This window comes from Pteropus medius, unplaced genomic scaffold, assembly GCF_902729225.1.
Source record: "Pteropus medius unplaced genomic scaffold, Ma_sr-lr_union100, whole genome shotgun sequence".
NCBI classification, from domain to species: domain Eukaryota; kingdom Metazoa; phylum Chordata; class Mammalia; order Chiroptera; family Pteropodidae; genus Pteropus; species Pteropus medius.
In genome coordinates, this window is record NW_024349800.1 from 49,265,335 (window position 1) to 49,408,231 (window position 142,897).

At 40.1% G+C, this 142,897-nt stretch overlaps 8 protein-coding genes, 1 non-coding gene and 1 pseudogene across 19 annotated transcripts in view; 4 read left to right on the plus strand and 6 right to left on the minus strand.

Moving 5' to 3' along the window:
* Positions 1 to 19,453: 19,453 nt before the first annotated feature.
* Positions 19,454 to 39,234, minus strand: SLC4A1AP (solute carrier family 4 member 1 adaptor protein). 2 transcript variants are annotated; one of them, XM_039887526.1, is made up of 14 exons: positions 38,401 to 39,231; positions 38,001 to 38,196; positions 36,470 to 36,592; positions 35,565 to 35,625; positions 35,079 to 35,218; positions 30,606 to 30,766; positions 29,791 to 29,860; positions 29,231 to 29,417; positions 25,523 to 25,634; positions 24,766 to 25,006; positions 23,032 to 23,118; positions 22,245 to 22,312; positions 20,816 to 20,885; positions 19,454 to 19,785 (listed from the first exon to the last, which is right to left on the minus strand). In XM_039887526.1, exons 1-14 carry the CDS (start codon positions 39,058 to 39,060, stop codon positions 19,736 to 19,738), a joined length of 2,226 nt encoding a protein of 741 aa, XP_039743460.1. In that variant the 5' UTR covers positions 39,061 to 39,231; the 3' UTR covers positions 19,454 to 19,735. The 2 variants fall into 2 exon arrangements, with proteins under 2 accessions (XP_039743460.1, XP_039743461.1); XM_039887527.1 differs by lacking the exon at positions 23,032 to 23,118 and having other exon boundaries at positions 38,401 to 39,234.
* Positions 39,235 to 39,364: 130 nt separating this feature from the next.
* Positions 39,365 to 47,955, plus strand: SUPT7L (SPT7 like, STAGA complex subunit gamma). 2 transcript variants are annotated; one of them, XM_039887532.1, is made up of 5 exons: positions 39,365 to 39,635; positions 41,052 to 41,665; positions 44,605 to 44,929; positions 45,880 to 46,117; positions 47,275 to 47,955. In XM_039887532.1, the coding sequence occupies exons 2-5, from the start codon at positions 41,253 to 41,255 to the stop codon at positions 47,535 to 47,537; spliced, it is 1,239 nt and encodes a 412-aa protein (XP_039743466.1). In that variant the 5' UTR covers positions 39,365 to 39,635; positions 41,052 to 41,252; the 3' UTR covers positions 47,538 to 47,955. The 2 variants fall into 2 exon arrangements, with proteins under 2 accessions (XP_039743466.1, XP_039743468.1); XM_039887534.1 differs by having other exon boundaries at positions 39,365 to 39,610.
* Positions 47,956 to 48,689: 734 nt separating this feature from the next.
* GPN1 (GPN-loop GTPase 1) lies at positions 48,690 to 66,043 on the minus strand. Of its 3 annotated transcripts, none has more exons than XM_039887535.1 (14): positions 64,810 to 64,965; positions 63,671 to 63,764; positions 62,929 to 62,968; positions 62,113 to 62,179; positions 61,340 to 61,377; positions 59,572 to 59,650; positions 59,298 to 59,392; positions 58,087 to 58,132; positions 57,270 to 57,416; positions 56,483 to 56,565; positions 55,178 to 55,217; positions 54,439 to 54,529; positions 51,300 to 51,407; positions 48,690 to 50,519 (listed from the first exon to the last, which is right to left on the minus strand). In XM_039887535.1, exons 1-14 carry the CDS (start codon positions 64,918 to 64,920, stop codon positions 50,434 to 50,436), a joined length of 1,125 nt encoding a protein of 374 aa, XP_039743469.1. In that variant the 5' UTR covers positions 64,921 to 64,965; the 3' UTR covers positions 48,690 to 50,433. The 3 variants fall into 3 exon arrangements, with proteins under 3 accessions (XP_039743469.1, XP_039743471.1, XP_039743470.1); XM_039887537.1 differs by lacking the exon at positions 64,810 to 64,965 and adding an exon at positions 65,940 to 66,043 and having other exon boundaries at positions 50,347 to 50,519; XM_039887536.1 differs by having other exon boundaries at positions 50,347 to 50,519; positions 64,864 to 64,996.
* On the minus strand, positions 58,467 to 58,582 carry LOC120622406 (uncharacterized; annotated as a pseudogene).
* CCDC121 (coiled-coil domain containing 121) lies at positions 64,978 to 70,506 on the plus strand. Its single transcript, XM_039887531.1, has 2 exons — positions 64,978 to 65,509; positions 65,951 to 70,506. Exons 1-2 carry the CDS (start codon positions 65,082 to 65,084, stop codon positions 66,900 to 66,902), a joined length of 1,380 nt encoding a protein of 459 aa, XP_039743465.1. The 5' UTR covers positions 64,978 to 65,081; the 3' UTR covers positions 66,903 to 70,506.
* A 337-nt stretch (positions 70,507 to 70,843) lies between these two features.
* On the minus strand, positions 70,844 to 95,828 carry ZNF512 (zinc finger protein 512). 4 transcript variants are annotated; one of them, XM_039887529.1, is made up of 14 exons: positions 95,662 to 95,828; positions 95,099 to 95,157; positions 86,413 to 86,597; positions 85,642 to 85,737; positions 85,272 to 85,355; positions 84,490 to 84,614; positions 83,851 to 83,937; positions 83,333 to 83,431; positions 82,569 to 82,736; positions 79,972 to 80,166; positions 77,688 to 77,789; positions 76,748 to 76,810; positions 75,506 to 75,604; positions 70,844 to 72,834 (listed from the first exon to the last, which is right to left on the minus strand). In XM_039887529.1, exons 1-14 carry the CDS (start codon positions 95,689 to 95,691, stop codon positions 72,526 to 72,528), a joined length of 1,701 nt encoding a protein of 566 aa, XP_039743463.1. In that variant the 5' UTR covers positions 95,692 to 95,828; the 3' UTR covers positions 70,844 to 72,525. The 4 variants fall into 4 exon arrangements, 3 of the variants coding, with proteins under 3 accessions (XP_039743463.1, XP_039743462.1, XP_039743464.1); XM_039887528.1 differs by having other exon boundaries at positions 86,413 to 86,600; positions 95,662 to 95,827; XR_005658310.1 differs by lacking the exon at positions 70,844 to 72,834 and adding an exon at positions 76,040 to 76,261 and having other exon boundaries at positions 75,515 to 75,604; positions 86,413 to 86,600; positions 95,662 to 95,827.
* Positions 95,829 to 96,265: 437 nt separating this feature from the next.
* SPATA31H1 (SPATA31 subfamily H member 1) lies at positions 96,266 to 103,268 on the minus strand. The gene is given in 3 exon segments (XM_039886944.1): positions 96,266 to 96,835; positions 96,837 to 101,803; positions 103,148 to 103,268. Coding segments are annotated over 3 exon segments (5,658 nt in total).
* Positions 103,269 to 118,206: 14,938 nt separating this feature from the next.
* LOC120622181 (U6 spliceosomal RNA) lies at positions 118,207 to 118,313 on the minus strand. Its single transcript, XR_005658439.1, has one exon. It is a non-coding gene; the product is annotated as a U6 spliceosomal RNA (small nuclear RNA).
* Positions 118,314 to 135,579: 17,266 nt separating this feature from the next.
* FNDC4 (fibronectin type III domain containing 4) lies at positions 135,580 to 138,773 on the plus strand. 3 transcript variants are annotated; one of them, XM_039887538.1, is made up of 8 exons: positions 135,588 to 135,730; positions 135,875 to 135,991; positions 136,177 to 136,321; positions 136,408 to 136,523; positions 136,791 to 136,995; positions 137,461 to 137,550; positions 137,881 to 138,005; positions 138,160 to 138,773. In XM_039887538.1, exons 3-8 carry the CDS (start codon positions 136,201 to 136,203, stop codon positions 138,193 to 138,195), a joined length of 693 nt encoding a protein of 230 aa, XP_039743472.1. In that variant the 5' UTR covers positions 135,588 to 135,730; positions 135,875 to 135,991; positions 136,177 to 136,200; the 3' UTR covers positions 138,196 to 138,773. The 3 variants fall into 3 exon arrangements, with proteins under 3 accessions (XP_039743474.1, XP_039743473.1, XP_039743472.1); XM_039887540.1 differs by having other exon boundaries at positions 135,580 to 135,991; XM_039887539.1 differs by having other exon boundaries at positions 135,580 to 135,991; positions 136,438 to 136,523.
* Positions 138,774 to 140,580: 1,807 nt separating this feature from the next.
* The window catches only part of IFT172 (intraflagellar transport 172), a 32,459-nt gene continuing 30,142 nt past the window's right edge, over positions 140,581 to 142,897 (plus strand). For both annotated transcript variants that reach the window (XM_039887542.1, XM_039887541.1), the window contains exon 1: positions 140,581 to 140,779. In XM_039887542.1, the coding sequence (XP_039743476.1) occupies positions 140,741 to 140,779 (39 nt within the window). In that variant the 5' untranslated portion in view covers positions 140,581 to 140,740. The remainder of the gene's footprint in view (positions 140,780 to 142,897) is intronic.

The following is a 142,897-nucleotide window of genomic DNA, read 5'->3' on the forward strand; positions in this document are numbered from 1 at the left end:
CCTCAGGTCATTTCACTCTGGGCCTCCATGAGACAAGAGTAACCTGTCTCCTTCAAGGGCCTTGTCCATATCAGTGGAGATCAACAGTGGGCAGGGGCTTTAATGTTATGACATGCCCTCCTCCTGTGAGGGTACTGTCACAGGGGCCACACTTGCCTTTACTTGGCTCTTAAATATTGGGGTCCCTAGTGTCCCTCTCTTTTTTCTGAGCCATCTCAACCACTGCCTGGCTCATCGCCACCTAAAGGGAGCTCCCATCCCCTTTACAGTGGAATAAACACACAATTCACTCAAGGACGACACATCCCAGGAGCTGCTGCACACAGGTGGACCATCCGCTCTCACCTAGACTGCGGAGACAGCCTTCTGGCTTACCCTGCTCCCGTTCCCTGCCAAACACACCCAGGCCCCTGCTTAAAACCCCTCAGTGGCTTCCCATTGACTTTAGGTAACATCAAACACCCTGTCTGTCTTCTGCCCCCATACAGCCACATTTATTGTCATGTCACAAGCCAGCCAGCACCTTCCCTCTTCTCCAGCCCACTGTTCAGCCAGTGCCTTGCAGTTGCCCTGACAGCTCTGCCCTTCCCCAGCCAGCCACGGTCCACTCCAGTCCTCAATGCCCTTCATTAATCTGTTTACTAGTTCTTTCACTTTCGCTGTCTTTGTCCTTCCCTGTACAATGGTGATTTGCCAGGCTTCCCAAAGTCTCAGAGAAAATCAAACAAGAAAAAGGGATGTAAAATTATTTTGTAAGCTGGAAAGTTTTGTGAGAAGCGAGGAACAGAATGACAGGCAATCCAGGATAGCTCTATAAGCCTCCTTATTAGCTGACCTCAAAAATGCCCACAAGAAGCACAGGGGACAACCAAGTGAAGGAACCAAGGAAACTATGGCTGTTTGAGCAGAGAGGTTCGGTTAATGGGTAGCGCCTGGGTGGGGGCCTTTAGTGGAGCAGCCATAACCTACGCAAGAAGTCTGAGACTTCATGGGAACCCCTGGGGAGGCAGGGATGGTGATGGGGGCTAGAGTATCAGACAGCTTTGGCCTCTTCCTTCCAGCTCAGCAGGGTGAGTCATCCAGAGGTACTGTCCCAAATCTCTCCCTCCTCCACTTGAGGCTGAGCTGAAATGGTCCAGAGGATGCGCCCAGAGCATAGAAATGGCAATACAGAGTGAGTCATGGAGCTGAGTCAGAGCCCACTCAGCCCTTTCAGGGCTCTGACGAAAGCTGTGCCAAGTGAGTGGCATTCTTCCAGCCTTGCCCCTTCCTAACACACACACACACACACACACACACACACACACACACACACACACTTCTCCAGATCGGTGAATCACAACATGCTTCCCCTGACTGCTAGCCTCACTTATTTCACAGGTTCGGTGAAACCCTACTGGGTTTCCCATGTAATGGGCTTTCTTCTCTCACTCACCCACTGACTCGCTCGCTCGCTCGCTCATTCACTCACTCACTCATTCATTCATTGTTCAGGTACCAGGGATAAAAACCCAGTCCTTGTCTTCAAGAAGCTCACCACTCAACAGAGGAAACACAGTTCCCATCCAGGCCCTGCACTCCAGAGGAGTGGGCCAGTACGAACATTGGAGAGCTACACGCACCCTTGGCACCGGGGCTCATAGGAGGAGAAATGAGGTATCCAGTCCAGGACACAGCCCCTCCATGTTGGGAAGTCATTGCTCAAACAACCAGTGCCAAAACTCCCAAGTCTGGGCTCACTACTTCCCAGTGGGAAAACTGAGCCTACAGGTGCATCTATGCAGATCTGAACATTCCATTTTCTTCCTCTTCAAATCAACACAGAGCTTAGACACATGTAAGTACAGTCTAAGCTAATGGTCACTAAACAGGCACTGGTCTGACCTGTCCATTTTCAGCATGAAGACTGAACTTTGGCTTTGAATCTGTAACAGAAGGGCCGCCTGTTTGTATCAGAGAATATACAGTATCAGAACTGGGAATGACTTAGAAGTCGTCTACATCTAGTCTAACTGCTTCAATTATAGAGGTAAAAACTCAAATGCAGAGAGATAAAAGGAAACACAGTCCTTTGATAATTTCAATCTATTTTACAGTCTTTGAACAAATATAACTTTTACTGAAAAAAAACTACATACACATTACAGAAAGATGAAAAAGAAAAACATCATTCCCAATACCCTATTGATATAATTTTGCTATTTTAGTTTCTTTTTATGTAATTGTAATTATACATTCATATAGTTTTGTGTATTACTTTTTTCATTTAATTTTACGTTCTAATCATTTCCACCATGTTACTAGAGTCTTCATAACCATCGTTTTTAATGACAATATAGTATTCCAGCATGGAGATGGTCATAATTTTTTCATGACTTATTTAATCATTCTTTTATTGAAGGATATTTCAGTTATGCCCAGATTTTGCCTATCATAATGCGAAATATTACTTTTTCATTTAGTTATTTCCTTGGGTTAGATCAACTCCCGTTAAGTGGAATGGCTCCAAGGAAAAAAGTGTGAACATTTTTAAGTCTCTTGCTATCTGTTAACAAATTGCTTTCTTTAAGATTGTACTAATTAAATTGTTGCCAGCAATACAAGGGCCTATTTCGATTGCATTCTGACCTTTTGTTGTATGCCATGACTTAAAATAATAACTTGTCCATTTCAACAAGTGACCAAAATATAAATGTTTATACCTTCTGACCCACCAATCCTGCCACGAGAATTATGGAAATAATCATCGAGTGTGTAGTGACACATGCAGAGATGTTCCCCAAGAATATGATAATGTGCTACCAGGTACCTTAAAATGCAGACATGCATTAAAGTCATGGAGAGGGTCATTATGAGGAAGGACTTCGTTACTTTATACACATCTGTGTTGTTTTAATTCTTCATGATGAGCATGTATTACCTTTATAATTAGCAAAGTGACAAAAATATTTCCATATTGGAGAAAAGAACTTGCAAAAACCAGCACCCCCTTTACATTTGCAGACAGAGTGCCGGTTCAGTGCATCAGAACTCCAGCCATAAGCCTCACGTGACCTCGAGTTTTCTGTCAAATGGTGATGATACTATTAATGTCAGAGGGTTATTGTGTCACTTATGAGATAATTCCTGTAAAACGTTTAGTACAAAGTCTTGCAATTAGTGTTTAAAAATGTTAACTATGTTATTATTTCGTTCTGACATTTCTTTTAGACCCCTACTCACAAACTCAGCCACTATTTACTACTCATTCTAATAACTCCCGGCCCCTAGGGAGCAAAGCCTGGATGAAGCCACATTAGCTACATACCTTTCCTGTGAATTCTATTTGGCAAATCATAAGCCATTAACCCCAGAGTGAAACAAAGGCGTGATGCTGGAGGAAAATGGACGCACACATGAGTGAGTGTGTGTGTGTGTGTGTGTGTGTGCATGCATGTGCAGTGTATTTGAGCATGCATGAATGCCCATTCCATTCCAGATGGTGATGAGGACGCGCAGTATGAAAAGTGGCAGAAAATGAAAACGCTTGTTTTCAGTACAGCAACAGCTGGGGGAAAGAACACCCAGAGAAGAAAAGCAAGAATATCTGATTTTTAAAAGAACTCTTATCTCCAAGCACCCATAAAGCTTAGAACCTCAAATATCTTATGCTTATTTTCAGAAAAAAAAAAAATAACAAAACAAAAATCACTGAGTAGGAGGGCACTAAGCCGAGAGGCAATGGTATATGAAATTCAGCAGGAGTAAGGCCCTGCAGGCAGACCACCGGGCCCCAAATCCTGGCTCTTCCACCTGACTAGCTCTGTGAACATGGCCAAGTTAATTCGTCTTTTTGTGTGTTTTGTCATCTGTAAGATGGGGATAATGCTTGGGAGGTTATTGTGAGGACTGAGTTAATATGCACATATGAATGCTCTGTAAGCTCTGGCTGGTCCTATTTTTGTAGATGGCTCTTTGCTCTTAGCCAGCTTATGTAGCACTGGGCGCCTTGCTGGGCAACCCTCACAGCCAGGCAGGGACCTTTCTGAGGGTACTCTCTGTGGACATGGCCATGCAAGGTGGGCCAGCCCAGGTCTGCAGGCAGAGCTTTTGCTTCCTCTCAATCCCTGGGAGGCAGGGGCCCAGGTAAAGGAGTCCCTGCCCTGCTGGCCTTCCCTCGGGCACCAGGTCTGGCAGTCTCACAGAGGTGGGGTTGGTGTTGGGGGTCAGGGGTGGTAGAGGGGTTACCACAGACAGGCAGTGGGAGACTGACCTGAGAGTTGCTGCTCCTAGAATGGCCTTGGATTGGATTACCCAGGAAGGTACCAAGGGCCTCCAGACAACTTCCCATTTGGAGGCCAAGGTGCTTGCAACGGGATGCTTAGATCGGAGGGGGGCAGGGGGATGGGAAGGGTCAAAAAATCGAGGGGCTGATGTGGGAGAAAACAGAGGGGACTTAGAGGGAGAAAAGAAGGAAGGTTATAAGGAAGGTAGCAGGCAAGAGGGTGAGACCCAGAAACTGCAGAGGAGATGAACAAATGTGGGGAGGGAGAAGGATGTTTGGGAAGGGAGGAGACACTGGGAGGGGAGAAGAGAGGAGTGGGAGGTGAGAGTAAGGCAAGGGAGACCAGCTGGGCCCCTGGCCAGAAAGGGCAGCCCCTCCTTCCCCTCAGAGTATGACTGTTTACTGAGCATCCCTCCTTCCCCAGAAGAAATGCAGCCTTGGCCTTTTTGGTTCTTTCTGGCCGGCTACATACACGCAGGCAGATACACACACACACACACACACACACACACACTCCCTTCTCTCTCTCACACACACACACACACACACATTACTTCACAGAGGCGCTTGTCAGGCAGACACACACACACACACACACACACACACACTCTCTCTCTCTCTCACACACACACACACACACACACACACATGCCTCAGAGGCGCTTGTCAGTGATACACACACACACACATACACACACACACTCTTTCTCTCTCTCTCTCTCTCTTCACACACACACACACACACACACACACACACACACACACACACATGCCTCAGAGGCGCTTGTCAGGCAGCCGCTGGGGAGGACTCGGCAGGAGCCTCAAATGCCACCTACTCCCAGGCCTCTCTCCCAGTTGATGCTTCTATTTTAGGCACATTATTTCCTGCTGTGATTTTTTTTCAGCCTTCTAATTCTGGCTCTGAGGTAAGCTGTGACATCCGCTCCGCCTCCCCCTCCCACCCTCTCGAAGCAGCAACTCGACCCTTCTCTGGGGTAGCAGGTACCCCTGAGGCCCAGTGCTGCTCTCTGGGGACTTCAGGGACTCACTCGGCCACAATGGCCCAAAAAAGAGGCTTTTAGGAGGAGGTGTTTTGTCCCCTGTGCAGGGTGAAAGAGTCTAGCTAGAATATGTTTCTCGGCAAGGATTTAGAAAAAATGACAGGGACTGGGTATAAATTATACCATTGTGTCCCAGATCCACCAAGGGGGCTGTAGATGCTTCCATACCAGTGGTTTTCAACTGTTTTTTGGACAAAGGCTTCTTTGAGAATCTGATGAAAGATCTGCACCCTCTCTCCAGAAAGTATCCATATGCAAACCCCCCCCGCCTCCACACACATGACCAGACACTGCAATTCTGCTTACAATGTCCGGGTTGTGCGTGGCACCCTAGGGGGTTCAAAAACCCCATGATAAAAGCCCCAGCTCAAAGCCCCTGAGTATCTCATAGATCCGTCTCCTCTGGCCAGTTTCTTCCTAACCAGACTCACTACTCCCTTTTCTCCCCTGCCCTGTGATCAGCCTCATTATATTTAATCAATGTGTCTTTCTATGTGAAAGGATTTCACCCCCAAATGGACAAACAGAAATTAGTTTGTAAAATGCTAATTTGGGGTAGTAGGCATGTCCCTGGTTCTCCAGTCTAGTTTATTACTTGAGTCCTACCTGACTCTGGTGGTGGAAAGGACACGCACTTGGATTCGGGGAGACTTGGGTTCAAATTCAACACTTGGTATCTTTGGTACCTTGACCTCCCTGAGCCTCCGGTTCACTTACACAATGGAACTCTTGAATATAAAGCTGATGATAAAGCTTCCTTCCCCGGACTAAATGAGGCGATGCAGTCGGAGGCGCCTTTCACAGGTACTTCTGTGTCAAAGGAAGGAGCCAGTTTACTTCTGAATCACTCCGATCTCGTCTGTTGCCCTTCAGAGTGGGCAGCACCCAATACGGTTTTTGTTTATTTTTTTTTTAAATTCAGAAAGGTAAAATAGAGAATAGACCAAAATAAGGAAATAATGTAAGATATCTCCAGAATGATGAGTAAGAAGTCAAGAGCCCACCCCCAGAAAGATACACAGCAGATAACACAGACATCAGCCTTTGAAACCTGGTTGATCTTGATTCAGGATCTCCCCTTTTCCCACAGGTGTTAAAAGGGGACGCTCCATCTTTTCCTCTGGGTTGACCCCTTTCCTATCACCTACAGACACACCTCCCTCCCATTTCCCATGTTCTTTAGGGGCCCCTCTGCTTTACTGTCTTAGTTCTTTCCCTGTGAGATGTCTCTAGAGTGCCTCAATATGCATTCACAGTGTGTTGCCTTCCTAACTGTCCAGTTCAGGGCCCTTTCCCAGTCCCCGCTCTCGTGAGTTCTGGGACACACTTTCTGACACCGTAGAGGGCTCCTCATCTCAAGCTCTCTTCTCCGGAGCTCCTGCGGTGATATCTAACTTGATTCACTTCCTCTCTGATTGCTCCTTCCCTATTGTTGGCTCCTCCTCCTCTGTGCTATTACCCACGGTTCATCACACTGCCCTCAGTTCCTGTCCTCTGCCTTTTGGGAGAGGGATTTCACTTACTCTGGTGGTTTCGGCTATCTCCTCTGGGCTACGAGCTCTGACCTGTGAGTTTCAGTCCCAATTTCAACTGCCCACAGGACAACTGTAAGCTCTGTTGTCATCTCAAATTCAACATATATAGAATCAAATTCTTGCCCCAAACCAGCTTTCCCTCCTGACTTCCCTTTTCTATTTGAGGCATGACCCAGCACAAAGTCTCCATCAAGTTCGACTCTTCTTTTCCTCTCCTCCCATCTCCATGCAGACACCAAATCCTGTCCATCCTCGCTCTGGGATCGCTCTCTGGCATCCATCTCTTCCTTTCTTTTCCCACTTCCATCCACCTAATGCTAGCTCTCAGCTTGGATGGCTGCAGTAGCTTCCTGGCTGGTTTTTCTGCCCATGGCCTCTGTATCCTTTAAAATAGGTTAACTTCTAAGCCAAGACCCATCTCCATTCTAAGTTTCTCGACCACCTGAATTGTTTAGCACATCTCACCTGTTCCATTCACTTTGCCAGTACGTCTTATCTTGCCAAGTAATAACTCTACTATTGTTACTTAGCTTTTTACATTTTTCACCTAAATGGGAAGTTCCTAGAGCTCTTTCACAGCCCTTGATCTGAGCTTGCCCAGGGCCAGCCAAGATTCCTGGTGCTGCACCCTGGCATTTAACATGAATGCTTCTGATTCCTCATTGTCTCCCCTCCTTTTCAATCTAGCTTACTTAAGCACTTTATTAATCAAGGTGCACCCTTCACCAGAAAGCAGAGAGCCCCAGTTCCAATGCCTAGAGGGTCCAACATGTCAGGAAATGGGTGATGAGGGACAGATGTACAATGACGGGGAGTGGTGGGACATGGCGTCTAGATTCCATGTCCCCAGTCTGCAACCCAGCCCTCCTTCATTGTCATTGGGCCTAGTGTGGCCACATTATCCAGTTTTTCAAAAGAAACACCTAATTTGTATTTTTGCAGGAAATTTCCCAATTTTTTAAAACACTGAGCAGGCCAAACAAAACATAGCTGCAGGTTAAATTCAGCCTGCAGGTAACCTGGGATATAAAGGTTTCTTGCTTTGTAATTATTCTTTTTTTAATTTTTATATTTTTAATTTTTCGATGCTAGTTGACATACAATATAATATTGATTTACATTATGTAATTATTCTTGATGTGGCAAAAAGCGCTGTAGACTGGGAGTTTCTAGTTACAGTTATGTCAGTCAGGAGCTGTGTAACCTTGAGTAAGTTACATCTCCTCTCTGGGCCTCACTTTCCTCATCCATGCAATAAATGATCCTATTAAATGATTCCCAAAACCTTTTCAACTTGATAATTTTATGGTTCTATGGCTTATCCTAAGTGGTGTGGGAAATCCTGTTTAATTGAATCATCTGATTGAGAGTTACCATAAATATGCACTAAACATAGATTGCCACATTTCAAAGAACTAAACTATAATACAGCATTGGTTAAATGAAATTCTCTAGGGTTAACTGGAAAATCCCGTTTTAATCAAGCTTATTGTTGAAAGACTTTCTAAAACGCCAGAGGTCGGTTTCCTGCCTTTCTAAGCACAAGAGATGCAGCAATGCTGGGCTAAGGGAACTGATGAGTCAATGTCTGGGGATGGCTCTGCCACCTGGGCTGGAGGGGTAGCAGCAGGGGGGGCCAGGAGGTCCTCAGGCCACTCCCAGCCAAGGGGCTGCTGCAGTCAAGGACCCTCTTCTTCACTCCCCCATCCCAAGTCAGAAGAAAACTAAGGTGGGCCCCAGGGCTTTATACCCACTTTGAGAGAATACCTCACTCATAAACTGGGAATTAGCTGAAAACCGGCACTGTCTGGCATAGTGTTGAGGCTGAACGTCACGACACAGCCCAGGGCTCCTTCCTACTGAAAAGAGCAAGAGCTTTGGAGGCCGGAGGCGGATCTTAGTTGGAATGCATACTCTTCTGCTTCCTCGCTGTATGACTTTAAGCAAAGGCCTTCACCTTGATGAGTTGGTTTCCTCATATATAAATTAAAGATAACAATACTCTCTCACAGAGTTGTTATGAGGACTAAATGGAACCATGTCTGCTAAATGGCTCATGCAGTGTTTGGGATTAAAAAGTGCTAGATAAGTGAGAATTGTTATCCCATTAGGAAGTAACCATTTTTTATCAAAGGATCCAGTCTGATTCTTTGGTGGTTTTCTTTGTGAGGTTTGAAAGTCAATACCAGTCACTCTCTATCTTCCAGGATAGACATTTGAGAAACCAACTGTTTCCAGAATTAGATGTCTCTTGCTCTCTCTTCTCTTACATCCTATCCTATCATCCTGAAATAGAGACACCAGCCTTAAAATCAGAACCATGGTCTCAATTTTGCAACCGTCATACTAATAATTGATTCAGTTAAAAATCATCACTGAATGGAAAAGTTTGATGAGGACAGGATATTCATAGCTTAAAGTATCTCTCCCTGAATTACTTATTAATTACAAAGAGAATAACAGTAACTTTACAGTGGAAAAATGTGGCAGGCACCTCCTTAACCAAGTGATCAAAGTTAACGTCACCAATACTGGGACAACACAGACATCATGTGGCTCCCGAAAGAATGCACTAAGAAGAACACAGCATCACTTTTGTGCTATTTCTGCCAATAAATGCCTAACCCGAATCTAATCATGAGCAAAATCAGACTAACCCAAGCTGAGGGACCTTCTACAAAATAAGTGGCCTATACTCTTGAAAAATTTCAGTGTCATGAAAAAGAAAGGCTGAGTAACTGTTCTAAATTAAAAACTGACAAGATATGACAATTCAATGGAATATGTTACCCTGAATTGGATCCTAGACTAAAAAAAAAAAAATGTCATTATAAATAACATTATTGGAACAATTGGATAAAATTTAATTTGGATTGTACATTAAATAATAGCATTATATCAATGTAAAGTCCTTGGTTTTGATTTTATGTAAAAGAATGTACTTGCTCTTAAGAAATTCACACTGAAGTATTTAAGGGTAAAGAGGTATAACATCTGTAATTTACTCTAAAATAGTTCAAAAAAGGAAAAGTAGAAACATGTAAAAACACACTCAAGGATATTAAACGAGGCAAAATATTAACAACTGGTGAACATGAGTGAAGAGTACACAGGAGTCCTTCATACTATTCTTGCCGCATTGTGGTAAGTTGAAATTATTTCAAAATAAAAAGTACAAAAGAAAAAAGTCAAAGCCAGGAATTGGAGCCAGGCATAGCCTCATGTCATTTGTCTCCGCAGTGTGGTGAAGGAGAAAGAGGCCCAATTTGGAAATAGAGTTCAAACTGCAAGATACTTAACATCCCTGACTTCTGCCTCTTCCCTCTGAAATGTCGATAATAACAATAATGCCTCTCTCAGGGTCGTCAAGAGGGCTAAATGAGGTAGTCTATGCAAAAATTCTAGCACATGCCAAAATATTACTCACATATTCTACAAGGATATGCTGCTACGGGTCCAGAAGTGGTAAATACAAGCAAAATTCTTGCCTTCATGTAGCTTATACTCTAGTCAAAAAGATGGAAAATAAATGCCTAAGTGAACAGGCATTATATAACTATAAACAGCCATAAATTCTATGAGGATAAAGGAGTGTGGTGGAGAGATGGTGAGCCCCACCACATGTAGGGTGGTCATGGAAAGACTTACTGAGGAAATAACACTTAAGCTGAGACTGAAGAGCAGAGTGGGGGTGGCGGGGACAGCGAAGCAAAGGCACTGAGGAGGGCAAGAACTTGGTGCACACGAGGAACTGCTCCATTCCCTCCTGTGCTAGGGCCTATGTATGCTCCTTGACGGAAGGGGCAGCACAGTGCCCAGCATGGACTGGACACTCAGTGTCCGATGAGTGAATGAGCAACTGGTGTCCTTTGGTTTCAGTATTTGCCAGGAGTTTTCCCCTTGCCCAGCCCTTAGCCACACTATGTAGTAGAAAGGAAAGAGGCTTTTTCTGAACTGCCAACTCTGGAATTTTCCCCTCTATGGACAACTTGTTTAGATCATAGAGCTGGAAGGAACCCCAAATTCCCAAGCTCTCACCTCTCAAGTTCAAAGGAAGAAAGAGAGGCCCAGGCTCAGGACAGACTGGCCGGAACCCATGGATCTGGTTGGGGGCCCATGCCCGGTACGTTCTCCAGCCCCGCCGCCTGCCTTGTTTATTTGTTCAAAATGTTTGTTTCAGCCATGGCACAGCCTGTTCTGACTCTGGAACATTTCAGAGATGAGCCAAAAAATCACAGAAAAATGGTTTGTTCTTGGAGCTAAGGGGTGGGGCAGCCAAGGAGGGAGACAGGTTTCAGGCCAGCAGAGTTTTGGCTTGTCCTTTGCTGTCTTGTGTCTTTCTGCTCTTGGGAACCAATGGGACTCCAAAGGGATTTCCTGCCTTGGTTTCTCCAGGACTGTGATGTGGAAAGACTAGAACATTCAACTATAACTGGTTCTCTCCATCCTCATTAGCTCCCTTCCAAACCCCAGCTTCCACTCACTGAGTTCAAGCCACAACCCGGCCCACTTAATCAGCCTAGGAATGGAGGCATTGGCTTCAGCACCTGTCCTTCTGTCCCCTCGGCCTGCAGCAACCTCCTTCTCCCTGCTTGTGAACTTCTGCTTACCCTTCAAAACCCAGCTGTTATATCACTACCTCTAAAACCTTGAACTGACTCCCCGGGTAGTCCGCCAGCTACTTTTAAAAAAGCCCAAGCAGGATAAACAAGATAGCTAAAATGCTGAATTTCTTTGCTTTTGTCTGACTGGATACTAACTCAGTGCAGTAATGCTAATTATTATCTTGTGTTGATAAGAACTTATTTGCAGTTATATAAATATTTCATTACGAAAACACTTAGAAATGAATAATTAATACATGCAGGGGTTTTTTTTGGCTGACAAAATAATTTATTTAAATCTTAAGTCTAGGGTGGTAGAGGGGAGAAAGAAAGGATGACAAAAGGAATCCTGGTGATAAAAAGGTGAATCTAAGGTCCTATAGCCTTTTGATACACATGGCTGTCTCATTTCCCCAAAAGGCCTGGTACATGCTGCGAGCTTGGAAAGAATTCATTGAATACCATGCGTGTGTGAGGAAGCAGGAGCATGTGAAGATGATGACACTCCCTGGCCCCTGGGGTCATTGAAGCCTCTGTTAACCCTAGTTGGCAGTCCCATGGAGACCAGGCTAAGAACCAAGTCAGGAGCTGTCCTAGCCTCAGGCTCCTTTTTCCTAACTGGGTGACATGCCAATCCTTAGCACTCATCCAAGTAGCACTAAGATTGGTGAGAACCCGGGGACAGGGCCATGTATTCTGGAGCCTCTCCAAGGAGCAGAGGCAATAGCCTGCATTCCGATGCCCATTTCAGCCCCCTCTGCCCACTTTGCTTCAGGCAGCTCCCCAAGCAGAGTCTAGCCAGCTGTGGGAGGTACCGTTCTCCTGCCCTTCCAAGATTAGCTCAGACCTTAAAAAATCACAGCCTGGCGCCTGCTCTTCTTATGCCAAAGAAAACAGTAATGTCAGAAGCCTCCTTAGGTATCTGGAAGAGAACAGCTCCTTCTGCTCCCTCCCTTCCTTGTATGAGGTCATTAAATCAGGATGACAAAGCAAACAGTAACATGTGTTGGGACTTGTTCCCATAGATTCCAGGCTTTCTCCAACCGCCCCCCCTCTCCCGCCCCCTGCATCATCAGAATGGCAGACCCAGGTGTGGACAACAAACTGAACTGGACTCAGTCCTTGGGATCCAGGAAAATGGATGCTAGTTGGGAGACATCCTCTGTGGCGGTTAAGAGGAAGTCCTGGGCAGACCTTGGTAAAAGAAGGAATCAGGATATTAGCACCACCAGGCATTTGCGCAGAGGTTTCCCAGGCTTCAGCATGCTTTCATTTATTCTTATTTGAGTTAAGGAGGGTGAGAATCTTTTTCCAACTTCACAGATGAGAAAACTGAGGCTTAAAGTCAGCAACTTAATTGAAGTACATGGCTTAAGGGTCACAGAGCCAGATTTAAATTATCTCCTTGGTTCTAGTTACAACATCTTCCCACCTCAGCACAGTTCCCGGAACCTCAGTCACTGGTACACCTTCTTCATACTCCGTGCCTTGCTGCAGACCACACTACTATTACTTCCTCAATGGTTTTTCTTTAAATAAACTCACTTTAAAAATTGACCTAACTCTAAGCAATAATACATATGTGTGCATATGTGCATAAATATTAATGTATGTATTTATATGTCATTGCTAAAATTGAACACTTTCATCCTCTTCTTCTGAAGTCAACTGTCAAAACACCAGGGATACCAGTGTACACTCTGAGAAACTGTCCAAATGTCCAGTACCTGCCCTGCATTGCTAAGGATGGATCTTCACAGGCTGGCAGCCACTCAGCATCTGCCCTTGCTGAAATGCTCAGCCAGTAGGATCACTTGGGACCACCACCTTTGTTGTTAGGGCTGCGCCTCAAAATCGCGGAATTACTGAATCATGTAGGATAAGAGAGAAATCGTGGAATCGAACTCCTAAGAGGCAGGGCCTTATGCAACATGCCCAGTCATCGTCCTAAAGATTAAGGGGGCACCATTCAAAGATATAAAGATCTATCAGATGTAGTCCTTGTTCATAAAAACTCACAAAGCTTACAAACATAAAAACTGAAAACTAGAGAAATAGGCAAAGGATCTAGGGTCAAAGAAACTCTAGACTTGATCCCACCACAAAGTCGAGAGCCTTTGAGGAAGTCACTTCATGTTTCTGAGCCCCAATTTCCTTAAACAGAGATGATAATAGTGTCTTCTTTTTTCCTTTTAAGACTGATGGGAGATTCAGATTTTTTAAATAGGTGTGACATATCAAAACATGAAGTTTTGCACCTTAATTATGTATAATTTTTGTCAATTATACCTCAATAAAGATTGGGGGAAATGGGTGTGAAAATAGTCTGTAAAAAATTATAAGGCTGTAATATTGTGTATAAGTACTAAATAGGCACTACCCAAACTCCTCCACAGAATATCTGAATTATGACTGGAAAATGACTTTCTCGATGTGAAACTGAGTACCAGAAACAACAGGTCGGGAAGAGATTTGGGGAGCACCATTAGGGCCTGACCTGTGTCCCTGACTAACTTGCAGCTTCCAGGTCTTGGGCCAGAGAAGATGCTGGTGAGCTGAACCAGCTTGCTGCCCTTAACTCCTTCAGAATCCTGCTTTCCTTCTCTGATTCTCACTCTCCTTTCCATTTGAAACAGCTGTCTTCTAGCTTTCTACCCCATGGCCAAGTTGCTGCATAGTAACGGGTCTTTACTGCCCTCTTGTGGTCACTTCCCTGCAATAGCTGCACTGCCTTTTTAAGAAGTGTGCGTGACAGCCGGAGAAAACCAGAGCCAACCCTCAAGATCAAGATTTTCCAGGGCCAGTAGGACTTAAAGCTCAATTAAAGCCAGCTGCTGGAATCCAGAGCTCCTTGACGGGAAGGGGCAGTTCTGCCTGGTTTTGCCCCAAGTAGGACAGGAATCCAGGCTTCTGTCTGCATTAACCCTGCTAAAACGTTAAGTTCCTAGACTGTCCAGCTTGTCTGGGAAGGAAGACAGCTCTGAGGTATCCGTTCTCTGCCTGGAAAACCCAAGGGTAGCAAGGGCCAGGACTAGGACCCACCCTCCGACCGTCACCCACTTAAAGCAACTATTAACTGAGCACCTGTTTTGTGAACTAGTAGGTACCATGGGGTACAAGTGGGGTACAAAATAAAATATATAGTTCCTGTCCCCAACTCAAAGTTTATAAGCATAAATAACCTAAGCATGCATATAATTAACAGACATCAGACCACTGGAGTAAGGGCCATCACAGAAGCAAGGCTGGTGGGAAGGAGAGGTTAGTGACAACCATGGGGATCAGGCTTTCCTGAAGGTAAGAGTCACTCAAATTGCACTTTTAAAAAATGAGTAGGACCTTACCTAGCAGACATGAGCAAGGAAGACCATAATGATACTAATCACTGCATTTCACGGGAGCTGATTAGGTGTCAAGCATGGCTAAGGGTTTTATAGATATCTCAGTTACTAAATCTCTACAATAATACCATGAAGTAGGTATTATCTATTTAACAGACAAGGAAATCAAACTTAAGGCCACATGTACAGCCAGGCTTAATAAAAACATAGGAAGTAAAAGCAAAAAGTGTGTTCTGGGCAAATCTATTATTATTAGAGTACTGGGTATACTTGGTCAGGTGGCAGAACGGAAGGGACAAGGGCATACGGCTGGGGGCGGTTATGATCAAAAAGTATAGGAACCCTATGATAAAGGATTTTAAAGCCTCAAGTGAATTTGGACTGTGCCCTTTGAATAATGGAAAACCTTTTGAAATTTCAGAGCAAAGGATTCTGCTCAGGTATTACTTCAGGCTAATTCGAATGTGTAGAGGAGAGTTTGATGAGGCAGAGACAAGAGGAAGGGAGATTTGTGTGGAGTCATGAGGGGAGGGGAGCTTGGGCAGGGGCAGTGGGCAAGGCTGAGGGATGAATCGTAAAACCTCTACCCAGAGACAGTTAAGACTGACTTGGGGTATGAAGAAGGTGGAGCTGCCCATAGTGGGAACCACTGTCCCCTCACATGATGAGCCCTCCAACCATTATCAAGGCCAGGTCCTATTGGGGGAGAAAGATTTCTGGTCTCCCACAGACTGGAAGCCTGGACTATAGTTGTGCCAAACCTCTAAAATCAAAGCAAAGTCTATTCAGATTGCAGAGAAGAAATCTTGAAAATTGTTCTCAATGCCCACATCAAGTGAGAAATCTCAAGATCAAAAAGCAGCCTGTCACAAGGAGACACCATACAAGTTTTTTGCTGTGATCTGCTCCTCTAAAGGTCAAGCAGAGTTTTATGTCATTTCCCAGCAGTTCATCAAACCTGGTTGGGTCCAAACCCTGAATAGGAACTCAGCCCTCCAAGGGGCTTGGATTCCTGCTTTTGATTGCCACAAGGCTTGGGCAGACTTCCCTCTGGCTCCCACTCAGGAAGTCTGCCACAGCTGCTGGTCACTTGTCACACCCTATTTGGGAGGTGGCAGCATTTCAATGGTAAAGCAACAGATCCCCAGGCTGTGGCTAACGGCTTCAAAGTTTTTTTGGGAATTGTGTCATGTTTTCCAAAATTGCTAACTCCATCCAGTTCCAGTGAAGCAGAAATAAGTAAAGAATTAGGCTACAAGGAGATAGTGAAGCTTTATACTTCCTATCCTAGATTAGGGCAATTCCATAGAAAATATTTATAGCAGGCACTCAACAAGTATTTTTTCAATTATCAGCCACTGTGTAAAATCCTTAGAAATGTCCTAAAGCAGAGAGAGACTTGTTTCAATGTTAAGTACACACCCCTGACCTTTTCTCTCCAGAATGTTGCTCTCTATGGCACTTAGTTTACCCTTTTCCCCCCAATAAATCAGTACCCATAGCCAAGAAAAACTTTGTTCCTCAATGCCAAATATGTGGAGATCAGCTGTCTCAGACTGGGGTCTGTCTGCCAAATTCCTGCCTGCCACCTGGTCTTTAACCTCACCTACAGGTGCCTCTGACTCAGGTTCCTCTGGTGGAAAACCAACTGTTCTCTAGCCCTCTTCTGAGATCCAAATCTCTATATCCAACTGCTTTCTGGACATCTTTACTTAGATATCTCAAAGGGACATCAAGTTCAGCTTATCCAAAACTGAACTTACAATATCCTCTACATCCACCTCATCCTCCTCCAGTGTCCCCTCATCTCAGTGAACGACACCATCCCCCAGTCAGATGTACAAGCCAGCAACCTAGTAATCACCCCCTAACCTTTCCTTCCCCTCTATTCCCAGACAATTCGGTCTCAGCCATTCTTTTTTTTTTTTAAATATTGTTAAGGACCCATTTACCTCTTTGCATCTCAATCTCCACTTAGTACAAGCTGTCATAATCTCACACCTGGACTTTGCAGCAGACTTCTAACTGGTCCTCCTGCATCTTCTTGCCCTCTCCATCCTTCCTTCACACTATAGCTTGAATGTTCTTTTAAAAACCCAAATCTGATCATTCCACCATCAATTACACCCCAGTGGCTTCCCATTGCTCTTTAAACATAGAGGCAGATATGAAACAGAACTCCTGGGGAGGCCAGGGAGCTGACACCATGCTTTTAGTTAACTTGCTGTGTTCTTGCTGTAACAATATTTTTTGTGATGACTAATAACCTTACTCTTGTTTCCGTGAAGAGACTGGATTACCTTGATTGCTGGTAACCATAAAACTGCAACCCATATCATTCAGGGGATAGTCAGCTTTTTAAACAGAAACTTCAAATATCTATGAACAGGGACACACACGACCACATCTTATAAGGAACATCTTGATCCAGATGAGACCTTGAAGATGAATAGACTAGAGGAGGGGCTGGCCAACTATGGCCTGTGGCCCGAATCTAGCCTGCTATGTGTTTTGATAAATGAACACAGCCACACTCATTTGTTTGTGTATTGTCTATACCATTTGTACTCCAACAGCAGAGTTCAGTAGTTGTGACACAGACTGTGTGGCTTGTAAAGCCTAAACAACATGGTCATTAACAGAAAAGGTTTGCTGACCATGTTTAGAGCAGGGGTCCCCAACCCCTGGGCTGTGGACTGGTCAGTACCAGTCTGTGGCCTGTTAGGAACCAGGCCGCACAGCAGGAGGTGAGCGGTGGGCGAGCAAGCAAAGCTTTATCTGTATTTGCAGCCGCTCCCCAGCGCCAGCATCACCACCTCAGCTCCACATCAGATCATCAGGCATTAGATTCTCATAAGCACCGGTCCCTGGTGCCAAAAAGGTTGAGGACTACTGCTCTAACCGTTCTCCACTAAAGGCTGCACATTAAAATCACCTGGAATGCTTTTAAAGGGATCACCTAAGAAATTCTGATTAAATTGACCTGAGATGGGATCCAAGCATTGGAATTAAAAACTTTAAAAATTTCCCCAGGTGATTCTAATATTCAGCCACTGATCTAATCCAGCCTCCTCTCTCAAAGATGAGAACTCAGGCTCAGATGTCAGGATTTGTCTCCTTTTTTGTAACGAATAACAATTATTAATATCTACAAAGCCCTGTAAAACACATTTATCTACATTTTCTCTTCTGACCCTTAGAATAAATTTGATGTTCAAAGAGCAGGAAGCATTGCTATCCCTGCTTCACACTTGATAGAACTGAGACTCAGGGAATTTAAGTCATGTCCTCAAGTCTCCTAATTAGCAAAGAGGAGCTAAGACTCCTGTGCAGGTCTTTTGAATTAAGTCCACCCACCACTGATGTTAATTATACAACTTACATATTTATATTTTATTTTGGCATATAAGGTCCTATTTGCTTCTAGGGTCTCCAGACTAGCACCATACCTACCATCCTCAGAACATTTAGAAATCTACTTTCCTAAAGCAGATTATGCTCCGTGGAGCCCCTAGGATTCTTCGGGGTCACTGAGAGGGTAGATGAGGACAGGATGTGTGCATGCGGGTGTGTGTGTGTGTGTGGATACACACACACACACACCCGCATGCTTCCGCCAGAGCAGAAATTTTTTTTACCAGTTCATGTATTAGGATCCCACATACAATTCTGTCTGAATAAAGAGTTTCACCTTTGAAGACCAGTGATCTGGTTTAGACCTTTGTCCACTGTTTTGATCCAAGATGGCAGTTAGTCACTCTGTTCCCCAATTCTTATCACTTATTATGTCATCAAGTTCTTCCCTCTTGGTCTAAAGGAAGTTCAAAATAATAGTTTCTCACAATATCAATACTGGTATTATTTCTTGAGAAACGGAAGATATCACTTGTAACAGACCAGACTTCCCACACCTGTCAGGGTAACTAAAGGTTTCGTTACCGCTTCTTGCCTACCTCATATACACCGTACAGTCCATACTAGGAAAGCATCATCCTCATCCACTGTCGCTAGGCCACAGCATTTCTCCTGCCTGCTCATTATGTCTGTCTCGAGCCCAGTCATAGGCTCTCCACCTCGCTTCCACTCTTGGGCTTTTCTTCCCTGAGGAAATGAGGCATTAACAATGGGGGCACGGTGAGGTGGGGGGAGATAAGACATCTTCTGGCATTTCTTCATGTTTCCAGAGAAGAAGGAACTTTTATTCCCCTCTCCACAGAGGTGAGAATCCACACACTGGGCAGAACATATCCAGCTTTTCATTCTATGACTTTATCTGTACCTTTCCACGGGAGAAGGAGTGACTAATCTGATTGGTCAGAGTCCAGGATAGTCAAAGGGCTGAGATTTTATCAGGACTGTGCACGAGGTCCTAAACTGGGTTCTGGTAAGTCAAGGTCTGTTCTCAAACCTGGAGGAGGATTACAGTGGGAGGGAGGAGGAACCCCACCATGTATCTAATTTTAGTTCCAAGAATGACATGAATATCCAGGTCACACCCACGGTATGACCTCATATCTCAACACTTATTTGAGGAGACAATATCAGTGAATCCTAAAGCCTAACTGCCAGAAGCACTCATTGCTTAGGAAACGCATACTCCCGAAAGCTTAATGAAAGACACTGTGGTCTTAAATATACACGAGACATCTTTACCTTCTCATTTTAAGAGTCATGTCTCTCACTTTACTAATTCTCAAAATATATGGTTCCTTTTTACAAACAGTTTTAAAACATAAATAGCAAATTCAAGAGAATCTGATGCGTACATAAATTTAGAAAGCCAAGAGTATGGAAGAAAAGGCTAGTCACCAGATTTTACAAACGATCATCTGAACTCATCCTCTGAACATTCAACTTGATATATTACCCTAAATATCCCATGTGACATGGTCCACAAGGTCTTCCTTTAGGAATCCGAAGCAATCAATAGTCAGTAGCCATACTTGTCATTAAGATGGGTCCTGCCATCTCCACTTTGGCCTATATCAGAGTATAAAGAAAGAAAGAAATACATTCACCTTTCCAAAAAGGAGTTAAAGGTACCTAGACATCAGTGGGCCAAAAAGTAAAACAGATAAAGAGGTTTCTAATATGAGAGTAGTTTGACTTTTTGCATACAATTTCTACCCTAACATTTATTAGCAGATAAAAAAGCAAACATTTCTAGTAATTACTAATATATTAATTACTAATTAATTAATTACTAATATATTGGAAATTTGAACAATAGAAAAAGCAACCTGTGATGAGCACATGGGGAAACAAGCATCTCCTCTATTGCTTTAAGGGTATATGTGTGAACATAAATTGGGACAGTCTCGACAGAATGCAAATTATAATACCTTAAAAATGTTCATAACCTCTGATCCAGCATGTTAACTTTTAGGAATTTTTTTTCTACACTTGCAAATTTACATGTTGGAGGTAACTTATTGCAGATTATTTATAATGGCAAAAGACTGGAAACACAGCAAATGTTCATTTAGGGAACTGGCCAAATAAGTGAAGGTATATCCACACCATAAAGAACTTTATGCTACTACTAAAAAGAAGAAAAATAAATAAATCAATCTATAAATAACTATGGAAGGGTTTCCATATGGTGGGGTCCCCAATCCCCAGCCACAGACCGGTACCAGTCCATGGCCTGTTAAGAACTGAGCTGTACAGCAGGAGGTGAGTGGCGAGCAAGCAAAGCATCTGTATTTGCAGCCGCTCCCCAGTGCTAGAGATTCTCATAGAAGCACCTGTCTCTGATGCCACAAAGGTTGAGGACTGCTGCAAAACAGCAAGGTTAGAATATGCTCCCATTTGTGTAAAAAAAGTGGTGAAATGGTATGTATGTTATTGGTTAATATATCTCTTTAAATCTTTTAATCTACCTGTTCCCCAGGAAAGAGACTTTTCCCCTACATACTTTGTAACTTTCTTATTTTGAACTTTAAATATATACTACAAATTCATAAATATAAATAAATCTTAGAGGTAAAGAAAAGTGAAAACAGTCTACCTTCAGGTGGGACCCATACACAGTAGTCTGGGTCATCTTCTGGATATGTGGAGGAAAGCGTTGGTGGAAGCTGCAAAGAAAAAATAGGTTATTTTATTCAGAAAAATTTTAACTCTAAGAATTGTTATCCCAGCAAACAAAAACTAAGAGAGAACAGTTTCTATTAATGACCTTGACATAATTAATCAAAAAATGGGGGAGCATTCTTTCACTAGGCTTTGTTTTGTTTCCTGTAAATCCTCGATGAGCTGATATTCAGCCAGTGAGAGTGAAATGATGTTTTTTAAAAGGGGCAGTTAATACAGGTCTAAATTCTAAATGGTATAATCCTCATGGAGGGAAATTTAGCATTTGCCTTTTGAGCTAGGTACAGAAACAAGTTAGCAAAGCCAAGGCTGACTGCTATCCTATAAAAGGCCTGTTTGCAAGTTGGCCCTTAGCTGCTGGCATCTGGGAACCTGGATTTGAGGAGGGTTCCTATTACCCTAACTGATAAAGAGTGGCTGGCTTCCTGTTCCTTCAGGGAGAATGGCATTTGCGTACACACCAGAAGCGGGTGCCTATGTGATCAGTTCTCAATAAAAATCCTGGGCACTGAGTGTCTAATGAGGTTCCCTGGTTAACATTTCACAAATTGCCACGACTCACTGCTAAGGGCACTGAGCACATTCTGCGTGACTCCACTGGAAAAGGACCTTTGGAAGCCTGGGCTTGGTTTCCCCAGACATCATCCCATTTGCCTTTTCCCTTTGCTGACTGTGCTTGGTGTACTTTTGCTACAGTAAATCACGGCTGTGAGTACAACCATATGCTGAGTCCTGTGAGGTCTCTTGTGAATTACCTGGCCTGAGCATGGTCTTAAGGACCTCCCGACACAAGCTAGAAATCTCATTTTTGGAAACTTACTGTATCCATACAAATTATGTATACACAAGATTATTCATCATAGCACTGTTGTAATAAAAAACTAGAAGCAATCCAAGTACCCATCTACAGGGAACCAGATAAACAGAGCACACCCATACAGCAGGACAGTCTTGGTGTGCTGATAGGCAGTGATTTCCACAATGGGGGAAAAAAAAAAACCAAGATGTAGAAAGCAGAACACTACAGTTTACCTTTTGTATAATAAAAGGAGGAAAATAAGAATATATTACTCAAATGTCTTTGTATGGCTTACTAAAATATGAAGAAAATTCACAAATCAATAAAAGAGGTATGTGAGCAATTACAGGGAGTAGGGTGGATGAAGACAAGAAAAAAGAATTCAAAAAATAAAAGAGAGCCCTAGCTTCTAGGATAGGGGGTATAAGGTAGTTGGGAACTCTGCCAAGACACTCGCTAAAGATTCACTCCTCTAGATGTGGTCCATGACGAGGGGATTCATTTTTACTTCCAGAGAAGTGGACATTATGACTAACGTACTTACTTTGCCTGGACCAGGAGCTTTCTTTTTCTCTAATTCATTGCTGCTTTTCTCGTATTCATTCTTTGATACTAATTTAAGAAAAAGAAAAAAGAAACAAGAGCTATTTCAGAATAAGAAAAATAGAAAAGAAAAATTCCTCCTAAGAATTATAATTATTGAAGAAAACATGTAACAATTCAATTCTCAAAAATTCCTTCTACTATTGTAAAGACTATATACATTGATAGAATCTTCCTTTCACTAATAACCCTAGTTTTCAAATCCTAAGGCTATCCTATATGCGTGAATATAATCACATCATTTGAAAAGGTAAAGGAAAATGGGGCTGACTTTACTATTCTACAGTATAACCAACTATTCTACAGTTTAACCAATAGTTAAAAGCAGTAGAAAACCAGAAAAAAAATTCCTTTTAATTTGCCAAACTTTCAGCCAATTTCAGTTAACAGTTTTGGAATCACTCCCATGATAGGCACATATTCAACTCTGGGAGATGTAAAACTGCATACGGCTTTGCATGGCCAGAGGGAAGCCTAACGGCATTAGGTGCTTCCTGGGTCAGGGAGAGGGAACCCCAGCAGGCGGAAGAGGAATAAAGGCGAATGGAATGGCATCAAACATAAAACTCTCATATATTCCAATTCTGTCTAGCGCCCTGGCAACAGATTCTACCCAGTGTCTTAAAGACCATTCTCTGCCCTCCTTCAAGTCAGCTGCCACCCCTCCTCTCTGACACCAGCTGGCTGCTTGTGTGCAGAGCAGCAGAGGGGTCAGCTGTGCTACTTGCCTGAGGATTCCTCACAAGGTGCAGCGGTTTCACTAATCTCTTGATAATCTTTATTCTGTTCCACTTGGCTGAGTTGAGACATGTTTTCTATAAAATGCAGAACCAAAGCATATTGTTTTTATTTAATTCATGGTGGGGAACCCAGAAAACAAAAACAAAAGCAAGAAAAGGTAAGTACATACATAATCCTCCAGTTTGACTATCATTAGCTTCAACTAAACTTAATTATATTTTTAATAAATGTGCCTCCAAATGCCTTACGGAGAACCACCAATTTTCCACTTTAAAAACTGGCCACCTCTGAGGTAAAACTGTTTAGTAATACCTACCAAAGCCTTAGAAATGTACCTATTCCTTGAAATGTACATATTCCCAGAAATTCTACTTCCAGGAACATATTTAAAGAAAAAAATCAGAGATGAGCACCAAGATTTATTAATGCAAGTATGTTTATAACAGCAAAAATTAACAAATAACTTACATGTCTAACGACAGGGAGTTGATCAAATAAATTATGGCACATGCATGTGATGAACCACTATGTCCCTTATTAAAATCATGTTTAAAATATATTTTAAAATCTAGAAAAAATAGGTTATAAGATAGCATGTACAATATGATCTCAACGTTGTAGGAAGAAAACAAACCATAAAAAGCCTAGAGTAATCCTAATGAACTGCAGATTTACTAATTAATGTATCTTATGTACCAAATTTTAAATCTATTTTTATACATATATATTCGCTTTAGTTCCTTAAACAAAAAAAATACAAAAATGCAATATTACTGTCCCCTTCCTGCTGACCTGTTTATGTGCCACCCTCTAACAACTGAAGGTGATTCAAAAGAAGGTCTACATATCAGGCCTGGTGTTTTTATGCAGACAAGCCTGGTTTGTTTTGGAAGAAGACATGCACACATCCCCACACACATTTAATGCCAGTTTCTGTTGTTTTCCTCATGCTCCCTATTTTCTGTGCAGTCTTAATCTTGCTAAGCAGTTTGGCCAAACTACAGGAAAATAAACCCTGCAGTTGACAAGGAACACTAAAAAGATAATCATCTTTCGGGATGGGATTATGGGAGAGCGCCCTTTTCTTCTTTGGACTTTTATGCATGAGTCAGTTTCTAAATGAGCATATATTCCTTTTATAATCAGAAGAAAAGATATTTTAAAAACCAATCAATTCCCTTTTTCATCATTTTTCATGAAATCTTTGCTGAGGTACATAAATACTATGTGCCAGGTCTCTGCTAGGTATCATGTACAAAAAGATGAATAAGGCATGATGCTTCCTGAGAATATGTCCAGGGGGTACAATTATGTTTAGCACCTGTTTTAGGGTTGGGGGAACAAAATGGGTAAGGGGAGCCTTATCCCGAGACCATCTGATCAGGCCCCACCATCCACCATGTTCCACTATCCTCCAACCATACAGTGGTAGCAGCTCAGGATTATCCACAGCAGCTGGGGTTTCAGATTCCACAGCTTTTAATTTTCTATAATTCTGGAACAGACTAGAAATACTTGCCCTTATTTTACAATGAGGATAATGACTGGAAGTCAAAGAAAGACCAAGAAAGTACGTTTCCACAGACTCAGCTGTATCACATACCACAAAGTATTACAAAGCCAAAATGCACAGGAAAGCACTGGCTTTGCTTTTTCAAAGCTATCCACAATTAATGCAAATGTGCCACTGAATATCACAGGAAGGAGAAGAAAAATATTACCAGGGTGTTTTGTTTCTTCAGAACATGTGAGATCTGTGGGAGGACTCATTCCCTGAACTGCTTCTTCTGGCGCTCTCTCATGCTGTGGCCTACTGCTTCCAGCCTCCATTTTTTCCTTTTCCTGCTCTTTTTCTTTCTCTTCTTCCTCCTCCTCTTCCTCTTCCTCCTCTTCTTCTACTTCAGGCTCATCCTTCGTTCTCATTAGAGTTGGAGGGAGTTCAGGACGCTTGGGGGGTAACTTCTGTAAGAGAAACAAAACTATGACCAAGTAGTTCTACATAATGATAAAGAAACAAATCTCTTCGAGGGGGTTAAGTTAAATGCATAGAATGTCTAACCTCTCTAGGTTGATAAACCTGCAGAAGTTTGGTGGCCGTAGGACTCTACCATGAAATTTTATCCACCTAAGGACCCTTAAAAAGTATCTTTATTAGTTTCTAGGGTCAAAAGAATATGAAGTATGAAACATTTGAAACAGCTTGTAGGGAACCCAAACATTTACTCCAGGTGAGTATGTGTTAACTGCTACACTATGGAACCAAGTCTATCATCAATTCTTGGTAACCCTAAACTGAAGAGAAAAATCCAAGAACCAAGTCCTGGGAAAGATGTGATCATACCATGCCCACAACCCTTTTTCACATTACTATGAAAAAATGACTCATATTATGGAATGAGTCATTTGAACTTTGAAAAGAGAAAAATTAGCTCTGATAACTCAAGAGCTAAAAGTTTAACACCTTGACCCATAACTTACCCCTACTGTTCCAGTTTTTAATTTGAATTTGCTTCCTCCTTTCATGGCACCAAAGAGAGGCAATGTAAGCTTTGCAGCTTTGTTTTCAGCATCTCTGGTCTGACTTTCAGTCCTAAGAAGAAATAATAATTACACATTCTAGTGAGGGTAAGGATTTGTCTGAAAACATCATGACAATGACAAAAAATTTTTTAGCAAAACAGAAATTTCCAGAAAATGAACATCTAAGCCTACACCAATAAGAGGTACTCATGCCAGCAGAGTTTGAATGGACAACATTACTGACAGTAACAGACACAGAGTTATTAAGGGCAAGATGAGGCTGCTACTTTAATCTGATAATTTGCAACATGACTTCATAGTCATAAAATGATGCCTACAGTACAAAGGTCACTGGCAAGAGATTATGTAAGCATGACCCCATCCCAAGTGGAAGAAGATAGATCCATGATGTAAAGCCCTCTTTTCCACCAACCTCTGAAGAGGACTTCAGATAAGTGCCTTACTTATCTGAAGTCCACACCACACACATAACCATACACGACAGCTCTGATCACAGAAATTTTTTTTTAAAGTGTGTGTAGGGGGCAGTAGGCTGGGTACCCTGTGAAGTGAGTAATGATAAAGACATGAGCTTGTCAGCATTCTCATTAATTGTAATAAAAGCTAAGCCCACTAGGGTAAAGCTGAAGCAGAACAAAATGAAGAAATTGTAGAAATTAGAAAAAAGTGGGAGAAAAAAAAAGAACAGCAAAAACAAAAAGGATGGCAGCTGAGTTGACAAGGCACTCAGAGTAGACAGAGGTGACGATGACAAGATGGTATGAGGACAAAGCCCTACGTTTTCTTCACACTGACCACAAGATGGCCCTGCATTCTGGAATATAAGAACAGCAGTTCTGTTCTTATATTTGCATGGTTGACTCGCAGTAACCCATACAAAAAACCGACTACCCTGCTCCACCCTGAAGTCCCATTTGCTACTATTGTCTTTTTTTTACCTAAGTCTTACCTCCTCAGGGTGCTCTGGGGCCTAGCCTCATGCCCTTTCTCTCTACCAGAGACAGACTCAATGCCTTACTAAGGCCACCAGAACAATCTTGCCTGCCTGGCCTTAAAGACCTTCTGCCAAATCATTATCTTTTATCACACCTTCCCACAGGCCTAGGGAAGGTGCTTGCATAGAAAGACAAAGGCAAGAGCAAGCAACACAGTTATTTTTCAGCTCCATTAAACAGGAGGCGGCATGAAAATGCCCAAAAGAGATGACAGAACAAAAGACAGAATCACAATCAAGAGTTGCTTGTGTTAAGGGAAGGATGGAATTAGGTAGAAATTTTGAAAATTCAACCCAGTGATAAGAGGAGAGGGAAGATACACAGCATCTGAAGGCCACTACCTAAAGTAGAAAACGGGAGACAGACTAGGCAAACACCCAGATAGCAGGAGGAGGAGAGGCTCTGGAGGAAGCTGATATATGTCTTCTAGCCCAGAACACCTCAAAGAGCTGACTTTACAAGTTAAAGGATTATACGAGTTGTAATTAAAATTCACTGTTAATTTGTTTACCCTGGACTATGCCTCCTGAATTTTTATCCTTTCTCCACAAAACTGATGTTACAAATAGTTGCTAGATATAAAAGAAGTAAAAATTATGATAATGATGACAACAATAATACATATATGCCAGTACTTTGTTAAGTGCTATTCATTTAATCTTTGCAACATCACTACTTTTAATTTATAGATGAGGAATGCAAAGATCGAAGAGGTTACATAATTAGCCTCAAAATGCCCAAAAAAGTAATTGAAAGAGCTGAGAATGAACCCCAGGAAATCTAACTCTAGTGCTAACCTACTTCCTCACTATTAGTAGGTAACTCAAATATCATTTGGGTCAAGTAAAATTTTGTGGACTGATCTATGAATCAGAATACTAAATATCGAAATTATACATAAATCTTTGAACAAAACTGCTAATCATTTTGGGATAAATTTTCTGTACAGATTGTCAAGGGCTCCAGAAATATTTAGCTCTATATCTCTGTAAGAAGAGGTGCCTCTCAATATCTAGATACTCTTCTATGCAATGACCCCAGCATCAAGTTGCAGGTTTTGTACTCAAGGGTAAGGGGCTGAATAAATGCCTACTGACCATCTAAAGCAGTAATGTCCAACAGAACCTTCTGCAATGATGAAAATGTTCTATACCTGCACTGTCCAATACAGTAGTCACTAGCCACATGTGGCTATTGAAATGTGCCTAGTATGACTGAGAAACTGAATTTTTTATTTAATTTAAATATCACATGTGATTATTGGCTATTGTACCTAATAGCACGGATCTAAAGAAAACAAGAAACTTTCCATAGTTAACTATCTTTATAAGTGAGTGAATCCCTTTGACACTACCATTTTTTGAGATGTCCATGTAGATTCTGTTCACTGAGGGTTGCTTATTTCTAAAGCAACTTACTCAACATTTTCAGTATTTGTTGAGACCACATAGAACAAAATTTTTAAATATTGTAAAAAAAATAAAATAAAATAAATAAAAAAAATAAAATAAAATATTGTCAAGTTGAAAGACTGGATATCTCTCTCCTCTCATATTCCTCTCTTTCCCTCTCTCTCTCTCATAAATACTAGCCAAGTCTGCAAAAAATGAGTTTCAAAATGTTATTTGCGAATTATTAAAAAATCTTCTAGAGATTATTGGATTAATCTCTTCCAATAATTTCCCAAAAATCAGAGTTAACAATAGAATCAACTTCAGGGGATTATGCTTTCTCCCTTTTTAAAGGAAGAAATCACACTTTAAAAAGAGTATACTAAATAGTTGTCAACTGGTTCTTAGGAATGACAGATACTGGTGTTAAAATGACAATCTACAGTCGTATTTTTCATCTGTTTTAAAATCATAGATTAAAATAGGATTAAATTGTATTTGTATTTCTCTTAGCATGAGTGAGGTTGAGCATCTTTTTATTTGTATTTCCTTGTTGGTGACCTGTCAGTTGACACCCTTTGCCTGTTTTTCTCTTGGGCAGATGGTTGTCTACTTATCATTCTTTGGTCTTTGTATATTAGGGAAATTAGCCTTTTGCACATGTTGCTCGTTAAAGAAGTGTACCCTGCACTAAAAGATGAATTAAAAAACTCAGAGCCTTCCAATGAAAGAGGAATCAACATAGTTTTCTCTAAAATTCCTGTAGCAATCTATATTTCACAAATGAAATGAGTTTTTAATTACTCTATGAAACCACTGTCTTCTGCCCTTTAAAGGGCTGCTTATTTTCTATTTCTAACCAAAAATGATTACCTAAGAAGATAAAGATATAATATAAAATGTTATCTGTGCAAAACATGCTCATTTAAAATTTCAAGTATATATTGGGGTGATCACTTTGGAAGTTATATAACTGTCTAATCACTATGTTGTACACCTGAAACTAATATAATATTGCATGTCAACTGTAATTGAAAAAAATTTTTTTTAATTTTTTTTTTTAGTTTTAATTTTTTTTTTACTTTTTTTTTTTTATGCCTACAGCACCTGGTCTTCCTAGGTGGTCTCCCATCCAAGTACTAACCAGGCCTGACCCTGCTTAGCTTCCGAAATCAGACGATAATTTTAAATAAATAGTGATTACACATGAAAAAAAGCTTTTTAAAATAAAATTCCAAGTATAATTAAGACTGACTTACTTTTTTAGTTCTGGAATCTCTGCTGGCTTTACAATTTTTATCAATCCTTTAAGTCTCTGTTGTTCTTTCCTCAGTTCAAAAGTTCTCAGGTGAAGTTTCTTCCGTGATACACCATCTAATGTGCTCCCTGATTTCATTTCTGACATGAACGCATCTAAAGAATCCTGAGATGGTGATTCTGATAGAGCTGTCAAAAAAGGGAAGATATATGTTTAGAAAGATGGCCTCAAATGTTTTAAAATTCAGCCACAGATTCAACAGAAAAGTCACTAACACAGATCTGGACAAAGGACATTACTGATATTAGGAATAAGGAAACAGGTTATAGCTGGGAGACTGTAAGACGTCACTTTGCCTCAATGGGCTTCATTCCCTTCATCTATCAAATAAACAGGTTACATCAAATAATTTATGTTCTTTTTAGTTTCAAAATGCTATGTTGCTTCTTAGAAAGGCTTCATATTTTTTACGATGTATTTTATTAACCAATGTAGCCCAGTACCTAGCATAGTGCACTACATATGGTAGATGCTCAATTAATGTTTGAATCATTTCCTTACCTTTACTTGAGGCTTTCAGTCTCTCAGAAATTTCAGAGAGTTCCCTTTCAGCATCGTTTAACTTTGCAACCTGAAACATCCAAATTAACAGGTTTAGCAAATGTTTTTCTTCTTTCAAAATAATGGTAGCTTTGTCCTATTATTTTCACTACCGTTATAAATTTTAAGAGGATTAATTCAGAGTTCAGTTAAATCTGTTCCTTATGGAGTTAACATTTTCATTTATTTAATTCTAATTGAATTAATTTCTGAATTAAAGGGCTCAGAATTAAACAAAATGAATGTATAGAATACAGATTTTATTTTACTCAAAAGAAAAGCTCAAGGTATTTGTTTTTAATGATAAATCAAAAGGATAGATGCCAGGTAATGTTTTAAGTTCTGAATACAACTTACTATAGTGAAAACACCTGCTACCTTATGATAATTTCATGAAGGATATATTAAGACTGTTATCAAACTATACTTCTCAAAATTCCTTTCACGATTTTTGACTGCCAGAAGCTTGAAGTCCATTTCATCTCAGAAGGTCCTAATTTGAACTTTTTCCTTCCTTTTTGGGGAGTAATATCATATGTAAAGAACGCACCAATATCCATCTTGAGGTAGACAGTCTCTAGCAGCAAGCCAAACTTTTTTCCAACTCCCATAAGACTAGTTGTTTCTTACCATCAAATTTACACATCACAAAAGTTATACTTCAGTACCAGATTTCAATGCTACTGCTTTAAAAATTATAATTATAAAAATTTAAATACATTATTTTATTTAAAAAAAATTAAACTACCACAGTTACTTCTATAAATAAAACTTGCCAGTGATTCAAAGGTCTCTGGCTTCTCATCAATTTTCCCAGCCTTCTTCATTCGGTTCAGACGCTTCTTCTCAACCAGACCAGTCCGATCAAGAAATGTGTCATCGTCGCTATCATAAAAGTCTTCATCTTCCCAGTTCTTGGCTTTCCTTTTCCGAGATACTAGAAGTATGTAAAATAAATGATAATGAAAGAAGTTTGAAAAAAAGAAATGAAAGCAAGTAGACAAGAAGCTTAAAATACACCATCAGTTATTAAAAGATAGGATTCAACGATGTGCCAAACTACATATAAAAACAAAGGACTAAACCTGGAAGACATTTTGCTAAGTGAAATAAGCCAGACACAAAAGAACACATATTCCATGATTCCACTAACATAAGAAACTAGAGTAGTCAATGATTCTAGAGTAGTCAATGAAACTAGAGTTTCTATGATTCCGCTATCATAGAAACTAGAACAGTGGTTACAAAGGACCAAGGGGGAGGAAGAATAGGAAGTTAGTGTTTAATGGGTATAAAGGTTCGACACGGGATGATGAAAAAATTCTGAAATGGACAGTAGTGATGGCTGCACAACAATGTGAATGTATTTAATGTCACTGAACTATACACTTAAAAATGTTTAAAATGGTGAATTTTATATTGTGCATATTTTACCACAATAAAAAGTTAAAACAAAGCTAATTTAATAAGCAAAAGGCTCTTAAAAATCAATGAGTAAAAAAGAAAAAAAACATATGAGGAAGAGGTCAATAATCCAAAAGAAAATTTCAAAAAGAATAAGAGAAGTAGTTCATAGTAAAAGAAATATAAATGGTAAAAAACATTTGAAAATGTTAAACTTTTTAAGAATAATTTTAAAAAAACACAAAACAATGAGAAACATTTCTCACCTATTAGACTAGAGGGGGGAAAAAAAGCATAAAAAAGGCTAATAATAACCAATTTGGCAAAGGAATAGGAAAATGGTAAGAATGTACACTGACATAATCTTTTGGATGTTCAGTCTTACAACATCTGTCAATATTAAAAATACATTCAACTGGTAATTCCACATCTAGGAATTTATTCTATTGATATCAATGCAACATTATTTATAACAGTGAAAATCTATGCAACTATGGAAGCTGTTAGATTTTTGTCTACCCTACACCATCTTACTCCTCTTGTTATAGTAAAAGTACCCCTTTTCCTCTAGAAAACTCCCCCATTCCATTGATTGGGAAAGTCATGTGATGAAAGCCAGATCAATAAGAATCCTTCCCTCATGTTTATATTTAGATATAGGGAAAAAAGAGTTTCTCTGTCCAAGGAGGTTATTAAAGTGACAGGATATAAATCCAGGGCTGTAAGCTTCCAGATTTTTCATGGGGTTAAGAATATATCCACACTCCTGAGACAGACTTGCTCACAGACACATTCGCACACAGCTTATATGCTTCCTGGTAATACTGAGTTCTGGTTTGGTAGGACTAAGATCTTGTTCCAAAACTTAAGGCCCCAGTTCATACAATCCTTCCTTCAATCCTGTGAGCTACTCTTTCCCCTCAAGCTCATATGAATTGGGTTTCTATTATTCGCAACCAAAATACTCCTTATTAATATCAGCTTGATAATTTCTAGGTTAAGATGGTACACTGAATATACATATTGAATTTCACTCTCTCCTCATGCTCCACTAAAACTACATTAAAGAGATCTTTTTTAAAGATCCTAATCCACAAAAACAGGAAGAAACGAGAGGGCAGAAACACCAAATTTTTAGATATCAGAAAGCAGACATATGGTGGAAACTAACTTAGCAGAAGTAAAAAGATGAATCCTAAAGCAACAGTGGGGCAAGTTGAGAAGCAATTTGACTGTACTGTAGAATTCTCAAAAGGATCTAGAACTGAGTGAGAAACAGATCCTCCCTCCTGCCTACTCACTTCCCTCCCACCCCCAGAAAAAATACAGAGGTTAATCTCTAGAAAAGGTAGGACAGAAAGTCTTTGGACTTTGGGTTGATTAGTATAGTTGAGGGCATGGGTACTAAATTCTAGAAATGGTACTGTCCTGAAAACAGCTGAATGCTGAGAAGTTGCTCAGCCATCTTCCACCAGCTCTAGGAAAGCTGGCAGTCAGCCCTTTCCTGTCATGCAGGAGATTCCCCAAGTACTCTCTGGGGAATCTTGCCAGCAGAAGAGGAAGAGCCTAGGAATACTTACATGAGGAATTCCCCAACAAAATGCCTGCCCACACCATTCTGTAGTGTTGCTCAAAATTAACAAGTCCCATCTATATATTCTAAATATACATATCTCGTCCCCGAATGAGAATCTACAACCAAGGATTACATCATACCTGAGGAAAACTTCTAACATGCAGGATAGAGACCAAAACGAATGCAAAGAAAAAGCAACCTGGAGAAAACAGATTAGCAGAGAGATGAGATAATTACAATCCATAAAACAACAACAGGATTTTATGTTTTAAAAATGAAAATTCAAAGAAAATGAGCTTTGGAAATTAAAATCTTGATAACAAAATAGAGACTGAAAAGTAAAGTTGCAGAAATCTCCCACAAAGAACAAAAAACATAGATATAAAAGGAAAAAAGAGGGTCAGTCCAAGAGGATCAATACCTATATAAAATTCCAGAGAGAAGAGAGCTAACAGGGGGATGAAATGATTAATGGCATAATTCCAGAAATGTTCCTGAACTGCCAAGACTTCCAGATCAAAAGACACAACAAGCACCCAGAAAAGTGGGTGAATAGAGCCTCAGAAAAGTCTGTCATAGTTAAGTTTCAAAACCTTGAGAACAAAGGGAAACTTACAAACTTCTCGTGAGAGGGCTGGGAGAGATGACGCACAATAAATCAAGAATCTGAATAGTTTAGGACTTTTAGAGCAACATTGGATATAAGATAAGAGCAGTGACTTCAAAGGTGTGAAGGAATATTATTTCCAATTTAGAATTCTATTCCCAGCCATACTATTAACTGAGGGGAAAACTGGAATAACTATATATTCAGAATGAAGAGTTTATTTACTTGCTATATATTCTTTCTCAGGAATCCATTAGGGGATATCTGCCAAAACAAGAGAGTAGACCAAGAAAAACAAAAGATGTGAATACTACTGAAGACTATCATCATCCATGCCCTCTACTGTTGTACCAAACTTTTAACCTGCTAAAACTACAGAAGAATGTGCTCCACTGAAACAAGGGAATAATAAGCTAAGAAACCTGAGAATATGAGAATCAAGAAACTGAAATTCCAACCCTAGAGAAAGGCAAAGGAAACTTTGAGGACAATAAAGTGAAGTTTCAAATGAGAGTTCTGGCAGCAGGTCTAGAGAGCAATAAGCCCTAAAAGAAGAATAGAGCTCTTCAGCAGAAACGTCTCTAAAAAAAACTAGAACTAGTAAATTACTTAACATGACTGACCATGTGGAAAACATACTGAAAGGCTATTGAAAAGTGTAGGAAGAATGAACAAGAGGTATAAAAAAAAAAATCAAACACTTGAAAAACAAACACAATTATTTTTAACTTAAAATATAGTTAATATATTAGTTTCAGGTGTGCAACATAATTATTCAACATTTATATACCTAATGAAGTGATCACCACATAAGTCTAGTAACCATCTGACACCATATGAGGTTATGATACGATCGACTATATTCCCTACAGTGTACATTACATCCCTACAGCTTTTTAACTGGAAATTTGTACCTCTTATTCCCCTTCACCTTTTTTACCCTTCCCTTCATATCCCATCTCCTCTGCCAACCATCAGTTTTTTTACTGTGTCTATGAGTCTGTTAGTTTTGTTTTGTTTGTTCATTTAAAACAAACACAATTATTAACTTTAGAAAAAACAAAAAGAATTAAAAATTGTTCAGTTGTGACTAATATTTGCATAAGCATAATCATGTAAATACTAAATACTAATTCAACAAGTTAATAGATGACTAGGGATGAGGGCTGAGGAGGGATAGAGCAAGGAGCAGGTATATTTTTGTTACAAGCCTTTGGTAGTTTAATTATACATAAATTACTTTACAATAATAAAAATTAATTTTAGAATAAATAAAAATATAACATAAACCTTATTAATAATGGTATAGCCAGTTTTTAAATGATGTAAACTTACTGTAATGATATTGATAATAGCCATGATACATTCTTATGTTAAAAAATTAAGTCACAAAAGAGTATAAACAATATAACTATATTCGTGTATTAGTGTTTGTTTTTTGTTAAAGGATCTAGTTCTAAACACACATCTGTATACACAGAAAATGTCTGAAGAGAATATAAACAATGGCTACTTTAGGGTACTGAGATAATTTTTTCTTTTCACTTCACAGAATTCTGTACAATTTACATTTTTCCCTAAAAAAAGGTTTTATTATTTTTCATGTTAAAATTTCCTTCCTTCTTTCTTTTTTTAAAGAAAAAAGTATTCCCACATACTCACCTGCCTCTTGCCGCAGCAATCCCAAAGTATCGAGGATTCGACAAGCTTCCAGTGAGCACTGGATCATTGCTTCTTTTTTCTTTCCTGAGTGAATGGCCTCAGCCACCAGTTGTTTTCCGGTTGAATCATCCACAGGTAATCTGCATTGGTTTTGAGGGAATTAGAGCACAGCATTAAGCTCCAATTCTCATGGAAAAAAAAACTAATATGCTATGGTAATAGTCATGTTTTTTTGTGATGGTTTTTCAATCTCGGTTCATTGTGTTCTCTCTTGCCAAGGTTGGATTTCACATCTTTTCCTTCCATCTCTTACTTATTCTACCCTACTCACCAATAACATAAGTGTTACTGAACTATCAAGGACCAAAACCAGGAACAGCATAAAATTAAAACTAAAGTTATGCTTTGGATTGTTGTCTATAACCGTAATTTTAACCCGAAGATGGACACTTTCCAGAAATGGACATTAATGAGAAGGGAACATACCTCACCCTGCAGAGCCATGTGCTATGTCCCTGTTCATCAAATTCATATTCTAATTCTTCTCCTGTAGGAGGAAGAAAGACAAAACGATTTTAATATGATCTGAAAATTACTAGTTGATGCAAAGGGAAAAGAGAACAAAAGTTAAATAAAAATATCAAGTTCCCCTACCACATTGAAAACTAAATTTTAAAGCATTTCAGTTCTCATTCCTAGGGCTTATCATCTGATAATAAAATTAAGATGAGCTTGAGGTAAAACAAAAACAAAAACAAAAACTCAGATCAAAACAATCAACTCTCCACAAACAGCTTTATCCATTGTCTAGTAGCTTTCACATTTTTTATGTTGTAGATTTAAGTTGTTAATTTGTCACAACTGTCTGCTTTTGGAAGCATAAATATTAAGTGCAGAATGCAACCACTTCATATATATATTCATATACTCACACAAACAGCAATCTATGCATACACACACACATACACTTAGATGTTCTCTCAAAGTATCTCTAATGAACAATCCTCTCGGGAAACATTTTTTAAATCCTATAAAGTTAAAATCCATGTTACAAATTACAAAAGATCAGATGATTCAGAAACAAAAATTGTAAGAAAAAGTGTTCCCACATATTCACCTGCCTCTTGTCAATCTCCTACCACCAAAGTCCAGGATCTTTAGAGAAGAATGAGGTGAGTCAGGAAAAAATACTTCCTTTTTACCAAGATGAGAAGAAAGACTAACAAGATTTTTACTATTTTCAAAATAAACTTGAAGCAACTGATCACAAGGACAAGTAATGAACAAGGAGGACAGCAGATAAAATACAGCATTTCTAAATACCTGAAGATCTAGAAAACAACACTGCTATGGATACATTTTATTGGCAGGACCAGAATTTGTTTACATACCTTCTCGGTCAAAAAAACCTTGGAGAGCCTTTTTTGGATCCTTTATATAAAAGGCTTCCCTTTCCTGCTGAAACTCTAAGACAATGGGATTCTCTTCAGCCTCATCCTCTACAGCATCTTCTCCTACAGGATATGGGAAAGAAAGAAAAGACAATCAGACATAAGAAGAGACTATGTGAATAACACCCACTATCCTTTCAGGCTGTATATAGTTATCAGTGATGAAAAGAAAGGGGTTGGTGGTGGTGGTGGCAGAGGGAACAACCAAAGAGCTATCAGTAACGACACTTTCAGGTTTTCTAAATTGTATGACAAGTTAAAATTTGTTTTCATAGCACGATTTTTTTTTTCCTCCATCGGTATATTTTAAAAGCAAAATTACCACATTTTCTATGGGAAAAAAAATCTAAGCTCCTAAGCTTAGCCTTCTAATTCTCCTGCATCCAAATCTCATAATTTACTTCCGATATAATTTCCTAATACTTCTCATATATGCCAAATAGACTGGTCTATTCATTACTCCCTTAAAATCATCAATCCCTGCCCTGAACATCACTCCCAGTGCTCAGCTTCCTAAGGGCTACTTTTCCTTTTTCTTCAAGTCCTAGCTCAAAACTCCTCTGCTTATAAACTTTCCCAAAGATCTAAGACAGTGCTGACCAACAGAAATATAATGAAAGCTATATATGTAATCTCACATTTTATAATAGCTATATTTAAAATGGAGGAAAACATGTGAATTATCATGTAATCAATATAAAAATATAATGAATGAGACATTTTACATTCTTATTTCACACTAAGTCTTTGAAATCCAGTGTGTATTTTACATTTATGGCATATGTCCATTTGGACAAGCCACACTGTAAGTGTCCAATAACCACATGTGACTACCATATTGGATAGTGCAGGTCTAAGTCCTCAGTGATTGCTCCCTTCTCTGGACTCTCATTCTAGCGTGGGTTCTAGCTTTTGTTTTAGACTTACCAGAGTAATTTCATAATATTCATCCTGTCCTCCCAACAACATATTAAGGCCATTATCTATCATTTTATGTTCCCAGCTTCTGAATACCCATTCCTTAGCTCCTTTGGCTAAGGGTTCAGATTTCTCTGATTAGATATTTCAAATTTCAGGATATTTACACAAAGTAAAAAAATCTAAGTATCCTAAACTGAATAACATTCCATTTTAATTGTTTGTAGTTCAAATCCCTTCAGTGATAATCAGGGTACTTGATAAAAATTTTATGGTAAAAATACTAATTTATGCTGAGGAAGAGTTTTGAACAAGGGAATGATATGTAAAACACATTAAAAGAAATCTATAGTGCCCATAATTCAGTTTTGACATCAGAAAAGTTAATGAATCTCTCTGGGTTTTGGTAACCTCATGCGCAAAATGAATTGATTCTATCTCGAAGAATCATGTATAAGCTGTATGATAAAACACACACACACACACACATTTGAGGGTACCACTAGTAATGAATTTAAAATATTAACATCTAGCACCAATTTTAATTTCTTACCCATTCCCCAGGTGCAGCCCATTTCATCATCTTGACTAGTAGTATTTCTCTTCTTTTCAGACGTATCCATTTCCTCTTCTTCATCTGAGTCTTCTCCTAGCATCTTCTTCTCCAACATCATTTGTTGCTTCTTGCGCAATTCCTTCAACTGCGTTACTGTCAACTCGGATTCTGCCTCTTGGTCTTCCTCTGGTCCCTGATGAACCAAGCGAAAGGATTCTTTTAGAGTTCAAGATTGTTGAAGTAACTTTCAGAAACATGGCATTTGTCCACAGGTCTGGAGGTAAGGAGCCAGATTCCTCCGCTTTGGTAATCGCTACGAGAATCTCCTTCCTCAGCGGAGCTCAGGAGCCCAGCCCCGTGCACTCCAGAGATGTCAACTCTAGGTTTTTCTACTTACCTGAAGAATAAAAAGCCGGGTACTGCCGCCAAAGCGAAGAACATGTCCGACGTGGACTCGACAATAGGTGCGGGGTGGGATGCGCGTTTTGTTGAGAAAAGTGCCGTGGGTGCTCCCCAGATCATAGAGGTAGAAGCCGGGCCCATGGCCGTCGCATTCTCCGTCGGGGCCGGACGCCCCGTGCTGCAGCACAGCGTGGTACCGAGACACTGAAGGGTGCTCCAGACACACGTCGCAGCTCGCCAGCCTCCCGAAAAGGCAGCAACTCGTCCCTTTCAAGCTACGAGTGCCAAGGATGGTGCCGCCCTTCAGGGTCTCTAGACAGTAAGGGGCCATGGCGGGGCCACCCCATGGCGGTTCTCGGTAAGGGGGAGCCCGGGCAGGGCCGCCAGGGGCAGGAGCCGCTGTAGGGGGCGACGGCTGCTCCTCCAGGGGACTCCTAACCTCCGAGCTATCGGGCCGGCCTGGTGGGACATCAGGTTCCCCAGAATCGGGGTCCAGCAGCGACGTGGACCTCTCCTTCACCTCCTCAGGGTTTGAGGGATTGGTGGCGGGGAACTTGCCCCGCACCGCCGAGGGCACCGGCAGGGCTGGCTTCTTGAAGTCGCCATTGAGTTCTTGCGCAGCCTTAGGCTCGAACGGAGGAGGGCTATCCTCCATCCTTAATCCAGTGCAGTCTCGAAATTTGGTCCTGGGAAACCTCACTCTTTTGTCTCTACGTTCCTCTCCACGCCTCTCCCCAGCTCCTGCGGCTTCTCTGGACAGCGATGATGGAGTTGCTCCTTCACGACCCAGAGCGTTATGAAGAAGTGCGTATCACGGGAAGGTCATAATAAAAGAAAAACAGAAAAAGGCGGTCGGGATGCTGTCTGAACGGGGACATATTTGGAGGTTGCACAGCAGGTCGTAAAGACTTCCTGTGGCATAGACTGATTGGAAGAAGCGCTTCCGGCAGCCTAGGCCCACTAATCAACAAACCACCTTTCGGGGCCAGAAGTCATCCTCGCCTCAGGCCTTTCCGGGTAGTGCGTCCGCCCAACCCCGCTCTCGCGACGCGGCAGTGAATAGTGACGCCTTTTTCGCCTCCGTCCAGCTCCAGACCACCTCGTCTCCCAACCGCCCCGGGCATCCGGCGACTCCAGGACTCCAGGACCCGGTGATTGGCGCCTGCCGTGGAGCTTCCGAGGGACCTGGGTGTTCCTTGGACTTGGTGCCTGTTCTTCGTGCTCCTTTCGGTGAAGTTAAAGAAGAGGGCTCTTTTTCTGTATCTTCATTCATTCATTCGTTCATTCTTTTATTCTTTCCGAAGCCAATTATTGAGGCAGCATATTATGCAGACTCTGGAGCCTGTCTTGACTTTCCCCCTTGGCCATTTGTGACAATGAGCAAGACAGTGGGCCTCAGCTTCCACATATGGAAAATGGGATAGTGATAGTATCTATTTCATTGGGTAGTTGGGAAAAATGAATTAAATAATCAAGGCAAAGCCTGGCATATAGTAAGCCCTCAGTAAATTCCAGATATTACCGTGAGCCATACGCTGTACTAAGATCATGGTTTTGGAGATAGATGAGAGAATAAAATTCGTTGAGATAAGGAGCAGTTTAAATTCAGGGATAAATACTGTGATGAAAACATGCAAAATGCTGTGAGAGTATAATGGAGGGAGATGTACTGAAGTTATGGAGGGTGGTGACTTACTTAAGAATGAGTACAAGTCTACCAAGGATGTGATGCGTGGCAGGGAATTTCTGTCAGAGATCACAGTTTAAAGGGTCAGTGTGGACATGCATGGCATTCTCAAGAAATTGGGTAGTATGATACTGTTAGGATTAAGGTGGTGATTTCCTCCAGGAGGCTCCTCTGTGCTTCCACTACTCCACTTCTGTGTCTCTGGAACAGCACTTACCACATTTTCATATTGAAATGTTCTTTTTGTTTTTCTCCCTCACCTCAAGTCAGGGATCTTGCATTGGTCTTTGCCTTCTCCCATAAGCCTGGCATTTAATAAATGTTTGTTGAATTTGAAGATACATATGGGCAATGGACTCTAGAGAGGTGGGTTGGAGCCAGAGGTAAATTTCGTACACCAAAGAATTCTGACTGGCTTGTTCTAAGAGTCAATGGAAAGCCATTAATCTGAGTTTTTAAAAGATTAAGTCTAGCAGCACTGGAGACTAGATTAGGTATAAGGAGAAGCTGGAGGAAGGGATACCAGTTAGGAGTCAGCAAAAATCTCTCAGATTCTACCTATATGTATATCAGAAGTTGAACACATTAAGACTGTTTAGATTACTGGTTAATACATTTTTCCACCAGAACCAGTTAAAAGGTTCTTGTACCTAACACACAGAATAAGAAGCACCTCTTCCTATTTTTAACTATACTCCCTTTTCTCCTACTGATCCAGGACATGTGTCAAGATACTCTTGAGAAATATTCCAGGTCTCATATAAGTATCTGGCTTTGCAAATGATGGTAATTCTAGTAATGAGATAGCGGAATGAGATGGGAAATGTAGACACTAGAGTCCCATATACTGTTGTAGCTATTAGTCTTGACCCAAATTCCATCTATGGTTCAGTCTAGTAGGAATTGTCACTGTGTGTGATTTGATGTCATCTAACAGTTGAATCTCTTAATTTCTTCAGGGAGAACATCTTTGGTTCTACAGTGTTGCTGATGATGACATTTTTCTAAGTGGTCTTAAACAGACGACTTTTTATGTAAATAACTGACTAGACTTTATATTTTTCACTTCAGAAGCCTGTAATCTACAGTTGCCAGAGATTTAAAAACACTACTTTTAGGATATCATCTACATTTAACTTGAAAGCTTTTCTTATTCCAAAATGTTGAGATACTGGGGAGAGATACCAATCTCATCAAGTCAGACCAACAGAAGTACTTTTGACTTACTGCCAAGGGAATTCCGTCTGGTGGAAGTCCATGACCCACCCCTGCACCAACCCTCAGCCAACAAGCCCAAGCCTCCCACTATGTTGGACATCCCCTCAGAACCATGCAGCCTCACCATCCATACCATTCAGCTGATCCAGCACAACCGACGTCTGCGTAACCTTATTGCTACAGCTCAGGCCCAGAATCAGCAACAGACAGAAGGTGTAAAGACTGAAGAGAGTGAACCTCTTCCCACTTGCCCTGGGTCACCTCCTCTTCCTGATGACCTCCTGCCTTTAGATTGTAAGAATCCCAATGCACCGTTCCAAATTCGCCACAGTGACCCAGAGAGTGACTTTTATCGGTAAGTCAGGGCTTTGCTATATCTTACTTTTCTCAAAAAAATCTTCTAACACCTCTGTTAAGCATGTTAATGACATTTCCGTGATGAAATTGAGAATAAGATTAATTGACTTGGCCAGAGTTACTCAGGTTAATTAATGGGAAGTCTGTAAGCTTGAACCCTGATCTTCAAAATCTAAAGTCTGTATTTTTTTATGTTTTGATGCAACAAATATTTATTGAGTGCCTACTACGTACCAACCACTTTACTAGGAGCAAGATACTACACCGTTATATAAAACAGACCTTGGCCTCATAGTCCTCAGAATCTAGTCTTTCTCTTTCAATTAAAATGTATATTCTGGATTTAGCTCCGTGTCCTAAAATTGAGATTCATGGAATCCACAAGTTCTATACAAGAATTTTTTAATTGTATAAGAAATAATAAAATAAAAACATCCTTGATCCTTGCTACTCAGAATCTGATTCAAGACCAGCAGCATCAGTATCACCTGGGAGATTGTTAGAAATGCAGTCTCAGATCCCACCCAGACCTGCTGAATCAGATCTTCATTTTAACAAATCTTCAGGAGATTCACGAGTTTATTTATGTTTGAGAAGCCCTGCTCCAGATCCTCTGAATGACTGACTTATAACCTAGTGCTACTACTAAATTTCATTGTGTAAGTTTGCATTTGGTGCCAAATAATTACTTTTTTTTGTTTTGAAATTTGTCAGACCTTCAGAGTTTAAATAATAGTGCAATGAACACCCACGTACCCTTAACCTGTATTCACCAATTGTTAACATTTGCTTTTTCCCGTATGTGTGTGTATACACATATACACACAAATATATAAATGTATATACACGCACACCTTACACTTTTTTGCCAGATATTTTAAAGCTGCAGACATTACAGTATTTCATCTCTAATTCTTCACCTTATCCCAAGAAAAAGACATTTTCCTATATAATCCCAATATCATTATTACACCAAAGTAAATGAACACTATTTAAATAATATCATATAAGTCCATATTCAGTTTTCTCCAATTGTCCCCAAAATATCTTTTGTAGATATATTTACCACAGTCCAGGACCTAACAAAGATACATGCATTGTATTTGGTTTTGTGCGTTTTTTTGTGTCTTTTAAGCCAGAATAGCCTCTTTCTTTTTAAAAAACATGATATTAATCTTTTTTAAGAGTTCATGTCGTTTGTCTTATAGAAATTCCACTTATTGGATTTGCTGATATTTCCTCAAGATTAGATTCAGGTTAAATTTGGCAAAAGTACTACATAAGTAATGTTGTGTATCACTTATTGCATTGGCCTATTGGTAATAATAGTTCTTACTATTTTAATTGTCCTAAATGAATGAGAAAAAAAACAGAAATAGATTTAATATGTAAAAGTTGCAGTTGAGCCAGATGAAGGCCAGATGATGTCATGGTGAAGTTAATATAATAGTGAATAGGGGAGGGACAACTGTGTCATTACATGCATGGCACATATTCTTATAGATATGCCCAACTTAAAAACACTCTGTAGCAATCAGTACAATATTTACATTTTGAGGGCAATTTAGTTGTAACAAAATAATAGTATCCATCATATTAAATTGATGCTGTTACTTAGAATTTAGTAGTTTTGTGTCAAATTTCTAACTTTGTTAAGAAGAGCTATAAACATCAAAAAGTATACCTAGTTTTATACCTATTTAAGAAACTGTGATAAAAATGATTTACATCAGCTATGGGAGTGCCAAAATTTAACTTTGAAAATATATAGGTCCATATATTACTTAAGTAAAGCAATATTGGTTTAGCTCTCTGTTAATAGACGCTTCTAATTAGGCCTGTAGCTTTTGACCCAAAGAGACTGGCCATGGAAATGATGATGGAAATAGTAAATGAAGTCATTTGGCAATTGGTTTTCTTATTTTCCAATTATTATGTGCATTGCAGTAGTTGCTACTGAGCAGATAATAGTAAAGTGGGTGGATAGCTCCTCAGGCACTCTTTGTACAGCACGTGGTGAGATGCCAAGTATGGACCAGGGAAGAGTGATTTTCTGTACCCTATTTTATTTTTATCTATTGTATATATATACTTCCTTTCTCGGGGGTGGCAGAAGACGGGAAATTTCAGGAGACAGATAAATTATTAGAGGCTTGTCAAAAGTTATTTTTAGATCAGATAGCTTTTTGAAGTTTTTCCTTGGAAAGATAAAGTTTTCTGCAGTAGTGATTGGGTGCAAAATGGTGTATTATGAAGAATATGTGATCCGAAGTCAGAAGCTCCACCATTTATTAATAATACCTAAACAACTTGGCAAATCAGGCCCTCTGAAACTCAATTTCCTCACCTGCCAAATAGGAATAATAATATGGACCCTACCCATTTCACAGCATCAGATAGGATAAAAATGCTTTGTAAGCTGTATATGTTTTAAATTGCTTTTATAAAATTGACTCACTTTCCCAGTTTTACAAATGGTCTGGTGTTGTTATATAAAAATCTCCTAATTGGGACTGACTTTCTGAAAGGCTGTGTTGTTGCCCAGCATGTGAGGAAACTATGTTCTGGTGAAAAAACTTGAGCACCATTAGTAGTTGAGTTATACTATAAAAATTAGTCAGATCCTAAAAGTGATCAAAATGAGCAGTGGTACAAGAAGGAAACTTCCTTTTCACTGGATACCCTTTTATACTGTTTGTTATAGGCATGCATTGCCTATTCAAACTTCATGTAATTGGAGAACTCAGAGATATGACCGTGCATTGCCTAGACATGCCCTGACAGCAGCAAAGGTGAAACTGGACTAGGTAACTTGCATAGAATTCCCCTGGAAAGCGAGGCCAGTGCTTTGTCTGGAATCGTAAAACTCCTAGAGAGACAGGACAGGTCACCCCTTTGCAAGAGCACTAATAACACTACCACCATCTCTGCTTTCAGTGGGAAAGGGGAACCTGTGACTGAACTCAGCTGGCACTCCTGCCGGCAGCTCCTCTACCAGGCAGTGGCCACAATCCTGGCCCATGCAGGCTTTGAGTGTGCAAATGAAAGTGTCCTGGAGACCCTAACTGATGTGGCACATGAGTACTGCCTTAAGTTCACCAAGTTGCTGCGCTTTGCTGTGGATCGGGAGGCCCGGCTGGGGCAGACTCCTTTCCCTGACGTCATGGAGCAGGTATTCCATGAAGTGGGCATTGGCAGTGTGCTCTCCCTCCAGAAGTTCTGGCAGCATCGCATCAAGGACTATCACAGTTACATGCTCCAGGTGAGGTGACCCTGTGCAAAAGTGGGTAAAAATGTGTAGTCTAGGGCTGTTGAGCAGGATCCCACAACAGTTACTGTAGAATGCAGAGCACAGGGTCTTGGAACAAAGTGGTCATAACCTACTTTCCCCATGGCCCTAGCTGAGATTCACTGGCCTCATCCCTGGCCTGGCCAGACCCAGGGGTCTCCTTTACTCAATGAATGTTAACACTTCCTCTGGAAGAAATTATTATAGACAGGTATATGGAGTTTGAGAATGTGGTTAGCATGCTTTTATTCAGCAAACATTTATTGAGTGCCTATTGTGAGTCAGGCACTGTGGGATACAGCAGTTAACAAGACAAGCTCCTTGAGTCTACATTCTTGTTGAGAGAGAAACAAAAATAAATAATAACCAAAACAATTTCAGATGGCGTTAAGTGCTATGAAAAACAAAACAGTGAGGTGATACTGCCCAAGGGTGGAAGAGCACAAAGAGACATCATTTTGGGTTAGAACCAGAAATATCTCTTCAACACTTGTGGCCTTAATGCAAGTCATTTGTTCACTGTTTTGGTTTCCCCAAATCTAAAATATCATAAGGAATTTTTAACGCCCAACAAAAAAGATTTTGCTAAGTGATCCAGATTTCCTGCACCATTTGTTATCCATGATGTCAACTGTTAGTTTTTATAGCCAAAAATGTGATCATTTGTCCAAGTTCTGATTTAGCTTTAACAGTCTATTTTTCACCTTTATGTAACTTTTAATTAATGACACACTCTGCAAACAAATTTTCTTTATATATCTCTCATTTACAAATGCAAACTCAACACCTTAACATTATTTTCGTTGGCAGCAAATGCTTTATTCATATTCACATTCCATTGGCCTTTCCATGGGATGCCACAAACTGACTATCCATCTTGCTTTTAACATTTTCTTGGAAAATTGTCTCCTGCTTGCCAATAGATTAGTAAGCAACTCTCTGAAGAGTATGAGAGGATTGTCAATCCTGAGAAGGCCACAGAGGACACTAAACCTGTAAAGATCAAGGAGGAACCTGTGAGTGACATCACTTTCCCTGTCAGTGAAGAACTGGAGGCTGACCTTGCTTCTGGAGACCAGTCACTGCCCATGGGAGTCCTCGGGGCTCAGAGTGAGCGCTTCCCATCTAACCTGGAGGTCGAAGCTTCACCACAGGCTTCAAGTAAGAGAAATCAGCTTACTTTGATTCTGGTGATTCGCCAGTCTTGGTACTTTCTACTTTATGGAATCATACTCTGGAAATGGAAGAACAAAAGTGGGAGTGGGCAGAATGGAAAGCCTAAAAACAAATATAGCTTCACTGACCTGAAAATACCAACATTCTTTTCTTTGTAATTAGAGAACTAGTACAGCTAAAGTAATTCTTGGTTAGAATGCAATATGTATTATCTTGTTGAGTACCAGTTAATTCAGCTGACACAGCTGGGTTGGCAATGTCCCCTTCTCTGAGTTTTACATATTGGTCCTTCCTGGTGCTTGTACTCAGTTAAGACAACTTCTAGATAGATGGAGTTGTGTTGATTGCTCAAGGATATTTTAATAGTTGGGCTTCCTTCCTAGAGTAACCCAATAAAATAGAGCTGAAAGGGATTGAAATAGGGCTATAGTAAGAGGCAGCTGGCCTCTTCAGGTAGACTCTGTGATTACCTTAGGAACTAGGATGACTTGATTCTTAAGTCAGTTAGATTACAAATTAGTCTAGACGCCAGTTCTTTACAAATGATGCAAATAGCAAACCCTCCAGTGCAGGCTAAACAGAATTAGGTCATGGTTTTTAAAGTGTTAAGCAGGGAGCCTTTCACCATGGAAGAATAACCACAGAACAGTATTGCTAGAACATACAGAGACAGAAGGACCTAGTTGCAGACTTAGGGGCCATGTTGCTTTTCAGCAGACTGAGAACTGCCAGCATTTGGTAGTGATCATTAATTTCCTAATGTGAGAGAGGACTAGTGACCCAAACAAAAGCAGGAAAACAAGATAGCCCCTTTAGAGGAAGAAAGAACAGGCAGTGTTAACAGGGCAGGAGCCCATGGTTGTACCTGCCTTTGGGCCATGAAACAGGGAATCTCCATGTATAGTTTTACTTCCCAAGTTTAGAAAAATGGCAGGTGAGATGGGGTAAAGGAGGGTGGAGGAAGTAGAAAGGAAGATATTCAGAGTTGGCAGCTTTTTGAAGCAAAGAATTAAAACCATCTTCTGCAGACAAGTAGAGAGTCATAGTATAAACTCTGTGGCCATCAGTCTGCCCTGGATGGTATGTTCATTGTATTTTATTCCAGCCTTGGCTTACCACTAGTTTATGTTCTTTCATTCTAGGTACAGAGGTAAATGCTTCCCCTCTTTGGAATCTGGCCCACGTGAAAATGGAGCCTCAAGAGAGCGAAGAAGGCAATGTCTCTGGTCACGGTGTGCTGGGCAGCGATGTTTTCGAGGAGCCCATGTCAGGCATGAGTGAAGCTGGGATCCCCCAGAGCCCTGATGACTCAGACAGCAGCTATGGTTCCCACTCCACCGATAGCCTCATGGGGTCCTCCCCTGTTTTCAACCAGCGCTGCAAGAAGAGGATGAGGAAAATATAAAAGGAAAAGAGGGAGATTTTCTGTACAAACCCAACAGAAAACCTTAATGTATTCAAATTTATTTCCATAAACTGATTTGACCCTTATTCAAAACAGTGGATTTTCATGATTTCAGTGGAACTGGACTTAAACAAGTTTGCATTTTACTTTTGCATTGTTTTTGTAGTTTTCTACAACAACCAAGCCACTTTTTGCAGGCATTGCAATGTTGGGATGGTAATCAGACCAAAGCAGCATCCCCGACTGCTGTCTCTACTGTGACTAGAAAAGTTGCCAAGCTTCTCTAGAGCTATTTCTCTTGCACAACTGAGAATCAGACCACTTTCACTTACCTGGTGGAGATGTTGTAAAATTGAGATGTTATTAACCTTCGCTATGCTTGAACAACTCACAAGTAAAAATAGGTGCTGGTATCAGATGTCAGTTTTTCATTTAATTTGTTTCATTTGTGGTTCAAGTCTTTGGGAGTCCAGTACTGATACCAAACAGGAAACAGCTAAATTCTGCACAACTTATCAGTAGTGTTTTTTAAACTCTTTTTGCCGCCCATGAAGTTTCATAAAATCAGGTCTGTGGTAAAACAGCATTTTTGCTTATTCAGACAACCCTCTACTCATCCACATATTTCCTTCTTCCTTTTCTAGACTCATTCCATCTATCCTCATCCTTTTTGTCTTTATTTCCACTCAGATCTTTAAAACTTTTCACAATGTACTTTTTTTTTTTTTTTTTCATTTTTCTCCTTTGTGAAGGAGACAAACAGGACCCGTCCAAAGACAGGACTGTGCTTATTTCATTTGTTGCATCTGCTTGGCCATCAGAGGACAGGAGTCCATTCCTTTGCCAGAATTCAACATCTGCACACAGTACTTCTACTGGATGGGCAGCCTCTAAAAAAATAGGCATCTTTCTACTTTACATTGTGCCCTGAACAACTTTACTGTTGTTATTCATCCATCACAGTACTGCTCTGACTTGCATCTGATAGTCTCCAACAGTATTAAGTAAATGATGCAGCACTGGAATAATTAGGAGTAATTAGCAAATGTGTGCTTTATGCCTTGGTTATAGATGCCAACATGTTAAATACTTCTGAAGTTTGTTTTCTGGGTGCAGAATACCAGTCTTATGAAATTTAGAGTACTCCTTTAATAAAGACCAAAAGTCAAGGCATAGCTTTAATTAGTACATTACTGAGCGCTTTAAATGTTCCAGGCATTGAGAATAAAGATAAATGCAATAGCAAGTGAGGTTATAATCTAAACTGTTACCTGGTCATTTTATGAATTTGCTAATTATACATCTTTAGGACACTTATCTAAACCCTTCCTATTCCAGGCTTAGCTTCATTTTCCCTTTATGAAAGTAGATATCAGACAGCCTCCATAAAGTAGCCATCTAATATTTAATTCATTCAGTTAGGAAATATTTCTTGAGTACCTATTATGTGCTAGGTCTTATGCAAAGGATACAAAGATGAATAAGACATTGTGCATGCCCTTATGGAGCTTATAGCATAGGCCAGACAAGTTATTCTTGAAGGAAAAAGTATTTAAAGCACTCATGGGAAAAGCCAGATATGGTCAAGTTTTGCTGTGCAAATGGTTTCCTTCCTAAAGAACAGATTCAAATTTTTAAACCAGTAGTTACCACGAGGTATAGAATATTGAAATTAATACTTCATGGTAAAATAAAATACTTTTATTTTTAGAATGTTTAAATTTGAGAATAGGCACCAGATGGTCAAGGTTAGGGTACTGAGATAAAGCAGGTCATGTAAGGAGCTGGCCTGGAATTGTTACAGGCTATTTGAGTTACAGCAGTGGTTCAAAGAGATTGCTGGCCCCCCACACCCAGTTTCTGATTCAGGTCTTCAGTGTCCAGTTTCTAACAATTTCCCCGGTGATGCTTATGTTTCTGGTCCAGTAGTACAGAACTACTGAATTAGAGTACAGTTTAGGCAGGGATAAAATTCCTTAAGAGAAGTGTACTATGTTTTAAGATACTGTGAAGAATATGGAGGCAGGGTAAACCCTTATCATGACTGTTATATATGGAATGTACACTTGACATTCTATGGTCTTTTGAGCAAATCACCAAGGACACTCTGTATTAAGTTCAAAGTACAATACAAATGGGGCCTGGCTCTGTACCTGGTTACCAAGTATGTGTACAGGTGAAACTTTAGTAACCACCACCTCTTACTGAGACACGTTTGGACATGTGGCTTTAAACCTCTGTTGAACAGAAATGAATCTATCTGCCATTATATAATTTTCTTATTTGAAATTATGACAGAAAGGCCCACAACAAAGTTAAAAACTTTATCCAAGTGACCATTGAAAGCAGGATTCTTATTATGTTTTGCCTACTTTCTTCAACAAACCTGGTGTCCTGTAATGAGCTACCCAGTGTGAGGCACAGTGCATACTAACATTGATTGGTTGCCAAGGAGACTCCACTGCCACCCTGGACAAGCTCATGTTTCCCCTCTCCCTTTCTGCTAAAAGGAAGGGAACTCATGGGTCAAAGGCAAGATGCTAGGGAAGTAGAGGCTATAGATCCAGTCTCATGATAGAGATCTGAAATTAACAATAAGTTCTCTCTATTCCATCCGTCAGTAGCAAAAGTACTTGAGTTCAAATGATAGCTCGAAGTTTTACTCTTGAAGGAAAATCAGCATCCAAGAAAAGAATATCCTTCAAGCTTGCAAAAATCCAAGGGAAATGGCATCTACCTGCCAGGTCCAAACGTTTTCTATCCCTGGCTTCACCTGAGTCAGGAGATTATCTTAAGAGAAACTCTGCTATTCTAAACAAAATTGTCCTTTATAGTAACCCCCAATCACAGGTAAGGATAGTTTTTTCAGGGTTCCAAACTTTTGGACTTCTAGAAACTATTTATTGTTTCTCTTCCAGTACTGTGCCATTGATTCTTGCATGAAATTCTGGAATGCTGGCTCTTCATGGCTTTCCTCTGTAACTGCAAGGAAAAAAAATTCAATTTTTTTAAAACTCTCCCGATAGGTGTAATAGAGCTGCTGTCACCCATCCATCAGAAACAGTACTCTATTTCTAAGAAATAAGTGTTCACCCCACCCAATAAGGAAATATCTCCCAGAAGCATCCTCCATTTATCATGTTGCCCCAAACGTACAATTTCATCTGTAAGTGGGGAGAACACCTTCCTGATGAAGTACTCCCAAGTATTTTTATCTAAGAGAAATGAAAACGTATGTCGACACAAAGACCTATTAATGAATATTTATAGCAGTTTTATTTATAAGCGCTAAAATCTGGAAACAACCCAAATGTCCATCAGGTGGTAAATGGATAAACAAATTGTGGTACCTCCACATAATAGAATATTACTAAGCAATAAAAAAGAACACACTACTGATGCATGGCAACGACATGGATGGATCACAAAAGCATTATATCAAGTGAAAAAAGTCAAATGTAACTTAAATACTGTGACTGCAATTACATGACATTCTGGAAAAGGCAAAATTATAGGAACAAAAATTAGATCAGTGGTTGCCAGGAACTAGGTGTGCGGAAAGGGAGTAAATTAAAACGGGCATGAGGGAACTTTTGAAATGGTGGAAGTTTCTGTATCTTGATTATGATGGTGGTTACAAGACTATATATATATATATATACATATATATATATATATATACTTCATGGTAAAATAAAATACTTTTATTAGCATATATGTACATATGCTAAAACTCATCAAACTACCTTAGCCACCCCTCACCTCTGTGGTCAATGTCATCAGTGTCACTGTCTGCTCCCTCATCCTCTTCATCCAAGGTTCCTCGAGTCAGGATCAAGTCAGAAGGGTCCCGCACAGGAGATAAGCTGTCTACGGAGAAAACACCAGTGGCATGTCATGAACACATGCCTCCTCAAAAGGGGTGGTTTGAAATCAATAAGTAACTATGATGATAAATTTGACAAGATGAAAGTGATCGTGATAAAATGCAGGCTCTTCTTACCTCTTCTAAATGTATTGTTAGAACCACTTAACATTTCTATAGTAGTTTAGTTCACAAAGTGCTTTCACCATCCCAATAACCCAAGAGGCCTCATTTTTAAACTGAGAAAAACAATTCTCAAGTGGCTTATCTTGGTAGAAACGTCATTCGTTTTTACTAGCTCACAGCTCAGAAGAGACTATGGTTATTCTCATGAAGGCTAAAGACATCTGAGCAGATTCGGTGTGCTGGTGAGTCAAGGGAGAAAGTGTGGAGCACTGAGAAAGCTTCCTAGTGGAAATTAGGTTCAGAGAGGATCAGAAGAAAACAGAGGGTGAAATGTTCTAGAGTAGAGAAGCCAGGGCACTACTCAAAAATAAGAGGGGAAAAATGGAAAATTGAATTTACTAATAGAGGCAAACTCCCTACTCAGAAAAACTGAGTAAGAGCTGAGCTCCAATAATCAGGAAAAAGTCTAATTGGGTATTCCTAGGCAGGGGATTCAACCTGTGGGGGGATTGAGCTCCATGAGAACCTAAAACTATGTCCAAGTATCTTAAAGCCATGGGAGGACATGACTGCCCTCTCTTTAGGAGCCTAAGAGGTTAAGAGGGCTCAGCTGGAAACAAAGGTGGCTAACAGCAGCAACATCAAGGGACACAAATCTCAAGTGGCCTGTGGCCCTGAGAAAGGATGATGACGTGGGGTGCTGGTAGTCAATGCTTCATTCTCTGCCCAACTAAAAATTACACAACTACACTTGTGATTTTCCTCAAATAATTTACTGAAATGCCCTCCAACCTTCAACAGGTTATGTGAGTGCAGCAGACCCTTTGCAACAAGAGATACAACAGTTGCCACTTCATGTATTCATGAGTGATTCCGAAGGACCACAGCACACAGAAATTTACGTTGCTGAAGTACGCAACAAGGATGGTGCAGGCGAGTTCACTCAGTGAGCCCAGCCAGTTCCCAGCATCTCCTCCTCCAAGGGCTCTGCTGTTCTCTGTTGGATATCAATGGCTTTCATGAATAGAACTTCACTCCTTTAAAGGCTAGTCCATCAATAAGTGTGGTGGGTAGGAGTGTATATATTTAAATGAGCACCAGCCTAGAAACCCCGAGAGAATCAATGATAAAATAATTCAAACAATTAAAATAGTAAAGTAGCAGAATAAAAAGACTAATGTATAAAAATGAAAAGCCTTCATATACACGAACATAACCAGTTGGAAGATATAATCGTTCAGAAAAGCCCATTTTCAACACTAACAAAAAAGAAAATCCTTGGAATAAATTTAAGAAATAAGCAAACCCCACATAAGAAAAACAATCTTGAAAGACACAAAGTGGGTCTTACAATATAAACATATCTTTTGTTCTTTGATAGGAAGATTCAACATCATAGAGATGTCAGTTCTCCCAAAATTAATTCATGAATATAACACAATCCCAATAAAAATACCAAAAAGCTTTTTTTTTATCAAGCTAGAGAGTTCCACAGCTCATGTGGAAAAATGAGCATGCAAGAATAGCCAGGGAAACACTTAAAAAAAAAGTTTAAGGGGGACTAGCCCTTAGCAGATATTAAAACATACTATAAAGCCTGTACATAATTAAAACAGCATAGTATTGGCACACAGTCCAGAAAATAAAAGAGGTAGGCCAGAAATATACCCAAGTACATATGGAATTTTAGTGTATGATACAGGTAGCACCTTAGATCACTGGGGCAAAGACAGACTTTTTTATAAATAGTGTCAGTACAATTACTTATGAAAAAGGTAATATAGACATATATCTTACACGATACCTAAGAAAAAACTCCAAGCATAGAAAATGAAACCATACAAGTACTAGAACATGAGTGAATTCCCCTTTAACAGAGGTGTCAGTGAAGGGTTCCCAACTATGACTCAAAATCCAATTGCAATAAAAGATAAACAAATTTGACTACATTAAAATAAAACTTTTTCATGACAAATAACACCATGAACAAAGTCAAAGGACTGTTGACAAAGGGAAGAAAATATTTGCACCCTGTATCACAGAAAAATAGACACTATCCCTACTACATTAACGGGTATTAAAATTAGTGAGTGAATATTTGAAAATTAAAAGTACATTTATATAGTCTCAAAGCATCAACCCAAGAAAATACTTATTACGAAGGGAAAAATAACAACTTTACAATGAAAAACCGTGGCAGACACCACTTCAGACAAATGATCAAAGTTAACATCATCTGCAATGGGATGAATCAACATCATGTGCCTCCTGATATAGTAATCTATGGACAAAACGCAACTTCACTTTTGTAAAGGTCTGCCAAAAATGCACCACCGGAATCGAACCATGAGGAAACATCTGATAAACCTAAAGTGAGGAACGTTCTGTAAAATAACTGTCCTCTATACTTCAAAAATGTTAATGTCACGAAATACAAAGAAAGACTAAGGAACCGTTCCAGATTAAAGGCAAATAAGTATTAAAAAAAAATTAACAAAGTAGACATCAAGTATCTTCCCAAAGTAAAGCAAAAACTACCCGAAAAGGAAGAAACCAACGTGATATAGTTGTATTCCAACTTTCAGGGATTTGCTTTTCCACATGTGCATGTCTATATATACATATATATATAATGTAATACACATAAATGCAAAAATATACATACACACGTATCAATGTAAATATGGATAAAGTGGTAAATGTGGTAAATACAAAGACTAAAGAACCATTCCAGATTAAAGAAGACTATGAGACATGACAACTAAATGCAAGGCAGAGCCAGATAGGTATATCTAAAACCACATTTACTTTATCCTTTTCTCTTTCTCCCTTTAAATATCAATATCTTCCCACTGAGAAGAAATAAGTGTACCCCCCGTTTAGTTCCTAACACCAAGGACCCTCTAATACCTGTGGCAGTCCCTGTGTCCAAGGCTACAGAGCCCATGTCTTTCCGGAGGCGTTCCAGTTGTTCTTTCTGCTGCTGGCTCTGTGCACTGGCCTGTATACAGAGAAAAAAATATCATCATATTCAAAAAGGAGCCCAAGTTAGATGCCAGACTACTAATTGGAGATGACCAATTATACAAATAGTAGAGACTAAATATAAATGGCTCATGGGGGCAGAAACACTGAGCATTGTAGGCCCAGAATAGCAGAAATTCAGGCTCAAGGGCTCTGCAGACTGAATTAGAAGTTTCAGAAACTGGACACAAAAGAACCCTCAAGCAGTCATAGAAGGAAGGCTCAATGAGAAGGAGTCCAACACAGCCGATGGAGATGGGACACCTGATCACTTGGGATAAGACTTGTGAACCACCTCTCTGTTCCTTAACAAAATTCTGCAACTAGCCTTTAAATGGACCTTGGAGTGGGAGTGGGAGTAGGGCACAGTAAGGGCTTAGCGCACATAACAGGAAAAACTTGATTTTTAAAACTTCAAATAAAGAGAAGAAATATCAATAAAGGGCCTTTCTGCATTCAGACAGCATACATAGAAATTTACAAACTTAAATTAAGAAGTATCTCAAAGATATACTGATGACCAAAACAAAAGCAGGAGGATCAGAATAGAGTTTAAGGGTTTGTTTTTTTGGTTTTTTGGTTTTTTTTAGTGACCCTAAAATATACAAACAGCCTTTTAACTTACCAGTGATTTCTTCAGACGCTCATATTCAGGACGATATTCCCTAGAAGAAAAACACTTTCTAAATTCCCGTGCTTAATATTAATAATCTGTTCTGCCCACCACCACATCACTTCTATTTTCCTAGGACTCTGACAATGAAAAAAGATCTTACTTTTCTGAACATCAGACATAACAAGCATTACTCACTGAGATTCTATCCCTATGGAATTAAAAGCCAAGGTGCCTGCCCTCACCCTGAAACCAGAAAAAAAGAAAAAAGTGACTGCTGGGCTGGAAAGATTAACTTGACTGATGACTGATGAGCTTATCATTCTTTTGGATAAATATCTGAGATAAGCAAAAGAAGCTAGGCCTGTTAGTTCCAGAAAGCCCAATATATAATTTTGTGGTTTAGCAGGGCAACAATGAAAGCATAGAAAACAGTCTAACCCAAGGCTTTGATAAGACACTCTCCAAAAAACTCTTGTCTGATTAATCAAAATAAAAATAATGTGTCTGAAAACCACGATGTGGTTGTTAGGATCTTGCTAAGTATGAAGCCAAAGGAGCAAGCTAGTCAGCAGCCAAGTAACAGGCTATGGGCCTAAGGACAGTATCCACGTGCTCAGACTCTACTTTCCTTAGGTAAATGGAATTCCAGTATTAACCACAACAACAGCTCTAACAACCATTTATTAAGATATGTGCTGACTACGTGTCAGCAACTGCACTAGGTGCTTCAGATGTTTTCTCAAATAGTCCTCACAGCAACCTTAGCAATAAATGCTATTATCCTTGATCTACAAATCATGAAAACTTGCTAAGGTCGCTCATTTATTAAGTGGAGGAAAACAGAAATCCGACACATGCCTGTCTGACTCCAAAGTCTAAGTTCTTAATTGGGGGTCAGCCCGTGTGGCAAACAGGCCAAATCAAGCCCGCTGCTTATTTTTGTAAATAAAGTGTTACTGGAACGCAACCACACACAATCATTTACAAATTGCCTATGGAAGCTTTCATGCTACAACCGTGGAAGCAGTAGCAACAGAGATCGTATGGCCCACAGAGCCTAAAATATTTTGGCTTTTTACCAAAAAAGTCTGATGACTACTGCGCTTAACCATTCAATACAGTGAAGATGTTATACTTTTGCTTCTAAAAAAAGTTACTGGGAACTCATTACCCCTAAGTGTGGTCAGATCCAATACACATATACATGACAAATATATACGCTATGAAAATCAAAAAGCTTTGGCTGGCAAAACTGCTACATTGGAATTGTGGGTTACTGAGAATGTCATCAATAAGATTTTCCTTTATCCTCACCTTTCATATTCTTCTGCAGCACTAGTGACTTGCATGAAGAGTTCATCTAAGCCTGTACCCAGAACAGCAGACACACCCACCACCTGTCAAAAGCAACATTAATGCCACTGAAGAAACGAATGTATATTTTTAAAGTACATTATATTGTTCAAATGTCATAAAATCTTCATAATAAAAGAACTTTAGACACTTCAAGAAGTCTCTGGCAAAGAGTAAAGCTAAAACAAAACAGCATGCCTACCCAAACATCATGGAAATAAGTCTATGGAAAATAGAGAACTAAAAAAGAAAGATAATTAGAACTGAAAGAGTAGCAGGACTTTTTATCTATTCTCTATCAAATCAAACCACTGTCTGCTCTCTATAAAGATTTGCTTGGGCAATTAACATACTCTCTGCTACCCATACCCACTTTGGTTATACAAACCTTCCCCTTCCTTCAAAACATACCTCTAATACTATATCCTCCAGAATCTCTTATTTCAAAAGTGACATTTCCTCTCACCACCATCAGGCCCAACATCCAATCTTTCTTAAGGTACTTACCACCATACGTCATGTTTCAATTCTGTGTGTAGCCTTCTTTTCCAACTACACCATAAAGTCTCTGAGAACAGGATCTCTATCTTATTTAACTTTTAAACCTCCAGTTTTTCATAGGTAATGCTTTAAAATTTACTTTTCAAAAGGTAATGAACTTCTTTTCTAAGAAAGGTTCAAAGCCAGCCCTGTGGGTTAAGAAGTTATCCTGGAGACACTGTCAGTATGAGCAAAAGAGAAAGCTTACCCTGAGTGAGCTGTAAAACTCATCTAACACCAGGCTCATTGAACGAGTTAGGTTACTAACATACGTAGTCTCTTGATTCAGGGCATCTTGGAAAGCCTCAAAATCTTGCATCCATTCCACTGCAAAGCTGTGATCAATGATGTCAGTCTGTACCAGAGAGAAGTCAATTATCAGCAACTAGAGATGAGTTTAGATAACAAACAATGGACAAAACAAATTCTTTTAAGTGGTGACAGCAAAAGGCAATTATTCATATATTTTCTTTCTCTGCTTCCCCCATTTCCTCCTCCACTGCAATAGCCACAGGAAGCCAAGACTTTCTATAGTGTAAATAACTAAGTGAAGATATGTGTTCCCTTGGATGAAGCAAATCCTTCACTATCCACTGCCAAGCGACCATGGCCACAGTGGAAGCCAGCATCTTCCAGGCCCTGAAGTCAAGTAGTCTCTTTTATCTCAGCCATCAACCACCAAAGAAGTTTTATTTTTGTTCATTTTGCCACTTCCAATAGACTAGCAGTTCCATTCCCCCTTCCCCTCCTTGCACGGTCTTGATTCTGAAGGATAACCTATATGCTATGATTGAGGGACTGCTCTATCTAGGCTAACATAACTTTGGATGAAAGTCAATGATAAACAGTCATTTAATCTGATTGAATCTTCTTCCCCAAAGCAATCATGACTTGGTTTTAGTTAAGCTTGATCTGCTCTCCGACATCTGAAATAACCCTTTTCACCTACCCAAATCTTTCAATAACACAAGGTTCTGATGAAAAAAAGATACAGTATTGAATCACAACAGTAAGGATCCACTTACTTTATTCATGACCACAATGAAAGGCAGCTTGGTTTTATACAAGATGCTGAAAATCAAACAACACATTATTAGTAAAAGCACTTAAGCTCATTTACCCAGTGTCAGTCTGTTGGGACTGAGTAAAGAGAAGGGGGGTGGGTTCGGATTCTAAATATAAGTATCCCTTCTTACACAGCACATATTCTCCTCTCCCAAGAGGCAAACCATCATTACCATCAAGCAAACAACACACACACATACTCTTTCTTGGAGTAATAACGCTTTGCTACTGATTGTTTTCAGTGTGTGTTTGTTTGTTCGGTTGTTTGTTTTTACCAAATAATTGTCTTATATGTCAGTCATCAAACTTTTTTTTTATTATTATTATTTATTATTATTTATGCCTACAGCACCTGGTCTTCCTAGGTGGTCTCCCATCCAAGTACTAACCAGGCCCAACCCTGCTTAGCTTCCAAGATCAGACATCGGGCTTGCTCAGGGTGGCATGGCTGTAGACCATGGGGCATGGCCGTAGACCATGGGGCATGGCTCCACTGAGGCACAAACCCAGGACCTTCTGCATGTAAAGCAGACGTGCTAACCACTACACTATGGAACCATGTCCTCAGTCATCAAATTTTGATCGGACTAGGATTTCCTGAATCTAATTAGAAAGGACATCCCTAGTTATATGAGAAGGGACGAATGTGTTGGTGATGACTTTTGTGTATCTCCAAAATCAAATTCTCTCAGCTTTAATGATCTGCCTTGCTCCTGGGTTTAATGCACTAACATAACCTAGAGTGAGGCATGTCCTTCCTCTCTTAATGTCACCACACTTGGGACAAATATGTGTGTTTTAGAATTATCGATAAATCTTTTTATTCATAATTTCTCCTCGTGTTATAATTTCACACTACCTAACACAGAAAAGGGATTCTATTCTATTTAGACTTAAGTTTCATTCAACTGACAATAACTACCAGAAGATTCATATTCGTACACCGTCTATTTCTGTAGCAAGCAAGGGAGGAAGATGAGAAGATGCTGACAGAAAATGCCAACAGCCTGTTTTCCCTTCTGACTCCTCCCCAACTTACAACCACTAAGCTGTGGGGCAAATCTGAATGAACACAAATCTAGGGGGTAAGCACTCAGTACTCAAAAACAAACAAGAAGACAACTCAAAAACATACCTTGATATAATATCATGCCCACCCTTAATCAATTACCTGCAGGCATAGAGCATATTGGACATGAAGGTCACTGGGTTGGTACTTCTCGATGTGTCCATCACATAAATGACAATTGTTGGAAATGAAGATGCCTAAAGCCACAACATAATCCAAGCCTTAGCCAGAAGGTACATCACCTGTCCCCAAGCTTTTCCTACCTTCCTTAGCAAAAGAGAACTTGAGGCAGAGTGTATAAAGCTTCTATAACTCCCACATAAGGTCCCAGGCAATAAAAAGATGCTTATCCAGTAACAAGTCCTACAGTACTCACCAGGGCCTCACTGATGATTGTCCCAGAAGCTGACCAGGTGAATACTTCAATCTGTCCAGGTGTGTCAATCAAGACATATCTGTGTCAAGAAAGACCATTAAAGAAGTATTACACTTGTGCAATGCTGAAAATATTCTGTCACACAAAACACCAAACACCTGGTTATCCAAAATTAGAATAACCTCTTCACATTGCCAATTCTAACTTCCTCCCATTGCCTTTAAAATGCATACTACATTCCTCTGGCTTTGTTCGATGTCCAATATTCATGCTAATGGGCAAAAGCAGCAGTCCATAAATTATTGCAAATGATCACGAGGAAGCTGTGATAGTTACAGAAAGACACTGCATTAAAAATGAGAGGGAAAACCAGAATGTAAATCTCTTGGGAAACCATCTGATTGCCTAGGGGCGGGCATGGGGAAAGGTGGAGGGGAGGGAGGAATGGAGGGATAGGGGCGTAATAACTACATACAGGGTTTCTTCTTCAGTGATGAAAATGTTCTAAAATTCGTCATGGTAATGGTTGCACAATTCTATGACTACACTAAAAGTCACTGAATTGTGCACTTTAAAAAGGTGAATTGCATTATGTGAATTATATCTCAATAAAGCTGTTTTTAAAAATGAACAAAGAATTTGAATAGACATTTCTCCAAATATATACCAATGGCCAATAAATACAGGAAAAGATGTTCAACATCATTAATCATTGAGGAAATACAAATCAAAACCACAGTGTGATACCACCTCACACCACTATGGTGGCTATAATCAAAAACAAAGATATAACAAGTATTAATTGACAAGGATGTGGAGAAATTGGAACTCTCATGCACTGCTAGTAGGAATATAATAAAATGGTGTAGCCAGGAGCTAGAAGAAAGGCAGAATAGGGAACGACTGCCAATGCATATGGGGCTTCTTTTGGGGGTGATGAAAATGTTCTGAAATTAGATAGTAGGGATCAATCCACGATTTTATGAATATACTAAAAACTACTAAATTGTATAAAGGAGTGTACTTTATGGTATGTGAATTTATATATCAATAAAGCTATTTTTTAAAAACGACCTTTAGTATGATCTCGTTTTTATAAAACACCTTATCCATTCCATCCATCTGACCTTCTATTTATGTATATATGCCTAGATACCTATAGAATGATAGTCACTGATGATGACGATGATGATAATAATAATTAGTTTTTTCTACCAGAAATCTCATGGGTGATGGTTTCATCTTTTAAGTATATGTATGGTTTGAATTCTTTATAATGAGCATGTATCCTTTTTTACAAAAATCTTTCTTTAAAAAAAAAAAATTAAAATTTTAACAATTAATTGTAGGTAATGATAAGAACAAATATTTTATTTTATATTTTGATACTTTTAAATTAAAAAAATTATTCTCTCTGTATTATGTAAATTATATCCATTTAAACAAGAGTTAGAAAGGTGTTTCAGAGACTTTAATGCCAACATTATGGTTCCCCAAGAGAAAGGAGGTAGATAACTGAATTTGGACAGTTTCAAAATATCTAAGAAGCCATGGGCAAATAACAAAGTAATTGGGGGTGGGATACTACTAAATTTAGCTCTATACTGGATAGCAACTTAATGATTTTCCCGCCTTTTTTTTTTCACTTCTAAGAGTTTCATCTCAATTGACACCCTTTCAAAACTTGATGCTATCCCGAAATCCTTCAAAAAGCCTAGAAATGTGTCAACTACAGAATAATTAATGGCGCAAAACTAAAATCACTCACTTAGACACGTTCTGGGCCTTCTCAATAAATTTCATTACCTAAAAGAAAAAGATGCCAATTACATCAGGATCCAATTTCAACACAAAATCACAGGATCTTCTCCAGGGTGGCCTGCCTCATAGACACCATCAACTATTGAATCTTCGTGTTCTTAACTTTAGGGCACCAATTAATAAACTTACTGAACCAAAGAAACATAGCCACATTAGAAGCACTGCAACACCCTAGGGCACAGTGCAAGAACCAGAGAAGCTGAAGACTTGATCTGCTACCTTCAAGTCACTTCTGCTGCTTTGGCAAAATGTTAATAGCCTGTCTCACAGAGCGACATCAGGGTAAAAAAAACTGATTATAAAACATTCTTAAAACACTCTTACAGAAGAAGAAGGTGATAGAGAGAATCTAAATGATGACAACTTTGTCACAAGTTAAAAGCCCCATTATTTTTCCATTCTGTGCCTGCTAGCCCGTCTCACCAACCCACAACCCCCTCTTTACCGTCTCTCTATTCCATCCTCAGGCTAACACTACAAGCCAATAATAGATCAAGAAACGAACCCAGGTCTCCTGGATTTTTGTTTTATTGACTCTCACGAATATTAAATGTGAAGTGTTTATAACATTGGTCATGCTCTCATAGCCTATTTTTCTATCAAAATTATTTTCTATATTTATATCCAGTTCTATTGCTCTTCTTTCCCAATGTTATCAAACCAAGGCATTGAAGGTTTTTACATAGTCATACCTGTACAAGTAAAAACAGACAGACATACCTGATCAAATCTGGTAGCAAAGAGATTGAGTGAGGTCACTATGCCACCGTTGGGCCCAAGTCCATATCTAGACACTAAGTTGAGGATTTAAATTGCTTACAGATCAATATAGATGATAAAGCTCATACCTAGGATATCATTCACACAATCTACATTGTATTAGCGGTCCATTAATGAATATTTGCAAGCTAATCCTTGACTAGTATATACCACACAACCTAAACTTCATAGGGAAATTTATCATTTTAGAGATGGCCAGACAAAATGAAGAAACTAAAGTGACCAAAACATAATTGACAGATGCATCAGGCAGTGACAGCCTTTGGCATTAGCCATTAAGATCCTCTATGTAACACTCCTTGCTCTGATCCTCATTAATCAAGCAACCTGCTGATTATAATTAGTCTTCCATTTCATGCAGTAATGTACTAAACCTACTGAACCTACTAATTTCTGAGTTTCCCAGTCTGAAGAGGCGGTGACCAATGGATTTATCCTCCAAGGCAATACTACTTTCTGGAACCCAGGCACACTACCAGCCAGCCTCTCATTCTCTGAGCTCTCTAATTACAACAGCCTGCTGTCTGAGAAGATGTTAAGAAAACCGAATCACATGCTGAAATAGTATTTCTAATCACCTACAATACTTATCCCCACATCCATCTTCCATCCTAATAAAATTACTTTAAAGCAACCAAATGTTTCTGCTAATAAATTTCACAAGGAAATGCAAAAACACTCTTTGAAGCCACAAAATACACAGATGGTAACTAGCCAGGGATGAGTCAACAAATAAGTAGATGTAAAAAAGGATACTGTTTCATGACTTCTTTATACTTCACAGTGTCACGAATATCTGGGGATGGGGAGGGGAGAGAATTAACTGGAATTTAACACATATGAAACAACGTAGCATAAGACCCTCCACCAATAATATTCTAAGCCAATAGGTCTCTCAAGTCATCTCTGCTTCTTCTGGGAAAAAAAATAAGTTTCTCTCTTGGCATCTGAGTTGCTTTTCAAATTTTTTTTTAATTTTTAATCATTTTAGAGTCACAGATTCCTCTTAAAGTCTAATGATAACCGGGAATCTCTCCCCTAAACAATGTACATATGCATATATATGTATATTTTCCCATGTAACTTTGAGAGTGGAAGATAGGCTCCTATAAATCAGTAAGTGAACTACTACACAAAAACCCTATACTCTAACTTTGAGAAAAGAACATTTTAAAAGTGTATGTATCAGAGCCTTCTGAATGGCCTAGAAGCGAGAGGACTCTGTGTCACTTCATTTTCCCAACTAACAATAGCATGACACCCTCGGGTCAGAAAGCGGGAAGAAATAACGCTGAGTGGTAAGCGAACACGTTTAGGAAAGGGAGAGAAGTAAATAAAGAGAAAATATGAATAAGCGAGAGGCCAAGTTTAAAGATTTTGGTAAAGGCAAAGGAAACGAAAGTAGATGGTTTAGAAAAAAATAAAAGCATTGAAAACTGGCAGGCTAGAGGCTTTCCATTCTGAGGCATTTTATAGAGAACTGGCACAGTTTACTTACCAATATTGGCAGGAAAGGGAACTTCATGCACAGCTGGGTCCAGGTTGATCACATAAGGTGGAGAGCCTTGGCTATGCAGGTGTCCTGTGAGCCTCTGTGGCAATATAGGGAAAAAGACTGAGTGAGACAAAGGAAGCATTATAAGGGGACAAAGAACATTTCCCTCTATCTGAAATATTCGCCTCCAACATTCAACTCAGTTGAAATGCTAACTTTATTACTCATTTCAGAACCTCCACTGCTCTTGATCACTTATTTACTTGTTTTGTGGGGTTCTTTCCCTATCATCCCACTGAACAGTAGTTCCCTGAAAGCAGGAATCTTGTCAACCTCATTTTCACTGTATTCCCAGTGCCTGTGTCAAGGTAAGAAATGTCCAAACCCACAGAGAATTTTTATAAGTTTATTGGAACCAAACTGACAACTGTCAGGAAGCATGATCTCAAATCCTCCTGAGAATGAGGTTACAGTTTTTTATGGATTTGGAATTAAGAAGGTAGCATAAGGAAGATTAAATGAAGGTAGGAGAAAGCAAGGAAGGGGGTTGGACTACAGGACAGTTAGTAAGATTATGTGCTCTCTTGAAAAAGAGGGATTTCAAAGGTGTGTTAATCTAGATGCACAAAAATAATGAACAGGGCTTGCTTAAGGCAAAGATAAAGCTTTTATTATGCCTGGGGCGTGATACCCACCAAACCCTACCCAGTTAGGAATTTATGATCAGATCACCCTGTGATCTCAGTTAGGCCTATTACAGCACTTCTTCATCCACATCTGAAATATGGTAGGCACGCAAGAAATAACGTAATTCTTTTGCAATCTACACCGAAAGCCTGTATGGTAACACTAGATCGCCAGTTTCTTGTAAGTTTCTGCCTTCGAGGAGTTGGCAATATTATCACCAAGACCATTCCAGTGCAACTGGTTAGTTGTGCTAAGTATGCACTGAGGGTGCACAAAAGAGAGCGTTAATTAACCGAGAAGTCTTCGCCCAGGAAGAAACTGGAGTTGCCTGGCAAGTCCCCCAAAGCCACGCTGGTCCCCTCTAATGCCCCAGAGACCTCCCTCCCATTCTCCCTGGCCTCCCACGCGCCACAACCTCTCGCGCACACCAACTACACCCGCGCTGTGCAGGTCACCTGTACAAAGGTGGTTTTCCCAGATCCCGCCATTCCCAACACCAAAAGACACACTGGGGGCCGGAGTTCCCCCGAAGCCTGCGCCTCAGCTGCAGTTGCGGGCGCCGCCATATTTCTCCTGGTACCGCCCACTCTACCATTGAGACGTCGCGTGGCTAGAGAGCCTACCACGACCTTCCGGGCTGCGAGCGAGGGCCGAACTGAAAAGGAAGAGCGTAGGGGCGTCAGAGCCTGGTCCTTTCCCGACCTGGCTCGGGTGCCAACTAGTGACTATGTCGGGGCTGTGGAGGTTCTTTGATGACCGCTGGAGGGTGACAGAAATAGAGACGCTCAGCGTCATGGGGTTGGGCCTGGGAAAGCCAAAGCTCTGGTTCCCCAGGGAACCAGATGAGACGGGATCCCGAGGGCAGGGCTTCCGCAGTAAGAAAAAGAGAGTGCGTTTCACTTTCGACCCCCAAACTGCGGGGAACAGAGCTGCCAAAGGACCTACTGCTAGGGTTCTTTCCGCCCCCGAGAAAGTTAAGCAGCTCAGGGCTGGACCTGCCAGCGATCGAAAGGGGCACTGGGCAGAGCCGAGACCCGCTGAGCATAGAACCGAGAAACTTCCCCTCCGGGGACGCGATCTCCGTCTGATGCAGGCCCCCAGCACTAGCTACGTGGGAATCAGTAAACTACAGCAAGATGTTGGGAGCGAATCCAAGTAGGTACTGGAAGAGGCGCTTCCCTCCGCAGAAGCGTCCTCGGAAACCGAAAATGTGGTGCAAAAGCCGCGAAATCCCTGCTCCCGACCATGGAGTCTGTTCTTGTGTCCCTTTGTAGCTGTTTACTAAGTCATAGATCTAGGGATCACACCCAGGCTCTGCTATTTGCTAGCGGTGTAAATCGTGGCCAAGTATCTAAACCTGTTTTCTCTTTAAAATTTAGATAATACCTCACCGGGTGGTAGCGAGTTCATATAGTAAAATGTAAACTACATTCCCTTATCTTTACCCCTAGCTATATGCCCCCGTACCTCGCACTGTCAGGAACACAATAGGTGCTCAAAAATATTTTCTTGTATGAATTAAAGTACAACTGTGCATTTTTTATTTCCTAAATTTTCATTAAGAACTGATGGGGGAATGTCTTACCTGTTCTTCAGGTTTGCTGAGGACTCCAGTGTTACCCCTCCACCGTATCTTAGTTTAATGAATAATGTTTTCAAGTCAGAGAGGCTAACAAAGGCAGCGATGTGGCTTAAAGAAAAGACAGTGGAAATTATGAGGCTGAACATGCTGGTAAAACAAGCTCAAATCCGGCAAGAACCGCTAAGGAAGGAAACCCACCAGCTGTTAACAGAAAAATTACGCGTCCAGGCTGAAAATAAATTCTTTGAGGAATATCTGACCAAAAACACTGAAGCACGTCGAGAGCAATATGAGAAGCTGTGGGAAGTCTATTTACAAAAATGTGGGGAGATTCAACGAAGGAAACAAGAATCAGCCTCCAAATATGCGAAACAAACTGAAGAGCTTAAAAGCAAGTTCTTACAGAAGGAAAAGATCCAGTTCGATTTGGAGCAGCAGTTGCAGGCAATGAAGGACATTTCACTAGTAAGGGAGAAACAGGAGAGACAAATACAGACATTACAGGAGGAGAAAAAGAAAGCCCAAGCTGAAACAGATGCAAAGAAACAGGAAGTGGAGATCCGGTTCCTCCAGGAAAAAGCAGTACTGGAGAAAAAACTGAGGGAGCCAGACGTGACCCATTTGGGAAAGGAAGAAAGGAAGGCGCTTCACAGGAAGGCCCAAGTTTTGCAGTCCGCAGCAGAGAAGTCTACTTTTGACTTCCACCTCGGCATCCGCAGACAGAGCGAGAGGTTACAAAAGGAAATACTGCAGCAAACTTGGCAATGCCAGGAGCTGCAGGCTACTCACAGCAGGTTAGAAAATCAGAAGCAGCAGCTGCAACAGGAACAATGGTACATTGAGTCCTTAATCCGGGGGAGGCAACGACTGCACAACAGGCATAATTCAGGCCCAAAAGGACAGGGTGCTTCAAAGACCACAGAAAACCCTCACTTGGGCATTAAATCAAGGATTCATCCACGGTAATTCCTAAAATATCCCTGCTAAATAAGGGCTGGAGCGAGTATTCTTAGGTGCTGCATAAACTTGGTTAGGAAGGCTTTTGGATCTCATTGCTATGGTAAAATAGCCATCATAATGTGTTAGTATAAAGGATTAGGTATCTTCCAGTCATACTGCTAGATATCTGTGACCAGCTTCCCTTAATTAGGTTTTTCTTTAGCTCTTACTAATAAACAGGATGTTCCTCAAAACTTCCAGATAACCTAACACTATTTGCTAAACACTCATAGATTAAATCAGCTCCAGAAAAACACCTAGAAGAAATGAAAGGAAAATAATTGTGTGATTTATTTCATCTAGCTGAGTTAGATTTCTTTATAGAGAATCACCTTTAAGAGTAGCGTTTCAGATTGACTTTATATTGGGCTTCCTGCTCTGTAAACAATATCAGTTTATCCTCATTCCTGTTGGCCAACTCAACATACAGTGTTTTTAAGCTTTTTTAAAAATTCTTGCCAGTGATCAGGAAGACCTATAGTTTTCTCATGAGTGAAAAAGTACTCTTAATAACAGCAAGATCAATGAACAGTAGGCAGAATGGCCTTTTGTCTGCTTCTGTCCTTACAATTTTAGCTTTGAATAAATTGAGAAGATATAAAAGACATATATATTAGGTCAGCTCTCTTTTGAAAACATTTTTCTGTGAAGAAATAACCTCTAGAATTACTGAGGTGGCTGAATGCCTTGCTTATTTTAGGAAAATATATCAAAAGAACGTTTTAAAATATTTGAACAACTTTTTAAAGTCTTGAACCATCAGTTTCCCTAGCAACATCCAAAATTCTAAAATGACAAGATTATTAAATAAAGTACTTTACTTTTAGGTCACCTATTACATTTTCTTACTATATGTGCACTTAATACTACCTGAAATGCCTTTTGTAATGTGTGCCATATATTTATGCCTACCTAATAGAACTGAGAATAGTATTTTAAATTAGTATAGATTTTTGGGGTAGGGTTTTTAGGTTTGTTTTTTTTGCATTTATGATATATTGATGCTTAGACCAGTGATTTATTTGAATGTTGAATACTGGTACAGGAATATAACCCCTTAACATCGCTCCTCTATGAGAAAATATAATCTTTATGTTTTCTAGAAATTGTCAGTGATGAAGAATGTCAAAGTAATTTTCTTGAATTTTGTTTTATTCATATGCAGATTCCTTTAAATTAGATTTAAAAAGGACCATCCCCCAATGTGCCTTTAACTTCTAACTTTAACAATTTTCTGTTAAATATGCAGTTTATTAAACTTTTTGTTATTAAAAAACAAAAGCCTGCTTAGATTATAATTTATCTATTGGTTTTATTATTGTTTCAATGTAATGTATTTTCTACTTCATCACTTTACCACTTCCGCATGTCTTGTTCATACTAAGATGCAAATAATAAAACTGCAGTTTTAATGCTGAAAACAGGACTTTCGGTAAGAATGCAGGTACCTTAACTTGAATACTTCAATTCATGAGCTAAAAATACAGAAAGACTGCACTTGAAAAACACGGTATCCAAGACAAATTTGAAGCCCTATACTCTGTGGATACAAAAACCCTAGGAAAATATATACCTAAGGCTGATAAGATCTTAGAATCTTCTTATTCTGCTACTAATTCCGCTCCTGCCATTGCTATCCCAATAATCTAATTCGGGAGTGGATAACTTCCATCTCATCTCAGTTTAGTTTCAATTCCCATCATCTCAGACAATGGATCTGATGTACTGCTTATGGCTATCCCTGTCAGAGTAAGGCCTCTGAGAGCTCGAAGACTTTAAAGGATGAATCATCTGATAAAGGTACTTTGAAATCTTACCAGTAAGTGAGCAGCAGGTTGGCCAACTAAGATCTCAATCTAATTTTTGTCTGCTTTGCTATGAAGAAAATTAAACAGAGTGATGTTAGAGAAAGTGTGTTTAGGTGGAAAAGACCTCTGAGGTGAAACTTAGGTTGAGACTTGACTGATAAAATGAAGCATACAATGCAAAAACTGGGTAAAAAAATCATTCCAGGCAGAGGAACAGTGAATACAAAGGCCCTGAGATGGGAATGAGCTTGGTAGGTTCAAGGAACAGAAAGGTCTGTGTGGCTAACATGTAGTTGGGGAATGGGCAGAGAACATGGGTGGAACAGGAAAATGAGGCTAAAAGGTCAGCAGTAGGAGCACAAAGGGTATTCTCAGTGCACTGGGAAATCATTAGGCTTTCAGCAGGTGAATGAAGTCTGATTTACAATTGTAAAAGCTCACTACAACCTGTTATGTGGAGTGTCCAACCCGGTAAAAAGCAGAAGGAAACTAAGAAGCTACTGTAGTCTAGACAAGAGGTGATGGTTCCAACTGGGATGATAGACACGGAAGTGAAGAGAAAATCTGGTGGGCGGGGGAACAGACTATGGGATGAGGGGAAAATCAAAGGTTAACATGAAGCAGAAGGAAAACTTTCTAAAGCTTTTCTTTGAAGAAGGAGATAAGCAGAATATATTTTTCTTTCGTGTGAACCGATTTCTAAAAAAATATTTCATACATACAAAAAATATAAAACTATAACAAATTCACTACCTTAAGGAAATAAGAATTTTCAAATTCACTTCTAGTCTTTCTGGATCCCAGAAGCACTATACTAAATTTGGTGTTTATCATTCCTATGCATATTTTCATACTATGTTTATAATATAAATATATAAATATTTGTATGTACATTTATATTTATATATCCATAGAGCATTTTGCATGTTTTTAAACCTTATATAAATGGTACACAACTTGCTTCTCCTAGACATTATTTGTAAGATGTATTCATGATATAAGCTCTAGTTAATTTCACAGCAGTACAGTATTCTACTAAAGAATTATGTCACAATTGATCCTTTCTCCCAATGATGGACAATTAGGTTATGTATTAGAGAAGGCTAACAAAGAGACTCAAGAATGTACATCTCAAATAACAGACACTTATTCCTTGCTCACATAATAGTCTGATAGATGTTCTTGGTTGGGGTCCTTCATGGGGTGATTCAGGAAATCAACAATCTTCCATTTTGTGCTCTACCATCCCCTAGAGCCCCATCATCATCTGCATCTAAACTAAATAGGAAAGAAAGCATGGGGGTACACTCACTCACTTAAAAGGTCTAGCATGGAATTGACACAAATCACTTCTACTCACATTCCACTGGAGAAAAGTTAGTTGGCTACTCCTTCCCTAGGAAAGGGGGATGAAGGGCTGGGAAATGTGATCTAGCCATTTGTCCTATAATCCTATAGTTTTGCAAGTTGAGAGCAGATTTTGGTGGACAGCTACTAATCTCTGCTACACGTTGTTTCCAGTGTCTGTTATAAACCGTACTACAATAATCATTCTTGTTTATAGCAAGAGGAATTTCTCTGTATATACCTAGAAGTGAAACTAAGTTTTAGGGCATATCTTCAACTTTGCTGGATACTACCAAATTGTTTTCAAAGTGATTGTACCAATTTACATTCCAAACTATGCATTAGAGTTCACATTGCTCCAAAACCTAGCCATACCTGATATTGTCAAACTTAAGTTTATGTTATTCTACTGAATTAAAAAAAAAAACCTTAAAAACTCGATACTATGATAAGGATAGTCTATACTGAGTCCTGCTGATCACTGGCCATGGGAAACAAACAAACAAGCAAACAAACAAACAGGAGTGCCTGCAAGGGCTCTAGATGAGACTGGGGAAGTTTCCTATACCGATTCACTTTAATCTCAAATTATCCATTTTAACCAGCATATTTTAGGAGCTAAAGAATGACTGAGACAACTGCATTTGGTACTTATGTCCAACTAATTCCCATCTCTAGCCATCTTCTTATCCCCATACACTGCATCAACAAGGAATCAAGTAGCAAGCCGGAGTCAATGAACAACTGGAAACGTCAATCTAACGGAGAGTTGTTTATTTCTTTCATCATTGCCGAACATTTCCCAAGTCTTACTCACCAGAAATTAACATAGATTCTTCATTTCTCCTCCCTGACAATCCCCATCTACTGAAAGGGCTCTGAGGGCACAACTGCCAATGAAGATGTAGAGTGGATCATACTATTTCCTTCATTTGTTTCAAAACTACCTATTTTGGCAGTACCCAAATAAGGTTTCAATGCCCCTTGTTTCAAAGTGGTCTTCACAAAAGCCCACATTTAAAAGCTATATGGAGGAGCAGAGAACAGTTAAAGATTGGTAAAAGCCTTTCAGAATTTAAAAAGGCAGTACTTGTCAATATCAGGGTTAAGAGTCTCTTGCTTTTTATGTGGCATGTGCCACAAAAATTGGCAAGAATATATAAGACCAATACGTATGGAGAAGGGGAAGGGAATCCAGAAACACGACAACAGAGCTGCTCTAAGCAATGACCCAGAGAAAGTCAGCCTCAGAGAGAAATCGTCCATTAGACATCAGGTAGGCATGAGGTACAGAAAAACAAATTTTCTTTCTAACTCCAGATAAATATCTACATCTGGTGTCAAAGTCTCAGGATATAAACAGGATAGAACACATATAAAAGAGGACAGAGGACAATATTCTCAAAAATTCAGAGGTTTACTAAAAGGAGGGAAGAGGAATTAGTGGGCTATAGACTAACAAGTGAGGTCAAGTTCAAAAGAGAAGGAATGTGTACCTTGGCTACCAAACTTAGTGGTGTTACCAGGAACACTAGGCTTCTGTATCAAAACATCAGGGGCAATCAATGTGGTATTTCTCAATTCTTAAAACTGAGGGAGCAAAAACAAGCTTCAGGAGGACATTGATTATAGTGACAAATGGGGCCTCAAGCCCCAGAAAGCTGAGGCAGTATTTATTGCTTCTTCTACTTTCTTCTCTCTAGTCATTTTAATATTTGGGACACATTATTCCTAAGGCTGATTTTCATGCCTGTGGGTCTAGTCACTGCTACTTGGGACAAACAAAAAGCATTTCCCAGTAAACTAGTGTAGGGAATTTCTAGCTTTTTCTTCCTAAGTCCATTTACTTACTTTCAATCCTAAAACCATATTGAGAACAAACAGCCTCCATAAAGTTTGCTTCCCAAAGAGACAGGGTTACCTTATCATATGAGTGACATTTCCAGCTTCTAGGCTTATTATATCACAAATACAAAATGATTAATCAGTATGGTTTTTAAAAATTAACGGAATTGTTTTATAAGCTAGATGATAGAGTATGACTACTAAATCAATGGAGCTTCCAAAAATATTATATGCCCCAGGAAGAGAAGGACAACCAAATAGGTTTCTTAGTCTTGTATAGGACAAGAGGGGCCTACAGTTGGCCTTAAGAGGGAGCTCTTTGGGCAAGATAAGAGAAAAACAAGAAGACTTCAATGAGGAATAGCGGGAAAACCTAGCGAAAAGGGTGGGAGTGGGGGTCAGAGTGAATAAGTAGGGAAAACAGTGAAATTTATACAAGAGGAAGGAGCTGAGAAAGTCATAGCCTTACACAAATGGCTGAAAGAGTACACTTCTCTTCACTTAGCCCCCATGACTCAGTCCTCTCAGCACAGGTCCCCGTGACAACAGCATCACATCCACTCTCCCAGGAGTGCTTTCACACTGCCTGCCTATTTCCTTCCTCGTTTATGATTAGTCTTTGAGGGCTTTACTTTCTGGGACTGTGCTGGCAATGGCTCCTGCCCTGGTTCCTTACAGGAGGTCGACACTAGCAGTTCCTCATTGCTCCTCCTCTGATCCTTCCCTACTCTAAGACTCAGCTCTGCCTCAGGCAGCTCGATGCCAGCCTGCTGCCGCCTTCTTAGAGACCTTCTGCTCCTGTGCTGCTGCCTCCGCTTTTCTTCTTCTTGCTGCCGCTGCTTTATCTTCATCAGCTTTTCAAAGCTTTTGGTTGTTGTTGGATTTACAACAAACCAATCCTGCAGAGGCAAAATAGAAACATTATCCAGTCAAAACACAGACAAGAGCATAAAGAGGGGATACAGGAAGAACTGTTTTTAAATGCATGGTTTTAGGGCAGAATACCCTAAACATAAGGAAACAGACATGGAACCAGAGCTTAGAACTCTCTTAAACTGGAGAAAATCAATACGAGAGCATTCATTGTACATATTTATTGTGCACATGATTTGGGGTACTTCAATAACTGACCTACAGAGTCTGTTTACTTAGCACCATCTACTCATTTATCCCCTTTGTAAAAACCTCCTCATGAAATGTAAAAGCACTGGGCAATGGGAGATTTTTATTTCATGATAGTATAGTGGTTAAGAGCATGAGTTTTGCAGCCAGACTACCTGGGCGCAAATCCCAGGTGTTTCTAGCTCTGTGACCATGGGAAAATTACTTAACCTCTTTGAGCCTCAGTTTATAAATTAAGAGTTGAGACACATGGAAACCAGTTATGAAATATTCTTGCAAAAAAAAAAAAAAGAACGAATTTCAACCTAAATCAAGTGATTTGATCAGTCTTCTAGGTCTAACAACCAATTTATAGGAACTACCCAGGACAGAAGACCACCGGCACAGGAATACAATCAGCAAATCCAGAATGTGAGTAAACACATACGACAAATGACCCAGTTTCTTCAACAACTAAAGGGCAAAAAAAAGAGTAAGGGAAAATGTCTAGCCCTGCATTGTCCAATAAGACAGTCACTAGCCACATGTGGCGAATAAGCTATTGAACTGTGGCTAATCCAAATTGAGATATGTTTTCAATGTAAAATACATACCAATTTCGAAGACTTAGTATGAAAAAATGTAAAGTATCTCAATAATTTTTTATTGACTACATGCTAAACAGTATTTTCAATACACTTGGTTAAATAAAATGTATTATTAAAGTTAGTTTTACCTGTTTTGTTTATATTTTTTATGTGATTACTGGAAATTTTTACATATATGGCTCACATTACATTTCTATTGGATAGCACTACTCTTGATTAAATTAGACAAATGCAGTATATAAACCTTTGTTTAGATCCTGATTTAAATAAACTAACTGAAAAAAAAAAGAAGATAATTAGGGAAATTTAAACAACGGCTGAATATATGATGATATTAAAGAATCATTGTTAATTTTTTTAAGTGTAATGATGGTTGTGGTTATAACATTGTATGTGGAATTTGCTTTAAAATAAGCCTTAAAGGGACAAGAAAAGTGAGTGTAGTTACAAATCAAACAAGATTGGCCATACACCGATGACTCTTACAGTTGTTCATTATACTTTTCTGTCTGTCCATTTTCATGCGTCTGAAAATTACTATTAAAAAAACTAATGTAAGAAAATATGAGACAGAGATGGAGGAACAGGGTAAAGATGTTTCATCACCACATATAATTCATAAATACAGGCATAAATCATTGAATAAAAGTTTGGGGAGCAAGCCCCAAACTGAGTGAAATTTGTTGGTTCCAACTTTTTAGGAAGACACTAGAGAAATAAGTTAACTATATGAAGGCCAGATTTTGTCAGAAAATATTTATCTTTCAACTACTTCCTGAAACATAAAAAGGTACACTATTATTATTAAAAAAAAAAAAAAAAGAATACGTTCCAGAAAAAAAAAATCTCAGATACAGAAAGGGATTCCCAAAGCTTAAACCAGTAAAGCAACAGGAACCACTTTTGATGACACTAACTAAAGCCCACGTTGTTAAGAATTATTCAATTTGAGAGCAGAGAACAGCTCAAGGTACTTGCTATTTTTCCTCATCAGGTAACAATAGTTTCTGCAATAAGATATTCCAAGATAATACACACTCTATGCCTGAAGCTTTTGCAATGAGTGTTTAATTATACAATAAATACTTTCTCTGTTCAACTGTACTACTAAAATACTTTGCCCAAGAGAAAACTCTTTACTTTCTGAACTTTAAAGCATTTTTATACTGATTTTTTTTATTTTGAAAATTCACAAACCTTCAGAAAAGTTACAATCATTTAATGAACCTAGATTTGCTATTGTTCATCTCTTCCTTTCTTCTTCCTTCCTTCTGAACAATGTGCAAGTTAGCTGCAGACATCATGCTACTTCATCCCTAAATACTTCGGCATGTATCTGCCTAAGAACAAGGGCATTCTCCTGTACAACTACAATTATCACAATTGGGAATATTAACATGGACACATTACTATTATTTAATATAGTCGGTATTCAAATTCCCCCACTGTCTCAATAATGTCCTTTATAGTTGCTTCTATGCAATACTTTTAACAGAATTAAAAACAGGTTGTTTGAAGACATTAGAATACTAGAAAACAGAAGTATAAAGACTGCTATAAAACAAGAATTACAAAGGTATAAATTCAGCCTGGTTCCCAAATGCTTGATTTAACTGGATTTAAGGGAATTAGAAGAGCTCAGGGATTCTCACAGTGATTTCAAATGCTTTTATAGAAAAATATAATTACACATCTAATTTTAGAAAGTATTTTAACTCCAATGTCTCTGGTAACCAGTTTAAGAGTCACTTTCCTTGACAGTCCTAGCTCATAAAAATAGACACAGAATCCACCTCTCCTGTGGTGTTATGTATTGGGCCCAGAGAATTATAAAAACCCTGTGGGAAAGCAGAAATCTCACCTCAGCATGAACAGAGTTTATGTGATACTTGACACCACTCTCTGACACAAATTCTTTTTGACACAGAAGACACCTGTATTTTCCAGCCACAAAGGTCCCCTATTTTCAAGAATGAAAGAAAAGAGAATTACTGGTAAATTCAGAAACACATATCTGGGCTATGTGTAGGAATTGTCAGAGACGAAAAGAGGGGATTCTACTTCAGCAAAGATAAGAAGAAAGAAAATCCAAAACAATGATATATTTAGGAAAATCAGTTTGGGCAGACTATCACCACTGTAAATCTATCCTAATGCACCCCCACCCCCACCCTTTTCAACACGACCTGAAGTTCTCCTACTTATGTGATGTGTCATATTTTTCTACCTTCCCTTGTTCCTTTCATTTCACTTTCAAGGTTCTCTTGTTTCCTCCCCCAAAATGATCAAACCCCTGAAGTTCACAAGAGATAAACCTGCAGTTCTTCCCACTGTAATCCATTGCTGCAAAAAGGGCCTTGGAAATCCAGAATTAGAAGAGTACCATCCATAATACCTAGTTTAAGGACTCAGAATCTAAGATCAAGATGACAAACTCCTAAACGTTCCTGGACAGATCTGGTTTGGGTGCCTACAACTCCCTTGGTTGCCTTGAACTGAGACTTCTCTCCCCTCCTGAAGCTTCGGGTTTCCATGGTGCTCATTTTGTGTGAGGAGATACTTCTGAAAGGGATTGGAAAGTGGCAGCAATCCCCACGGCTGGTGGGTTGTAGGGCACCTGGGTCAACATGGAAAAGATTCAGTGAGGTGAATGGCTGTTAGCCTGACACCCAGGGATCCCACCTCCCATCCCCAGAGGCCAGTATAATTCAGGTGGGTTCAGAGGATCTTCACCAATCCAGATTAAGTACATATAAGTTGATTCTAGAAAGTTTAAGGCCCAATAAGACAGGGCAGGTCCAATGTGGGAGAGGCTCATGTAGAAGAAGTTAAACCCCTGATAGGGATTCAGAACTACTTTATTTTTCTCCAAATTCTTTAATTGATATGATTTATGGCTATGTCGGCCTTTTCTGCATCTTGGACATACCCTGGCATCTTACTCAATAAGAGACCAATGTTCTTTGGGTCATACAAAACTAAACCAGCCTCAGAAGATAACAGAAAACAGGACAACTAGCTGTTCACCTAAACTGAATTCTCTTCTATGTCAGACTATTTCAGAGGTCATGTTAAGAATAAAATAGTTCAGAAAGTTACAAACCAATGTACAAGAGCCCAGGTGAGCCTTAAGGCCAGATACACTACTGTAGACAGCCTCACAACCCTGAAAAAAAAGGAGGAGAAATAACATGAAGACTACACCAAACAGCATCCCTCTCTTAGCAATCTGGTCATTTACACTGACCAACTCTATATTTGAAGGACAAAGCCCAAAAAATTGTACCATAAACCAAACAGAAAAAGGATTCATATGCAAGCCACAAAAGCAGGAAGAAAAACCAACGAAAAGTAAAAGAGGTGAACATGTTGTTTACAAAAGCTTAAGACATTCCCTTCCCTGGTATGTCTTATACTTAAAGAAACACAGAAATATATATGGTTAGATTTTTTTTTTAAATCTGATTTTTTTAGTACAAATGTATCTTCTATTTCTTATGTATCTATTCCTCCCCAAAGTACTACATATAGCTAGGGTAGATTAAAGATGGCTGGAAATGCTCTGTCATTCTTCCAATCAAGATGCGGAGTCTATTCTATTTACCCTCTCCTTGAATCTGGGTTAGCCCTGTGCTTCCTTTGACCAAAAGAATGCCATGGAAAGATGCTGAACGAATTCTGAAGCTAGGCCTTAAGAGATCTTCAGCTTCCACTTTCATGTTCCTGGAATACTCTGAAAAGTCTGTCACCAACTACCCTGCTAGAGAAAGAGGCCACGTGGAGAGATAAGCTCCCAGCTGAATTAGCTACACAGAAGCCATCTGGGATATTCAGGTCCCGTCTGAGCTTCCAGCTGATGCTATGCACAGCAGGAGAACTACCCTGAGCCCTGACAAGAATTATTAATTTACAGAATTGTGAACAAATAAAATATTTGATGTTTTAAATCACTAAGGTTCAGGTGCTTTGTCACAAAGGAATAAATGAAACAACAGCAGATACATGATAAACATTTACTGAATAAATGAATGAGAAAGAACCACCTGGTTAGGACACTGAATGCGATGATACTTCTTGATATCCGACTTCCACTTATGTAGTACTTCCTGGCTGAACGTAGGTAGCCCAGGGCGAGTATATTTTAACTACGAGACAAGAAACACTTTATTAGAGGAATATTCACACCCAACTCTTCAGGTTCTGTAATTCTGGAGTTCCATAAGTATATTTTCATATGTAAAAAAAACTGTAATATGTAAGACCTTTTAAAGTTCTTGAAACTGCTAAGTATATTTGTCTATTGGGTAGTCTCAGAAACTATTCTAAGACCAAAGGCCATAGAGGTAATGGGGGCAGTAAGGAAGGCAGACTAGAGAGACTCTGGTAAAGCTACAAAAGAAATCAGAGCATGGAGATGGCTATATTTATAAGTATCTCCCCTTCTCTGCAGCTAGTATATATATGGATTCAACTAAAATCTTCTATGCTGATGGGGAAATATTTATATAAACTATTACATTCACATAATAAACTATCATATTTATGCAGCTATAAAAAAGAAATGAGGATAATCTCTATGAGCACATTTAGAGTGATTTCCAGGATATATTTTAAGTGAAATAAAGCAAAACAAACAAAAAAAGGCATCCATAGTAAGAAAGGAGATATAAAAAAATATTCATATATCCATCCCATAAAAATACAGGAAGGATAAACCAGAAACTATTGAGTCTGGTTGTCTTTAGGGGCAGTGGGATAAGAACAGAATGGAAATAAAAGGGGACTTAGAACAGAACTGTTGGAAAGAGGGGGTGGTGACACTTCTCTGAAAAGAACTTTTTGTATACGTCTGATTTTTAGAAGCATGGTAATGCTTTATGTACTCCCTAAATAAATGAATAGTTTAAATTAAACAGGATGTAAGGGGAACCCAAAATTAATAAGAGTTACATGTGAATCTAATTATTACAAATGAGAAACATAATGATGGGGATGGGGGATAAACCAATGTAAGTTAACTGAAAAATAGAATTTTGACTGTAAGGCTAAAGATGAAAAGAACTACACACAAATATTGTCTCTAGTTAATAAATTTGTTTTTTACAGGGGTATGGATTAACAGTTCTGAAACTACTTTATGTTGTACTAGGGTTGAACAAGGTAAATATATTGTAGACAAGAGCCAGGATTCTCACTGTTGAAGAAAGGAGTTACAGATAAGGAAAAGAGGAAGGCGAGAATGAAACCTGTGGTGTTGGATTGGAATTAAAGGTATCATGGCTTTAATATATAGATAGACAAAGAAACGAATACGGAGTGTGTGTATGCATCCATTAATCCACATACATATATATCCTAGGTCTATCCACCAAGAAGGACCAGAAGCATGACACCCTAGTAGGAATGAATACATCTAGCACTCCAATCTTGGCTTCTAAATATATTCTCCAATAAAAGGAACCAGAATTCATTAAAGAAATGGTTGATTCCAAGGCTAGGGCAGGAAAAATGCAAGATGAGCCTACAGTATCATGCGGTGTCAGAGAGTAAAAAAGAGCTCAAAAAAAATGATAAGGGAGTATCGAAAAATATATGGGAGCCCACTTGAAAGAGCTCTTGATGACCAAATCCGGAACAATTTGAGCAGCAAAACAAATAACAACAACACTGGATCATAGGTGATAGAATAAATATATCCATGAGTCTATATTAATATAAAATAAATTAACAGAAAAAAAGGACGGATCTTTCTCAGAAGAATTCCAATGAACAACTGTAGAAGAAATGATGGAAACAGAAAATCATCATTAAGGAAACACCACAGAAATAACTGTTGCAGGCATGACACTGATGGATGCTAAAGTAAGTGGGTAGAAGTATGATAAAACACAAGTTAGTTATGTAGTCTTAATCTTCCCACAAAATATTCACTAATTACAAAGGGGAAAACTATAATTTTGCCATAGAGAAAACTGGACTACACACCCTAACCAAGTGTTCAGTATTTCCCTAAACTAAGTATAAACTACTACATGTGAACTAACAAAGTAGAAACACACTAGGCAAAAACTAAGCAGAAAAACTAATCTGGAAATTTAGGTTCTCTCTGGAAGAAGTCCAAAATTAAGAGACTCCTTAAGGAACTTCTGAAACCGACTGGTTCTCTAGGACCTACATGAAACAAAACACTGAAGCTGGATCAGATGTACTCCATCTCCAATAAATTCTGTTTACCATGTACTTCACTCAAGTGCATTTACTTTTCTGTATGTAATAAGCACAGTATCAGACATAATCCTTCAAAATTAATACAGGTTTCCACCTTACCTTCCGATCATCAGGTACCAGATCCTGAAGAACCTTCCTCTTAGGCCATTCCTTGGCCAGTTCAGCAGAGGCCAGCTCCTGCAGGTGGTATACAGCTATCTTGGCAGAACGCCTCTGAACTCGGCCCCCACTCTTTGGCTCCAGGCTCATCTCCTTTAAGCACTCTGGCTGTCCTGATTCTGGAAAGAAGGGGATCTGCAAGAATGAGACATAGCAAAAAACAGGCCTGAGAAGTGGCTTCCATTAGAGCCAATGATTAAGGGCTGTCTTTTTTGCTCTATATATCAAAAAAGCTTTTTATCAGCTTGCTACCCACTAGCACAAAGCTCCACCATCTTAATGCACATCTTACTGGTAAAAAAGCTTCTGAGCAGGATAAAATCTATTCTGTTGTAGTCAATGGAAGTGGTTCAAAGTCAACAAATAGCCATATGCAAAGAAATGAATCTTAACACATACCTCATAATATACACAAAAATTAAGTCAAAATGGATAATAGCCTTAAATGTAAACCATAAAACAATAAAACTTCTAGAAGAAACCAAAGGAGAAAATTTTCGTGACCTGGATATTATTCTTTTTTAAATTTATTTTCAAATTACAGTTGACATATAATATTATATTAGGGGTGAGATGACTTTTTTGATGTATCAACTTGGCCACGCTATAGTCATCAGTTATTCAAACATTAATCTAGGTGATGTGAAAGTTATTTTGTAGATCTAATTAAAGTCCTTAATCAGGTGACTTTAAGTAAGAGAGACATGACAGAAGCAGCAGGAGAGATTTAAAGCATGAGAGAGAGACTCCATACTGCTGCTGACTTGAAAATGAAGGGAACCATGAGCCAGGGAATGAAGATGGCCCTTAGAAGCTGAGAACAACCCCTGGCCTACCGCAAGCAAGGAAATGAGGTCCTATAACTGCATGGAACTGAATTCTTGAACAATCTTAATGAAACTAGGAATAGATTCTCTCCTCAAGACTCCAGTAAGGAATGGCCCTACTGACACATTGATTCTAGCCTGGTGAGGCTCCACGCAGGGAAGCCAGCTGAGTCGTGCTATACCTGGACTTCTGGCCTAATGAACTGTGACATAACACAGTTGTGTTGCTTAAGCCATTAGTTTTGTGGTGATTTTTTTTTTTACAGGAGCAATATAAAACTATACATTAGATTGAACAAAAATATATACAATAACAAAGCATTATCCATAAAAGAAAAAAAATTGAACTTTATCAAAATTAAGAACTCTTTGAAAAACATCATTAAAAATGAAAAGACAAGCTACACATTTGAGAGAAAATATTTGCAAAACATATCTAATAAAGAACTTGTGTCCAAAATACATAAAAAATTCAGAATATATTCAAAACTTAATAGTAAAACAACAAAAACTCCAAAAATAAAATGAAGAGAGGCTCTCAATAGACAACTTCACTAATGAAGACACTTTGCCAAAGACTGACATTGCCAATAAGCACATGAAAAGATGGCCAACGTCATTAGTCATCATTATTCATGAGGGAAATGAAAATTTAAATTGCAGTAAAACGACACTGACAATAACAAGTGCTAACAAGGATGCAAAGCAACTGGAATTCATATCCTTTGCTGGTGAGAATGCAAAGTGGCACAGCCGCTTTGGAAAACAGTTTGGTAGTTTCTTATAAAGTTAAACATATGTTTATCATATGACCCAGCAGTCCCATTCCTAAGTATTTACCCAAGAGAAATTAAAATTTATTGTCACACAAAAATCGTTAAGTGAATGCTTATAGAAGCTTTGTTCATAATTGCCAAAAAATGGAAACAACTCAAGTGTCCTTCACCTGGTAAATAAAATAGTGAAATAGCCATACAATGAAATCCTAAACAGAAATTAAAAGGAATAAACTGATGATACATACCAACATATGAATGAATCTCAAATGCATTATGCTAAGTGAAAGAAGTCAGACTCAAAAAGCTCCATACTGTATGATTCCATTTATATGATGAAAAAACTATAGGGACAGAAAATAGATCAGTGGTGGCCAGGGGCTAGGGATGGCAAGAAGAGCTGACTACAAAGGGACGGAAGGGAATTTTGGGAGGATGATCAAATTATTCTATATCTTGATTGTGGTGGTTACATAGATGTACATAATTGTCAAAACTCTTATAACTGTACATCAAAAAGGGTAAACATTAATTACCACATGTAAATTATACCTCGAAACCTAACTTAAAAAAAAATGAGGTGTGTAGGGTGGGAATACAGAAATGTAATCAGGAAAAAAAAGTCAAGACAAAAAAATTGGAATACAGAAACCAGCTGGACAGATTCCCACAAGAGTTGTAGCTAAGGGGGTATGCCTTAAACTTTAAAAATATAATGAGTGTGCTTCTGCCCAGACTACAATGAACTTTGATTTCTCTAAACTAAGAATGTTCAAAAGGAAGAAATAAGAGAACAAAGGAAGAGAGAACAAAAACATTCAAAGGGTAAACAGGGATATAAATGAGGAACCGAGGATATATGGGAAGACGTAGGGGTAAGCAGTTACCACAGAATATATCCCCAAACAGGGGCTAGAAAGTAATCAGTACTCACAGGCCCATGCTCTGATCTCAGGTGATATGCAAGTCCAGCCTTCGATCTATATGGCTTTCCACAGTGGTGACACTTCAGAGTCATCTTCTCCAGTTCTGCAGCCCCTTTGCCACATTTTCTGACATGGTACAGATATCCCATGATGCTGGTGAAGCTACTAGAGCAACTCTGAACACAGGAGAGAAACCTATACTATAATCTTACATCTTTTGACATGATCTCTAAATTTCTAAACAGCCACAAGGCATTCAACTACCACTCCACACAAACAGATCTGATATCATTAGACCCTTTCCAACATTTCCCACTGGCACAACCCTTTCTTGTCTTGGCCCAATGGCTGTCCTATCTACCATCACGTATCATATTCCATGTTTAGACAACATTCAAGAAACTAGAACCGTGCACCTTCTCTGTGTCAGAGCTCCCTTCTTAGTCTACGATGCAACTCTACCCCAATATCAAATACCCAGCAATATTGAAGTTCCTCACAGTGAGGTTACTAGGATCCTCTTCTTCACACCAAAGAAAGGATGGTAAAGAAACCCCTTCGAACAAAGGAAAAAGGGGAAAAATAAATTTTTAGAGATGAGAAAGAAAATAAAAAGATACTGATAAGTTCAGGAGACCTGGAAAAGCAGGAGTCATTCTTATGCTGGAAGATGATACAGACCCAGGTCTACAGGGAGAAGGAGAGAGAGAAAAGAATAACAGAAAGACATGGACCCAAGACCAGGCAGGAGTTGCTGTCCTTGAGCTCTTACCTCACGCATGCACCTGAGCTTTCCCAGTCTCTTTAGAACTGTTCGGAGCCGCTCCCTCTCACTCGGCTCATCTATTTCATCTCCAGCCTTCAAAATGGGCTAGAAAGCAAGAGAAGCCAACAAGCAGATGATACACGGAAAAGAGAGATCCAGAAAAAAAATTTTATCACAGAAGAATCAAGGACTGGACCAGCACCTAAGCTGATGCTCGTGAAGTCTATGTTATCTAACTCCTGGCTTTCTCCATCCTCTAGAGTGAAAAGGAAGTGACTATAATGGAAATAAGAGTTCTAAGCCTCTGTCTCCCAGGATACGAAACTATGAGACTAACCTAAACTCAGAAATACCAAAAATCCACCACCAAAGGTTTCATTGTACAGAACTCTTCTATTAAAAAGATTTTCTTACTCACACCCCTATAAAGTCCCAGAGCCTTGGCCACCTCCACTGAGTTATCTACACTCATCTAAGACATCCAAACACCACATAGGCTCATGTAGGACAGAAGACACTCTTACCAAACTATTATGATTTGCCATGACGTGATACTTCATCCCTGCCAGTGAACGAAGTTGTTTCCCACAGTGATGGCAAGTAAACATTTCCTACAGAGAAAAAATACTGCTCAGTGCCAAACTATTCAAAAGAGAAACAGAATGTCACGAAGTCCTTCTCCAATGCTCGTGTCTGTATCTCTTTTATTTCCCAAACTCAACAATCGATGAATTTCAAAAAAAAATCCCACAAGCTCAGTGTCACATCCTTGACAGCAAAGAAGTAAAGGCAACTCGTTTTTAAAAAAATAAGAACTACCATTTATCGAGTGCCAACATTTGCCAAGTAATGGGGTAGGAACTTAGCATGGATTATTTCTTTTTTATCTTCTCATGGACTATACAAGGTAGTAATTATTTTATCTCTACTTTTTAAATGAAGAAACTCAAGTTCACACATAAAAAGCTAAAGGACAAAACTAGTAACTGGCTGAGTGAAGATTCAATCCCAAGTCTACCAGACTGCAAAGCCTATGTTTCCCTATGACACAATGTTGACTCTTCTCCACAGTAATCAGCATAACCAACACAGAGCCAGATGTCTAAAGTTTGGGTAAAAGATCATAACATGAAACAGTTATGAAATACTATACAATATCTAACCTGTTTGCAGTTTTCCATGTGTTTCTTTAAGCCCTCTATGGTCTTCCTCCCCACTGCCTGGCAGGTAGGACAGGAGACACTGCCTTTATCCACGATTTCTAAGTACCATTGCTCCTCTAAACTGCCTACAAAGAAGAGAAAGGAACACGATATAATCTGCAGTATTTTCCAGAAACAAAAAGCACGATCCCAGAATTTAGGAAAAGCATCACAAAATAGTTTTTTCCCCCTCCTGGGGAAAGAGACTTACTGTGCATAACTTGTAGAAATAATTTTTTTTCAGACAGCGAGGAGCTTCTGAAAGTCCTATTCAATGCCCCATCATAAAAACCATCTTAGAGACATCCAAAGCCCAGTGGCTTAAAGAACGGAGCAACACTTTTTTCCAGCTTTACTGAGGTATAACTGACAATGGGCAACATTTTTCATAGCAGCATATCATAATGGGATACTGAGATATGTAACAACCAGTTTGCTGAGTATTTCCTATGCATGAAAGTTCATTAAATGATTTTATTCCATTTAATTCTCACAATTCTGACTACCTTTATTATTCTTATTTAGAGACAGGGAAATTAAAGCTTGCAGAAATTAAATAAATTGAGGTAGATCAGAAAATTAATGAAAAGCCAAAACTTCAACAAGGGACTGTCTGACCCCAAACCCATGGCCTAATACCTGCTTCCTTAAAGAAATGCTTTGGCACATCATTCCTTTACCAACAACAACAAAAATCAGAATGCGAGAACTAGAGCCCACGAAGTTTCCAACAGAAAGCATACCTGCTGCATAGGCTGGTGGTTCCTTCCGAATACGACGAGTCTGGGATTTGGGATTAGGCTGAGTTTTAGGCCGTTGCTTCCTCCCTGATGCAAGAGAGAAACTTGAAGGCCAACATATCACCTTTGCTAACCCCTCTCTAGTACCAAAATCTCTCCTTCCTTTTCTCAACCCTCTATGCCCCACTCCCTCAACCAAATGACTCCCTTAAATCATGACAGAAGGGTAAAATAAGGCAGGATGGAGGCCATGCCTTGTCAAAATATTCAAAGGGCTCAAAAGTGCTCCAAGGGCAAAACCTAAGGTCTTTCTCCTGCAAAGAATAAAGCCCATGCACCCAGGGAAAAAGAATTAAAGAAGTTGCTCCCTTACCATAGAGCTTATGCTTCTTCTGAGGAAATTCTCGATAGTCTTCATCTTCTTCCTGCCTGGGTTTCCTTTTTCCTTTGGTTGATACTCCACCTGACCCTGAAATACCATACAAAAGCAGAAAAAACCTCAGTATGGTTTGTAAGTGAACATCTGGGCCTGCCTTCAAAACATCATTCACAAGACCATCAAAAGGAAAGATCATAAGCAAGCATAGGCCTCCTAGAGGCAGTTGCGACATTTTTAGGGGAGGTTTTATATCTTTTCATCAAATGACTCAACTTCCCTTTTTCCTTTGTACTATTCTCCATCCCGAGTGATTGACTGTTCCCTATAAACAATAAAGACCTTTGTACAGTGTGCTTTGTTTGATTTTGATTTGAGGCTAACACTGAAGCAGAATTGTTCAAGACAAAGGGCTACAAAAAGGCCTTGAGACTATGACCAGCAAGACAATTCTACCCAGAATAACCTTTACACCAGCCTATAAAGCCTCAACAGAGGATCAAACTAGAACAATGGGAGAAAAGTTCAAATAATGAAGAAGAAAGGTTAATAACAGTATAACCTAGAGGAGTAAGAGCAGAAGAATTTCACTCTGTAACTCAAAGGTAACAGTATGTGATAGCCTAACATCTTTATAAAATGTTAATCACTAATAAGAAAACATGTATGTGGTGGTACTTAATACTTTAAGAGCTCTTTACAACAGCTATCTCAAAATATAACTTTAGAGAGTGCTCTGAATTTGGAATAAGATACTGATACTGATACCTTCAACATGGGAAGTAGCAGCTGGCTTGATCCTTCTCATCTTCATCCAGTAGGTAGATTTTCGGAAAGATGCTGGAAAATCACTCACTGGTTCACACGAAGAGGCAGATGATGAGCCACTTAAGGAGTCATCATGAGGGACAGTGTACTGGAAACTGTTATCCTTTATGGAGCACTGGGTCCTGCTACTAATATGACACAAAGATATATACTACAAAGGAGGGTCTGAAGTAAAGTTCCTATTAATTATTATATATCATAAGAAAACAACCAACTTCGTTACCTGTGCAAAAAAACCTAAGAAGCCTGATAATAAGAACAAAATTTCAATGCTAATCTTCAAATAATTACAGTGGTTGATCTAATACAACACATACAATTATTATTATGCTTCACTGTAATTGAAAAGAGTAAGCAGTTCACAAAAATGGTCACTCTGCAGCCCATGTAGGCATTCCTTCTTGGATTCATCAAAGAAAAGAAATTAGTCAAATAGGGTGTTTGTGCCCAGAAGACTCCCTGGATCTGTATCCAGTATGCCCAAGCCTCCCTATTTCCCTGACAGAGGGACAGTAATTAAGTAATATCCCAGAGAATAAAGAAGGAAAAAAACAATTCGTAAGCCCTAGTCTGACCCATCTTTCTTCTCCCTTAGCCTCCTTCCTAAACCCTGATGTCAGGGCCACCCTTATCTTACTTAGACAACATGATACTTAGCTCCATAGCTAAAGGGAAGGAGCTATCTTGTCTGTTAAGCTGGCCAGAAAGGTCTGGTATAGAGTTGAATCCAATTTCCCAAATCTAAGACCAGTCAGTATGTAGTTAACAAGCATTACTGAAAAACTACAAAGTATCTTCTATGTGACTAAAGACACTGCAGAGCAACAGTTCTCAAAGTGTGAGGCCTGCTTTAGATCTGTGGTTTAGAAAGGTCACTCTGAATGCTGTATGGAAGATGACTCATGGAGAAAGAATGAAGGAAAGAAGAAGAGTTAGCAGCTCACTGCAATCATATGAATAAGAGGGCTTGAACTAAGGTTTTGTAGGAAAGATGGTAAGTTGACAGAGTCAAGATAACACTTCAGAGGTAGAACTGATAAGAATTAAACATAGAAGTTTGTGGGAGTAGAGAGTTGAAAGAAACACAGGTGACCATTCTTAGGAAAATATGTAAGTAAATTGTGATCAATGCCTACTATGGAACACTAGGTAGTTGTCAGAAGCGATAAATCATTTATATAGAGAGACATGAACATAACTGAAAAACATACCGTGGAAAGAAAAGAGAAACAGAACAAGATCTATAGTACAATGTCAATTCGGTAAATTAAAAACTAATACACATAAACAGTACTAGCTGTTTTACAAGAATTCATAAATATTTAAGGGTAAATATCAAACATGTTAACATGGTTGTCTGTGGGGGGAAGGGGAAGGAAATGGGGATAATAAACAATAATGGTGACTGATGATGTCAGTATGCTATGAACAGGGAAGAATGATTTTCACCTCTCTGCACATGAGGTCCAATAATACAATTTTAATAGAGAAGTCCCGGTTCAGGCATGGTAGTGTAAGCCCATCACAGCCCATCCCTCCTACTGATTACAACTGAAAACTCTGGACTCTGAAAAGTAAACAAAATCAAGTAGATTGTGGAGAGGAGTCAAAACTGAGAGAAGGTCCTCCCAGTATTTTGCTCTCTCACAGTGGGCTTTGCAACAAAGGTAGGCCCCATTTGCAGAGCACCAATGTTTAGTTTTGAACAGTTTCCAACAGAATCTCCACCTTTCTGGCCAGAGAAACCAGAAAAAGGAATTTCTATAGATTGGGAGGAGGTTGGGAGTCATGAAGAAGAGAGAGGCAGAAAAGGGATCCTATAATTTTGTGTATGAATTCACAGCTTATCCTAAGCTATATATGTGTGGAACATACTCAAACCAGCATAGCAAAGGCTTTGAAAAGTAAAACAAGATTTGAACAAATGCACAAGTCTCAGACTAAACCGTGAGCTACTAGAGTGAGACAGACCCAAACTAATGTATCAAAAGCTTGGAGAGCTAAATAAACCAAGATTTGAAACACCCAAAAAGGTCTCAGACTAACCCCTGAGCTAGTTGTGTACAAAAAAAGACCTAAACCATAATAGCAAAGACTCAAAGAATGGAACTGACATTGAACCATGCCCACAGAAAGGAAAACAGAACTTACAGTCTGAACCTAAACAGGTTACCTGCTAAAATAAAAACATTAACATTCCCCAGCAGAGTGTAAAAAGACCCAGAGTCTACATATATAACATTCACGATCTTGAGAATAAATTCTGAAATTATGCAATACACAAAGAACTAGGAAAATGTGAGCAATTCTCAAAGGCATAGATGGTAAACAGATGTCAACTCCACGATAATACAGATATTGGAACTATCATAGACTTTAAAGCAGCTATTATGACTATGCTCCATTAAATAAAGGAAAACACATTTGAAATAAAGGAAAAGGTGGGAATTATCAGGAAAAAACAATAGAAACCTTAAAAAAGAACCAAATGAAATTTTAGAACTGAAAAATACAATATCTGAAATAAAAACTCACTGGATGGTCTTAGTAATAGAATGCAGACAGAGGAAAGAGTCTCTAAACTTGATAATAGATCAACAGAAATTATTCAAACTGAATAAGAAAAAGAAGACTGAAAAACGCAGAGCCCCAACAACCTGTGGGTCAATATCTAAAGGTTTAACTTAAGTGTAGTTGTAATCCCAGAAGGAGAGAAAAAAGAGCCTGAGGCAGAAAAATATATTTGAAAAAAATGGTGAAAAATTCCCCAAATTTAATGAAATTAATTTACAGATTCAAGGAGTTCAACAAATACTCAAGAAGAGAAACTGAAAGAAAACACACATTAGACATATTTTAATAAAACTGTTCAAAACTAAACAATAAAAAAAAAAACTAGAAAGCAGCCAGAAAAAATGACATATTACATACAGGCAACAGTGATTCGAAATATCATGGATTTCTCAACAGAAACCAAGTAGGACAGAAAACAGTGCAACAACATCTTTAAAATCCTGAGAGAGAAGATGAAGTAAAAATATCCTTTAGGAATATTTGTTCGGATGAAGAAAAACTAAGAAAATTTGTCAGCAGATCTGTTCTATGAGAAATGCTAAAGAAAACTGTTCTAGCGAAAGGAATGATGACAGAGAAATTTGGGTTTTTAAGAATAAAGAAAGAGGAACAGAAATGGTAAATAACTTGCGTTAATATAAAAAAACTCTTTAAAGCAAAATTTTAACATTTGGTCAAGTTCTCAATGTATATAAATACAGTATATATGACAGCTATAACTTAATGGTCAGCAGGCAGGGGGTTAAAGGAAGCTCTATGGTTGTGAGGGTTCTACATTTAAGCAAAGTAGTAGGATATTAACTCTAAGTAGACTGTGGAAGAATAGGTATTATATTGTAATTCCTAAAGTAACCAGTACTGAGAGAGAGAGAGAGGGACACACACACACACACACACACACGTAGGGAGGAGGGAGGGAGGAGGAGGAAGGGGGAGAGAGAGGAGGAGAGGGAGAGGGAGAGCACGAGCATGCACACACAAACAGAAGAGAGCAAGAGCGAGCCAAAAAATCAAAGAGATAAATTAAAATGGGACACTAAACATTCAAGAAAGAAGGTATAGATGAACAAAAAGCAGGGTACGGAGAACAGATAATAAAATGGTAGACCTAAATCCAACCACATCCATAATTAATTTAAATATTTATGGTCTAAATACTCCACTTAAAAATCAGAGACTCAGAGAGATTAAAAAAAGCAATACTCTACTGCATGCTGCCACAAGAGGCACACTTTAAATATAAAGCAATATAGATTGAAAGTGAAGGGATGAAAAAAATTAGATCATGCAATCGGCAACACAAGAAGGCTGGAGTGGCTGTTTTAATATCGGATAAAACAGACTTCAAGACAAAGAGCATTGCTAGACATAAAAAGGGACACTTCATAATGATAAAAGTAACAAATCATAAGGAATACACAATTACCCATTATATGTGTCTATAACCAAGTACACAAGGCAAAACCAATAGAATTAAAGAAAAAATAGACAATTCTACACTTTTAGCAGACAATTTTAAGACCTCTTCCTCTTAGCAACTGATGGAACTAGACAAAAATTCAGGGAAAACAAAATCTTGTTCCAGTCAACATTTATAGAACACTACATCCAACAATTACAGGATATACGTTCTTGTCAAATGCACATTGTACATTCGCCAAGATAGATCATATGTCGGGCCATAAACTTTACATTTAAAAAGATGAAAATTACACATGTGCTCTGACCATATCAGAATTAAATTAGAAAGCAAGACTAGAAGATATGTAATTTTTTAAAAATCTGATAATTAAACAATCTACTTCTAAATAATTTGTGTGTCAAAAACGAAATCACAAGGGAAATTTGTAAATATTTTGAAGTGATTAACAAAAATGCACATATCAAAATGTGTGCGATTCAACTAAAGCAGTACTGAGAAGCACACTTAAAAGCTTTAAATGATTTTACTAGAAAAGAAGATCTAAAATCAATGACTTAAGATTTTATCCTAGGAAACCTTAAAAATTCTTCTTTTTAAAATAAATAGAAGGAAAACATAATAAAGAGGAGAAATTCATGAATTAGAAACAATAAAGAAAATCTGGTTCTCTGAAAAGATAACAAAATTGACAACTCTGTAGCTGGACTGATCAAGAAAAAGATACCACAAATAACCAATGGCAGGAATGAAAGAGTAGTTATCATACTGACATTAAAATAATAAGAGAATACTTTGAACAACTTTATGCCAATAAACTGACAAATTAAGAACAAATTTCTTGAAAAATACAACTTACCAAAACTGACACAAGAAACTGGAAATCTGAAAAGCTCTATATCTATTAAAGAAACTGAATTCGTTATCAAAACCTTCTCAAAAAGAAAACTCCAGGTCCAGAAGGTTCCATTGTTAAATGCCACTGCAAAAAGGTTTTTATAAAAGGGGACAGGGAGGCATAAGGAACAAAAGGAAAAAAGTAAAACTGTCCCTACTTACAGACTGTTTATTTGCTTACAAAGAAAATCCCAAGGAATATACAGAACAACTATTAGAACTAAAAATGAATTTAGCAAGTGGCAGGATACAGGGTTAACACAGAAAAATCAACTGTATTCTTAGATACTAGAAAAAGCAACTAGAAAATGAATTTATAAAAATAACACTATTACAATGACATAAAAAAACATATAAAATACCTAAGAACAACCCTAACGAAAGACATCCAAGACTTTTACAACGAAAACTATAACACACTGGTGAGAGAAATTAAAGACCTAAATAAATGAGAAAATATAGCATGCTCATAAATCAGAAAACTCAATATTATTAAAATGGCAGTTCTCAAATTGATCTACAGATTCAAAATAATACCAATCAATACTCCAGCATGCTTCTTTTAATAGAAACGATTGTAGAATTTACATAAAAACACAAAGAACCTAGAACAGACAAAGCAATTTTGAAAAAGAACAATGAAGTTAGATGACTTTATCTAACTTGAAGACTTACTCTAATGCTACGATATCAAGATAATTTATTATTGACAAAAAGACAGATATATACATCAATGGAACAGAATAAGGAGAGTCTAGAAACAGAAACACATATACACGTTCAATTGATTTTTGACATAGGTGCCAAGGCAATTGAATAGGGAAAGTCTTTTCAACTGGATATACAAATGGAAATTAACATTGACTCTTAAGATACACGCATAAAAATTAACTCTGAATGAGTCACAGATCTAAATGTAAATCCTACAAAACTTCTAGAGGAAAACATAGTAGAAAATATTTGCATTTAGGGATGGCAAAGTTTTCTTAAATAGAATACAAAAAGCATGAGACAATAATAATAATAATAATGAAATTTTTATCATTTTTTAATGATAAATTTAAAACTTTTGCTCTTCACAAGACGCCATTAAGAAAATGAAATGCAAACCACAAACTGGAAGAAGTATTCAAAACACATATATCAGACAAAGGAATTGAACAGAATATTTTTACAAAAATACTACAATTTAATAATAAGACAAAGAACTTTTTTTAATGGGCAAAACATATGAACAGACACTTTACAAAAGAGGACATATGAATGGCCAATAAGCACATGAACAGATGTTCTACATCAACTCATCAAAAAAAAGGAAATTAAAACCACAATGAAACAATACTCATATGCCCATTAAATTAGCTAAAATTAAAGACTCTCAAACACTGCTGGTAGGAATGTAAAATAATCCACCATTTTGGAAAACAAGCAATTTCTTATAAACATAATCCTGACATATGACCTAACCATCTTAAATGCTAAATACCATCTTAGTAAATAAATACCATCTTAGATACTTAACAAGAGAAACGAAAACATTTTTCCACACAGAGACTTGTATATGAATATTCATAGCAGTTTTATTGTAATACCCCCAAATTGAAAATAACTCAAATGTTCATCAAGGTAGACAGCTAAACAAATAACAGTATATCCATAATAGAATTCTATTCAGCATTAAAAAATATTTTTCATTTAAAATCATTATTCTGAGTGAAAGAAATCATGCAAAAAGCCAACATACTGTTATGATTTCATTTATACAAAATTCTAGAACATGCAAACTACTGTACAGTGACAGAAAACAGGTCAACAGTATCTGGGGACAGGAGTAGAGGGAGGAATGGATTGCAAAGAAACATGAAAATACTTTTGGGAGAGATGGAACTATTATCTTGATTGTGGGAAGTTTCACAGGTACTTACATGTGTCAAAGCTAATCATATTATATATTTTAAATATGTGCAGTCTATTGTATTTCAATTATATCTCAATAAAAATAGTAAAAATTTTAAAATGAGAATTGGCAGTCTCCTAGAGCCAAAACCCACCATCCCAAACAATGGGAACGATCTCTACTAGAAAGACCTGATAGTATCAACAGGCCATTAAGAGTCCAGTCTCATGTGACGCCTCTTAGGAAACTGTCCTCAAAGAAATTTTTTTACTATCATTGTAGGACCAGATATAGTCATATCCCTCCTCATGAATAAGCATGAGCATAGTAAAAAAAACATCAATAGTTCATATGGTTGGCATGGTTAACATCTTGGGGGTTAAGTCAATATGGTTAGAGAATCCCTCCCTCCACGTTCTCTGTCTTTCATTTTTAAAGGTCTCAACAAAAATTCTCAAGTATTTTACACTATCTACCTATTAAGTCAGGGCATTTGCTTATTTGTTAAAAACTAGATTAATCTCAAACTTCCCTCTCCATAAATACGAGCAGAAAAAGTTTTTGGTTCAACCAATGACTATCATAACTGCAGTGACTTTTTAATGACTATCATAATTTGTAGTGTTGTCTGTAGTGCTGACCTTTCAGTCTCTGCTTCTGATCACAAAGATGAAAAGTTTAACCTATTTTCAGCTCCTTTCTGATCTACCACGAATGTTTAAGAACCCATAGTTCATTCTCTAGGTACAAACACTCAGATTTCAATGGAAAAGTATTTTAGTTCATCTCAGTATCCTTTGCAGCCTCCTTTTATTCTACTCAATCCTTAAATGCTGTTCTCCATGGTTTCACCTCTACTTTCTTCTAGTGTCTCTTCTCACCAATGGTTTGAAGATTCTGCAGTCTCTTAGAGGGAGCCAGTTAAAAATAAAAATGCCAACACCCTAACCCCAATGACTGATTCAGATTAACAGATGAGGGCCCATTAACCTTTATATTTTTTAACAATAACTCTCTTGCTATCCCATTAAATTATTTTACCTGTTCGTATCCTGTTTTCTCTTCTGAAAAAAAAAATACCTTTCCTTTCTGGCTAACTGCATTATTCCTTTACTTTCAAGTCTGTTTAGGAGTGACTTGCTCTGGCAACCCTTCTCTTGCAAGGCTACATTAAATTCCTGTTTGAAAATACTAAATTACACTGTATTGTATTAAGCTATTCGCCTAGCTCCCCTTTTCAACTGTTTTGTTTTTCATGTCTGTATATCTAACCTACTACACAGCTGGCACATAGATATTTAGTAAATGCTATCTGAATGAATTAATCCCTTCCAATGAGTATCTAGTTAACAATCTTTTCAATATTAACAAATATGAAAAAGCTTAGCACATTCACTATACACAATAATACACCAGTCTCAAAGCCAAGTAGTTTGAAAAATACAAGAATTTCTTAGTTATTTTTATCAGTCCTTCCCATGTTCACCAAAGTATTCATGAGGACATAAATGTAGTCATATGTACGCTGAGTCATATATTCCATTTTTATTATAATTCGTACTTTTTTCTTGCAAGCTAAATTTTTGTCTAGGTTTAAATCTACACTGTCTAATCAGGCAGACTTTAGCCACAGGTGGCTATTTAAATTTAATTAAAATTAAATACAGTTTGAAATTGTTCCTCCACACTAGCCACATTTCAAAGGCTCAAAAGCCACACGTGGCCAGTGACTACAGTACTGGGCAGTGTGGATACAGAAAATTTTCATCATCACAGAGAGTTCTATTGGCCAGCACTGGCGACACAATTATAAATGAACATCAGAAAACCGCACTTACTTCTTAGCTCTCACGATCCTCGTGTTCCTCTTCTGTTTAAAGGATGTGGGTCCCGGAGTCTAGCAAAAGCAAGCGCATGAGTGAATGCTAGGGACCTCTGAACCTTGACCACAAAAAGACAAACACCCCTGTGCCCAGAAGAAATGAAGTTCTCCTGGGGCAACTACTTCAAATGGAAGGCGGCAGGGCTTTTTAGGAAAAGTGTGCCGTTCTATCCTACAGAATCACGGCAGGTGACAACACCAGAACCTTCATCTCCCCCATTCTCAAAGCCCTGTCTAAAAGGGAGAAAAAACGGGAGGGCAACGGTCAAGGAAACACAGGAGCTGCAAAAGCAACAGGAACTGATGGCAATCTGGCAAGGAACTGAGTCCTAGGACGTGGGAAACAGGCAGCGGAAAGTGAAGAGAAAAGGGGGGACAAGTAGATCTGACCTAGAAGGGTGGGGCCTACGATGGGCTCTGATAAAATCAACTCTGAGGATGGGACAAAAGCGAGGGACCGCGTGTTGCGGGCTCAACAGCGCTACCCCTGAAGCACAACGTTCAAACCGAGAAACTCACGGCGGGTACTGCACCGAGTCTGGAAGACATTACTCCCTCTCCACGCCTAACAAATTCACCCAAGGACTCCGGCCAGACCAACGCCACTTCCGCTCTCGTCTCTTCTCCCGGATGTGGAGTCGGCGCCGCCGAGCTCCGTTCCGAACGTCTACTTCCGCCGAGTGGCCTCGGAGGGGGGTTGTGGTCGTAGTTTGTCACGTGACGAGTCGCCCTCCGATTCCTCTGAGCCCCCGCCCCGGGGTTGCATTGTAGAACCGCAGAGACCGTGTGTAGGAGTGGGTCCTTAACCTGGCCCCAGGACCTCTCCCTCGCCTTCCACCCGTTTGCCCGACACCTAGTGTCCCTCCACCTTCCATTCCCCCGCTCCAACACGACGAGTGGTCTTTGTAGATGCACAGGAAGATCAATTATTGCCCCTTTATTTATCTTAGAGAAATTACAGACCCATTCCCGCCCTCCCTCCCCCCCAGGTCGAAGAGACAAGCTCTTCCATTGCTGAGGGCGCAAGAATTGGAGTCAGTGGCTGAGCATGAAAGAAGCCAGGAAAGGGCAGCTTGGTGAATACTTGAGTGAATAAATAAATAATGGGGGGCGTAAATCTCATCTAATAGCCCCAGGGCTCCAAACTTGCCCTGCTTTTGGTTTTTTTTGTGTGGTCCCTAGGAGACATGTTTGAGCAACTCTTGAAATCTTTAGACAAATTATGTCTGGGTCTCTCCGTAGGGGAGCTGTGCTTGAGTCTTTCTTTAGGGGGATAGTGATGGGTTCTCTCAGAGGGACTTGTGTGGGTTTTCTCTGAGGGACTTCTGTGGGTTTTCTCTGACAGCTTGTGTTGGCTCCACTCAGAGGGCCTGAGTTGTCTTCTCTCAGACAGACTGTGTCCTCTCCTCTCAGAGGTACTGCGATGGATTTTCTCAGAGGGACTTCTACATCTCCTCTCAGAGGGACTGCGACATCTCCTCTCGGAGGGACTTTGATGGCTCCTCTGAGATGGACTTCGATGGCTCTTCTCAGAGATACTGCGATGGCTCCTCTCAGAGGGACTTTGATGGCTCTTCTCAGAAGTGGGACTGGGATGGTCTCTCTGAGAGGGACTGTGATGGCTCCTCTCAGTGGGACTGGGATGGTCTCTCTGAGAGGGACTGCGATGGCTCCTTTGAGAGAGGGACTGCCATGGCTCTCTCAGAGGGACGATGGCTCCTCTCAGAGGAACTGGGATGGTCTCTCTGAGACGGATGCTGATGGCTCCTCTGAGAGGGACTGCTCTCCTCTCAGAGGACCGATGGCTCTCTCTCAGAGGGACTGGGATGGTCTCTCTGAGACGGACTGCGATGGCTCCTCTGAGAGGGACTTTGATGGCTCTTCTCAGAGGAACTGCGATGGCTCCTCTGAGAGGGACTTTGATGGCTCTTCTCAGAGGGACTGCGATGGCTCCTCTCAGAAGAACTACATGGGGTTCTTTCCCTACAGAAGCTGTGGTGGCTTTGTTTCCTATGTGTGAGTTTCTCTTTAAGGCGACTGTGTGAGGTTCTCTTCATAGGGGAACCACGCAGGGCTCTCTCTCCAGCCTGAACTCTGGTTCCTGTTTGGGAGTTCTTGGACTCCTGGCTAGAAATTTCTTTTCTGTAGAAATTTTTCTTAGGTCTGGTGCTACTTTTACTTTGAATGGTACTCGAAGACTGTCTGAGTGTGGTGTTTTTTAAAGTGGTACTTCTTTGGGAAACTATGGGCCTGGGCAGTTGGAAAAGGCTGGGTTGGAGAGAGCTATCTTTTTCTGATTGTTGAGCTGATCTGAATTGGTCTGTTTCTTCCCATAACATGCTTTCTTGCTTAGTAGTTGAGTCTGTTGGCTTTAGCTTGACAACTGGCATTCCATCTCTTTTGATATCTCTTTGTAAGCTATAGTCTCTCTCTTTTTGTTTCGGATGGTAATTTTTGCTTGATAGCAAATGATCTGTCCTTGTCCTGTCCTCAGGCTTCTGCCCAACCAAAGCCATAATTTTGTGTGCTGTTTGGATTGCCTGCTTTAGGCCCTGAATAAGCAGTTGAATGAATTTGGGTTGGGAGGATTTCTTAGGTTGACTCCTTAAAGAGGTGATAGTTGTCTGAGAAGCTCCACTCCTTTTCCGTCTTAACTGGGCTGGTAATTCTCCAGAGGGACTCTGTATTGTGGTTCTACTGTTTGTGTAGAACTTTTTATTTTGTGTCCTAACTCCCTTGGCGATTTTTTTCATTGGATATTTTGAATCAGAGGTCTTTTTGGTTGTTGCTTTAGCCCATTTTTCATCCTGATTGTTTTCAGAGTAACTCTTTGATAGAGAGTGAACTTGAGTGAATTCATAGTGCCCAGGCTCTCCAATATTGGTCTTTCCTAAAACTTCAAGACTGCTATATTGCTTTCGCCTTATGTGGACTTGTACAGGAGCAGGAGACTGGGAAGACCCAGACTGGAAATCTATTGTAGAAGCAGGACTCTTGGAAGCTTGAGTATAGATTTTAGTTTTCCTTAGCGATGGTGATATAGGGTTCCTTGGTGTGATAGGTCTATCTCTTCTATGATACTTTGGGACTTGGGGTCTTTTCCCAATTCTCAACCTAAAGCCAAGATGCAATCTAATCTCCCCATGGCCTTCAGGAGTGCTTACAAGGTGGAGCTGTGGATAGATAAGAAGATAAGGCCCAAAAGTGGCCTGTAATTTATGACAGCAATTAAATCCTGAACATCGGCCACACTGTAGGCAGATAGGGTATTTCAGGACCAGACCTGAAGCCAGTGGTGGAGGTACATTAGGGGGTATTTGACTTCTTAACAGTTTTGCTGCTATTTTTAGCTGCAGATCTTGTAGCAACTGGAACTGTTCTGAGAAGTCAGTCTTGGCCTGAGAAAGACAACTTGGCTTGAGGGAGTGTTGGGACTCAAAAATCCTTGTCTGTGAATCATTCTGTGAATCCTCACTCTCTTCCATTGGAACAGGATCTTTCATAGTGAAAAATGTATTGAAGGAAGACTCAGACTTTGCTGGGTCAGGAAGCTGGCCCCCTGTATATGAAACAGGCATGTGCTGAATGACTTCCTGGGACATATCACTGAGCTTTGAGATTTCTTTCTTTATTCTCACTCTAGCTCCAGAATATTGCTGTATAATAGAAGACATGGAACCACGTGTCCACATCCTTAAGGCTATTTTTTTCTCACAACCATGGCATGAAGTATGTCTCTGTATATAGTGTTTGACCACCGAAGGCTGAGAAATAGTACCTCGACCCTTCTCTGGCAGTCTCTGGGAAAATTCCATCAATTCAGCTGGAACTCCAAATAAATTCTGAATAGATTGACAGGTATCTGAAGTGGCCATTTCTGTTAAAGATGTTTGAGAACAAAGCTTACTTTCCATAGTGGTCCCTAAGACATTCCCCAGCATTAGCATATGAGAGAGATATTTTCTAGGTAGTCGCTGCCTCCAGGAGTGACTCTCACAGACATTCTGTCTTCTGCCCAAGACAGACCTGGTAAGGCATCTGCCAGCCCCTGATCCTGCCTGGAAGGTCCTTGATGATGATCTCCAGCTTCGTGGTGGATTTTGGGAGAAGCCCTGGAGTGAGTTCTCTAACTCTGGCACCTGCTTCCTCTGAATCCTCTCCTTAGATATGACATCCATTTCTGGGATCTCACAATGTGAGGTTTCTAAATTGTTAGCTGTCTTATCAGAGGTTTGATTATGAAGAGACAAGGGAAGGGTTGAAGACCATATCATAGCGGGGGCTACAAAAGACTCTTCAGTCTGTAAAATATCTGTCCAGAGTTTTTTTATATCCAAGGCTCTTGATACTTGTGTCATCTCAGAATCCCAAAGGCTTCCTAAATCAGTTATTGTTTTGACAGAGCTTGAAATGGCTGAGTTTGAAGAGTTGTGTGACCTAGAGAAATGATTTCCTGTTTGTAACTCTTCTTCTGATGTTAACTCCTCCGATTCCCTATTCTGACACATCTGTCTTAGACTCAAATCCTGAGATTCCATAACTTGAAGAGGCCCCATTTTTATCCCTACAGATTTCACAGCCTGAAGGCCTTGTTCATGAGTTAACACTGTAGGATCCTTGAATGGAGATGTTGGCTGTGAGGTTAATTCTGCAGATTTCACTTCAGTATTTGGCTTTGGAGTTAATCCTACAGGTTCTACTAGTTCTTGAAGATGTGGCCTAGGGAGTAAATCCAAACAATTCATTACTTCAAGCCCCAGTCCTGGAGCTACTGATATTGGTTCTACAACCTGAGGAACTGGTCTTGGTGCTAATTCCTCAGATTTTACAATTTGAAGTGATGGCCCTGGTATTAACACAGTCTTTACGATTTGAAATCCTGTCAATTCCATTCTTTCTAAAATTTGGTGTGTTGGCTCTGTGATTAATTTCTTAGATTTCACATTTTGCAACTGTAGCCCTGAGGTAAACTCTGAAGGTCTCACATCTTGCAGTTTGGGAGTCAACTCGACATAGTCTACCATTTGAGAGGTTGGCCCTGGTGTTAATTTCACAGAATTTACAAATTGAAGTGCTGGCCCAGGAGTCACTTTCAGAGATTCAACAACTTTTAGGGGTGCTACTGGGGTTACCCTTAGTGACTGAGCGACTTGAAGCTCTGTCTTTATGGATTCTGTGATCTGATCTAGTGGCTTTGGACTAATCCTCTTAAATTCTGTAATTTGACCCAAAGGTTCTGGTACCATCTCTGAATATTTCATACTTTGATTCCTTGACTGTTTTAGCCCCATTGATCTCTCCCTTTGCTGCCATATCTCAGAGGTGAGCGCTACAGATTCTGCATGTCGTACAACTTGATCTGTTTGCTTTGGGGACAATGCTAATAATTCCTCCCTTTGAAGCCATTGCTTAGAGGTCAAACCCACAGCTTCTAGGACTTGATGTTGTAACCCTAATATTATCTCTGAAGATCCCACATGATGCTGTGACTTGTGGGTCAATTCCATAGCTTCCTTCACTTGCATCACTGTCTTAGAAGTCAACTCCACAGATTCAGGAACTTGATAACCTAGCCCTGGTGTCATCTCTGAAGATTTGGGGCCATGATATAATGACTTCGTAATCAATGCTACAGGTTCTTCGCTTTGCAGTCTTTGCTGAGAGATCACCTCCACAGAGTCTAGGGCTTGAGAATGGGGCCTTGCAGAGCTCTCTGCAGATCCAGTGGCTTTACTAATCGGTTTTGGGGTCATTTCAAGAAATTCCTCCCCTTGCAAACTTGCCTCAGGTGTCAACCTCATAGTTTTTGTAATATGATGCTTGGGCTCTGAGGTCATCCCTTCAGATTCTACAACTTGCTGCACTGGCCTTGTATATAGTTCCCCTGAATCCTTAACTTGAGGCCGTGACTGGGAAAGCAACTTCAGAGTTTCTGGGATTTGATAGCTTTTCTCTGGGTTTGAGTCTGAGGATTTTGAGTCTTGGTCCTTTAGCATAGGAGTCAGATCAACAAATTCTGGTACCTGAGAGTACCATAGCTCTAGAGGCATCCCTGAGGATTCCAAGGCTTTACTTGCTGGCTTTGGAGTCAACCCCACAGATTTCTCTGCAGTTTCTGTGCCTTGATAAGCCAGCCTTTGTGCCATTTCTGTAGAATCTGCAACTTGATAAATTGGTATTGAAATCAAATTTGCATATTTAGGGACTCGATGCCTTGGCTTTGGGATCATCTCTGCATATTCTGCAAACTGATGCCCTGGCTTAGCGATTATCTCAGAGGAGTCTGTGATTTGATAGTTTATTCTTGGAGTTAGCTCCTCAGATTTCACTCTTTGAAGCAGTGACCCCGGTGCTAACTCCAAGGATTTTAAATGTTGCTGCAGAGACAATGAAGACAATTTCATATGGTTTATATTTTGCAACTTTGGTTCTGGAGTAAACTCCAAAGATTTCACACCTTGTTGCTGTGATTGTGGAGACAAATTTGAAGATTTGACACTAGACAGTGTTGGTCTTGCTATGAACTTCTTAATTGGCTCTGGTGCCAACACCACTGATTTTACACCTTGCCGTCCGGAAGTCAACTCTTGGCGATTCATACCTCGTTTTTGGGACCCTGGTGTCAACTCTACAGATTTTACTTCTTGAACACGTTGCTCTGCTGCAAAGACCTCAGATTTAACACATGGTGACCTGAGACATGATGACAACCCTAAAGAATTCATGCTTTGAGGTTGTAGGGCTAGGTTTGACTTCATAGATTTCGTATCCTGAGAACATGGCTCTGGTACAAGCACTTCGGATTTCTCCCTGAGGCAAGAAATCTTCTTCTTAGAATTTATATCTTGAGGCTGTGGACCCGGTTTCAACTCCTGAGATTTTACATTTTGAAAACACGGTTCTGGTGCAACCACCACAGATCTCACACTCTGCTGCCTGAGGTGTGTGGACGGCTCCTCAGAATTCTTATCTTGAGTATGTGGCTCTAGATTTGACTCCACAGATTTCGCTTTTTGAAAATATGACTCTAGTGCAAACATCTCACATTTCAAGTCCTGCAGCTCAGAGCTTGAAATCAATTTCACAGAATTTGCACCACAGAGCAAAGGCTCCTTGTTTATCTTCACAGACTTTACATCTTCAAACAGTGGCTCTGGTAAAAGTAACACAGATTTTGCACCATTTAACTGAGAGTCCAAAACAGATCGCTCAACTTGTTGCTGTGACCCAAGGTGGTTCTCCGAAACTTGGACTTCTGGAAACTTTGTCTCTGGAGTTGGCTCAGATTTTCCACCTTGCAAATGTGGTCCAGGATTAAACAAAATAGACCGTGTACTGTGAGATTCTTGCCCAAGGTTCAATTCAAAGGGTTTCATGCCTTGTATCTGTGGCCCTGAATTAAACTTCGTACAGTTTATACATTGAAGTTCTGACTTTGAATCCAACTCAGAAGAATTCACAACTTGTACCTGTGGGCCAGAGTTGAATTCTGTTGTTGTTATATCTTGAAATTTTGTCCCTGAAGTCAAATAAAAGGATTTTACCTGTTGCAAGGGTGGCCCAAGTTTGCATTCCATAGAATCTACACATTGTAATTTTGACCCTGGATTCAACTCAGAAGAATTTACGCACTGCATCTGTGCCCCAGTGTTGCATTCCATAGGTGCAACACCTGGAAACTTTGACTCTGGAATCAATTTGGATTTCAAACATTGCCAATATGGTCTGGGATTTAGCACCATAGATGTCTCGCTTTGAATCTCTGTACCCGGATTCAATTCAGAAAACTTCATATCTTGAAGTTTTGAAACTGAAGTTAATTCAGAAGAGTTCACACCTTGCAAATGTGGCTGAAGGCAAAACACCTTAGGTTTTATACTTTGAAGCTCTGGCCCAGGATTCAACTCAGAAGACTCTACATCTTCCAACTGTGGCCCAGTGTTGAATGCCATAAAATTTATACACGGAAGCTGTGACCCTGGACTCAGTTCAGGGGATTTCCCACCTTGCAATTGAGGCTCATGCTTGAATTCCAGTAATTGCTCATCTGGAAGCTTCATCTTGGTGATCAGCTCAGATCCTCCCTCTTGCAACCGTGGCTCAGCATTGAACTCCAATGACTGCATACCTTGAAGCCTTGTTCTCTGGCCCAATTCAGAAAATTTCACATCTTGCAACTGTTGCTCAGGATTGAATTCAGTAGATTTCATGTCTTGAAGCTTTGTCTCTTTGTATAATTCTGAAGATTTTATGTGTTGTGAATGTAGCCCAGGATTGAACACCATAAATTTTACACCTTGAAGCTCTGGCCATGGATTCAACTTACAAGATTTCTCATCTTGCCACTGCTTTCCAGCATTGAACTCGGAAGGTATCACACTGTGAACCTTTGATTCCAAGGCCAACTCAGAGGGTTTTGCAACCTGAAATTTTGGGCCATTGTTGACCTCTGTAGAGTTCATTATTTGAAGCTTTATCAACTTAGATTTTGTATCTTGCAACTTTGCTTCAGGGTTGATTTCTATAGATTTCACACCTTGAAGGTGCGTGCCTTGTGTCAACATAGACAATTTCCTATCTTGTAACTGTGGGGTTGAGTCAAACCCCAAAGATTTAACATTTTGTACCTCTGTACCTACAGACAATTCAAAAGATTTCATACCTTGCCATATTGGCTGATTGATGAACTCCACAGATTCTCTACTTTGAAGCTTTGTCTCTGGTATTAACTCAGAAGATGTTACACCTTCTAACTGTGGAACAGATTTTAACTCAACAGGTTGCAAATCTTGATGCCTCCACTCTAGCGTCAAATCAGATTTCTCACCTTGTCTCTGTGGTCCAGGGTTGAACTCCACAGATTTCGTACCTTGAAGCTTCCTCCTCTGGGTTAAATCAGAAGATTTCCCACCTTGTAATTTTGGATTGTGGTTCAAGGAGTTCATATCTTGAAGCTTTGTTCCTTGAATTGACTCAGATTTTTTACTTTGTATCTGTGGTCTAGAGTTGAAGAACGATTTTATTTCTTGAAGCATTTTCCTTGGGATCACTTCAGAAGATTTCATACCTTGAAAATGTGGTCTAGAATTGAACCCCATCGATTTTACATTTTGAAGCTTTATACCCATGATCAAGTCAGAACATTTTATGTTTTGCAACTTTGGACCTGAATCCAACTTTATAGATTTCACACCTGGAAACTTTCTCTCCAAGGTCAAATCACGTTCCTCACTTTGTAACTTTGGAGTAGGCTTTAGTTCTACAGATTTCACACCTTGAAGCTTTTCTGTTGGGATCACTTCAGAAGATTTCATACCTTCCAAGTGTGATTCAGACCTGAAATTCGTAGATTTTACATCTTGAAGCTTTATACCTATGACCAACCTAGAAGATTTCATCTCTTGCAACTGTGAGCCTGACTTGAATTCCATTGATTTCATTTTTTGAAATTTTGTTCCTGGTATCATCTCAGAAGATTTCACGACTTGCATCTGGGTACTGGGGCTGAATTCTTTATGTTTTACATTCTGAAGCTTTGTCTCTGAGGTCCCTTTAGAAGATTTCACACTTTGTAACAATGACTCAGGATTGAAATCTATAGATTTAACACCTTGAATCTGTGTTCCTGCAGTCAAGTTAGAAAATGTTATATCTTGCAAATGTGAGCTAAGGTGCAACTCAGTAGATTTCATATCTTGAGATTTTATCTCAGGTGGCAACTTAGAAGACTTTAGACCTTGCCACTGTGACTCGGAGTTGAAATTTAGCAGAGGTTTCACACACTGCTGTGGCTCTTGGTTTAACTCCACAGTTTTTGTACCTTGAAGCTGTTGCTCTGATGTTGATGCCAAAGATTTCTCTTTTTGCAGTTGTGGTCTTGGGGGCCACTCAGGGGTTTTCACACTCTGCAACTGTGGCCGAAGATTGAACTCCGTATATTTTACACCTTGAATTTTTGGCCCTGGAGTCACTTCAGATGACTTCACATCTCTTGACTGTATAAAAGACTTCAATTTTGCAGATTTGAAATCTTGAGGTTGTGATCCAAGATTTAACCCCATAGATTTCACACCTTGGAACTCAGGTCCTGGTATCCACTGAATACATCTCATACTTTTAAGCCATGGTTCTTGTTTTAATTCAACAGTTTTCACCCCTTGAAGCTGTGGTCCTGAAGTTGACACAGAGGGTTTCACTTGGTATAACTGTGGTTCTGGGATCAACTTGGGAGATTTTATGCTCTGTACCTGTGGTTCGAGTTTGAACTTTTTAGATTTTACACCTTGAATATTTGATTCTGGAGTGAATTCAGATGATTTCATACCTTTCGATTGTAACTCAAAGTTGAAGTCTACTAATTTTCCATCTTTAAATTCTAGCTCTGGAATTAACTCCAAAGACATCCCATCTTCTGATTTAGACCCTCTCTTTAATTGCTCTGAGTTCACATGTTGCTGCTGTGGTGAGTTTACAGATATCTCACCATCCTGTTCTAGTCCAGGAGTTAGATTCACAAATGTCATCTCTTGAAACTGTTGCCTTGGCGCTAAACCCATAGATTTTACTCCTTGAACATCTGGTATTCTGGTTATGTTTGCAGGCTGTACTACCTCCTTCTTTAGCGTTGAGGTCAGCTTCATGGGTTTTACACATTGCAGCTCTGGATCTGGAGTCTTCTCTACAGATTTTAAAATTTGAAGCTTTAATTTTAAACAAGGAGTAATCTCCACAAATTTCATGTCTTGCTTTTGGGGCTCTGAAGTCAATTCCTCAGGTTTCACACTTTGCAATTGAGGCTCTTGGAGCAATGGCCCTGGTGCAAAAGGCACAGAATTCTCATCTTGCATCTTTGTCTCAAATTTTAATTCCACACCTTTCATATCTTGCAGTTGTGTTCTTGGGACGAACTCCACAGTTTTGAATTCTTGAATTCTTGAATGCGTAGTCAACTGAACAGGTTTCAGACCTTGAAGTTTGGAATCTGGGGTGACATTCACAGATTTGACATCTGTCTGTGTTCCTGAGTTTATCTCCACAGATTTCTCACCTTCTGACTGTGGACTTGGGGTTAGTAACATAGATTTCATACCTCTTAGACCTCGTCCTGGAGTCAAGGCCACAGATTTCGTATCTTCCAGCTGTGGCTCTGAGATTAGTGTCTCAGATTTTAAACCTTGAAACTTGGAGATTGGGGTCCACTCCACAGGTTTTACATCTTGCAACTGTGGTCCTTGGATCAATTCAGATTTCATACGTTGTAACTGTGGTCTTCTGGTCAACTTAGAATAGTTTACACTTGGCAACTGTTGCCTAGGAGTCAACTCCATAGATTTTGAATCTGGAGTCATCTCCACTGAATTACCACCGTGAAACATTGATTCTGGGGTTTGCTCCCCAAATTTGATGCCTTGAAGCTTTGGCCCTGAAGTCAATTCAGAAAATTTGATACCTTGCTGCCTTGGCCCTAGGTTCAGTTCCTCAGATTTAACACCTTGAGATTGTATTTCTGAGATCAATTTTGCAGGTTTCATGCTGCGAAATTGTGATCCTCCAGTAGACAGAACAGATCTCATATTTTCAACTGGGAACCCTTGGCTGAACTGCAAAGATGATTCTGTAGGGTTTTTAAGTCCTGAAGACTTTATATCTTGAAGCTGTTTTCCTGGTATAAACTGTACACGTTTGAAACCTTGATGTTTTGATTCTGGGGTCAAATTATAAAATTTAATATCTTGCAAACATGGTCCTGAGTTTAGTTCTGCAGATTTCATATTTTGAGGTTGTGGTTCAGGAGTCAGCTGTACAGATATAACACTTTGCTGTTGTGGCTCTAGGATAAAATCTGACAACTTGATTTCTGGCACTGGGGAACCTGAGGTCAATCCATCAGATTTCATACCATGGTGTGGGAGCCCTGAGAATAAATCTACAGATTTTTCTCCTTGAAGAAGTGGCCCTGGAGATAACTTTGAAAATCTGACACTTTGCAACTGTGGTCCTATAGTCAATTTCACACCTTGGAGCTGTGCCCCCTTAGTCAAGTCCTCTGATATACTTTGGAGCACTGGCTCTTGTATCAGCTTCTCAGATTCTACCTCTCCCATAGTAGTTGACTGTTGGATTAAATTAACATATGCCACATCTTGAGATTGTGGCTCTGGATCCAACTGCCTGGACTGTACTCCCTTGGGCTGTGGCTCTGGAGTCAACTCCATAACATGCGGTTTTGATCCTGTAATAAATTGTTTAGATCCTACAGCTAATGGGGATGACTCAGAGGTTAACTTTACAGATTTCAAATTTTGCAGTATTGGCTCTGATTTCTCATATTGTACCCCTGGTCCTAAAGTCAACTCCAGAGATCTTTTTTCTGAATATGGTGATACTGGCATTGCATCCTGGATGTTTTCAACCTGAAACGACAACAATCCTGCAGTTTCTGTGTTTTCATATCCTGACCGTAAGGGAACCTCTGACGACTCAGTAACTTGAAGATGTGGCCTTAGAGTCATTCTTGCAGATTCTATAACTGGACTTGTTGGTTTTTGTGTTAATGCCACTTGGTGCAAAGCTTCAGAAGTCAGCCTCACAGTTTCTTTGTCTTGATAGCCTAGCTTTCGAGTCATCTCTGAGATATTTTCAAAATGTGACCTGGGAATCATCTCAGCAGTTCTCATGACTTGTTGTGGGATCAGCTTCACAGATTCCTCTTCCTGTAGCCAGATCTCAGAAGCTAACTCTGCAGGTGCTGTGTCTTGATGCCTTGATCTGGAAGTTAGACCCACAGATTTCATTATTTGTAAATGTGGTTCCATGGTCAGTTTCCTCGATTCAGCATGTAGTAACTGTGTCTCAGGAATTAACTTTCTAGATTCTTCCAGTGATGCAGTTGAATCCACAAATTTATTAACATGTATTAATGGCCCTAGAGTCAACTCCTCAGGTTTTATACTTTGGGGCTGTAAGTCTGAGGTCAGTGGCACAGATTTTATACTTTGAAATTGTAGTTTTGAGATCAACTCCTCATAGTTCATAACTTCTGAATATGGTCCTAGATTCAGATTAACAAACTTTATATCTTGGGACTCTGGGGTCAATACCTCTGATTTCATACCTCTTATCTCTGATTCTGGTTCCAACTCCAGAGATTCTTGTATTGTATGTTGTGACACTGGAGCCTCCTTAATGGCTTTTACACTTTGGAACTTTGCCTCAAGAATATCTTGGAATGACTTTGAGTTCATCTGCCTAGATTTTGAAGCATGGCTCAGTGGCCCTGGGGTATTTCCTAAAGATGATTGTATCAGCCCCACAGATTCTTTCTCATGGTGACGAGTGTCAGAGGTCAATCTTGCTTCTGTTTCTGGATATCCCGGCTCTAAAATCATCTCTAAAGATTCTGAAACTTGATGCCATGGAGTCGATCCTTCAGATTCTGTGGCTTGATGACTTGGGTTGGAGTTTATAGATTTTACTGCTGGAATGTGTGCCCCTAGGCTCAGTTCCTCATATTTCACACCTTCTACCCGTGTCTCGGGAATCAGTCTCCTACATTCTACCATTTGAGGAGTTTTCACATCTTTAAGCAATAGCACCTGGGCTTTCTCCTCAGATCTCATATCTTGTAACCGTGGCTTTGGGGCCAACTCCATAGGTTTCATATCATCCTGTAGGGTCAACTCCACAGTTTTTTTATCTGGAAACTCCGGTGGTGGGACCAAATGAACATATTCCATATCTTGCAACTGTGAACTGGGGGTCAAATCTATAGATTTCCTACTCTGCGACTGTGGTGCTGGGGCCAACTCAGCAGATTTTTCACTTTGTTGTTGTGGTCCTCGTGTCAATTGGATACATTTTGCACTTTGAAGCTGAGACCTAGGGTCTGCCTGCACAGATTTCCCACTTTGCAGCTGAGGTATGGGGTCCAACTCATCAGATTTTATACTCTGCCGTTGAAGTTCTGTGGCCAATTCTATAGAGTCCACAGTTGGGGTGAGCTGTCCATATTTTACTATTTGTGGGATTGAACCTGTGTTTATGTCTACAGATTTTATACTTTGCAAACCTGGTCCAAAGGTCAGTTTCTCAGATTTTATATTTGGCGATCCTGGGGATAACATCATAGAATCCATAACTTTAAATTGTGGCATTGGCTTTACCCCAATATTTTTCACACCTTGAAGCAGTGATGTAGTAGTCATTACTGCAGCTTCTGTAACTTGATGCAGTGGCTTTGGGCTTATTCTCATCGATTCTGTACCTTGACCCAATGACTTTGGGACTGTCCCTAAAGATTCCATGGTTTGATGATGTGACAACTCTACAGATTTCTTTATTTGTAGCCATGTGTCAGAGGTCAACCCCATAGCTTCTATAACTTGATGGCTTTGCCCTGAGCTCTTCTCTGAATTTTCCAGGATTTGATCCCTCGAAGATTCCATGACTTGATGAGGTGTCCCTGGGGTTAATGACATAGATTTTGTGCCTTGATGATGTGGCTGTGGAGTCGTCCCCGCAGAGTCTAGCACTTGAATCCATGACCCAGGAGTCAACTCCAGAGATTCTTTGATTTGAGATATTGGCCTTGGGGTCAAATTCTGAGTTTCTACAACTTGTGACTCTGGTACTGTGATCCCTCCAATGAGTGACCCTAATGCTATTGGGGTTATCTTTACAGAATGTATGGATTGATGCGATGGCCTCCCTACTGATTCCATGACTTTAGGTGGTGGCTTTGGAGGTAAGCCCACAGATTTTACAACTTCAGGTGGACCAATAGTAGTAGGAGAGCTAGAAGAAATCAAATCATCTAGTTGAATTGCGTTTGGGGTCAAATTTGAAGTATGAGACTGTAAACCTGGGGTCAAACCCCCAGACTCTCTATGATGTGGCTGTGCTGGTGGAATTATTCCCATGAAATCCATAGCTTGTAATAGTACCACTGGAGTTACTTTCATGATATCCATGACTTGATGCAGTGGCCTGGGGATCATTTCCATTGATTTTATCTCTTGGTATGTTGACCCTGGAATAATGTTTGGTCGTTCTATGACTTGACTTTGTGCCTTTAAGGTTCTGTCCACTGATTCCAAAACTTTATGCTGTGATCCTGGGGTCATTTCCACAGTTTCTATGACTGTATGTTGTGGCCTTGGATTCATCTTTCTCGGTTGTATGACTTGATGGTCTGTGTTCATTTTCACTGACTCCTTGACTTGACATTGTGGTCTTGAGGTCATTCCAACTGATTCTATGACATGTGGATGTGATTTTTTAATCATCCCCATAGAATCCATGACTTCAAGCAATGCTATAGGAGTTACCTTCTCATTTTCTGTAATTTGTTTCTGTGGTCTTGAGGTCATCTTCTTTGATTCCATAACTTGATGCTGAGGCTTTGGGGTTACTTCCACAGATTTAATAATTTGATATGCTGGTTTCGAGGTTACAGTCACTGTTTCTATTTTTTTCATTGGTTTCTCAAATTCCTTTGGCTGTGGGAACAAACCCACAGATTCTTTCCCTTCCGGATGTGATTCTGGGATCATCCCCATTGAATCCATGACTTGAAGTAATGCCAATGGAGTTACCTTTATGTTATCTGTGACTTGATATGATAGCCTTGGGGTCAACTCCATGTTATTCACTTGGGTCTTATGCTGCTGTATGTTTTTTTCTGGAAGACCTATGACCCTCTGCTCTATAGTAAGCTCTAACACATGTTTTGGGTCCTTCTGCAGTAAAGTGGTTTCCTGTTGAATTATGTCAACTCCTACACTTGTGGGAAGTGGAGTACTCATTGATGTAACTAAGGGTTCGGATCCAAGGATTTGGGGACCATCTCCAGGTTGTGACTGCTTATTTGGGATAAGTGACTGTGAAATTTTTGTTTCTGTTCTATTTAATCCAGATTCCACTCCAATGTTCACATGGAGCTGAAATGATGGAAGGTCTGGGGATTTATTATTGCTATTTTGCTCAGTGCTTTGATGAATGGGCGTAGATAACTGGGGTTCCTCTGGTTCAGGGATTCCTCCTTGTACCTCAATTAAATAATTCAGCATTGCCCATGATTCCCTCACAGGCAGAGGCACTGTTTGTTTCCGCAAAGTACAAACCTTCCATGCCATATGTCCCTCTAACTCCCACCTGGCCGAAGGAGAGAGCCAGACTGGGAATTTTGGTTCCTCCTCGAAATTTTCTCCTTGAGAATTTGGCCGATGATCTGATGTCAAATGATTCTTGATCCTTCTCTCATTCTTTGTTTTCACTTGTTGTTTACAGATATCTGGGGATTTAAAAACAGAGTTGATAAAAGAGCTTTGAGGTCTTACAGGTGAAAGAGCTGCCAAATTCGGAAAGAGTTTTGATTTCCCAAGCTCAGAGAGCCCAAAAGGAGGAAAGGATGTGCCTTGATTCTTGAGAGCAGATGGTTGCTTTTTGGATAAAAGAGGTAAACTATCACTCCGGAATTGCCAGGTTGTTCCTTCAGAAAATACAGGCAGGTGAGACAGGCTGGAAGTGTTGCATGATGATCCAGAGGAGGTGCTGTTAGTGAAATGTTTTGCCTTCTTACAGTTACAACAGGGTAGATTAGGTTCCTGAGCCGCAAAAACAGAGGAAGTGGAGGAAGAAATCATGTCCTGTGGTTCAGGCAAACACAATTCCATAAGAGTTGATCTAAGAAATAAAAACAAAAATTTTGTTTTGCTTTGAAGCAGGAAAAGGTAGGAAAAGCAAAAGTAGGAAAAGGGAAAGATAATGGCCATTTCAAATGCAAAATATGTTGGAATGAGGGAGAATAAAAAACAAACGAAAATGACTGCTTTCCCCAACATCAATAACTTTTGGAAAGAATTCTTCCACCAGGATAAAGGGAGGCGTTTGTCCCTATTCCAATCAGAAATGATCCATAGACAGTGGTTCTTAAACTTCCTTTGAACCTAGAACTTTCCCCCTTGCCAAATCTAACTCTCTTTCCAGCTCCCTTCCTCCATTCCTCTCTCCTTCTCTTCTCCATTACTTCTTTCCTTCCTTCCTCCCTCTTAAAAACTCTACCACCTTCAGCCCCACTCAGAAACTGCATTTCCTGACCTTGCACTTTCCAGATGTTGGAAGATCTGTTGAAGACTCCTGTCTATTGACCAGAGTACATATTCCTGGGTCCATCCCACAGGGAGTCCTGAAAAGCTAGATGCGAAAGAGTATGTCAGTGCAACTGAAGTGATATTAGAAGTACTGGTAAGGAAATAAATAAGAAGAGAGGCTTGGCTTAGAAAGGCGACAGCTGTGATAGTGAGGGAAGTCAAACAGAGTCCCAAGTATCTTACTCTTAACTTTTGTACAGAGTTTATCAGTAGGATAGGCTGAAGAGGGAAAGAATAGAGACAGTGAAGATAGATTTTACTCACCATGTCAGGTTAGTTTCAATGTAACCCATCCTGAGATTTTCTTCCCACTGTGGAGCTGGAAGTGTGAGTGAAGAATTTATTAGTATCATGACTATTGACATCACCTAGTCCAACCCCCTTATTTTGCAAATAAGGAAACAAAGATGAAGTCACCCCCAAGATCATAAAGCTAATTAGTGGTAGAGCTCAGATTTAACCTAGTTTGTTTTTTAAACTATACTTTGCTGCCTTTATCATATAGCAGATGTAAGTCATTGAAAAGAACAGGAATAATCATGGTTGTGAGGGAAACAGAGGTAATAATATATATCTTTTCCTCTAAAGGAGTCTAACCAATGTCTATGGTAGGAAAAGAAGGTACCGAAACTTCCCACTCCAAACTCTCGGTATAAGTTACCCCTTTTCCATTCTCCAATCTCACCAAGATTCTGTCCTGATTCTTTGAGCTTTCCACAAAATGGGATAAGGGAAAGAAGCACGGAAAGAATTATAGAGTCATTTACATCTCTTTGGAAGTGGAGATACTAAAAATAATATGCACCTTTCCTTCATTTATGTAATATTTTTCAATCTTTTCTCATCCCAATCTGCTGTTAAAGGCTAAGTTCTTAAAGCAACTTACAGCTGATCTGTCATTAGCCTTAAGCTGAAGAATAAAGGATGAGATCTTACTGACCTGTGAATTTCTCGATCTTTTTGAAATTATGCTGCTTTGAGGTCTAGAGAGGCACAAAAAAATAAAATAAAATCAGATAATGGTCTAGGTTAGAGAGTTTACTGAAAGTGCATTTCATCTCATAGAAAAATATATTGGTATAATTAGAATCCATAACCACAGCAACAATTACCACCTCATTCCTTTATGCATGAATCATTGATTGAGTACTTACTAAGTTCTTCCTATTGTGTGGAGTGCGACGACTACAAAGATAAATATGATCCCTGTATTCTAGGAACTTACTCTAGTATGGAAAACACATATGTGAACAGATAGTTACAATACTGTGTGGCAAATGCTGTAACAGAATATAAGTGGTAGGGAATACAGACATCATTAGCTGTTCAGGAGAGAAGGAAAGAATTACTCAAGAGGTTGCCATTTGTCCTGGAGTCTGAAGAGTCAGCAGAAGGTATTTAGGTAAAGAAAGAACATTCTAGGCAAGTGGGAACATCACCAAAATTAGAAAGTCATGATTGTCAAGTGCCTTTTTGCTAAGTAGAGAGAGATAAAGTTGAAAAGGTAGGTAGAAGCCAGGTTATGCCAAACCGCAGAATTTTATATTGCCCTGTAGGTCAGAATTTCCCAACCAGTAGTTAGTAAACCGCTGAGTGTTTTGCAAGGGCGTTCCAGGTCATTTTAAAGGCAGAAATGACATTTGTTACAATTGCAAATACTAAAACAATTTTTAACTTCTTCCTTTAAATCAGAACATCAGTCTCTGAGAGAATATTAAAAGAACCTACACAGCAATTACTGGGGAACTCATGAATGTGCTCATGATTCAATCACTTGGTTTATTACTCAGTTGAATACCCCTAGAGCAGTGATAATTTTAACTTTTAAACAGTTTTAAATTGATTTTATGATTAGTCATATATTGTTTATGTTCATAAAGGACCGTTGATTAAAAACAACAAGCAAAAGGAAAACTGATGTTGAAATACAGGTTAATATACTTACAAATGATCTTTCTATATATTTATCTCAAAACGATTTCTGCATATCGCAGACCTAAATAATCCCCTACTACAAAACACTTAGAAATGCTGAATAAAATACAACAAATATCCTTTTAAATGCAGAATATAGGTCTTTACAAGAGAGTAAGGGAAACCTCAAATCCAAAAGTAAGGAGAAACTGAAAAACAAGAGGGGAAAGTCAGCTGACACCTCAATGCCCTGGGTCATTTGCAGAGTCAGTCACTAAGAGACTTGGGATAATGACAAGGTAGGGATAAAAAAACAAGGCCCAGGTGAAGTGGGCATTTGGAATTGAGACCCTGGAGGGGAGGAAAGCCAGGATTCTGAAATTGCTACACACTCAGTAAAAAGGTGGCTGGAAAAAAATCTGCCCATCAGATAATGAAGCTTGAGTTCTGGGTGGTGGCGACGGAAAAGCCTTCCCTGAGAATTTTAAACAAGAGTCTATCCTCATACTAGTTTAAAAAAACTCATTTATACTCACTGTGTATAGCCAGGAACCCTCAAACAGAAAATAAAAGTGGTCCTGAAGGCAAAAGTAAATATAAAATCTTTTTGGAAATACAAGAGGAAGGAGAAAGAATATAGTTTGAATAACTATACATTAATAAATGAGAAATAGCTGATGAAATGGTTAAATTCTTAGAAAAAATATAAAATTCCAAAAGTGGTTAAAAAAAAAAGATTATTTGAATAGACTGATAGGTATGAAACGATTGAAATGATAGTCAAAGACGTGCTCCATCAGACCTAATAAAATAATTCACCAACGTTTCTAAATATAAGAACAACATACAAATATCAATAGCATTTCTCTAGTGCAGCAAAAAAACAAACAAACAAACAAACAAACAAAAAACCTAGAAAAAAAACCCAATTTTAAATAATAAAAGATATATCCCTCACAAGAGCAATAAAAATGATAGAGGATTGAGGTATTAAGTTAACCTGGAATATAGAAGACCTTCATGCAGAAAACTCTAATAAAGGACATAGAAGATGATCTGAATAAATGGAGAGACATTGTAGGCTCTTGGTTGGAATAATTTAAAATTATAAAGGTATCATTACTCCCAAGTTAAATTTTACTTTAATATATTCCTAATCTAAATTTCAGTTGGAATGTTTCAAGAACTTGTCAACTATAAAATTTATATGACAAAAGAAAGGTCCACTAATAGCTAAGTCAACCTTAAAAAGAGGAGCAAAGAAGGAACCTACTATACTAAACACTAAGACACACTACATATTTATGGCAATAAATGCAGGAACAAACAGAGCAATGGAACAGAATCGGGAACCCAAAGATAGGCTCATGTATATAGCAAATGAATATGATAAAGGGAGTTCTGTAAATCAATGAGGAAAAGATCCTTTAGCAAATAGTGATGAGAAAACTGGCTTAGTATAAAGGGAAAAATAAAATGGGATCATTTCTTTATACTGTATTTAGAGTTGGACTCCAAATACATTAAAAACCAAAATGTGAAAGGTAAGACTGGAACACTGGAAAAATGTAGAAGAAAATTTGTGACCTAGGGCACAGAAGAACTTCTTAAATAAAACTTCAAAAATGCCAACCATGAGGCAAAAAAAAAAAAAAAAAAAATCCAATGAAAGACCCTACCACATTCAGCTGGAACCTCAAAACGACAAAATTGCCAATCAGTCCTAACGCTAGGGAACTGCAAGGAAAGTTGCTTTGAAGTTCAAAGGACTGAAGGGAAGTCTCTGGGAGGTCTTAACCACAGGTTAATGTTTGTGTAATTTACATGTGTAATTCAGCTCAAGTTCGTGTCATCTACATGTTCCAAAAACCCTCAAGCCATGAATTTAAAGTGGTCCTGGACTGATGGTGCAGTGTCATAGTCAAAAGCAAATGAAATACTCTCTGAGAAAGATCTTCATCCTAGGCTTTTAAAAACTCCCATGAAAACTGCATTTCATTAAATCTAAGATGCTACTGATTATAAAATGTACCATTATTTTACATGCTACTAAGAAAAAAAAACCACTACCAATTAAATTATGAAACAACATCAGTTGTAAGACATATCTCAATTTCGGAAATGTTAAATATTTAAAAATAAGTACATGTGTAGAAACAACAGAAAGCAGAAACAAACCTACGGAAATGTCAAGCATTGGAATTATTGGATCTAGATTAGAAAATAACAATGTATATTGTAAAGAAATAAAAAGCAAGCTTAAATATATTTGTAAGGAATGGAAAACCATAAAAAGTGATCTAGCAGATTTGAAAGAGAATCAAATGTTACTTCTAGAAATTAAGAATCCAGTACTAAAATTAAAACCTCAATGGGTGGATTTAGCAGCATTAATAAAATGCTTCTGAATAGAGAATTGGATATGCATACTGAAATTCTTGGAGTAACCACTGAAAGAACAGAAACAAAATGGATAACTTTCAAGCTAGTAGAAGGGGGAAAATGGAGGAAAAAGAAAATAAATCCAGGATTTGCTTACAACAATGGTGTGAATCTTCCAAATGAAAACTAGAAAAGCAAGAACAAAACAATTTTTTTAACATCTACGTGAAGTCATTGAAGAGCTATCAAGACATCAAGGACAGGAGGAGCCAAGTGATCCCAGATTTCCCCCTCAAAGCATTTGTCAATTTTCAAGCCATGGTCGACAGGCTAAAAGGCTAAGCAAAACATTCAGAGTTTATGGGTACAGATGGACCAAAAAAATGACTTTAAGGACTAAGGAGGAAGGGCCCTATTAAATATCTCAGGCTTTCAGTGGAGACCCTCCAAAGGGTTATACCTAGGAATAGGTATAAACCTGAAATTAACTGGGCTCAAAAATTGAAGCTCAGCCTCTGATGAGTTCAAACCCTGATTGGATTAAGATGAGTTTACTCTAAATGGCTTCCAAAAACAAAAAATAACTCTACTGTGTAGAGGAAAGTAACTTCACCCAGAGCCTTGAATTATCTCTTCAACTTTACATATAACATGTCTGTATTCAATAAAAAACTGCTAGAACATAAGAGTGAATGATTGAAAACTAAGATGAACATGGAAAATATAAATAAACTCACAGGCAATCCATATATCGACATGGACTTTAAAAGACATGGACTTTAAAATATGTATGATTAATATGCTCAAGAAGTTAGATGACAAGATGGAGAAATTTAGCCAAAAACTAGAAACGATTTTATAAAAACTAATGGAAATTCTAGAACAGAAAAAAAAATAGAGAACTAAAAATTGGTATACAGTAGATTAGTCACAGTTGAAGAGAAATCTGAAGAAAATATTCATATTGAAGCATGGAGAGAAAAAACGAGAGAAAATATGTTAAAAGAGACATAAGGGACAACATGATAAAAGGCATTTATGAAAAACCAACAGCTAATAACATACTTAATAGTGAAAGACCGAAAGCTTTCTCTCTAGGATGAAGACTAAGACAAGGCTACCTGCTTTCACTACAGCTCTACATTGTACTAGAAGCTCTGACCAGAGCAATTAGGTAAGAAAAAGAAATAAAAGGCATCCAAACTGAAAAGGAAAAATAGAACTATATTTGTAGATAACAATCTTATTTATATAAAATCCTAATGAATACGCACATGCACATGCACACAAAAAACTATTAGAGCTAATAGATGAATTTAGCAAAGTTACAGTATACAATATCAACACACAAAAATCAGTTGTATGTCTATACACAAGCAGTGAACAACCTGAAAATAAGATTATTTACCTAAAATCATGTATATGTAATGAAAAAGGGACAAAATGATTTTTAAGTGCCTAAGGGGGTTGACAAATGTTGACAATGAAAGAAGTTTGAGATAGCCTCACTTCCCACATCCAAACTCTCACCACAGTACACCCCTCCTCTTTCACATCTCTGAGGGCAGAGATTTTTAAAATTAAATTTATTGGGGGTGACATTGGTTGATAAAATCATAAAAATATGGAGCACCTCATGAATTTGCATGTCGTTCTTGCACAGGGGCTGTGCTAATCTTCTCTGCATCGTTCCAGTTTTAGTATATGTGCTGCCGAAGCGAGTACTGAGGACAGAGGATTTTTTCCTTTCCATTTACCTCTGTATCCATAGCGCCTAGAAGAGTGCCTTGTACATGGTGGTGGTGATGGATGAACTTTTGGAGAATGAAGCCATGGCCTGTTTTCCATCTTACTGCTCTGATTCTTTCATTTCCTTTTCTCTCCTTCACACTGTCATTAATATAACCTCCTACTGGCTTAGCCGTGCCAGAGAACTATCATATATACTTACTGGAGTTATTTTCAAGTCTCAGTCTCAAAATGTGGTTCTCAGTCCACCTGGGAGCTTGTTAGAAATGCAGAATCTCAATTTCTATGCCATACTTGAATCAGAATCTGCTTTTTAACGAGAGCCTGAGGTGGTTCATGTACACATTAAAGTTTGAGAAACACTGCTCTAATGCACAGATCTAAGCACATTTTTACCTGGCTTTAAAATGTTTGATGTCTTTCGGTTGCATACAGAATAATATTTATACTACAAAGTATTCAGCCTGGCATTCGAAGCCCTTTACAATCTGAACTCTATCAGTTTTTTAACCTTTTCTCTCACTGAGTTCCCTACACTTCTACATTCCATCCAGATAGGTGCCTTCACCTCTCTTCAAACTCTGCCAACACTCTTCTTCCCATGCTTTTCTCCAATCTATTCTTTCATTCTGAAAAATCTTCCACTACTCTCCTCCACCTACCCAACCCACCTTTAAAAACCCTTCCTTTGAAGCACAACTCAAACTGAGCTCTCCCAGATGGCATTTTATAGATCCCCCTAGTTAAAAATACTCGATCTCCCTTCTCTTTAGCAATATTTATACCTCTATTATCACTTTCTCTTTCCTTGAGTTATATATATATGTTTGACTGTTTTCTCCACTTCGCCTCAATCTCCTAGAAGGTGAGGATGGTGTTTTATTCTTCAATGTCTAGTATGCTGTCATGTAATATGTGCCCAAGGTTTGTTGAAATGAATCAAAAGGAAAAGATTTGAGAGTAACTTATAGGAAGATATCCAAAAGCATTATCTCAAGTCCTCTCTTTCCCCCACTGAATTTTCCTCATGGCCAAAGATATAGAAGTTTGTGTGGCTTCAGGGGCAGGGAGCAGTGAGTTTCAAGAAAGTGTTGCATCACATACCTCTGAGTCTGTCTCCACTGCCTCATGCTCCCTGCTCTGTTTCCCAGAACACAGCACCCAAAGCCCCCATACAAGTAAACCAAATAATAATAGAAGGCTGACATATGGTGGCAGTGGGATGGTCAGCCCCCAAATTGGCGCCATTACTCAACCCCATGCCCCTCTCAGCCAAACAGTTTTCTCCTTCAAGGCTGTGACTCCATATGACATCACAATGGGCATTCCAAGGTGAACCTGGCAGGTTCCAGCCACTGTGTATGCTGCTTGAGTCTCTTCTCTGAGCCATGGCCATCTGCTTCCCCTTACCTGCAGCTGCCCATGGGCTTTGCTCTGACAGCCACTGCTCAGGGAAGAACTCCTTTACAACTCTCTTCTAGGCTCGGGCTGGGCAACTTGTCATAAAGTAGAGTATGGAGACAAGTTTTCAAAGGAGCAGGACTTCCAAGGGGCCTGTCCTGCCCTGTAAGCATCTCCTCTGGAGCCAGTCATTCCCTAGAGGTCCAGGTATGGTGTCATATGTTCCAAATCACAAATTAGAATGAATCAAGTACATTTAAGAAAGCCAGGATATTTTAAGTAGTTACTCTCAGAAAATGCAAGATCCATGGTTTCCAAACTCTAGGGCATGACACATTTCCTAGTTGCTGTTGCAATGAGACAAGAGATGTCACCTAGGGAAATTAAATCATCTTAGAGGCTCCCTCTACTCCAGAATCCATGGTCTAATTTTCCAAGTCTAGAACAATTTATTTTGTCATTACATCCAGAATTGACTGGATTCTCTGGGTTTAATTCACTGTGAATAAAATTTACATATACCAGATGTAAGGATATTTACATATACCAGATGTATACAAGGAATCAATTTATGCTACAACAAAGATAAAAATGGCCAAGACATTTTTTTTTCTTATAGGAAAGTTAATCTAGAAAATCAATTCAATTAAATAACTATTGAATAGTAGGCACTATCTTAGAAGACAGACATGGTCTCTTACCTCACAGAATTTTCAGTCTATTGGGGCAAAGTAATATTCTTAAAAAGCCCATCAACAAGGAAGTGGTTAAATAAATATGGTATATCCATATTATGAAATACTCTGAGTCACTATAAAGATTATAATGATAAAGAATGAGACCTCTCATAATGAGCATACATTATATGTCAGGTACTAGTTATATGCCAGCCCAAAGTTTTAAAAGGTTAGGGCTGGAGGTACAGTTTGGGTTCTTAAAATATATAGGTACAGTTCGACAAGAACCTTTTTCTATATGTATATAGAAATGTATTATTTGTGTCTTAAATATTTACTCACCATTATGTTTAAGAGTCATTTATGTAAATTATTTACATAACTGAGATTTATTCATTTTTACTACTTCATTGTATTACATAACCATGCCCTAACCTATTTATCCATACTGATACCTTTGTCTTGTTTTCTGTATTTGGCTATTATAAATAATGGTGTTAAAAACATCCTTGTACATGTATCTTGGTAGACATATATTCCTATTTCTCTATGACAGGGTTTCTCAAGCTTTGACATGCATCAGAATCATCTGGAGGGCTTGAAAACACAGATCGCTGGGCTCTACCCCTAGAGTTGCTGATTGAGTAAGTTTGGAGTGGAGCCCAGGAATTTGGCATTTCTAGTAAGTTTCCAGGTGATGCTGATGCTGTTGGTCCAGGGACCACTTTGAGGATCCCTTGGATTTGGCCCAACTATCCAAACCATACTTGAATTTGAATTGGATCTTAGACATTTTGCTGCACTTGTAGGGCCTATCCCTGGAGCCAATTTGGGGCCCCTCCATCTCCTACGTGTCTCCTTCAACCTTATTGTCTCATGTGACCTGGCGCCAACCTGTCTAATATTCAAGACCACCTCAGTTATGAAAAGAGTAGCTGATTTGGAGAAGAGATCATGGGTTCCATTTTTTATATATTAAGTTTGAAGTATATGCAATATCCAAATAACTTCTGCCCTTTCACCTCTTACTTTTGATCTGGCAAATAGGTATAGTAGGAAATTGTTTCCTTCATCTTCCTCAATCCAACCCAGTTTTCTGGGATAGACTCATTAGTCATTTCAGCATAATTACTGCTTCATGTTGATAATAGATTACTCTCCAGCTGTTCTTGCCCTCAGGTGTTTGCTTTCTCCAAATAATGGTAAAAGTTGTCACCCTACCATTTGTCTCTGGATTATTCTAGAAAAATCTTTGAATCTCTTTAGCTCTACCTAGAGCTCAGGTTCCAATGACAATGACCTGACTCTCTGATATTGGATCCACGCACCAGTGCAAGCCACCAAACATTCTCAGGTTTTCTTTGGATGTTCCCTCACTCCACCCCCACCTCCTTTCTTCCAAAATTTCCCTTGATTCTTGGCCTACTCTGTAATCTCCCAAAACAGTTCTGGCAGCTCTCTGTACCTAGCCAGCTGTTCCAACCCACTTCAAGTCTCTGTCTTATATTGAAATTGTTCGTATGTGCTTGTGAGTTCCTAGGGCTTAGGGATCAGATCTTAGTCGTCTTTGTCTCCTTCACAGTGCCAAAGTGTAGCCAGTCTCTAAAGTCCCCAATGTGAGCAGTATTCCACTTTGTTCATAACACCTGAATATCACATGCAGCCGTATAAGAGCTGAATTCACTCGATGCCTTTGTACCATCCAAGTAACTAGCAAATTTTAAAAAACAAATAAACAAACAAAAGAAAAACCTCTGGACTTCTAGAGGTCTCCTGTATCCGGCCTTGGGTAAATCTGGCCCTGTATCATATCCATTCCACACGTGCGAGTGAGACTACTGCACACATTGGCCTCATCAACAGAATCAAGGGGTACTTTGCCCTCTCTGACTTGACCCTGCTCATGATGCCGAGATGAGAGGAATTTACCCAATGAAAGCACATCAGGGAGAGTTGTGGATAAAGAGAAGAGAGCCTTCGCAGGATTCTTTTCTAACTTTACCCATCTCAAGTTGTAGGAAGAGGTGTTTGTGGAGGATGAAAACCAAACGCTCAGAAGGTACTATGGGAGTGGCGGTTGAGTAAAGGGGCATTGGTTAAAGATCTATAGTAGTAATGTAAATATAGATGTAGAACAGGAAAAGAGAGCTCAGAGAGTGGCTGGAGGCCCACAGATATATACAGGGCCTTTAAAAGGTTGATTACTCTATCCTCATAAAACCAAAATCCATTTGGCTATTTAACAGTCACCCTCCTGCCTAAAGAAAGGTTCAAGTGAGCTTCAGAGAGGTTTTGTGTCCAGGGTACCTGGGTGTCTATTAGCTGAATATTTCTCAGGCACAAGGGGGAGCCAGCTCTCTACTATTGGAGTAATAGTCATAGGCAGTGAAGAGCTGGCATGGTTCTATGATGAGCAAGGGTGACTTTGATTTGTCAAAACAGGTGACAGCTGAGGTCTAAAATATGTACACCGGGTTTCTAGTGTTTGTTGAGTCCCACCACCACAGGGTGTTCAGCATCCTCAGAGTTCTTCGTGTCCTCCTCATAAACATTGGGCAGGGAATGCAACTGTGGTCTAATGTGTGAATGCAGCCTTCATTCTAGTGATAAGGATCCTGTCATGCCTAATTGGGATTTTCTTTTTTTCTAGGTGTCCTATGCTGGGGACACAACTTCTGTCCTCTTTCCTTGGAATTATCTAACTCCCACCTTTCCTTGTTTATGTGATTCTGTGTAGAAATGGAGTACGTGTGTGTGTGCATGTTTATTTGTGGCTGTGAGCTTTTTGATACACGTGGTCAAATTGGCTGACAAAGAGATTGATAAACAGGCAGTGTGAAATTGCTTGTTCTCCAACACCCTTAAAATCCTGGTACCATTGTTCTTTCTAATCTTCGCAAATCGGCAAAGCAAAAAAAGTAAAACAAGACAAAAGGCAGTTCAGTGTTGTTTCAATTTACATTTAATTACTATAGAGATTGGCTACTTAAAAATACCTTTTTTCTTTATTATACTGCTTCTTCATATCTTTTGGGCATATTCACCTATTCTTTTGGTGGTGTTTTTTCTTACTAATTTGTAGGAGGGAGTATATATAACAAAAACAGTAGCCTTTTTTTTTCTGTTCTATACTTTCCCCAGTTTATTATTATTTTTTATTTCTGTTTTTGATATAGAGACATTTTATTTAAATTTTTTAAAGGTTTCAAGTGTATAATTTAATAATATATCATCTGTATATTGCATTGTGTGTTCACCACCCAAAGTCAAATCTCCTGTCACCATATATTTGACCCCCTTTCCTCTTACCTACCTCCTCCCTCCCCCTTTTACCTCTAGTAACCACTAAACTGTTGTCTGTGTCTATGAGTTTTTGTTTCTCTTGTTCGTTTGTTGCTTTTATTCTATAGTATTTGACTTGAAAATGTTCAAAGTAATATCCCCAGGCAGGTGGGTATTTAAAGTTTTATGGTGATGGAAATAATAATGAATTAATCCACATCTACCAAAATCTTGATTTTTCTGGGTATATTTATTGTGCTAGAATAAAATATTCTAATTCCACAATAAAGGCTAATTTCTGAGGCTCTAATGAATTCAATACTTATGAAACCTAAGAATTTTTCAGGTTGGTTTTTAGCTAAAGGTTAACAAAATATTGACATATTATGAAATATCAAGGACCTTATATGTGTTTCTATAACTGTTATTCTGCAGCTACATAATTCAACCCAAAACTTTTAAACATCAAGTCACATACTTACGTCGATGATAATTTTGATAAAAGGCAGAGATAGTAAAAAATCTATACATTTTTCAAAGTTCTTATGAATTTACTATTTCAATAAAATATTCACATATAACCCTAAGAATTTTAAGTATTTCATATAATATCAAAAGACAGAAACTATTATCAAAGCACATTTGTATTTCTTTACAAACTATAAATTGTCTTTGGAACCCTGAAAGTTTCTAGGTTTTCCTAGCAACGTGACACTCATATTCATTCCTGACTATCCTGTAATGCACCCAGGTGTGTAAGGTTCAACCTCTAGTGAGTTGGAACCACATTTCACTGCGTTTTGTCACATTACTCTTTTCTAAACATCTACAAGAGAGTGGGTACAGTCTCTATAAATTAAGTTAACAAACAGATGAGAAAGATTGAAAATTGATTATATTTTTATGTAGTCAAATTTATCAATTTTTTTGTGGTTTTTGTCTTTTGCTCAATTCTGGTTTTTATCTTTCTAAATTAAAACTGTTTGAAATAAGGAGGCTTCCATTAGGGCTTGTAAATCTTTAGTTGTAGAAATATTTTTGATGTAAACTCTCCCCACACTTTTATTTTGAAAAATTTCAAACCTACAGAAAAATTGGAAGAATTGGACAATGAATACCCATTTGCTTTCCCTAGATTCATCAATCATTAACATTTTGCCACATCTACTTCATCTCTCTTTTCCCACTGAATTATTTGAAAGATAATTAGAGGTATTATGACACTTGACACAAATTACTGTATCCTCTAAGAACAAGGGCATTTGCCTACATAGCTACAATATAATTATCACATTCAGGAAAATGACAAGGCAATACAATTACCTAATGTACAGACTATTCAAATTTCCCCAATTATCTCTGTATTGTTTTTATTTTCCAGACCCAGGATCCAATCATGGCTAATACACTGCATTTAGTATCAGGTTTCTTTAATTTCCTTTAATCTAGATTAGTTCCTCAGCTGTTTTTTTATGTCTTTCATGACGTTGATATTTTAGAAATCTTACGTGCCTCACTTTGGATTTGCCGGATTGTTTCTTCATTATATTAAGGTTAAATTTTTTTGGCAGGAGTACTGTATAGATGAGGCTGTGTCTTTAACAGTGTCTCATATCAGGAGGTGCCTGATATCAGTTTGTCCTTTTATTGGTTTGAACATTTGGTCAAGGTGGTGTCTTTTACATTTCTTCATATTCTATACCTCAGCAGTATTTTACCCAATAGTTTTACCATCCACTGATGATTCTTGGTTAAATCAGTTATTACTATGGTGGCTTTAAAATGGTAATTTTTCTATTTTTATCCTTCTCTCTACATTTATTAGTTGGCATTCTTCCGTAAAGATAATCATTCTTTTCCCTCCCTGCTGCATCTACATTTGTTTAGTATCAGTATGGACTCATGCGTTTTTTATTGTTGTTCAATATGTTGTATTCCATTCTTGTCATCATTCATTTTAATGCTCAGAATGAGAGCTCAGTCAAGCTCGCCTCTATGTCCTTGTGACATTTCCACATTACTATTTGAACACTCTGCCGAATTTCTTTTTGAAAAAAAAAAAAATCCCCTTTTCCCTTATGCAAAGAGTAGCATACTATATTCTTTACTGCCTTGCATTATGCTTTATAGGAAAAGAAGCTTCTAGGCTTAGGAGGTTGCAATGGGGCTGGGAGGAAAATGGCAAATGTGGTGTAGAATAACACACGTGGGAGGCCATAGCTAAGCACGGAGCTGGGAACTGAGGGATCAAGGGCTGAGCAGGGGTCCAAAGAAAGGAGCATTTGACTGAAATGCCTATTTAGATAGGGTAGACTGGACATTGAATGAGGAACCTCCATGGGTTGGAAGTAGGAAAGAGTTTGCATAGTAGACCAATTGGTTTGGATCAGGAGGAATCAGGAAGAAAGTCTGGACTGGGGTCCCGCCAGCCACAAAAGTGTGGATGCACTCTACTCCATCCATGATGTCAGTGATGCCAGAGTCTGCCAGTCGACCAGGTACACTCAGCCTTTTTTCTCTATGCTGAGAATGAGCCAAGGGTAAGGACATGAGAGGGGAGATCACAGTGTAAAAAGGCCAGAGATCAGAGAAAGATGGAACAGCACAGGAATACGCTAATAAAAAGCCTACCACGACCCTCTAACCTGTAGATCGTTCCCCTCACCATGTTAACATGTCTCATGGAGTTTCTCCTGCTCTCAGGGCATTCCTCATCCAGACCACTTTCCCACCTCCAAACACATTTCCACATACCTAGTGCTGCCTTGCTTCATCAGGGATTCAGCCTTGGGGCTTTGACTGTAAATTACCTGATGAGCCCTCTCAAATGTCTGTAGACTTCCAGAAGACATTTAGGAGAAAGGTCACAAGCTCCCAGTGTGGGCCTGTGCCACCTCAGAAAGCCTGGGTAGGCACAGGCTTAAAACTAAGTTCTGCTGGTCTCCAGTGCAGGTGCAGTGGGTAGAGCCAGACTGCATTCCTGAGGGGCAGAAAGGGCTTCAGTGAGCAGAAAACCAAAGAGCAAAGAGACCGATAGGGCATCAAGAGAGTGCTGGGAGGTGGATGGGATCAGAGAGTTAGTGGGGAGGTAAGTGAGCAGTCTGGAAGCTAGGTTAGAGACTCTGGTAAGGGAAGTCAGCCTACAGCAGCATGAGCTCTACCCTGCATGGCCTGGATCATCTCCAAATCAAAGACTTTCAGAAGCTAGGTTAGCGTTGGATGTCCCAGGTAGGCGCGGGAATTAGGTCTGGACCTGAGGAATCCAGAGTCCACTGAAAAGAACCTGGACTTTGTGACTGTGTAGTAGGAATAGCAGCATCCCCCCAGAGGAGTGGCAGGGCATCGGTCTTGCTGCTACCAGCCCAGTCTCTGAATTTGGACCTGCCATTCCCCCACCTACGCCATCCCACTCCCTACCTGACTCTGATCTCTTTCTTGTCGAGATCTTTCCTATCTCTGAGAGGCTGCAATGCCGCAGTCCACAGTCTTGTGGGCTGCTAGTAACAGGGTTCCCAGCAGGATCTTGGTGGCACTTCCACCTTTCATCTGAGAGGAGCCACTGAGGCCCTCAGGCTGAGGAGCTGATGACACTCATTGTAATGGTACAGATATGTAACATGACACATCAACACAGATAAAGAGATTACAGCAAAAAGAATGATAAAAGCAGTATCTGAGGAAAGGAGATTAAAAGTAAGCAATTACAGACAGGAGGAGAGATGAGCATCTGGGAAATGAAAGAGATGAAACTTGTGTGTAATATGGAATTCCTGCCTTCCTATCTCGTAAAAGGAAGATTAAGGAGAATGTTACAGATGTGCCCATCACAGACACAGAGAAACATGGGCAGGGATCTGGCTAAGGCCTTCGTAAAGTCAAAGGAAAGGTAGATGGCAAAAGGAGCTGAGCTATTGAGGCTTATATGGTCCACCCCAATTTTGGAGAGGATCAGAAAGGCAGAAAAGTGAAACTGCATACCTTTTTTTTAAAAAAAAAAGTCCATATTTGAAATTTAAACATATAAACGAGACATAAAGCAATTCATCATTCTATTTAATATGTTCTACACACAGATGCACAAAGCTTCTTTAAACAGAAACTGCCCTAGACCATAGGTATTTTATGATTACTGATGTAAGAGATAGGGTCAGGGTGGAAATAAAATATTTTAAGGTAAAAAAAAGGAAACGAGAAAATAGGATTTGATTTACAGCATTTTAGTTGACACACAATAGCAGGAATTTAGACAAGGTGTAACAGACCCTAAAATTAGAGGCCCTCAGGAAGTGGCAAGCAATCCCAAGGGGGTAGGAGCAAGAGGAGATCCTACTCCAGGAGCAGGATTGAGCACAAAAGCTTCCTGTTGTTCTTGCAGTTTCTGCAGCCGCTCTGCTATTCGTTGGAATGTTGAACTCCAGTCTTCAATGGGGTCACTTCTGGGGCCCAGAGAAAGAGAGGTGGGGACCATCTGTGAGGACCTAAAGGAAGGGCCTCAGATGGAAGTCAGGATCAAAGACCACATTGAGATTGGAGTTGGAGGTCAACAACTTTCTAGAGAGATGTGCTTTGGAGCTTGTAGGGGTACTGTGTGCCTGAACCCCAAGGACACGGGTTAATAAAACATTCAGCAATTTAATCCCAGAACAAAGCCAACTCTCAAGTTTACACTTCCAGCCTGAGACCAGAACTTTATTGTATCCTGGTCCTTTCACATGTCCCACTTGCCATGGCCACACTAGCCACACACACTGTGGCTCCCTAAGGGAATGCCTATCATCTGAATATCAAGGTTGCCACCTTATTTTCAGTCTTAGGGTCCAGCAGAAGCTCCCATTCCTGGAAATATATTCTGGAAATTTCCCCAAATAGTAAACTCCTCACTACCTGAGGGAAGAGAAACAGTTCCTACTAGAAGTAACCAAGCTGTAAGGTATGAAGAGTAGCATTAAATAGTTGACAAATATTTCTTAAATAAATTAACCATGAACAAAAAACCGAATGTGCTAATGAAGCAAGAGAGCAACAGGCTTGTTATCTGCCTAGGTGCGACCATGGAACTCAAAGAATGGGGATCTTCTGTAGTTGACCTGTACTAGCCTTGCTAGGGGATAATTTGTGAATCATCCATTGTGTTAGGACCTCAGACAGTTACCTCTGTACATGGCCTCCCTAACTTCCTCTTATCATTCCATCCCTGCAAAATTTCCATCCCTTCTTTAACGATTTTTATATTTTTTCTATCTGTATTACCTCTAGAAAGAAAAAGTTTCACATATTACATACTCATTGTACAGTGTTTTCCTATCATTTGTCCTCAATCTACTTCTGAAACTTCCTAGAGACCTAAGACAAAGGAGACCTGAGCAGAAAGAGGAAAGAGTGTTTAAAACTGAGATCCCCAAACTTGGCTGGTCACCAGAATCACCTACGGAGTTTTGTTTTTTAAAAATTACCCATTTCTGGGTATCCCCCACCCCCATTCCCAAGAATCAGCTTCAGTAGTTCTGGAGTAGAGCCCAAAGATCTGTATTTTTAAAATGCTTCCCAGACGACTCTGAAGATCAGCCAAGTTTGGGAGCCACTGATTTAAGGAACAGCTGGAAGATCTCCACGCCTACATTGTTTGAAATCCTTCATTTCACTTAGTCATGGTGCCTGAAATTAGCATCCACTGCAGCAGATACATTTTTGGTGAAGGAAAGGCCTCCATTAAAAGGATCAGGGTTAAGAATATTTCAGACTCATTTATACTTTCGTATGAATTACACTACAAACTTGGAATCGAGTTGAAACAAGTACCTCAGAAAGAACCCAGCTCATCCTTCATCCCGAGACCACCACTAAATCCTCAAAACTGCTCTTGAGTAATCAACAAGCCTTAGGTGGAATGCCTCTAGTGACAGGAAGCCCTCGGCTTTATCAGGTGGCCCACTCCAATGGTTTATTTAGCAGAGTTTCCTAAGCCTGGCTGTGCTTCAGAATCTCCACGGATGCTTTCAAAAAATAGATTATTTCAGGGCCTTGCCCCAAACCTGCAATATCAGAGCTCTCACACCAGGGGCTAGAATCTACTTTCTTATTTTTTTTTAAAACACTCCCGAGGCAGATAACTCATCCACAGGACCACACCAAGCACTATTGGTTTAATGTGCTGAACTTCTCTGAGATCAAAGTGGCCATTTAGATAGAGAATAAATGGGAGGCGATTTGGAAGCACAGTGCTCTCAAGAAAGGGGAACGGGGTGGGGGGTTTAAGTAACCAGAGGGGACCAAAGGGGTGTCTGGAATGATAAAGAATGAGCACTAAAATTAAGGAGCTGGACAAAAGAGAGGAGGCCACTCAGCACTCATTACTTCTTCTTTAAATAGATGCTTGGGCCCCACTTCAAATATACAGATCTTTGTGGAATGCATTTTCCTGACCCCATTCTATCCTCTGGCCCATGTTTTCCTTGTATCTTCAATCCTATTTTGAATGTATGCTTCCTTGTATTTTATGCATCCTTTATAAGCTGCCTTCAATTCTTTCTGAAATGAGAGAATTATTAAATAAACTTACCAACAACAAAAAAAGAAACTCATAAGCTTAGGGACACTCCATATTTACCTTAATATTCTGAGATTTGGTGAACGAAATCATATTCACTCTTCTCTTTCCTTTGTGATTTTACTATAGATTTTGATAGGTTCCCTCACAGTCTCCCCAGGGGTCTGGCCAGTCACCACCTTTCATTACCAAAGACTCACCTCACTGGTAAAACCAACCAGCACTGGCAAGAAGATGGCTGAGTTATCCATGCAGTGGTCCCTCTGGCCTGCCAAAAGGGAGCCCAATGGTAGGGCTAGAGAAGCATGATGGGGGCGCTATTACTCTAGTGTTGCCCAAGGCCCATATGCATCTGAATCCCCTACTATTCTTGTTAGAAATGCAGATTCCTGGGCCCAGTTAAGATCTACCGGATCCCATTTTAAATGGGAGAGCCCATGGACCTCCATTTTAAACAAGTTTCCCCCAATGGAATCTTCTGCATGGTAAAGTTTAAAAACTACTGAATTAAACTGTAAGCTCCTTGAGATCAATGTCCTGCTCTACTTATGTGCCTCCTTCCACATCTAGCACTGTTAGGCTCAGAGAATTCTTAGAATCAGAGAGCTGCAGAGTTGAAAGGAAACTTGGGGTCATCCAGTCCAGGGTTTCTCAAACAAATTACCTGGGAATCTTGCTAAAATGCAGATTCGGACTCAGTAGGTCTGGAGTAAAGCTTGAGATTGTGCATTTCTAACAAATCCCAGGTGATATTGATGTCACTGGTGCAAGGACCACACTTTCAGTAGCAGGGGACTAGTCCAGGGGTCAGCTTTTTCTATAAAAAACCAGAGAGTAAATATTTTAGGCTTTGGGGCCCTATGATCTCTGTCCAGCCACCCTTCCCTACCATTGCAGCACAAAAGTGGCCACAGACAAATATGAATGGCTATTTTTGTTTGCAAAAATAGGCAGCAGCTGAATTGACCTGCCAGCATAGTTTGCTGACTCCTGGACTAGTCCATCTATCTTAGTTATTGAATGGATTGATTCAATAACTAAGAGATAAGATCCCTTCCTCTCTCTTCCCACATTCATTCAACTGAATCTTAATTAGTGAGAGTAAAATTGAAATGCCTTGTGCAAACCCTTTCTGTTTTCTAGCACCCACCTTGTCCATCTATCTTTCATGCTATACCCTCTTCCTTCCTGTAAAATCGATGCACTCAGTCCATCTTCACACTCACAGAGAGTCCCATCAAAGTGCCAATGACGATCACCCTCTTCTTTCCAGCAGCCACCTAGGAGAGCAGGCTAGGTGAGCAAATGCCACCAAGAGGAGTCTAGGGGACAAACCTATTGTGTGGAGATGTCAGGGACAAAACCAGGAGGAGGCAATAGGCTTTGGCTGGATATTGGGGATTTCATGTCCCCATGAGAAGAAACTACAGAGGTCAGTGGAAAACAGAGATCTTCAGTTCCTCGATCCTGTGCTGGGTACTCTTCTGTTCCCTCCCTAGAGGCCACCACAGACCTAAGAGGACAGACTCAAGGTCAGTTGGCACTCACTGGGAAGCAGAAGCCTGTGAGTTTATTAGGACAGGCTGCTGTGAGAGACGGAAATGAAGGGAAGAGTATCATTGAATGAGCACCCGCCATTGTTGGGCACCATGATAGATACTCTGTAAGGTTGAAAAGTTCAAATACCTACGAGGGCTAGTCAGGCAACATAAATATGTGAAGTAGGCCAAGTATAAGGCAGTAAGCAATGGTAAGGACCAAAAGAAATGACACAATCTCCAACTAAAAGTATTCAAATTGGATTTCTAAAAAATACTATTCAGGCCAAACGAAATATTCATAGGCCTACCTGGCTTATCTGTCACTTCCTACAACAAAGTAGGTAGGTATAAAGAAGTTTCTGTCCTAGACCTTTCATCAGCTGGTTCAATGACATCTGTCCAGAGGAGAGGACATGAAGTAGTAATGATAGTGAAGGAAAAACCATCTTGCATTTTTAACACATAGAGGTTAGAGGCTGCATAGTGATTTTCTTGGGCTAATGTTTAAGCCAGTACCACTTGGAATCTGGCATTTAAAGATGCTACTCGGAGATGATCAATTGAGGGTACACGGGATCTAAAGATGTTGGCAATAGACTGGTGGAGCTCGGATGAGCTAAGAAGAAATGGGACTCTATGGTAATACCTAGCTTTTGGAGGGGTTCACCTAGGAGTTTAGTTAGCTATGATGGCCTTTATGGTCCTGAGTCACCCCAAGAAAGCAGAGGAAGGAAAACCAGGGATTAGAGTCCTCACCCACATGCGGAATGCCATCCTGCCACAGGTGCCCCCTCCACTCAGCACCACCAGCCTCCTGAAGAAGGAAAAACACCCAGGTCCCCAGAGCTGTAACTGAAGAGGAATTGGGGAGGCTCCTTAATCTTCTGCTTATTACAAAAGTAAACAGAACATAGGCAGTGTGGTACAGCAAAGAGAATACAGGATATGAGGAAGAAATTTCAGTCTGACTCCCAACTCTGGCTTAGCTATTTATTCAAACCCTTACTTATTTCAGAAATGATTGAAAGCAGTTTTATCATTTAATTATAAATAAATAAATAAATACTTTTAAATGTATAAATAAATAAAAGCAGCGTTATTTAGCAACTATCAGCTGGATGTATTTGGGCAAACTACTGTGGTTATCCTCAGTCTTTGTTTTCTCATCCAAAAAAAAAAAAAAAAAGAAAGTAACACCAACTTCACAGTCTTTTGTGAAGGCAATGTGTATAAAAGTGCATTGTCAATTATAAATTATTATGCAGATGATAATTATTAAAATTACTATTGATGAATAAAATGATGATAAGAATTCAAGAAGGAGACCTGGGAGAAGGGAGAACTGAGATCTGTAAAAGAGAGAAACGGAGACCAACAAAAGAGCAAAGTTGAAGGAAATAGAAGTTTAGGCAGGGAACAGATGGAAAGTTAGTACCTTCAGCACTTCCCGAACTTCTCCAGCCACTCATACCATGGTGATCAGAATTGATTCATTGTAAAGTCACTGCAGGAAACAGGCAGGAATCAGAAGACAAGAAAAAGACAGTGGATTGGAAATGGTGGTGGGGCAGAAGAACTCGGGGTTTTCAAAATTAGAGACCATGGTCTGAAAGGGTAGAGGTTGAGGTGGAGTTTGGGGCTGGCATCTTATTTGCAGTGTCTAGGATGGATCTGGATTACCTGGTATGTAGGTATGGCTTGCCCCTCCTCCTGGAAGATCTTGGTATTACATTGTCCCAGCAATTAAACAATTTGCTCAGCATCTCCTTTGTCTAGGTCCCAGGTCAGTGAGTTTTACTTCTCAGTGGTTGACAGGACTGTCTCATGCCCAGGCAACTAGAGGGGAGGGGGGACAAGGATATAGGCAGGAAGCCAAAGCCTTATTCATGCCTACTGAACCGAAGGTGGAAGTGGCAGCGGGCACAGTGTTAGTACACACACACACACCATGGACAAGCCTGCACTTGTACTCTGAGACTATTAGTAACAGAAGTTCCGGAAGGAACATGGGAAGGAGGAGGGGAAGAGCAGAAACCTAGGGGTAGAGGGAAGTCAGGGTGAGAAATGATTCTAGGAATCAGTGCAGAAGGCCAACATGAAGAAGAATCTCACCTCCTACTTGCTGGGCTCTGTCGTCTCAATCATATGTTGAAATTATTTTGTGCCCAGCGTGGTTCCATGCTGTGGACACACTGTCCTGCCTGTCTCTTCAGCCACACAAACCCTTCTGTCACACTGACTCTCCTTCCAGCTGGCAAGGCCTTTTCTGAGCCACAGTGATGATTAATTGAAGTGCCCTGGCCTCTCTGAGCACCGTCCCCACCAAGCACCTCTAACCTGCACCCTTTCCTGGTTAGTAGGCCCCCAGACATCTGATAACCCCCAGGGACCCTCTCTGCATGCACCTAGACTCCCCAGCCTCTGCTTTGCCCCTGAAGAGGAAGACCCAAGGTTCACTACTCTTGCCCTTTGGGTACAATGCCCTCTTCTCTGGCTGGCCTGGAGCCTAGAAGTCCAGGACCATACTCAGGCCCAATCCCAGGGCAGTAAGATACCTGGCCAAGAGTGCTCTCGGACCAGGATGCATCAAGAAACCAGAGATCGTCCTCAGGGTCAACAGAGGTCAGAATCGCAAGGTCATGGCTTGATCACATGCTCAATGCGCACTGTCCTCCCTGCCCCCACTTGCCCCAGTTCACTCTCTCCTCTCAGAAGTAAGAGAACAGAAGCTTTAGAGCCCCAGAGATGTGCACAGTGAACTGGATATTACAGGGGAAAGTGCTACAGAAATAGAAGTACTGCAATGAGAATTTGAAACCAAAGTATCTGTCCTAAATATGTTAACCAACATTTATTTACTTCAAACAATGCACTTTTCACATGCAGTATCATTAGATACATTAACACTAAGAAGATAATACTAATCGTCGTTTTTCAGATAATGAAGTTGAGGGTCAGAGAAGTTGCCAGTGGCTAAAAAATCATACAGCTGACAGAACTGGGACCCACACCCGGATTCCAACTGCAGATCTCATGCTCAGCAAAAGCATGAAATAACATGAGGACTTATTATATGTTTATTAAATGAATGAAGTAACAAAGCAGTGCAAATTAATAATTTCTCATTCACGCAGTGTTGTACGATTCATAAAGATCATTCCCCAACATTGTCTCATTTGATCCTCACAACAGCCCTGTGAAGTTTTGGACGCTCGAATTTACTTACGGGAAAACTGAGACTTGGATTAACCAATTTTCCCGAGGCCACGCAGTAAGTTGCAGAGCTAAGACAAAACACGTAGGTCGTTGCTCTTCAAATTTCCCCCCTATAAACCCAATATTCTTAATAATCCCTGTATCTCCATCTCTTAACATGCCAGACACACGAGACGCTCAGTAAATACATGCTTAATAAATGAAAGAATGAATGAGAGTGAAGGGAATCGATATCACATTATGAATGAGGGAGAGACTTAAAAGCTGACGCAGTCTACAAGAGATTGTTAAAACAGTTATTATCTCTATCACTCCGTCCCCTCCCGCCCTGGAGATGGAATTCCTCCTCCCAACTTGGCTAATTCCATCCGGGAGGGACGGGCCCTCCCAGGAGCCTGAGACCCTCGCACCTGTACCTTTCCCATCGCCCCCGCGGGCTCATGGGATTGGGCCGGGATCTGAACAGATGGGGGCCCGCCGGGACGGGGGTGCGGGGGGGGGGCGCCAAAAGGGAGGGGCGTGGGAGGAGCCCGAGAACTGGGTGGAGGGGCGGGAGGGGGATGACGGCGGCAGGAACCCCAGCGGAGCGGGGCGGGGCGGGCCGGCAAGTCCCGGCCAGGCTGCGGCGGAGCGAACGGGGCCAGCTCTGCAGGAGTCGTCTGGCTCGCCGGGACGGTCACATCTCGCTGCAGGGGCTGGCGGAGGCAGCCGCACTGCCCACCGCGCCAGGTACCCAGGACAGCGGCCAGGACAGCGGCCAGGCCGCACCGACACTGCCCCTTGCTCATCAATAGACAGCGCGGCGGGTCCGAGCTCTGGGGACCCCGCAGCCCAGCAGCCGGTGCCCGCTACGCCTCCGCCCTCTGCCTGCAGCCTCGCCGGGCCCGCGCCGGGATGGGGTAGGGGCAGCACCACCAAGTCGGGCGATGGGCCGCCCACTGGGCACCGAGCAGCCCCCCGAGGCCTGACCGACCCAGAAGACCGGCAGAGGTGGGTGTGGGCAAGGCAGAGCCACGCACTGGGGGCGCCGGGGTGATGCGGGGGCGGGGAAGGCATAGGGAAAGGGGACTCTCTGGGGCTCCTGTGGGCCGTGGGGAGCCCGGGAGAGCTGCTGCCTACCCGTGCATTCTGGGCATCCTTGACACCCTCCCACACACAACCCCTGCCACCTCCAGGAGCCCCGCCTGGATGTCAAGCTGATGCCCCAGTGCCTCCTAGCGGACTCGGTGTGGACCATGACTTCGCTGATGCCCCTCTCCCCGTATTTAAGCCCCACGGTTCTCCTGCTGGTCAGTTGTGACCTGGGCTTTGTGCGAGCAGGTGAGTAAAGGGGGACGAGATAGGGATTAACCGGAACTATTCTGTGGGTAGAAACTGTTAAACTGTTAACACACTGGCACTTACAGACCGGCCTCCATCTCCTGTGAATGTGACAGTCACTCACCTCAGAGCCAACTCGGCCACTGTGTCTTGGGACGTCCCAGAAGGCAACATCGTCATTGGCTACTCCATTTCCCAGCAAGTATGAATCACCTTCTGCTCCATCACCTTCTGCTCCCCAACTTGTGTCCTTGGATCTCTGAACATTCCTTTGGTAACCTCCCATCCCCCCCACTCCCATAGCCTTCTTCCTAGCAGTGGGAGAATCTGGAAGCTGGTGTTCCCTAGCTAAAGCTGCCCTTTTCACCCCAGTCCCTTGGAGTGCTTGAATGTTCGGGTTACTTAGGTTGAGCCTGTGGCCTGGGACTGGGGTGAGGCTGCCCTTCTCTTTCTCATCGTCTTCTTGCAGCGACAGAATGGCCCTGGACAGCGTGTGATCAGGGAGGTGAACACCACCACTCGGGCCTGTGCCCTCTGGGGCCTGGCTGAAGACAGCGACTACACAGTGCAGGTCAGGAGCATCGGCCTCCGGGGAGAGAGCCCCCCAGGGCCTAGGGTGCACTTCCGAACTCTCAAGGGTTCTGACCGGCTGCCTTCAAATAGCTCAAGCCCAGGTGAGGGTCTCAGCTATTCCCTACCCCTTAAAGCTTTGCATTCTCTGGATTTTTATTTGGACATCAGCCTCTTGTTTACTTCCCCAAAGCAAGCAACAGTCTAGCTTAGATGAATAGAAGGATGATTTAATTCGTTGTACTGCCAGGAAAGGAAGGAAAGCAGTTTGGCAAGGGATCGGGTATAGACAGACTGGTAATGAATCGTTTGGGGGAAGGGCTTTTAAACTTCCTTTTACCCAACCTCAGTTCACAGCAGATGCAGGCTGTGTGTGAGAGTACCTGACCTGCAGCCCTCTTGCTTTTTGGCCTCTGACCACCTATCCACCAACAGCTTCTCAAAGAGGGGCTACCAGGGGCAACCCTATGATGGGTTTGTGCTGACTCGAATCCCCAGCATCTCCATCCTTAACCATACACAACTCTCTAACTGCCCCACAGCCTGGAGTCTCTCTCCTTCCTTCTCAGGTGACATCACAGTGGAGGGTCTGGATGGAGAGCGACCACTGCAGACTGGGGAAGTAGTCATCATTGTAGTGGTGTTGCTCATGTGGGCTGGTGAGTGAGCGGCTGGATGGGGTACCAATGATAGAAGGAATGGGGCTCAGAGAAGGTGGGAGGCGGTGAAGGGTGTTGGGAGAAAGGGGGATGAGAGAAATGGAGTGGGAAGATGCTTAGTTGAGGGGGATGAGCAGAAGTTTGAAGAGAGGGAGAGGAGGCTGTGGGGAGGCCAGAGAGGAAAATTAAGAGAATGGTGCTTGCCATGGGCACCAGGAATTCAAGGATTTTCTTCTCAGATTTTCTAGAAACTGTGGATATCTTACTGCCCTACAAAGCTGTGAGTGGGGAGGTTGGAATCAAGGCTCAGATTGCATTGTTGTGTTTCAGCTGTAATCGGGCTGTTCTGCCGTCAGTATGATATCATCAAGGACAATGACTCCAACAACAACCCGAAGGAGAAGGGGAAGGGGCCAGAACAGAGTCCTCAGGGAAGGCCAGTTGGGTCAAGACAGGTGATGTGGGGCCAGGGAGGGAGGGATGGGTAATTTCGCCTCTAGGAGCATCAGGGAAAAAGGAAAAGCCAAGAAGGGAGGGAGAATGGAAATTCGGGGTGGAGGAGTCTATTATCTTCCTGAAATTAGAGACTCAAGCCATTTTCTTTCACAGAAAAAGTCACCATCTGTCAACACTATTGACGTATAAGTGAAGAAACAGAACCAGAAGAGAGATGCACTACAACCTGGGGATAGGGATGGGGTCAGGGAGAGCCCAAGATGGTGATCTGCCCAAGACTGAAGAATCCCACAGTCTCTCAGAAGATAATGACACTCTCACAATCTCAGGCCTGGTACCCATCCTCTTTCCACTGTGAGCGGGGCCAGAAGGTAGGTCTGTTAGGGTCTGTACCCCTGGACTTGGGGAGTGGATATCAGATGGGATATGTCCTTCCATCCCCCAGGTCCAGGGGAGAATCATTTGTTAAACCCTATCTCATTAGGTCCCAAATGGGGCCCCCATTTCACCTGCATCAGGACTCTCAGCATCCCCAGCTGCCCCCATATCTTGCCTCTGGGTCTCAGAGAGGGGTGTTTCTGTAGGTACTGCCCCTCCCCCAGCAAATAAAAGGAATAGTCTGGGCCTCGAGACAGACATTGCACTGCACTACTCCAATGTCTTCCATGGAGCCTCAGGTGCTCCCTCTCTCCACTGGCAGCACCCCCAGCTGCTGGTGATCTCACCCCTTGGACATTTTTCCAATAAAGGTTCTTGGACAAACTGGAGCTGACTGTATAGTATGCTGAAGACATTTCCCCACCTTTTATCTCCTGACTACAAGGGCCCCTCACGCCACCATCAACTGGACAGGAGCAGACTCTCATTTTAAGGTGCTTGCTTTCATTCTCCAGCCTGGAATGTGTGGAGAGGGGCCAGAAGGGGGTGTAGAAAACTACAGCGCTAGTTCTGTTTGCTTTGTTGGGGGAAAAGGAAAGATGAAGATATAAATTCTTTCTGCACGAGTGGAAACTAGTCACATGAGAGGGCCAGTAACCTTTTATCTTCACTAGCCACATCAGCAGCCCAGCTCCTCACCATTTATTCCTCTGAATCCTCCATCAACCTTGAGCTAATTCTCAGAGAAGGAATAAACAGTATCTTAGGACAAATGAAAGCAGCTACACCAATGTGTCCCTTGGTGCCACATGTTTCTTGCCTGTGCGCTCCTGTGCCTATTCTTCCCTGCCCTCACTTTCCCCTTGGTCTCTGTCTGTCTCTGTGTCTGTTCATTCTGTCAAAGTCAATAACAACTGTAAAGCACACATGACTTTACATTCACTCTGCCACTAGATCCAGAGGCAAATTCTGGACATAAAGCTGAAGGGTTGGAACTTCCCTGTCGAAAGAATTATATAATTTGAGCTCTGGAGCCTCCTTGTTGGACAGAGTAGCTGTCCTCTACCCTTCCCTAAGTTCCAAGGATGGTTGGTGCCGGTGAGAGAAATATCTCTTGACATTTGCAACCACTTTGGTGGAAAGGCTTCAGAACCTAGAATCTGGCTGGAAAACATATACTGTACTTTCTGGAGGGTTACAGGGCTTCTCAACTTTAGGTCTTTCCAGAAAAGGCTTATGAATAACTCTCTTTTTCTGTATCTTGATCTCTCTGGTATGTTATAAGAAATTAGAGCAATAATTCCAAAAAAGATCTGAATCCAAACAAAGGTAAAGAAGTCAATATGTTTTCTACTCAACCAAGCTCCAGCTCCAGGTGTCACAAGGTATAACAATCTATCAGCCAAGCTCTGAGCCAAGCTCTGGTTTGCCCTTCACCCTGAACCACGAAAGCATCTCCAACTAAGCAGCAGTCTTAATCCACCATTTACCTAATTTAGAAGCAGGTTACCTTACCTCTTCCTGGCTTCTGGTTCCAAAACACTCACTTCTCAGACTGGACACGTCATCATTTCTTGGGATGCGAGTGTCACTGGGTATAGTAGCATGGCATAAAAATAAGCTAATAGTTGAGAAGAAATATAAAGGCTGTTTAAATGCACCAACTCTGGATCGAATCCCAGTTCAGCCCTTAACTGACTGTGTTACTTTGGGCCAATGACCTTCTCATCCTGAATCTCTTGTTATGTAAAATGAGACTAATAATGCTATCCCTTCAAAAGGCAGTTTTGAGATTAAATGAGATAATGCATGTGCAACACTTTGCACAGTACACCTGGCAGACACATACTGAATATTTACTGTTGAGATATGAGCCTTGGGATCCCATGTAAGTTATATGGGATTCCGTGTGGTCCCATATAACCTATTTGGGTTCAATTCCGTAAACTGTAAAAGGCCTAGAATAGCAACTGCGCTGCTTTCCTTTAGGGCTGTGAGGATTAAAAGAATGCACTAAATCACGATGTCGTACATCAAAGAGCAAGAAACACTGCGGTTACTAGACCGGAGGTTTGCAGGCTGGCTTGTAGGCGCGGCTTGAGCTTGAGTTTCCATGCAGCGACGGGATTGGTTAAGGAGAGGACTCATCAAATCTTGACAGGGTCCCGCCTTAAATCTCATTGCGCCTGCGCACGTTCTGTTTGTTTCACCGCGAATCTACGTGGTGACCTTGCGACTTGTGTTTCGCTCTGGTCGCAGTTGCGTCAGCGGCGTCGCTGCGGCTGCGTGGCGGGGTTGTCCAGGTAACTACGGGAGTTGTCGCTGTCTGGTGGCATCTGAAAGACAGCAGTTCGTCATGCAGTTGAAGCACCTGAGGACCCTGCTGAGCCCTCAGGTGAGGAGTTGCGTGCCTCTTCCCTCTCCCGCTCGCCTTAATGCTCCAAGAAAAAGTGGGAGGGCTGAAGATTAATAATGTTGAGCACCTACTGTGTGCAGAAGACTGACGTCTGTAGCGATGATTCGGACTGTTCTGTCGATAGTGTTCAGTAGGCGAGATGAGCCCCTAACTGCTGTAGCCTTCATTGCGTTTTCATTGAACATCAGTTCTGTGTACCAGGCCCCGTGCTGGAGCTCGTAGGGATCCAGAACTAGCTCAGTTATTGCCCCTGCCTTCAAGAGGCTCGTACTAAAGGGAGAGGCGCACATGTAAACAACAACACAAATCTACACCGAATTAAATAAGCGCTTTTAGTTCAAGCCCCAAAGAGGAAGTGCAGAAAACTGCACTGTTCTTAATAATGGTTAAGATCTCAGATCCAGAAGAGTCTGGGTACTGGAGGAGGAATCCTGAAACATGGTGAAGAAAAGCTGGATTTAGGAAGACCAGAATTCAAGTCCTAGCGCCCCCACTATTTTAAATAAATGACCTGATACCACTGACTTTAGCCCTTATCACTCAGCCTCTCTGAGCACTCACACAACTTTTTCATTTGGAAAATGAGATTAATAATAATAGCAACTTTAGGAGATTTGGGAAGAGTGAAAGGAAGAAATAAACACAAAGAACATTGTAAACCGAAAAACAGCGTAAAAACTGCTAGACAGGAGAGAAGGACATTTAAAATTCAAAGGACAAAATAATACAAAGCTAATAAGAATAGTATCTGCCATAACTTTAATATGTACAAGGGCAGCATAAGAAAAGAAGTTAAAATTGCAGTTTATGGAGTCAGGTATACATGGATTTAAATCTTGGTCTTGCCACTTGCAAACTGTATGTAAACTTGAGCAAATTACTTAACCTTCTGGTGCCTCAGTTTCTCCATCTGTAAAAGATGTATAATAATAACATCTACCTCAGAATTATGAAGTAAGACGAGATAATACAAGCACTTACCAATCTATTGTAAGTGTTTGTTAAAGTTTAGCTATTATTGTTCTATTCCATACCTCATTTAATCCTCATGACAGTCCTGTGAGGTACGTATTGCAGAGAAAGGAGAATTGATTGATGATGAGAATCAGGAAGGCTTCACAGAGGATGTAGCATTAAGAGAATAGAAGGAAATTAGAACAAAAGAGTGATGTGCTCATTGCTCAGTAAACTGCCCTCTGAATCTGTAATTTAAAAAATCCTTTAATGGAATAATTGGAAATGAAATCCTCCTTCCAATTTTCAAAATAAGATGATGTCATGATGGAGGAAAGGGCCAAATGTCCAGGAGCAGACAAAGTGATGAAGGATGCTCAGCAACAGTTGTTGAGGAGTCCTCAGTCCTTCTAACCTAATTTAATCAAGAATTGGAGGATAGTAATGGTGGTGGCATGGGTATTTTCTGACTTTGGTGTGAAGATTTTGATGACGAAAAGCCTTTCTTTTCCTCTGACTTTGGAGACAAGTGGGTTAGAAGTGAGAAGTAACAGTTAACAAAACTTAGATCAATTACCTGCATTCTAGAGCCCAGGTAATTACTCAAACAATTAAAACAGAAACTAAATTTTTTATTTCAAGGAGGGAAATCCTTAGTGCAGAATCATAAAGGACCAGATCTGGTGGTGGGAGGAGAGAGATGTGGCAAGAATAATTCACTGGGAGATGATCACTTCTCACTCAGGCTTTTGTGAACTGGGTAGTGAACAGTTAAGGAATAAAAAACAAGGTGGCATTGTTCATCCTAAATCTCAACTCTGACTAATCTACTCCCTATTCCAGAACTTTCAGTCTTTCCCTTTTATATCAAACAAGCCCAAACTCAGTCTAGCTTTGAAGATCCTCCTTGAGCTGGCCTCAGTCTGTTTTTCCTGCCTTACCTCTTCTATTCTGCTAATTACAGGATAGTTTCGTCTAAATTAAATTACTATTTCTTGACCATGCTTGCCTTTATTCATACCATTCCTTCTACCTCAGATAATTTCTCCACTCAGCTGCATTCATTCTTCAAAACTTAATGTTGATCATATAAACATAAAATTATCTCGGGCTTCTCCAAACTATTATAGTGCCTTGGACATA

Bases quoted from the DNA above. Each gene is read 5' to 3' on its own strand.
- SLC4A1AP (XM_039887526.1), bottom strand. From the start codon at position 39,060: ATGGAGGATAGCCCTCCTCCGTTCGAGCCTAAGGCTGCGCAAGAACTC. The intron at 36,593-38,000 runs GTAAGAAATTAA...CATATCCTGTAG, and splicing joins GGGCTGCACCTGGGGAATGG to GAGAAGATGCTGTAGAGGAT. The intron at 29,861-30,605 runs GCAAGTTTTATT...TGGATGTTTCAG, and splicing joins CAGAGACCTTTGAATCACTG to GTTGCAAAGTTAAACGATGC.
- FNDC4 (XM_039887540.1), top strand. From the start codon at position 136,201: ATGCCCCAGTGCCTCCTAGCGGACTCGGTGTGGACCATGACTTCGCTG. The intron at 136,322-136,407 runs GTGAGTAAAGGG...TGGCACTTACAG, and splicing joins CCTGGGCTTTGTGCGAGCAG to ACCGGCCTCCATCTCCTGTG. The intron at 137,551-137,880 runs GTGAGTGAGCGG...GTTGTGTTTCAG, and splicing joins GGTGTTGCTCATGTGGGCTG to CTGTAATCGGGCTGTTCTGC.
- GPN1 (XM_039887535.1), bottom strand. From the start codon at position 64,920: ATGGCGGCGCCCGCAACTGCAGCTGAGGCGCAGGCTTCGGGGGAACTC. The intron at 57,417-58,086 runs GTAAGTGGATCC...TCTCTGGTACAG, and splicing joins TCATTGTGGTCATGAATAAA to ACTGACATCATTGATCACAG. The intron at 55,218-56,482 runs GTGAGGATAAAG...TTTTTCTTCTAG, and splicing joins GCTGCAGAAGAATATGAAAG to GGAATATCGTCCTGAATATG.
- ZNF512 (XM_039887528.1), bottom strand. From the start codon at position 95,691: ATGTCTTCCAGACTCGGTGCAGTACCCGCC. The intron at 77,790-79,971 runs GTAAGGTGGAAA...CTTGTCTCGTAG, and splicing joins TGGTACCTGATGATCGGAAG to TTAAAATATACTCGCCCTGG. The intron at 76,811-77,687 runs GTGGTTCTTTCT...CTTTTTTTTCAG, and splicing joins GCATTCAGTGTCCTAACCAG to GGTTGTGAGGCTGTCTACAG.
- SUPT7L (XM_039887532.1), top strand. From the start codon at position 41,253: ATGTTGAGATACTGGGGAGAGATACCAATCTCATCAAGTCAGACCAAC. The intron at 44,930-45,879 runs GTGAGGTGACCC...GCTTGCCAATAG, and splicing joins ATCACAGTTACATGCTCCAG to ATTAGTAAGCAACTCTCTGA. The intron at 46,118-47,274 runs GTAAGAGAAATC...CTTTCATTCTAG, and splicing joins AGCTTCACCACAGGCTTCAA to GTACAGAGGTAAATGCTTCC.
- CCDC121 (XM_039887531.1), top strand. From the start codon at position 65,082: ATGTCGGGGCTGTGGAGGTTCTTTGATGACCGCTGGAGGGTGACAGAA. The intron at 65,510-65,950 runs GTAGGTACTGGA...CCTGTTCTTCAG, and splicing joins GATGTTGGGAGCGAATCCAA to GTTTGCTGAGGACTCCAGTG.